At 41.2% G+C, this 107489-nt stretch overlaps 7 protein-coding genes across 16 annotated transcripts in view; 5 read left to right on the top strand and 2 right to left on the bottom strand.

Annotated features, from left to right (window-relative positions):
• Positions 1–4074: 4074 nt before the first annotated feature.
• On the bottom strand, positions 4075–14407 carry p3h3 (prolyl 3-hydroxylase 3). Its single transcript, XM_010900827.4, has 16 exons — positions 13988–14407; positions 13451–13635; positions 12877–13035; positions 11112–11301; positions 10068–10199; positions 9740–9882; positions 9488–9577; positions 9194–9246; positions 8999–9078; positions 8499–8626; positions 8188–8283; positions 7948–8098; positions 7459–7576; positions 5729–5804; positions 5293–5433; positions 4075–4972 (listed from the first exon to the last, which is right to left on the bottom strand). Exons 1-16 carry the CDS (start codon positions 14343–14345, stop codon positions 4793–4795), a joined length of 2280 nt encoding a protein of 759 aa, XP_010899129.1. The 5' UTR covers positions 14346–14407; the 3' UTR covers positions 4075–4792.
• Positions 14408–21081: 6674 nt separating this feature from the next.
• On the top strand, positions 21082–40328 carry usp5 (ubiquitin specific peptidase 5 (isopeptidase T)). 9 transcript variants are annotated; one of them, XM_029115914.2, is made up of 20 exons: positions 21082–21400; positions 22089–22217; positions 22492–22555; positions 22665–22792; positions 28005–28150; positions 28316–28500; positions 28774–28868; positions 29268–29461; positions 29611–29682; positions 35761–35851; positions 36293–36436; positions 36548–36701; positions 36880–37054; positions 37154–37242; positions 37343–37528; positions 37835–37978; positions 38564–38706; positions 38841–38991; positions 39241–39325; positions 39475–40328. In XM_029115914.2, exons 1-20 carry the CDS (start codon positions 21293–21295, stop codon positions 39566–39568), a joined length of 2577 nt encoding a protein of 858 aa, XP_028971747.1. In that variant the 5' UTR covers positions 21082–21292; the 3' UTR covers positions 39569–40328. The 9 variants fall into 9 exon arrangements, with proteins under 9 accessions (XP_028971747.1, XP_028971744.1, XP_028971743.1 ...); XM_029115911.2 differs by having other exon boundaries at positions 22089–22232; XM_029115910.2 differs by having other exon boundaries at positions 22089–22232; positions 22489–22555.
• Positions 40329–43668: 3340 nt separating this feature from the next.
• On the top strand, positions 43669–49236 carry cd4-2.2 (CD4-2 molecule, tandem duplicate 2). Of its 2 annotated transcripts, none has more exons than XM_010900825.4 (9): positions 43669–43794; positions 45182–45220; positions 45761–45940; positions 46139–46279; positions 46608–46841; positions 46921–47004; positions 47208–47356; positions 47437–47497; positions 48078–49236. In XM_010900825.4, coding segments are annotated over exons 2-9 (876 nt in total). In that variant the 5' UTR covers positions 43669–43794; positions 45182–45195; the 3' UTR covers positions 48080–49236. The 2 variants fall into 2 exon arrangements, with proteins under 2 accessions (XP_010899127.2, XP_010899126.2); XM_010900824.4 differs by having other exon boundaries at positions 47437–47504; positions 48078–49235.
• Positions 49237–50281: 1045 nt separating this feature from the next.
• cd4-1 (CD4-1 molecule) lies at positions 50282–70555 on the top strand. Its single transcript, XM_010900822.3, has 11 exons — positions 50282–50304; positions 59261–59381; positions 65709–65779; positions 66081–66227; positions 66357–66509; positions 66767–67006; positions 67099–67476; positions 68451–68708; positions 69060–69166; positions 69305–69351; positions 70268–70555. The coding sequence occupies exons 3-11, from the start codon at positions 65722–65724 to the stop codon at positions 70296–70298; spliced, it is 1419 nt and encodes a 472-aa protein (XP_010899124.2). The 5' UTR covers positions 50282–50304; positions 59261–59381; positions 65709–65721; the 3' UTR covers positions 70299–70555.
• A 16446-nt stretch (positions 70556–87001) lies between these two features.
• LOC117593456 lies at positions 87002–92702 on the top strand. The gene is made up of 2 exons (XM_034288712.1): positions 87002–88605; positions 91936–92702. The coding sequence occupies exons 1-2, from the start codon at positions 87399–87401 to the stop codon at positions 91980–91982; spliced, it is 1254 nt and encodes a 417-aa protein (XP_034144603.1). The 5' UTR covers positions 87002–87398; the 3' UTR covers positions 91983–92702.
• A 6452-nt stretch (positions 92703–99154) lies between these two features.
• Positions 99155–102591, bottom strand: LOC105028236 (C-type lectin domain family 4 member D-like). The gene is made up of 5 exons (XM_010900821.5): positions 102484–102591; positions 101551–101799; positions 101140–101288; positions 100927–101051; positions 99155–100247 (listed from the first exon to the last, which is right to left on the bottom strand). Exons 1-5 carry the CDS (start codon positions 102497–102499, stop codon positions 100082–100084), a joined length of 705 nt encoding a protein of 234 aa, XP_010899123.3. The 5' UTR covers positions 102500–102591; the 3' UTR covers positions 99155–100081.
• Positions 102592–106385: 3794 nt separating this feature from the next.
• si:ch73-86n18.1 (C-type lectin domain-containing protein) overlaps positions 106386–107489 on the top strand; it is a 12642-nt gene continuing 11538 nt past the window's right edge. The window contains exons 1-3 of the mRNA XM_010900820.5: positions 106386–106659; positions 106919–107023; positions 107442–107489. The exon at positions 107442–107489 is cut by the window's right edge and continues 84 nt beyond it. Coding sequence (XP_010899122.1) covers positions 106572–106659; positions 106919–107023; positions 107442–107489 — 241 coding nt within the window. The 5' untranslated portion in view covers positions 106386–106571. The remainder of the gene's footprint in view (positions 106660–106918; positions 107024–107441) is intronic.

Here is a 107489-nt window from a genome sequence, read left to right as displayed (position 1 = left end):
GAACTGCCTTAATTCTACGTGGCATTGATTCAACAAGGTGCTGAAAGCATTCTTTAGAAATGTTGGCCCATATTGATAGGATAGCATCTTGCAGTTGATGGAGATTTGTGGGATGCACATCCAGGGCACAAAGCTCCCATTCCACCACATCCCAAAGATGCTCTATTGGGTTGACATCTGGTGACTGTGGGGGCCATTTCAGTACAGTGAACTCATTGTCATGTTCAAGAAACCAATTTGAAATGATTCAGGCTTTGTGACATGGTGCATTATCCTGCTGGAAGTAGCCATCAGAGGATGGGTACATGGTGGTCATAAAGGGATGGACATGGTCAGAAACAATACTCAGGTAGGCCGTGGCATTCAAACGATGCCCAATTGGCACTAAGGGGCCTAAAGTGTGCCAAGAAAACATCCCCACACCATTACACCACCACCACCAGCCTGCACTGTGGTAACAAGGCATGATGGATCCATGTTCAAATTCTGTTTACGCCAAATTCTGACTCTACCATCTGAATGTCTCAACAGAAATCGAGACTCATCAGACCAGGCAACATTCTTCCAGTCTTCAGCTGTCCAATTTTGGTGAGCTCGTGCAAATTGTAGCCTCTTTTTCCTATTTGTAGTGGAGATGAGTGGTACCCGGTGGGGTCTTCTGCTGTTGTAGCCCATCCGCCTCAAGGTTGTACGTGTTGTGGCTTCACAAATGCTTTGCTGCATACCTCAGTTGTAACGGGTGGTTATTTCAGTCAAAGTTGCTCTTCTATCAGCTTGAATCAGTCGGCCCATTCTCCTCTGACCTCTAGCATCAACAAGGCATTTTCGCCCACAGGACTGCCGCTGTAGATGTATTGATTGTATGAGTTAGTGAACTGTTGTAAGCTGTTGTAACCAATAAAACAAAATATTAATTGTTTGTAATATGAGCTGAAACTGAAGGAGCAAGTAGGAGAATAGGAAACCCTGTTCAAGCGGTTGCCGGGGAGAGAAAGATTTAGTATGTCTGTCTTGTGAGAAACAGGTCACAGGTCAGAGACACACACACATAGTCGGACAGACAACACAGAAACCACAAGGGGGGCAAGGGGATACTTGCAGTTATCCTATAAGGAATAGAACTGGGATTGGGCCAATGGCACACTTGCTTTGTAACTTAACGCCTCTATCTTTTGGGGCGTAGTGGAAGTATAAAATGATGTTTTGACAGTTGATCCTTAGACATTGTGCGGCGACCCTTGTCTCCAAAAGCTTTTGTAATAAACGGAATATGCGGTATGGTAATTGACCTGACTCCTGGTGTTTTATTCTCCTTTCCAACAAACCAACTCTGGGAAGTGTTAGACTTCAGCACCGCATACTGGATGTTTTTCCCTTTTTACACCGTTCTTTGTAAACCCTAGAAATCCCAGTAACTAAGCAGATTGTGAAATACTCAGACCGGCCCGTCTGGCACCAACAACCATGCCACGCTCAAAATTGCTTAAATCACCTTTTTTGTCCCATTCTGACATTCAGTTTGGAGTTCAGGAGATTGTCTTGACCAGGACCACACCCCTAAATGCATTGAAGCAACTGCCATGTGATTGGTTGATTAGATAATTGCATTCATGAGAAATTGAACAGGTATTCCTAATAATCCTTTAGGTGAGCGTAGGTGACTATAACTGACTACGTTGTCAAGTGAAAAGAGGGAATCGTGGAAATCCCTCCTCTTTTACAGTGCAAGGGGTTGTGATCTATAGGCTATCATCCCAAAAAGCATGCAAGGATGGGTACTTCGGAAACCCACCAGAAATAGTCACAATATAACTGTTAACAGTTTTATTTCAGGCTTACTATAGCTACTGAAGGTTGTAGCTAGCAACGTTTTTGTCTATCCTGAACAAATCCTAATGTGTAATTTGTTACATCTGCGGCGAGACTCGGAACACTGGTCAACGCGTCTCTCACTACTCTATTTAACCATGATCCGCTTATGCGGTCCGGCAAGAAGAGAGAAGTTTTCTACATAGATTATAAATGGGGTGGTTCAAATCCAAAATGCTGATTCGCTGAAGGCTGTGGTATGTTGGACCGTACAGTCTAACAATTATTTTTACTGTTCTACCTGCGTGTGTAACCGGTTTACAATATCATGTGTGTAGGTAGTTGTCAACTGACCCCCTCCTTCGCACAGCAGCAGGAAAATCGGTGAGAAAATAGACACGCCCTTTTCTGACAGCATTGACTGAAGTCAAGACAGAGACGGACAAAACTCGGGAGTGTGCACGGTAGGGAATGTGCAAGACAGCGGGTGAGGCAGAGGATTATAATCTATTAAGCTTTGCGGGGTCGTCTCTGCTGCTCGCTCCCATTCGGCTAGGTTACTGGCGTCAGCAGTGAGCCTCCAAAGCAGAGCAGCTTTCGGCTACAGGAGGGATGTGACAGCCAGCCCAGGCCACTGAGCCGTGTGGGATGATACTATACAACGGAATAATAATAATACAGCCATTAGCAGCCTACTGTCCGCAATCTCCAACAAAGAGAATGGACGGGGGGTGGGTGGGGGCTTGATTAAATATAAAATCAAACAACCAGATTTAGGCATTCACAAACAACCAGGGCAGCCAGAAAAGTGAAAGGCTATGCAGTGTTTATATTGCCACCATGTCTGGGACAATTGTTCTGATACTGTATGCTAGTTTTTATTTTTCAACTTTGACTCTGCTGCGTTGAACGACGGCAAATAAAGGGCCATTTGATTTGGCACTATAACGTTTCCTGAAGTGAAAACAATGGCTTGGCAGTAGCTGTATGCGAAAATTCCTGGAGGATTTCTTCGAAAACGTACATTATGGGCATCATCAGTGTTCTTAGAAGAACCACCGTTAGCAATAGATTTAGGTGAGCTAGACCGAGGGTGTTCCAGCGGTCTGGGGGGGGGGGCATGTGCTACTGCTATACGGGTTCTAGTCGGCCTACTGGTCTTTCAGCAAAGGACTCCTATATTTTAGAACTGTCTATCAAATAAAGCGAACATATTGACGTAATAGCATAACCATATGATATGAAACATAGGACGCACAGCCCAAATACACCACATTACTTGCACAAACAGTTCAAAACTTGGTCAGCAAAGATTAAGATGCATTATAAAAATATATATGTTATGCTTAAACGCAGATTAACGTTTCCTTTTAGGGATTGAGAGGGTGGAAGTGTAGTCTAAGGGATGGGAGAGGTTAAAATCTGACTTCCATTAACTGGCCGTTCGACCCAATTCTGTTGCATCTGCGGATTATCACCACGGGGCACTGAGGTGGTTAATATGGCTTGTAAATGGTGCTTGATTGTCTGTGACTCGATAGTGCAAGAAACGAAGAAGCGGAGTTACAATGAAAGAAGACCGTAGGCAAATTCAGATGGAAGTGTTAGACTGGATGTGAATGATTAAATGATTTCTAGTTGGATTATGATTCCATATTCTAAATGGGAGAGATTTTCGTAAGCTTCATAAACAAATGCACTCATTTATAAGGGATTATCTGTAATCTCTCTTTCTATCCTTCAGCGTACCTATCTCTGTCTGTCCCCTCTGCCTCTGCTCTTTCTGCCGGTCTCCCTCCCGAGTCCCTGGGCAGGTGTAATCTTTTTTTCTCCCGTCTTTCTTTCTCGCTCGTTCTCTTCCCCTATCCACATTGGACATCTCACAAAAAACTATTGTTCCACCACCGATAGTTTTAAACATGAATAAAATATGTTGATTCAAAGTACAATTTACAAGGCAACCAACTTCAAGGTCCGAGTTTCCTCCATACAAAAACAATTTACATACAATTCACATTTGTTTTTAGTTTGCATGACATTTCATTTGAGGGAGCTCACAATCCTATTTTATCTGGTTGCCTGACAATTATACTTGTGTGTGGAAAAAATGAACAAAGAATGTAATTGTTATTGCTATTTTTTATGGATACAAGGCAATTCACCAAGAGAGGGTTGAGGTAATCGGTTAATGGATCCTAGGAATCCATGCCTATACCCATTATCTGAACTTACCTCACACTCACTCACCCCAGCACTTACACCCCCCCCCCCCCTTCAATGTCTCTCCACATGCAGTTGGTGTTTTGAACAGTTGATAATAACAATGGGAGCAAGAGATTACCTTTTCATTGTTTACAGGGTTATATAAATGTGAGCTGTTGGGGATGTCTGTGTTTAAAATGTGATGTTCTATTATTGTACGTGTGCAATGTCTGTATTGACGCAATAAACTGGGTTTGCATTCCCTCCCCCACTTACTGGTTTACAACAGAGGGGGTTACTGCTTAGAATAACCCCACTGTGGCTTTGTGGAAAGACTGCAAAAGGGATGCACCACAGATTTAATATTAGTTCTGTGTCCTCCATTTTTAGTCACTTTTATTCTTTATTTCCGTTCATTTTTTTCTCCAACATCTATGTAACAGTTAGGAAGTAACATTCACAGAAACACAAATGGACTGGTTTGTTTCAGAAATGGACAAAATAGTCCCAGAGTACAGCGAGAGAGCGAAACAAGACAGAGACAAAACTGAGAAAGAGACAGAGGGAGACAGAAATAAATGAAACAGAGAGTGAGAGAGAGAGAAAGAGAGCAGGTAGGGACTGAAAAACCTGGTGTAAAAACAGAGAATGTCCTGGTCTTTTGTGAAAGGTGAAAGGTAACTGGACTGGACCCACTCGACAGGGGTGGACGGTTGGGCAAACAGGACCACACTGTTGTTCAGCAGGGTGGTTCAGTCTTTAAATCCACTGTGCCAGTTCATCACAACTCGTCCTTTCCCCCCGTCACCTGGCCCCTTCCCCGACTCTTTGATGCCTGGCCGCCGCTTCTTCCGCTCCGAGCACGGGCAGCGGCGCCTCCTCCTCCCTCCTCTTTAACCTCTCCTTCTTTCTTCACACTCTGTCCGTCCACAGCCCACAAGGCCTCAGCCTCCTCCCGCTCCTGCGCGAGACATGGAGACATGGAGAGCAGAGCGATGAGAGGTTGGCAGAAGATATGGAAAACAATAGATGACCATCACATCAGCAGCATGCCCCTGATCTTGTTGTGATGTTCAGTCGGCTGTGATCAACCAACCTTGTAGTCCCTTTGAACAGAACAAGGGTCAGCTTAACCTATTAAACCACAAGTCTCAAACATTTCATATTAATACTGCTAACAACCCACTTCACTCGCCGACCAAGATGGCCGCCAACCCATATTCCCATTTGGTGAAGAGTCGGTCACCCCTGTTTTAATGCACATCCTCTCATAGTCCTCACCATATCCCTGTGGTGCTTCTCCTTGGTGAACCAAAGGGCCAGTGCACACCTGCGGCCAGCTGTTACCGCAGTCACGCCATGGGGGTTAACCGGACCAGAGGAGAACCCCACCAGTCGACCACAGGTGGGTTTCACCTGAGCCTAAACAGGGAAACAAAATAGAGAGCGAGAGAGAAAGAAAGAGACAGCATCAGAATGTCTTGCCTCTAAGCCACACCAGAATGGCACCAAGTGGCGATATGGTCAGAATTTACTGTAAATTCCACGTAAATGAACCTATTTGTCGTTAATTCAGAATTTAGGTTGATCACAAGTGAATTTCTAGCGCTAAAGCTGCATCTTCATTTACCAAGTCCAAGTAGTGAATGTCAGGTAAGTTCAAAGATCATTAAAATGTCCACCAGTTGTGCCGGAGTCATTTGGCTGGGCGACTCACCGTGACAGTCTTTGCATCCCGGTCCGTGAAAAAGAGCTCCCCGCCGTCAAAGTCATCGTTAAGGTAGAGTATGGCACTGGAACAGAATCCGACAGTCTTGGTCATTATTCAACAGGTCAGCGTCAGGAAACACACCACACGGCCTGTACTATAGTCATGGGAGGAAGTGAGCACACCATCTGGAAAGTTGTATTTTACATACTTGGACAAATGGATATTTGAGCCAAATTCCAACCACACAGTGAGAAGGTAATCAAATTGAACAAATCACACAAAAATAATAACTTTAAAACCATTTATGGACTCAAACAGAAATTCTATTTCCTAATGGAGAAAACGTTGGTACACCTCTACCTTTACCATCACATAAAAATGGCTTAAATTAGAATCAGGTGCACTAAAACAGGCGAGAACAGGGTCCTACCGAAAATAAAGATTCTGGTTTAGTTTTAACCATATGGGTTTGTGTGGGAACATCATGCCAAGTCCAAATGACATATTATTATTGATGCACATGAGCCTGGTCATACATGGGAGAAAGCCCTTGAACACAACACAGTTGAAGCCAAACTGTAAACACATTTAAGAGACAGTCTATCAGTCTCCACTCAGTGTAAGAGACAGATAGACTGATACATCTACAGTCTGTTATTTCAGCCAAAGGGGGCAACAACACCTATTGAAGCTAGGGGTGTACTTACTATCTCCACACATTGTTTTTTAAATAAATTATTGCAAAGTATAATCTTTCATTGTAATTTCTAAAATTAGGAAACCTATATCTGTCAATTGTTTTGTGAAGTTAAGATTACATATCCATATGTCCAAATACGTAAAAAAGATATACAAAAATAACTTGCCAAACGGTGAACTTACTTTCCACATAACTGCATGTCTCTTTATTTTCTCACCCAATCTTGGTTATTCATGTAACAGGTCCACTCAGAGTCCCCACTTCACAAATAGCATCTGAACACAGCATTAAGACCTGTCTGAAACCAAGAGGCAACCTTACACCTATAATCAATTTGTGGAATTGCACCTGTGCCTTTTTTAATACTGTGTTTAGTCGCCTCATCCCTTATACTGCACCAGAGAGATTATCGGCATGCACAGAACCATTCATAAAAAAACGCGAGATTAGGTTGCTTGCGAGGCTAGAGTTTGTTTACCTGGCATTAGAGTAAATAAAGTGGGAACATTTTTGAACTCACTACTTTTAGGCCCTCTGGGTAAGAGCGTTTGCTACACGACGTAAATGCTAATTAAAAATGATGACAATCTGGTTTGAGTTTACCATCTGGGTAGGAATGTGTGTTCATGTAAATGCACACGTGCTATTGCATAGTTCAACTTCAAAGTCCTGCGCAGGTTTTTCAGGAGTAAATACATGTGAGCATTCGTTTTATTTACTTTCATCTGCATTTTTGGAAAAGGACCTGTAAGGAAACATTTCTCTGTTGGTCTACTCCTGTTCTGTTGTTAATGGGTCTTGGTCTGTGTGTGTGGGCATGTTTTACTTACCCTTTGGGGATATTATTTACATTAGATCTAGTTTAGATTCCCCTATAAAGGTTAGGTTATTGGGGTTAAGGATAGGTTTACGTTATGATTAGGGTTAGGGTAAAGGTTATGTTTTGGGAACCTAAACTGTTTGTTTTTGCATCTCCACTAGGTGAGTAATACAGAACTGTGTGTGTATGTGTGCGCGTGCGTGTGCGCATGCGTACCTCAGGTCTCTGTGTGTGAAGGCTGGTGGTTCTCTCCAACACTGTCTCGTTTCAGGTTCCAATAGACAGTTGTCAACATGAACAGGGTGAGACAGGTCCAGTCTCCCCTTCTGGTCTCCTGAACAGCACACAGACACAAAAGCACCATGTTCAGCAAACGCCAAATAAAAGAAATGGATATAGGAAGGGACTACCTGGAGTTAAGAAACATCCCAAATAAGAAACATTATTTTGCGTATCTGCCTCTGCTCAGGCATTCAGTATGTTACAACACGCTGATAACTGTCACATGTTTGCCGGGCATCAGGCAGATTTGAAGAAATCGCCAGGCCTCTCTCCTAATTGAACAGGGAAGACTTCCTCCATTTTGCACATGCCAGTCTTTCCTGTTCTTTGGGACTGAGACCTTCAGGTGTGGTGTCCATGTAAACAAACGATGTAGAAGACAAGACCACACATTAAAAGGACACCGTCTGTATGGAGCCCTACCTGTGATGGCGCTGCGACACACAAGGTGTGTGTAGGAGAAGTGGAGTTCTGAAGGACTCCTGAAGTAAGAGTGCAGCAGGGTTCTCACCCTCTCCCCCATCGTGTGAAGCAGCTTGGCGTCGGACTGGTTCACCATGCCATCCTGGGCCAACTGCACGGGGACAACTGTTCGTTAGGACTCACGGTGGACAACGAGACAAAGAGACAGACAGGTTTCCTGTCCAGGCGCGTCTTTCTCACCTTGACCGCTCTAAGGACAGTAAGGCCCTCAAACTTCTCATGTGGCGTGTGTGGTGACCGTCTTCCCCTGTAACCGTCCCCGGCGGACGCAGCGGCCTATCAGAGACAACGCAGGAAGTCGTCAGGAAGGACTGGGGCTCACAGCCCGGTTGGGATCCTTTTCCTTGTAACTTCTAAATCCACCCTTGAATTTCATGGTGAGAACCAGAAAGGTCGATGCCTGTATGTAAAACGGGTTCTTTTAAATTCCTTATATCTGTTGAACTTCTCCCATCTTTGAGAAGTCCGGGTTTCTTCACATGCAAGCTTACGGTCGCCAGGCGCAGCACTGTGTCGCATTCCTTCTGATCTAAAACTCCGTCCAGCACAACGCGATTGGTTCCATTTAAAGCATGGTCGTCCATGGCGATGGTGACACCAACCTGCGGTACCGGACCCCCTGGGGAAGATGGAAGGAAGGGGGACTGAGACACACGAACAAGGAGCATACTGACACAAACACTATACTTCCTAAAAGAAACAGGTGTATGCCAGATTGACGTTTCCTAATGCTCAGAGATCTAAACCATTTAGGACAAATCCCAATACTGTCAATAAGGGAATGTAGCATTAGACACACTATTTTGATGGTAGCAGCGAGAGGCTGACAGACACATTAGTGGTTAGAACATCTGACCGGTAGCCAGAAGGTTGCTAGATATTGAATCCCTGAACCCTAGGGACATTTTCTAAATTACTATCTATTTAATGTATCTTATTAACAGTTATCATTAAAACATGACAAATTCCAATGTTTAATGTTCACCCTTACCTGCGTAAAAACCACTATCATCCATCTCCAACTCTTTCTCTCCTTCCTTAAGTTTTTCATTCAGGAGTTCCTTTTCTGCTCTGGAAATCAAAAATGGAAATGGCTTTTCTAACCCCTGATAGTACTTCAAATCCTGTTCTTTCAAACTCCTGTCCTCTTTTTTGAAGTAATTTCCCCTCTCTCATTCCCTCTCACCTCCAAGCATCTCTCAGAGGCTCAGGAACCACCTCCTCCGGAGTCCAAAGGTCCTTCAATGGGAGGGAAAATCACCACGTTAATTACTGCTGTATTTTTCAGTAAAAGGTCTAGTTCAGAGACTTACACAATGTTAAAAAAAACGCAGTATGCAGTATAGCCTTATATTTCAGTTCAAGACGCTCTTCTCAAGGGAGAATTCAAGAAGCAAATGCACACATTGTCATACATAGATATGGCATGCTTCTGGACGCAACCATTTCTACTGATAATCATCAAAGAACTTCATCATACCGGGTCGGTGAAATCAAAGTTCAGGTTTTCTTTTCCAAAGTAGAGGAGTTTTTTCTCCTGCAAGGAGCGGCTCACATACCGAGCAATCTCCTGTGAAGACCGAAATGGTGAAAGAAACACAGTCATGCCTACCAAAAGAACATGAATATAAAGATAATTCTTTATTAATTATCTATCATAATTTGGGAGTGATGTTTACTGTAATGATATCTCCAGAAGGCCGGGCAATGGGTTAAAGCATCCCCTTGGTACCTGTAAGGGCTGTGTCTCATGTGGCTCACTATCGCTCCCTAGTGTCTCTGTGTAGAGCTGCAGGTTGCTGACAGAGTCCTTGTCTGAGGGGTAGAACAGGAGGAGAGAGCGCAGGGTTTGCACTGCTCCCCCTATATCACCCGCTGTGGGACACAGAGAGAGAGTAAAAGAGAAAGATGACTTTAATACATTCAGTGGAGTGCTCAGAACCAGGCCAGGGCCATCACCTGCAGTAGAAGATCAAAATCGTGAGATTGACTCACACACTTAGTTAACATCATTATAGTCCAATGTTCAGTTGAGATTATGACCTTTCCCCTTGTCTGACCTTTGAACTGTGCGATGTGTAGATGCTCCAGCTGCGTGGGCAAGAAGTCCTCCTGGGCTGAAATCCTCCCGGCTCGTGTTGACACCTGGGTAACACAGGACTGCTGGCAGGACAGCAGGGAGAGAGACAGTGCTGGATGACAGAAAAAATAAAACGTGGTAAGGAAAAACATTTCTGTCTTTAAGCAAGAGTTAAACCTAACAGCTCTGCAGGCAGTGAAGGCACTGAAAATGTTTAATTCTATGTTTATTTACTATCCATTAAATGATTCTTCATTATCTAGTCAATCCATTCAGATAACGTAATGGGCTAAATGGTTATAAAACATCCCCCAAAATCCATATTTTGGGTTATAACAGAGAGATAATTTTAGAAATGCACTCTTCTTGCTTTTTCCTCAGCCTCTCCACGTGCTTCCTTGTTCCTGCAACCTAAAATCTCTGGAGAACTGCAAAACTTGACACATATAATGCAACTGAATACTCTGTTTACTTTTTCATTATGTTGTTGACTCCTTGGAATCATCTATAAAACTGGTCCAAATCCAGTTCCACCAGCAGGCAATGTGGCAGACCTCAGCATCTCTCCAAATGTACAATGGATAATGGCTTTGTTTTAACCCTAGAAGACACTGTATGGCATCATACTATCTATGTCAGGCTGTCTTGGTGAAACTCTACCAAGCCTCCCATATCAAAGCTTTCATAGCACTTTATTGATATGTAACAAACAAATGAGAGGTTTGGCCTATTCTGTAGCAATGATAGTCATACACTCTAAAAAGGTATTCTAAAAGCATTCCACATAAGTAAACTGTTTACGCACTATGGAAAGGGGTCTATATGGAACCACATTTTTTTCTAAATAGAACCAAAAATGGTGCAAACTAGAAACAAAAAAGGTTCTAACTAGAACCAAAAAGGGTTATTCAAATGGTTATCCTATAGGGACAGATGATGTACCCTTTTGAGATTCTATATCTTTTTTTTCGAAAAGTGTAGGCCTGCATAGTCAAAGCAGCTGTACTAAACTTTTTTCCCCCACCTGCTGCTTTCTCAAACATCCCCTCCACTCCAACCTCCTGGTAGTCAGGGAGACGCTGGGAGGCAACCTCACACTGTGCCCTGCACTCCTCAGTCTGTCCCAGTGTCGCGTTTACGCACTCCCTCCATTTCTCCACAGCGTGCGGCCAATCAGAGGAGGCCTCGGAAGCGAGCGCAGAGTCGTAAAGGGTCTGCGGGTAATGAAGGGACAGGCGGTTATGAGAAAAAGGAAGGGGAATTGGCAGCTAATTAGTTGGCTATACTGTATCTCACAAAAGTGAGTACACCCCTCACATTTTTGTAAATATTTGAGTATATCTTTTCATGTGATAACACTGAAGAAATGACACTTTGCTACAATTTGAAGTAGTGAGTGTACAGCTTGTATGACCGTGTACATTGGCTGTTCCCTCAAAATAACACAACACACAGCCATTAATGTCTAAACCGCTGGCAACAAAAGTGAGTACACCCCTGAGTGAAAATGTCCAAATTGGGCCCAAAGTGTCAATATTTTGTGTGGCCACCATCATTTTCCAGCACTGCCTTAACCCTCTTGGGCATGGAGTTCACCAGAGCTTCACTGCTTGTCACTGGAGTGCCCTTCCACTCCTCCATGACGGCATCACAGAGCTGGTGGATGTTAGAGACCTTGCACTCCTCCACCTTCCGTTTGAGGATGCCCCACAGATGCTCAGTAGGGTTTAGGTCTGGAGACAGGCTTGGCCAGTCCATCACCTTTACCCTCAGCTTCTTTAGCAAGGCAGTGGTCGTCTTGGAGGTGTGTTTGGGGTCGTTATCATGTTGGAATACCGCCCTGTTGGCGGCCTTTCTTGTTCATTCATTTTTAGAAGAGGCTTCCTTCTGGGACAACAGCCATGCAGACCAATTTGATGCAGTGTGTGGCATATGGTCTGAGCACTGACAGGCTGACCTCCCACCCCTTCAACCTCTGCAGCAATGTTGGCAGCACTCATGTCTCTTTCCCAAAGACAACCTCTGGATATGACACTGAGCATGTGCACTCAATTTCTTCGGTCGACCATGGCAAGGCCTGTTTTTAGTGGAACCTGTCCTGTTAAACCGCTGTATGGTCTTGGCCACCATGCTGCAGCAACAGTAATTTTTTTCAGATCCTCAGAGTTCTTTGCCATGAGGTGCCATGTTGAACTTCCAGTGACCAGTATGAGGGAGTGTGGGGAGCGATGACACCAAATGTAACACACCTGCTCCCCATTCACACCTGAGACCTTGTAACACTAACGAGTCACATGACACCGGGGAGGGAAAATGGAAAATTGGGTTTAGACATTAATGGCTGTGTGTTGAGTTATATTGAGGGGACAGCAAATTTACACTTATATAAGCTGGACACTCACTACTTCACATTGTAGCAAAGTGTCATTTCTTCAGTGTTATCACATGAAAATATATACTCAAATATTTACAAAAATGTGAGGGGTGTACTCACTTTTGTGAGATACTGTAAGTGCCTACCTGCTGGAGACAAAGTAAAATGAACCGCTTTTTCCCCCTACTGTATGGCATTAATTATATAAAAAGTCCAGTCAACACATGATGTGTTGCCATTTCCTGGTAGACTCCATCAGTAAAATCACACAAAGGAATCTGGTGTGGGCATGGAAGAGTGAACTCAAGGAGCTTTAACCATTGGATTAGGTAGTTCAGGTGAAATATGCAGAGAGGAATTTGAACCCTCAGGCACACTGTGAGACTCTTAGAATGTAAAATGAGTCCATTCTAACCCAGTGTTTCTCGGCTTCCATCTCTCTATCCTGGAAAGCGTCCTCTGTCACCCCCTCCATCCGCCGATACTTCTCAATGTTGTTCCTCATCTCCAAGTGACTGGGGTTGGCAATGAAGAATGTGTGGGCTGCAGACGCTGCTTTCTGGACTTTGCCAAGCTGAGGGAGGGAAGGAGAAAGAAGGGCAGATGAGAGGAGGAACAATAAGGGAGAAGGAGAAATAAGGTAGAAGGCACACCTTGCACTACCCCCTTAGCGTACTGTAGGCCAGTCCCTATAGCAAGCAAGTTTATTTATATAGCACAATTCATACATAGAAGCAATTAAATGTGCTTTACAAAGAAAAATAAATAATATTAAAAAAACAAATACTCAAATGAAAACATCAAAACAACATCATAATAATAAAACAGAATAAGAAATTAGAACTAGAATAAAATGGGATGAAAACATAAGAAGCTATACCATATTGTTACCAGTGGAATAACCTACTGTTATTACTAGTACTTTACAAGTGTTATTTACCTGTAATCATTCACAGAAACATACCAAAACAGCATGTAAATATAGTTACCTTCCAGTAGACAACCTGAAGGAAGTTATAAGGGTTCCGGGTACTAAACTCATACTCAATGTCAACAGACACAGGAAGCTGTCCTGATGGAGTGACAGCCTGTCCCAAACAGAACCGCACACACTCGGCTCGCCTCTGGATCCAATCCACAGCCCATAGATCCCACACGCTCCCTTTCTCTACATCTAAGAACACAATCAAGCAGGTTATGTTAGTGGAATGTTCCATAATAGAAGAGTCTTGAGTCATGAGCACTGGGACCCTCTCTGACGTCTGGAAGAGCTGTAGGTCCTACTGCAAAAATCAAGCAAGCAGAGATTTGAACTAGGAAACAAAACATTTTCAATGTTTGCCATTTTGGCAGACTCTGGGCAAACTACAATCCCCGGAACCTAATGATTGACTGTTTTTCATTCATGCACATCAACACACCATACAAACTGTTAAAAAACAGACATGCAAGCACATGCACACACACTTGTTTAAAAAAAACTGCCACAAAGACTGAGACGCTAACAAGAACACTTACAAACGTACCTAGTTTGGTGAGCCTCTCATGTCCCGCTGGCCCACATTCGTCATGACACTGCCGTCGGATCCGAAACAGAGCCTCTCGGGTAGCTATCGACTTTTCGAGCAGCTCTGCGGCTTTTTCCCACTCCTCGTTAAAGTATGCACGGACACCCGTATAATACAAAGCATCGTACGCTGGTATGAGTCCGGACGTAGAACCTGCAGAAGCCCCGCTGACCGTAGCAAAAGATGTAAAGTAAAAATATGCAAGAATTGAGTAAGTACTAGAAATTTGCTGCGCCACGTATACAGATTTGTGATTTGAGCAAAGCGCCATGGTGCGCCGGAGTTGTTTTGGGGAGGGATGGGGGAGGAGAGCCATAGGAAAAGTGAGGAGTGACGGGAAAGACGTGCCTGTCTCGTCCTAAGGGATGAGGGGAGGAGGACTTGTGGAGAAAAGGAAGGAGGCGGTGCTCTGAAATATGTTCTCATATGTTATGTTTTATAGGCTGTGTGTCTACATACAGCCTCGCACGCCCTTACGTCTTTTCATGTGTTCATTGTCGATTCAAACTTCTCAACATACAAATCACCAATGCAGCAATATACATCTGCAGCAATATACAGCGCAAATAACGTGAACATCTGAATAAGAAATATGCATATAAACACAAAAATAAATAAAATTAAATTAAATTAAAAAAACGGGCAAGTAATATTGTATTCATATTGTACATCCTTTTTAAAAAAAAAAAATGTTTAAAAAATTTGAAATAGATTTTTAGTTAATTCCTGAAAATCAAAAACACTGGGGCATATTACGTTCAAAAACGTATTGTATCTCAGAGGCGGAAGTATAATATTAATAAAATTACGGTCAGTTACTGGTTATGTGTATTAATGGCACCTGTTTGAACTTGTTATCAGTAAAAGACACCTGTCCACAACCTCAAACAGTCACACTCCAAACTCCACTATGGCCAAGACCAAAGAGCTGTCAAAGGACACCAGAAACAAAATTGTAGACATGCACCAGGCTGGGAAGACTGAATATGCAATAGTTAAGCAGCTTGGTGTGAAGAAATCATCTGTGGGAGCAATTATAAGAAAATGGAAGACATACAAGACCACTGATAATCTCCCTCGATCCGTGGCTCCACGCAAGATCTCACCCTGTGGGGTCAAAATGATCACAAGAACGGTGAGCAAAAATCCCAGAACCACACAGGGAGACCTAGTGAATGACCTGCAGAGAGCTGGGACCAAAGTAACAAAGGCTACCATCAGTAACACACTACGCCGCCAGGGACTCAAATCCTGCAGTGCCAGACGTGTCCCCCTGCTTAAGCCAGTACATGTCCAGGCCCATCTGAGGTTTGCTAGAGAGCATTTGGATGGTCCAGAAGAGGATTGGAAGAATGTCAAATGGTCAGATGAAACCAAAATATAACTTTTTGGTAAAAACTCAACTCGTCGTGTTTGGAGGAGAAAGAATGCTGAGTTGCATCCAAAGAACACCATACCTACTGTGAAGCATGGAGGTGGAAACATCATGCTTTGGGGCTGTTTTTCTGCAAAGGGACCAGGATGACTGATCTGTGTAAAGGAAAGAATGAATGGGGCCATGTATCGAGTGAAAGGGCATTGAAGATGAAACGTGGCTGGGTCTTTCAGGATGGCAATGATCCCAAACACACCGCCCGGGTAATGAAGGAGTGGCTTCGTAAGAAGCATTTCAAGGTCCTGGAGTGGCCTAGCCAGTCACCAGATCTCAACCCCATAGAAAATCTTTGGAGGGAGTTGAAAGTCCATGTTGCCCAGCGACAGCCCCAAAACATCCCAGCTCTAGAGCAGATCTGCATGGAGGAATGGGCAAAAATACCAGCAACAGTGTGTGAAAACCTTGTGAAGACTTACAGAAAACGTTTGACCTATGTCATTGCCAACAAAGGGTATATAACAAAGAATTGAGATTAACTTTTGTTATTGACCAAATACTTATTTTCCACCATAATTTACCAATAAATTCATAAAAAATCCTACAATGTGATCCTACAATTTTCTTTTTCTCATTTTGTCTCTCATAGTTGAAGTGTACATATGATGAAAATAACAGGCCTCTCTCATCTTTTTAAGTGGGAGAACTTGCACAATTGGTGGCTGACTAAATAAATGTTTGCCCCACTGTACATACTTCATATCAGAATGGCACAATCATAAAACAAAGAAAAAAAAGAACTGACCTCTGTTCAGAAGTCTGCATACTCTTGGTTCTTAATACTGTGTATTGCCCCCTTTAGGGGCGTGCAGTCATTTGAAATAGTTGTCTATGAGGCCCCAAATTCATGCCAGTGGTATAGCTGCCCATTCGTCTTGGCAAAATGCCTCTAGGTCATTGGTTGTCTTGCATGAACCATACGTTTGAGATCTCCCCAGAGTGGCTCAATGATATTAAGGTCAGGAGACTGTGATGGCCACTCCAGAACCTTCACCTTTTTCTGCTGTAACCACTGGAGGGTCAACTTGGCCTTGTGCTTAGAATCATTGTTGTGCTGGAAAGTCCAAGAGCATCCCATACGCAGCTTTCATGCAGAAGAATGCAAATTGTCTGCCAGTATTTTCTGATAACATGCTGCATTTATCTTGCCATTTTCACAAGATTCCCTGTGCCTTTAGAGCTCACACACCCCCAAAACATCAGTGAGCCACCACCACGCTTCACAGTGGGGATGGTATTCTGTTCATTATAGGCCTTGTTGACCCCTCTCCAAACATAGCGCTTATGGTTGTGACCATAAAGTTCTAATTTGGTCTTGTCACTCCAAATTACAGTGTGTCAGAAGCTGAGGTGTGTCCAGGTATTATTGGGCATTTTGTAACCAGGTTATTTTGTAGCATTGGTGCAGTAAAGCCTTTTTTCTAGCAACTCTTCCATGAAGCTCATTTTTGTTCAAGTATCGTAGTATTGTGCTCCTTGAAACAACCACACCGCATTTTTCCAGATCAGCCTGTATTTCTCCTGAGGTTAACTGTGAGTTTTTCTTTGTATCCGGAACAATTCTTCTGGCAGTTTTGTCTGAAATCTTTTTTGGTCTACCTGACCTTGGCTTGTTATGAAGAGAACCTGGAATTTCCCAGTTCTTAATAAGTGATTGAACAGTACTGACTGGCATTTGCAAGGCCTTGGATATCTTTTCCATCCTTATAAAGTTCCATTACCTTGTTACACAGGTCTTTTGACAGTTGTTTTCTGCTCCCAATAGCTCAGTATGTAGCCTGCTCAGTGCATCCACATGAGAGCTAACAAACTCTTTGATGATTTATACACATATACTAATTGCCATTTAAAAAGCCAAATGTGTGGGAAATTCACCTTAAATTGCCATTTTCACCTGTGTGTGTCACCTTGTTTTGATCAGGGCCATTTGGGTGATTTCTGTTATCATTATGATTTAAAAAGGAGCCAAACAACTATGTGATAATAAATGACTTCATATGATCAAATTTAAGTTTATTTGCATGATCTGTCATATTTTCAAATTAATGCAAAACATTTCACAATTTCTGCCGGGGTATGCAAACTTATGAGCACAACTGTAAGTCAGATCAACAAATATTTTTAATTATTCTCTGTTGTTTCTATCTTCTTATTTTATAATTGACTATTAGTAGGCGCTAATATCTAATTTAACATTTAAAAATGTATTTATTTTGATCATGATATACTATATATTTTGTTTATGATCTCTCATGTATCCCATAGGCATTTCGATTATATTGTTGTTCCATGCTTAAAAAATATCTGTAGTAAACAAACTATTAATTCAAAGATTAGAAAAAGTCAGAAACCAAAATGTATATTATTTTGGGCAAATTTATTGACAGCAAGGCTCTACAGAGGGTGGTCAAGATTTCACCTAGACTGATCTGCCATCTCTGCAAGACCTGGTCACCCAGAGGTGCAGGAAGAAGGCCCAGCGCATTATAGGATCCCTGGCTTCCCAAACTGTTCACCCTGTTACTGTCTGGCAGAAGGTACAGGAGTATTCGATCCACAACAAACAGGTCCCAGGACAGCTTCTTCCCCCAGGCTGTAAGACTGTTGAACTCTTGAGCACTGAACTATGTACTTTTTACAATTTTAGAATGATTCCACTATGCATTCAATATTCATTTCTACACACCTGTGTTAAAATGCCAGGTTTTTGTGATGTAAAAGAATGAGACAAAGATAAATCATGTTAGAACTTTTTACACTTTTAATGTGACCTATAATGTGAACAATTCAATTGAAAATCAAACTGGAATCTTTGAGGGGGGAAAATGAAAAATAAAAACCTTAAAATAACCTGGTTGCATAACTGTGCACACCCTCTTATAACTGGGGATGTGGCTGTGTTCATAATTAACCAATCACATTCAAACTCATGTTAAATAGAAGTTATTACACACCTGCCAAAGTGACTCTGATTAATCACAAATAAAGTTCAGCTATTCTTGTAGGATTTTCCTGACATTTTCTTTGTTATATCTCAGAGCAAAAGCCATGGTCTGCAGCGAGCTTCCAAAGCATCAGAGGGATCTCATTGTTGAAAGATATCAGTCAGGAGAAGGGTACAAATTAATTTCTAAAGATATTAGATATACCATGGAACACAGTGAAAACCATCATCATCAAGAGGAGATAATATGGCACAACAGAGACATTACAAAGAACTGGACGTTCCATGAATGGGCTATGGGGTTGGGTGGCAAGACGGAAGCCTTTTCCTACAAAGAAAAACCCAGCTGAAGTTTGCAAAAACAAACATCAAGTCTCCCAAAAGCACGTAGGAAAATGTGTTATGGTCTGATGAAACCAAGGTTGAACTTTTTGGCCATTGTTCCAAAAGGTATGTTTGGTGTAAAAACAGACCGCACATCACCCAAAGAACACCATACTCACATTGAAGCTAGGTGGTGGCAGCATCATGCTTTGAGGCTGTTTTTCTTCAGCTGGAACCGGGCCCTTAGTCAGGAAGGAGGGAATTATGAACAGTTCCAAATACCAGGCATCCGTTAGAAAGCTGAAGATGAAGTTCACCTTTCAGCACGACAACGCCCCAAATCACATATCGAAATCCACAAAACCATGCCTTCACCAGAAGAAGATGAATGTTTTGGAATGGCCCAGCCAGAGCCCAGACCTGAATCCAATTGAACATCTGTTGGATGATCTGAAGAGGGCTGTGCACAGGACATGTCCTCGCAATCTGACAGATTTGGAGCGCTTTTGCAAAGAAGAGTGGGCAAATATTGCCACGTCAAGATGTGCCATGCTAATAGATTCTTTCCCAAAAATGCTAATTTCAAAAGGACTGAGTGCTGTAATAAAATCAAAAGGTGCTTCAACAAAGTATTAGTTTAAGGGTATGCACACATATGCAACTAGGTTTTTCTGAGCTTTTTTTATTTTTCCCCCTCAAAGATTTCAGTTTGTTTTTTAATTGAATTGTTCATGTTATAGGTCACATTAAGGTGGAAAATGTCCTTACATGATTTATCTTTGTCTCATTATTTTACATCACAAGAACCTGCCATTTTAACAGGGGTGTGTAGACTTTTTATATCCACTGTATCACTTTTTACTCTTTCATTTAAATGCTTGCACTGTTGAGAACGTCTCGGAATCCAAGCATTTCTTTGCCATTAATGTTGGTCTGCGGCTGTTTACTGTGTAATGACAAATAAAACATTGAACTATTGCTGTGCCTTTAAAATATTTTTTTTAAATATTCAAGCTTGAGAAATGTCTATATATGGATGTACTGTATATGAGTGGCAGTTTTAATTGCTAAACCAGAATCAGAAAAGAGGGGATGGAGCGAGGTAGGGTAGTTTAGGGTAGATGCCCCCCCACTAGATCAATTTCTATTTACTGACACAAAAAAGACATGTTTTGTTATTTATTTATTTTTGAAGATATGGCTACGCTTAGGGTAATGGATTATAAAGTAAAATAAATGGCTACAGTTGACAGATTCATTTGTATTTAATCAAATGTATTTTTTAGAAGAGGGGCGTTTTTTCGGCATCTGGGGTAAAAATGCACCCCCCCCCATGGGTTAAGTTGTCTCCCAGGGAAACTTTCCCAATAGAAGATAATGCCTAAAAGGGTTTTAAAGAATTTGCTGTTTTATTTACCCCACTTACCCAAACCTTATATGCCATTTCAAACAGTGAAACTAATTCATTATCATTTATATAAGGCAACATTTTTAATCCAAGTGGTCTTTAAAATGAGATTCAGAAAAAAAGAATGGTAATATATTGTGATTTTTCTGAGAGTTACATGGGGGGGGGGCATGTTACCTTCCACCCTTGCCCCGTTACCCTATACTTCATTATACAATTAAGCAATAATTATCCTATCATGCTTTGTGACATGTAAAAAATGCTAAGCAGGCCCAGTTGACCTCGATTTTGGATCAATATGGCAAGAAAAGAGGGTTCCTTATTGGGGCATGGGTGGCAGGAGCTTCAGTCTCAAAGACTGCTCAGCTTGCTAGTGTTTCAAAAGGAACAGTGGCAAAAGTTACTTCTGAAATAACATCTATGGTAACCTACACGTAGCCTACATACATCAGTAAATAGGGTCGGAAATTGTGGTCGAAAGTGCACATTTGATGACTGTGATGCTTGTGCATTATTGTATGGAAGAACAGAAGACCAACTCTTTCCCAGGTGACCAAGAATGTCAATATAGGACGTGATCAGACTGTGTCCGTCAGGAAGAACAGTCCGCCAAGAGCTACACAGAGGAATATTATAGTAGGGTTTTATTATACAAAGGTTTTTCCTTAAATGTGTTAACGGTCTGTACCTTCTATTTTCATCCACGCGGTCACAGTGACGAGTTTACCGTAATTACTTTTGGTATGAAATGAGCAGATTGGTATTTTGTCTGAGTGGTTTATTTTACCTCTGTTCAATTGTTATAACATACATCTGATCCATGACCGTTATTGAATATACTTAGTACATGGGCCTCTTTCAAACGCTACCCTGTTAAATTATTTAGGGTAGTTTTTACTCTATAGTTTACGATTATCACCGGCTACTCTGAACGTGCGGAAACTCTATGGCGCGGTTCTCGACGTGCGTACGGCTGTGGTTCGGCCTTGCGTCCACAGAAACAGGGACGCATCATCATCAGGCCATTCATTGGGAGACTGGCAGAAGGGGAGAGCGACACAAACAACGCTATATTCCAAGCAGGGGAATCAAACGCTGGGGTCCAATCTCCGAGTAACAAGTGTCCGACTGGAAGGCTAAATTAGCTAGCTTGAGATGGCGGAGGTTAGCGAGGTTTTGATGTCGGTTCTGTCTACAATTCGGGTTCCGAGGCCCGGAGACCGTGTCCACAAAGACGAATGCGCCTTGTCATTTTCCTCTCCGGTGAGTAACCCAACCCATCTCATCATTTTAGTAACGTTAGGTACGTTACAAACTTCACATAATTACTGTTTATTTTAGGATATTTGTTTATTTGCCTTTTATCAATTATACAACTACCAAACTAAAGTTGGATTTCATATCACAACACTAATATCATCTTGCTCTTTAGCTAGCTTGCTATCGCTAGCTATCGTTAGCGAGCAAAAGTAGCCTATCTATATTATTAAGAAACATCAGCAGGCTACGTAACTAGCTGTTTTAGCTAACTAGCCGCATAACCACATCTTCACCATTAGAGAAGCTTTGGATACCAAGCCAGTGTTTCATCAAAACATTTCTGTGATTATTAAGAGACTTACAGTACGTTTTCCACTGACTGCATATACAGTGTAGGGTTACGGTTAAGTAAGTTTAACGCGAACATTAGCTAGCCAGCTAGCTAACTAACTCTGAATCTGTAGCTGTCAGTGGACTTGTCATTTCTACTGCTGGCCAGGTAATTTGCTAGTTAGCATGTTACCAAATTGCACTGTCAACATCTGTTGTCATGATTCAACGTTATGGGCTGCTTGGTAGTACTACTGGAGGTGGGCGAAACTACAGTATTGGGTTTTCCATTTACCAAGTCGGCCAATGTAATTACAATGAAAATACATGTCCTCACAATTTTTGTTTCTTTTTGTCCAAGGAGAGTGAGGGAGGCCTGTACGTATGCATGAACAGTTTCCTTGGATTTGGAAGCCAGTATGTGGATAGACACCACACAAGGAGCGGACAGCGGGCTTACCTGCACATTATCCGGACCCGCAAAGCTCCAGTGAGCGACACTCTGGTGGTTCTTCAAACATTTAACTTAATGATCTGGCTGACAGCAGCCAGATAACACATTGGGTGTCCTTTTACACTTGCTTTTAACATTCAGATGTAATTGTTCTGTTAGACCAGTTCATCTGGCTATAATATCAGCTTCCTTTTGGTTACTCGTTAGCAAGGTCATCTTCTTCATTTGAAATTCTACATTGTGCCAAATAAAATTTCAGATGGAAAAAATACTAAATTCACTGAATCTGAACTATAATTTACCCTAGAAGGAAGATGACAACAATTCTGGATCCGGTGACCCACCCAAGAAGAAGCCTACCCGATTGGCCATAGGTAACAGCAATGATTGGCCATAGGTAACAGCTATGAACCAGCTGTTAGGGTCACTGCCTCCTAACATTTTCCATTGAATCCTTCAGAAATGACTTTGCTTCTCTCTCAGGAATTGAGGGAGGGTTCAATGTGGAGCAGGATCAGTATGAGGAAGAAGTGAAGGTGGTCCTCTTCCCTGACCGACAGGAAGTGACAGCGGATGACCTCACCGCCATGCCGGACGTTGTACGAGAGCGGGTGAGACACTGTCAGCAAACTGCTTGGGGTCATTTTCAGTGTGATCCGCTTATTATGTAGTCCGAGCCTTCTGTGTGACGAAGGAGTCCTCATCCTCGCTGTGGTCATTTAGTCTTTAATCAGAGATGGTTTTTGCATGGAAAACTCACATGCTGTTGCTTCTCTAAAAAAACTAATTCTGCTATTGCCCTTTCAAAAATAACTAGTATTTTTCCATATAGAAGATATTAAACATTTCTTAAAACATGGAATGTTTTTAATTCTATCTACTATATGTACTGTAAGCTTTAAATGCACACTCATATATTTTATTAAGTCATAAATATTAGCCATAGATCACAATAAGAATAATTGACATTCCATTCTGCATCAATCAAATGTATTTATAAACCCCTTTTTACAACAGCAGTTGTCACAAAGTGCTTTTACAGAAACACCCGGCCTTAAATCCCAAGGAGCAAACAACAGTAGTGTTGAATTTCAGTAGCTAGGATAAAGGCCGAAATTTAGGAAGAAACCTAGAGAGGACCCAGGCTCAGAGGGGTGACCAGTCCTCTTCTGGTTGTGCCAGGTGAGATATTAAGAGTCCAAATGGAATAATTAATAAATGCATGTGGGCTAAATCCAGAGTCTATTTAAATTTAGACTAGGTCAGATGGACAGGGACAGCAACGGGCCCCCCAAACCAGGTACTCCGCAGGTGTGGACCAGGACCTCATGTCCACCTAAAGTTTAAAACGGAAGGAGACTGGGAAAATTCAGAAAATGCATTCCTCATATCAACAACGATTTATAGTGGAGAAGGAGAACTGACCCAATCCACCAGCACGATAGTATAGCAGCGTAAGACCTTGGGACTGACAGGGAGGGTCCGGCGACACTGTGGCCCTACCCGGGGGAGGCCCCGGACAGGGCCCGACAGGCAGGAAATCAATCCACCCACATTGCCAGGCATCAACCAAAGGGACACCCACCAACCGCAACCATTACACTCTTGAAGTTAATGTTAAAGGGATAGTTGGTCCAAAAATTAATTTTCGGTGACAGTCCCTTTACCCTGAGTTTGTTCTTCAGGCACAGAGTCATTTTTTAAAACAATCCATTATTCAGCTTTGTCTGTCAGCAATTGGTGTTATTAGCATTGTACAAATTCATGAATAGAAACCGTGCATACCGCTATCGCAAAACTGCATTGCAAGCGGGAAGATTAAGTGTATGCACAGTAAACAAGTTAGTTTTCGCTAGCTGGAAAGCAAGTTACCCATTTCGTCATTGATATTCACCTTGGACAGTCAAACTTAATAAGCTTGAGAAAGGAATATACATATACAGCTCCTGAAAAAATTTAGAGACCACTGCACCTTTTTCTTTCCTTTCCAAAAAAGTCAAGAATGAAGGTTTTGAGTGAGGAACAGAAGGGTTAAAATGAAGAGAGCACTGCAAATTGAACGCTTCTGTTCCTCCCTCAAAACCTTCCTTTTCAACTTTTTTGCAGTGGTCTCTTAATTTTTTCTGGAGCTGTATATTTTGTCTCACTCTGAATACAGGCTTGAATAACTTTTTGGCGGATAGAGCCTTACTTGTTCTAACCATAATACACAGTTGATGAAACCGAATAGAAGCTTGGACAGCAGCTAAAGAGGTGTGATTGTGAACATGTTAATCCCCAACCCTTGCCCAGAATATCCGGAGGTAATGTGTACTTTTTGTAGTATCACATAGCAATCGGAAGAATTACTTACTTTCTTTTTTGTCTCCATGGGTTTTAACTGGGTAACTTGATGGAATTGCATTTTCCTTAAGTCCTCTTCTAAGTGAACTTGGGTCACGATCATCTATTAAAATGTTTCTCGCAAAAAATTGTCTCTTTGGCGAAGTTGACAATATGACTCGGCTGAGGAAGAGGTATTATCCCAATTGCAGAGCGAGTAGAATTTAATTAACTCAAGATCCATGACTAGGCAGAAGTCGACATCAGTACAAACGAAGGAAATCCAAAAGTTCAACGTATATTTATCAAATGCACCGAATAACACAGCATCTTCCTGCACAATTAAATTCTTGTGACATGGTACACAACATCTACATAGTAAGAAATGTATAAAGCAAACATAAAGCAATAATATACGTAAGTGTGAACTAGCAGTGATTTTAAAAAGCTAGGCAAAGCAACTTGTCTTCACAGCTTATTGAGGTTAAAGTTCACGCTCACCTTGATGACATCACTGCCGAAGAACAGAAGCTGTGTATGGTGGCTATAAGAAATAGTTTGCTAGTGCCAGTTTGAATTCAGTGAATTCTGCCGGCTGTTTCGTCAGTGTGCAGTTTAATAAATGATGATACCGCAACAGATAACTCAATGTAGTTTGAATTATTTTGGAGTAATTTCCCGCTTGCAATGCAGCTTTGTGATAGCGGTACGAACCGTTTCCATTCATGAATTTGGACGAAGCTAATAACGCTAATAACAGACTGGGACAGGGCTGAATAATGGATTGTTTGAAAAAAATACTATGGGCCTTCTGAAATTTCTCTTGGTAAGTGAACTTTGAAAATATACATTTTGGATGAACTATTCCTTTAATATCCTGTGCAAAAACGCACAATCACTGTTCAAATGTAGGCTGTGATTAGTCTTCCGTGAAAAGCAATAATAAAAAAAGTATTTTCCGAACATAAGATATATTTTAGTCGTTTTGTTGCTGAAGCTAATATAATCCCAAACATCATGTCACTTTTCAAGTATTCCCAACCAGGAGAATCATCCACCCTACCTTTACGCAATGGGTCTTATAGAGATTGGGATGGTAACAATGACACTTCACCAATGGGTCTTATAGGGATTGGGATTAAAATGCATCCAGTCATTACTTTGTCGACCAAGGTTCAAACAACTAAACCATCAAACCTGTCAGCTAATTGGTCTCTGCCTGTGGGACTCCCAACATGCATTATGGCCGCCATGAAGTGCAACTGCGCCAGACGTTTGCATCCTGGTCATGGCATACATTCAGTGCCCGGGGTGTCCACCAGCACTGCACAGGGCATAAAGGTCTTGATGTACTCCAGTTTTGGATGTACAGATATAAAAAGTCTACACACCCCTGTTAAAAGATTTTCTTGTGATGTAAAAGAATGAGACCAAGATAAATCCTGTAAGGACATTTTCCACCTTTAATGTGACCTATACCGTGAACAATTAAATTGAAAAACAAACAGAAATCTTTGTTGGGGGAAAAAAAAAAAAAAAATCACTAACCTGGTTGCATAAGTGTGCACACCCTTAAACTAATACTTTTTTGAAGCACCTTTGGATTTTATTCCAGGACTCAGTCCTTTTGCTATTAGTATGGCACATCTTGGGCAGAATGGGCAAAAGCGCTCCAAATCTGTCAGATTGCGAGGACATGTCCTGTGCCCAGTCCTCTTCAGATCACCCCACAGATGTTTAATTGGAATCAGGTCTGAGCTCTGGCTGGGCCATTCCAAAAAGTTAATCTTCTTCTGGTGAAGCCATGCTTTTGTGGATTTGGATGTGTGCTTTGGGTCGTTGTTGTGCTGAAAGGAGAACTTCATCTTCAGCTTTCTAAAGGATAGTTTTGTGCCAAAATTGCCTGGTATTTGGAACTGTTTATAAATCCCTCCACCCTGATGAAGGCCCTGGTTCCAGCTGAAGAAAAACAATCCCCAAAGCATTATGCTGCCACCACCATGCTTCACTGTGGGTATGGTGATCTTTGGGTGATGTGCAGTGTTGTTTGGGAACATACCTTTTGGAATTATGGCCAAAAAGGTAAACCTTTGTTTCATCAGACCATAACACAATTTCCCACATGCTTTTGGGGGACTTGATGTTTGTTTTTGCAAACCTTAGCCGGGCTTGGATGTTTTTCTTTGTAAGAAAAGGCTTCTGTCTTGCCACCCTACTCCATAGCCCATTCATATGAAGAATACGGGAGATTGTTGTCAGATGTACCACACAGCCAGTACTTTGGAAATTATTTTGTACCCTTCTCCTGGCTGATATCTTTCAACAGTGAGATCTCTCTGATGATTTGGAAGCCCTCTGCGGACCATGGCTTTTGCTCTGAGATGCCACTAAGAAAATGTCAGATAATCCTACTAGAACAGCTGAACTTTATTTGTGATTAATCAGTCACTTTAAATGATGGCAGGTGTGTAATGACTTCTATTTAAAATGAGTTTGAATGTGATTGGTTAATTATGAACACAGCCACATCCTCAGTTATGAGGGTGTGTACAATTATGCAACCAGGTCATTTTAAGGTTCTTATTTTTCATTTTTCCCCCTCAAAGATTTCAGTTTTTCATTTGAATTGTTCATACTATAGGTCACATTAAAAGTGGAAAAAGTTCTAACATGATTTTTTTTTCCCTCATTGTTTCACATCACAAAAACCTGGCATTTTAACAGTGGTGTGTAGACTTTTTATATCCTCTGTATATATGTACGCAACCGCTACACAGGCACTGTCTAAACAGAAATGTAAAAGCTGTGTCCAAAAGGAGGCAGTTCCGTGACAAAACATTTTCTGCCTGCCCGGAAATACGTCGACAACTGCTGATTTTTGTACAACCACAACAAACATGGCGACGGAGGAGTTACTGATATTAATCCATGTCTAGAAAATGACAAAAGAGAGCGTCAGCGATGCCAACAAAGATGTCGCATTAAATTATTGTATTCTACTACTTTGATCAATCAATCAAATGTATTTATAAAGCCCTTTTTACAACAGCAGTTGTCACAAAGTGCTTTACAGAGACACCCGGCCTTAAACCCCAAGGAGCAAATAACAGTAGTGTTGAATTTCTGTGGCTAGGAAAAGCTCCTTAAGAAGGTCGAATTTTAGGAAGAAACCTAGAGAGGACCCAGGCTCAGAGGGGTGACCAGTCCTCTTCTGGCTGTGCCGGGAACTTAGATTTTTCAGTCTCGCAGATCCTCAGAGGATCTTGGGTATCCTGCCACACAATGTCCGTTGGTATTGCACCTGCGTATGCATACACTCCATGCCTAGGGAGACATGCACAAAGTACAGACCAGAAGTATGCAGGACACGTGTGGCAGCCATCCTGCGTATGTGTACACGTACTTTGAGTGAAGTGTGTTTAGGCCTTAAGATCTGCCTGTTCTAGTTGCATCCCCGCTCTCTCCCGTTGTGCCCTTCTGAACCGGCTTGTCTCCCTCTAGGTGTCTCTAGCCATGGCGGGGCTGATGTCGGCCGACTCCGTGTCTCACGCCCTGCAGGTGCAGCAGTGGGACGGCGAGGTGCGGGCCGAGTCCCGGCATGCTGCCGAACTCAAGCAGCTGGACAACGGCGTCAAGATCCCGCCCAGGTGAGAGGCTGGACACTGTGTCGACGAGAGCAGTTACAGCCAGGGCGTTTTGGGATGTTTTCAGGGATCGGGCATTTCTCCGTCTTTTTCTGTCTATCCATCACCAAAAAAACCAAAGTTTTTCTCTCCTTCTGTCTCCCATCCCTCCAACGGTCCCTCTTACAGTGGTTGGCGGTGTGAGGTGTGCGATCTTCAGGAGAACTTGTGGATGAACCTGACGGATGGCAGGGTGTTCTGCGGCCGCCGGTATTTTGACGGCTCCGGGGGTAACAACCACGCCCTTCTGCACTTCCAGCAGACGGGGCACCCCCTGGCCGTGAAGCTGGGCACCATCACTCCCGACGGAGCAGGTGAGGTCGACACGTGGAACAAGGCAATGCCGTTTTATTTTGTACAGTGCTACCTGGAAGCCGTTCACCAAAAACGACATAGTCATGCGGGCATATGTTTTACGCACAGGTTTTCCCAGGAAATGAACCCCCTGTCCCGGCATTCCTTACACAGCGCTTAACCGAGTGCGTCTCACGAGGCCAACTGTTGCAATTCTTTCCAAGAGCTTGAAATGGAGATGAACAGCTTGTCAAGTTTGTCTTTTCTGAGCCTTCTGACTATGTTTGTTCCAGATGTGTACTCCTACGACGAGGATGATATGGTGCTTGACCCAAAGCTTCCCCAACACCTGGCCCACTTCGGTATCGACATGATGACCATGGAAAAGGTTAGGCATCCGTACGTCCTCTGTTGGCACCCAGGTTCTCCTCAGGGGCTATACTAAAAACCTTCCCTTAATGGAATGGTAAGGTATCATTAAATGACCAAACAACGCATAAATCCAGAGCAACTTCCAGTTAGTTTGTCCATTTTAAGGAGCTAGGTGGAACATCCACACAACACAGTGCTTCTAATGAATGACTTATTGGCAGCAGTCGGTAATAAACAGAAGACGATTCTAATTATAGACATAATAAACCTAACGAGCATTAGGGTGGTGCTGTTTCTTCTCCTTTATCTCCATCACATTCCTTCCCTCTCTGCTTTGCTCGCTCACTTATATTCCTCATCCGTGATTTTTTTTTCTTCTTCACCTCCTCTCCTCCACTTCTCATTTTCTCCACAGACGGAGCGTACGATGACTGAGCTGGAGATAGCGGTAAACCAGCGTGTTGGGGAGTGGGAGGTGATCCAGGAGTCTGGGGCCACTCTGCAGCCCCTGTCCGGCCCTGGGCTCACGGGCATGAAGAACCTTGGAAACAGCTGCTACCTCAACTCTGTCATGCAGGTCATCTTCACCGTGCCGGACTTCCAGAGCAAGTCAGTAACCATCCTCCTCCTCTGGCTTAAACATGTTTCAAGTTCGTTTGACGTTACTGCCGAATGAGGTTAACTATTTGGAATGAGGGTGTCACTCATTTCCTCATTCTGTGGTTTACTCCCTAATTATTAGTGTGTGTGTTTTGCAGGTACGTCTCCAACATTGACAAGATCTTTGATGATGCCCCAAGTGATCCCACCCAAGACTTTAAAACCCAAGTGTAAGTGTCTTCATATGCTGTTTTTGCCAGAGCGCGTAAGTGGAACCGTCTAAGAAGAGCGTATGTCTCTTACTGACTGACTGAGTGCCTGACTGACTGACTGACTACCTACCCCTTGTTAAATAATGTAGTGGTTAGAGAAGCAGACTTGTGAACTATAGGTCCTGAGTTCGTATCTCCTCGCAGGCGAAGGGATGTACGCATTATGAATTATTCTGAAAACGTTGCTGGTTAAAACTGTTAGTATCTAGATTATAGTAAGCCTGAAATAAAACAGTTTACGGTTATATTGCGACTGTTTCTGGCATGGAAAAGTTCATCTTCAGTCTCGCTAGAAATTGCTCAATTCTTATTATTATTCCTAGGAAGTTAGTAGATACTAGTAAGACCAGTGCTCGAAGCGGGGCGGTACTCACCGGTACGCAGGACCGGCACTTCTACTTTTTACTCTTAAGCGTACCTGCACTTTTTCTTGCATACCGCTACTTCTCACATGCAGCCGGTACTCTACCACTGACAGAAAAAGCATCAGTGTCAGAGAGATTTGTAATGACCTAACGTAACGTTACATAAACTACACTACCCAGAGGGCAATACATGACTTACTAAAGATCTTGACTAATCACGTAAAGGCAAACAGTCGGTTCACCCTATCAGGAGCTGTCTGATGGCTGCGGCTTCCGCCTGAGCGTAAACATATTTTTCACTGGTGAAATCCAAAACCTAGAAATTGTAAGTCATGTTAGCCTGGCTTCAGAAAGGCAATAAAAGAATGCGTGTGCCAGAGCTAGACACTGTAAAAATCTCAAATGTAATGATATGCAAATGAAAGAGTGCCAGCACCTTTTTCCCCCACTTCAAGCACTGAGTAAGACTATTACTGGCTAATAAGCTGTTAAAACGGCCAGTGCCAAAAGCAATACAGTTCATAGACGCGATTTGTGGTGGAGGTAAACTTAATAAGAAACGTTAATCATTTTAACACAATCCTCAATGGAGTGTAGTGACAGCTGAAACGTGTTATGCCATGGCGTAGCGGTTAAAGACAGTGCCTCTCATGTGGAAGAGCTAAGTTCAATTGAGAGAAACAACATTTATTAATTATTTCTGGTAGGTTCCGCGATTCTCTCTTCTTTTCACTTGATGAAAAAGTTAGTTATTGTTGCCCTTATTGATAGTTACTGTAAAAATGTCATTCACGAATGAAAGAAAAAAGTACCTATTTTTGCCATGAAAGAACAAAATACATTCTTATGCCATGAAATGAAGTAGCTTTGGCAGACTCGCTAGCAATTGCTCAATTCTTATGACTATTCCAGTAAGTTAGTCGATAGCGGTAAAGCTTATTACTGGCTAATACGCTGTTAAAACGGCCTGTGGCTAACGCAATACATAGACGCTATTTGTGGTGGAGGTAAACTTAGTAAGAAACGTTAGTCAGTTTAACTGTATCAATGTCATTCACGAATGGCCAATTAACTATTAAAACGGCCAGTGGCAAAAGAGGATTTGTTCAGTATATACAGATGCCGGGTGTCAGTATAGACCAGAGGCTATTGTGACCGGTGGCAAATGTTCAGCCACCTCAGTTTAGTGGTGAATGACACAGCCTTTCACGTGGGCGACCGGTGTTTGAATCTCAAGATGGCAACACTTTCTATTGTGGGCCAATTGAACTAGGCTTGCATGGTTTCTTGTTCAGTGTAACAGACACGATAACATGCAGTCAATTTCATGTTGAACACCAGTCTTCTGTCCCCCACAATAAAACTGATGCTGGACTAAGGATTGCTCTCCATCCACGTGTATGTTAGTTTGTATAGACATTAGCCGCACCTGATATCTGTCTTTCCTGGTTTTGACAACTTTGGTGAATAATCTGACTGGCCAGACTGTCTGCCTGGAATGCCTCTATTAGTAATTATCTGAAATGTAACATCTCAACCAGGACCCCTTGGAACTTCACAAGCCTGTCACATGACCTAAGCAACGACCTGTCCGGACTGGTAGGATGTTGGGTCACTTTCAATGGGGGAGTGGCATTTTTCAGTTGACTGTCTTCATTGGACGAGCCTCTCTCATGGCAAATGTGGGCAGTCTTAAAACAGCGCTTGTGTTTGATTATGGCAGATAACAATGCTTTCTGACCCGCCCCCTGTCCTGGCTGACAGTGGACCCTGGAACGGAACCGAAGCGCTGACGCCACTTCCGGGTTACAGCTTGTGTGCCTTCGTAGCCTGTCACCCTGGGTGGAGCGTCTGTGGTTTCTCCGTTCTCCACTAGATGTCACTAACTTGTTAGTTATCGGCGTAGTAAGACAAACCATCAATTTGAATGGCCAGGACTAGGGGTCGACCGATTAATCCTTTGGCTGATTATTTGGCGCTGATAGGATGTTTTGCGAAATATTGCTATGGGCAGAAGTTGGCTCCGATAGTGGCCAATGGCTGCGCGGCCTCTTCTGGTCACATGCAACTTACATCACCTTGCAATGAGCCGCAGGCTCCATACCTGAATTCAAGGTAATGTCACTGTATAAGGTACCGGAGATCATTTATATTTAAATGAAGACAGAGTTATTCATTTTTATGAGCATGATAAGGTTATTGGTTATAGACTGACATTATTAACGCATTACACTGAAGATAACTGATGCTTTGCCGTAAGCATGTACTCTCTGGTTTGTTAGCACGCTTGGTTGTTTGGCTAGCCGTAAGTGCAAACCTAGCACAACTCTAGGCCAAGTTCAAAGTTCAAAAGGTTAATTTGTCATTTGCAATAACAAGTTATGGCAATGAAATGCTTGGTTGGAAATGACAGTGCAGTTAAAAGTAAAAAAAGTAACAGTAATTATGTAAATAAGATAACACAAACTATAAATAATAACACTACAAAAAACACGCATCAATAATAATAACTATACAACTGTACAACCGTAGTGCAATGTTAAAGTGACTATGGATGGAAGGGAGGAGGGGTTCCTGAATTGAGCAGCCTTACAGCCTGAGGAAAGAAACTGTCCCATAGCCTGTTTGTTTTGGACTGAATACCTGATCATGTGGGGGCCACTTTTGCTGAAAATGTGCCGGGTGTCTCTGCCATAAATGCACGACAGACTTTGCTGAAAATGTGCCGGATGTCTCTGCCATAAATGCACGACAGACTTTAAATTATGTTTTTCAATGTAGACTAAATCAGAGATCTTTCTCAGAAAGCAATTCTCCACTCCATGAAAAAACCTCCATTATTCTGGCGATGGGGTTAGATGACGCGGGCTAAACCTTGTGGTCTCTGTAATTCTCCGTTATTCTGGCGATGGGGTTAGACGACGCGGGCTAAACCTTGTGGTCTCTGTAATTCTCCGTTATTCTGGCGATGGGGTTAGGCGACGTGGGCTAAACCTTGTGGTCTCTGTAATTCTCCGTTATTCTGGCGATGGGGTTAGACGACGCGGGCTAAACCTTGTGGTCTCTGTAATTCTCCGTTATTCTGGCGATGGGGTTTGGCGACGTGGGCTAAACCTTGTGGTCTCTGTAATTCTCCGTTATTCTGGCGATGGGGTTTGGCGACGTGGGCTAAACCTTGTGGTCTCTGTAATTCTCCGTTATTCTGGCGATGGGGTTTGGCGACGTGGGCTAAACCTTGTGGTCTCTGTAATTCTCCTTTATTCTGGCGATGGGGTTATTCTCCTTTATTCTGGCGATGGGGTTTGGCGACGTGGGCTAAACCTTGTGGTCTCTGTAATTCTCCGTTATTCTGGCGATGGGGTTTGGCGACGTGGGCTAAACCTTGTGGTCTCTGTAATTCTCCGTTATTCTGGCGATGGGGTTTGGCGACGTGGGCTAAACCTTGTGGTCTCTGTAATTCTCCGTTATTCTGGCGATGGGGTTTGGCGACGTGGGCTAAACCTTGTGGTCTCTGTAATTCTCCTTTATTCTGGCGATGGGGTTATTCTCCTTTATTCTGGCGATGGGGTTTGGCGACGTGGGCTAAACCTTGTGGTCTCGGGGTCAACGTTGGATCAGCTGATTGTACAGTAAGGCTGACAAAATGTCTCTCTTGAATATATAACGCAGCACGGTTCCTTTTTCACGATACAAGGAAAAGAAACCATTCAACTTTTACTTTACTTACCAATGTGGCATTCTCTCTTTCAAATACTTCAGCCATGTAACTATCCATTCATGAAATGTAATTGCACACTTTAGGGTCCTCCTTACCCCGGGAATATACACAAACATTAATGGTTGGTTAGAGTGACATTACAATATAAGGGGGCGCGCAACAGAAGTAATCCTTCCTGGCCAGTGATAAATCACAGAACAGCATCACCCATTGTAGAACATAATTATTTCCAATGATATAATCCACCAAATCACACTTCAGGGTGTTCTGTTACCAACGTAAACAAGAGGAGCCGCCTTTCTGGAGAGAATGCAGACATGCTGTTTCCTCCATTATAATATCAGGCTTCTCAGCTGGAATAACTGACTTTATGGGGGGGATAGAGGAATATATAGCTATACATAGCTCAAAGTTTACGTTAGCTGGAAAATGCTGGCTTGTTGCTGGTATCACGTAGTTGTCCAGCAGAGGAAAATTACAGCGGCCAAAATGATCGGTGGGAAATATGCCAAATATTGTGTGACCTATACTTTAATATGTTGCCAAGAAAATTGCGAGCCTTACTGAGTGTTTGGTCATGTGACCAGCATACATATTTAATATGAAATGGGATAACATACTTATATCCATCCATTTTGATGCGCATGTTCTAATTAGGTAATATGTTTGGAAATGACAGCATTCAACTTACATTATTAGTCAAAATATTATTTACACACACTTGATTGTTTTCTTTTGTTGATCTGAGTTGTTCCGACAAATAAGTGACTGAAATGCTTTTTCTATTAAGTTATAATGTGGAGAAATCAGGCTACATTATGTTGCATTGCAAAACAATTCTAAACTACGTTTAAACATACTGATATTTAGAAGCAAACAAGTTTCAGTAAAGATCTACACCAATAACTTCTGTCAAACGCTCTTCTGCACCCATGGCCTAGAAACTGACATCATTCGCATGGTTTTTGTTGAGACATTTCTAACTTTGGCTTCAAAATCCATTACTCCGATTGGAAATATGATTTTGTAGTCCAAATATTGTGCAAAAAGATAGTTGTCTATAAAATAATTGCAATCTGGCTCAAGTGATTGCGATCAGGCAATTATGTAATGTTTGTTGCCTGTATGCTTATTTCGCTCCCACCCAGTGTTATTTTGCATACTAGAATCAGTCAGTTTGATGTTCAGTTCCAGATTAGTTTATTTAGGTATTTATTTGGCTTAGTAGTTCAGTTCAACAGGTATCCTGTTTCTAATAAAGTCAAAGATTGTTCATTTTGGACAGTGTGGGGGGTGGTTTCGGCCATTTAATCGGCTATCTGCTTTTTCCTGCTCCAAACTATGGTTATTATATCCACATTTAATAATCCACTATGGGTCAACCTCTAGACAGGGCTACGTTAGACTGTGGGATGGACTCGTGGAGTATCTGTTTCAGGCCTATGGGAAATTAAAATACGTCACAGGATTTCAAATCTCAGTGTGGTTGCTTTGCGTTTGAAAGTGGAACAAGGCTATAAAAAAAGGATACCAACAGTTGACTAGAGCATGGCCTTTTCTCCTTATGTCGGTCTGTCCCTCCCACATGCTCTCACAACTGCTCTCACCCTCCCACTGGAATTGCAATATTTAAACTAACCTTGTTAATGCATTCATACTTTGTGTTGTTTATGGAAATCCCTGTGTACAGTCATTAGCAAACCTGTATGGTCTGCAGGCTACAGTGTTCTCTTTACTTTCTCCTCATAATTGAAATGTGGTTTCTCCAGGTCAAAGTGTGATTCTTTTTTCCCCACAAAGTCCTTCATGTTGTATTCATTATTACAATAATGTCCTCCCACCGGTTTCCAGATTTCTTTTTTATTGCTCCCCCCTTGTTTTTTTGTGTCTGGTTCCTGATTTTCTCTTTGTATAGATGTGGTGTTGCTCAAAATGTCTTGTCCTTTACTTCAGAGCGAAGCTGGGCTATGGTCTCCTGTCAGGAGAGTATTCTAAACCAGCCCTGGACCCTGGAGAGGGCGCAGAAGCCAGCACAGAACCCAGAGTAAGTGGTCATGGCCTGTAAAATGAATTCTCTGTAGTGGAAACCTAGAATTCTTTAATCCTCAAACTTCCAGCTGGTTAAAGGAAAAAAAGCATCACATTGTACAGGGTTTTTCTTAGTTCAGAACGCATGGCTGTTTTCTAATTATAATTTACAGTGATGTTGTGTTGGAGACAGTATATAGTAAAATGTCTGTCGGTACTGAATATAGGAGACTTAAAGCCATTTAGAAAACCGTGTTGTGTTTGCTAGGAGATCGGCAGCGGTAACGGTTTTGCAACAGCAGTTTGCCTAGAAGAAACCAGTCTGAAAAAGTGTTTTAGTAACCGTTCCAACAGTCCATCCATAGCTTCCATGTCAAACATTTGTCACAAACAAATTATCTTGTGTTGTTTCCATTCAACGTTTGCGACTCACTCGTGTTCACTTCATTATCTGAAGAAGGACTTCTGTTTCCAGGGTGACCAGGTTGGCATAGCCCCGCGAATGTTCAAAGCCCTTGTTGGGCGGGGCCACCCAGAGTTCTCCACCAATCGGCAACAGGACGCCCAGGAGTTCTTACTGCACTTCATAAACATGGTGGAGGTAAATTCCCTGTTTTGTCTTTTACTTCCCAGCTTTCCCTATTCTGCCTCCGGATGTTTCCCCTCCTATCGTGCCCTAGTGTGTTCATGTATTTAAAAATGTAACCCGCAGAGAAACTGTCGTTCAGGGGCGAACCCTTCTGAGGCCTTCCGTTTCCTGGTGGAAGAGAGGATCGTCTGTCAGCAGTCACAGAAAGCAAAGTACACACAGCGGGTGGACTACATCCTCCAGCTACCTGTGCCCATGGACCAGGCCACCAACACAGGTGTGGGGCTCATGGGAATTGTAGTTCTTTTCACTGTGGGGGTCTACAGCTGCCTCATCTACTGCCATCTATAAAAGAAAATCAAAACAAGATGTAGGAAATGATTGTATAAAACTGTATGTTAATATAATAATTCTGAATGTTAATTTAATGGATGTATTAAATTCCCCTCCATCAGAGGAGCTCCATGAGGCTGAGCGCCGACGTGAGGAGGCAGACTCGTCGGGAGCCCCTCCCCCTTCGCCGGTGCGTGCCAAAATCCCGTTCACGGCATGCATGGCCGCTCTCAGCGAGCCGGAGACACTTACGGATTTCTGGAGCTCTGCCGTGCAGGCCAAGACCACCGCAACCAAGTAGGCCGTCGCCAATCTCTCAGTCCATCAGGTGGTTTTCCAGCCCAGTTAAATCACACGCGTAATCTGTTCTCCTCACGTCCTCCATCCCTCTCCCAGGACCACCCGATTCGCATCTTTCCCCGACCACCTGGTCATCCAGGTCAAGAAGTTCACCTTCGGGCAGGACTGGGTCCCTAAGAAACTAGGTGAGTACAGGTTCTGTGTTAACCTGGTCTTTCCTTCTGGGGTAAATTGAATGTAGACGGTGACTTTTAACTGAAGAGGTCGTCTGCTGTCTCTCCACAGACGTGAGCATCGACGTTCCCGACACACTGAACCTGAGCACACTGCGTGGGGCCGGCCAGCAGCCCGGGGAGGAGCTTCTGCCCGAGTTGGCCCCGCCCCCTCTAATGACCCCTGACGTGGAGGTCAAAGGTATCCTGGGTTCCCACGGCAACGAGGAGGACGACTCGCTCTACTCCCCCCTGCTGTGTCAGTTCTGTCTGTCCTTTCTGATCTTCCCTTCACTCCTTCCATTCTGTTGTCTGTCCTGTACTTTTTTCCGGTTTGTTTTCTGTCCTTTTCCTTCTGTTTTCTGTTTCTTTTAGACGTGGTTGACACTTTGGGACCTGCAGTGCTTTTTTTGCTCTTCTTTTTTGCTTTTATTGTCCAGATTATGAGTTTAACATGCTTTGTCAGTGTCTACTTTTATTTCCTCGGGCCGTCTCCAAATGTCCAGTTTGTAGCTGCATGTGTATTACTGTCTGTGTGATCCGATCCTGTCCCTCCCCCTCTCAGCCCCGGTTCTGGACGACTCCACCGTGTCCCAGTTGTGTGAGATGGGCTTCCCCCTGGAGGCCTGCAGGAAGGCCGTCTACTACACCGGCAACACTGGGATAGACGCAGCCATGAACTGGGTCATGGGTCACATGGACGACCCAGGTGGGCCCCGCTGTGTGTGTGTGTGTGTGTGTGTGTGTGTGTGTGTGTGTGTGTGTGTGTGTGTGTGTGTGTGTGTGTGTGTGTGTGTGTGTGTGTGTGTGTGTGTGTGTGTGTGTGTGATGTGAACTGGGTCATGGGTCACTTAGACGACCCAGATGGGCCCCGCTGTGTGTGTGTGGGATGTGAACTGGGTCGTGGGTCACATGGACGACCCAGGTGGGTCCCGCTGTGTGTGTGGGATGTGAACTGGGTCATGGGTCACTTAGACGACCCAGATGGGCCCCGCTGTGTGTGTGTGTGTGTGGGGGGGATGTGAACTGGGTCGTGGGTCACATGGACGACCCAGGTGGGCCCCGCTGTGTGTGTGGGATTTGAACTGGGTCATGGGTCACATGGATGACCCAGGTGGGTCCCGCTGTGTGTGTGGGATGTGAACTGGGTCATGGGTCACTTGGACGACCCAGGTGGGCCCCGCTGTGTGTGGGATGTGTGTCTGTAGTAAACAATAGTGTCATTTCTAGCATCACCATTAACTTCATTATGTGTGTCATAATGAAGCTCCCTCTCTTTTGCGAATGGCTGCAGATTTTTCCGCACCCCTGGTATTGCCGGGCACCAGCTCCGCCCCCGGGACCACGCCCACCGAAAGCGTTTCCGAGGAGCACCTGGCAACCATTGTCTCCATGGGCTTCAGCCGAGATCAGGCTACGCGAGCCCTGAGGGCCACGGTGAGTCGTTGCCCCCCCCCCCCCCCCCCCCAAACATGCCGCCGTAGTAGCAGATATCCTGGATGTCTCTCTGTGACTGTCTGTTCATCACTGGTGCCGGTCCGGTGTCCAACAGTGTTCTCTCCGCCCCGCAGAGTAACGTCCTGGAGCGAGCCGTGGACTGGATCTTCTCCCACCTGGATGACCTAGAATCCATGGAGGTGTCGGAGGGGGGGCGGTCGGCCGCTGAGAGCGAGGGGGCCAGGGAGCCTCCTCCCGGGCCAAAAGTCCGAGACGGACCTGGCAGTAAGTAGAGGGGCCTGGACGTCTCAATGGGTTTTTGTGTTCTCTCTTGGAAGCGTCCGTATGCGTTGTCTGATCGTAGATAAGGATGTTAACACTGGCGAGGCCTCTGAGATGGTTGGGAACTGTGTAGAGACCTTACCCCAAATGGTTTCATTAACTCCCTATCCTTTTCATTTCAAAATCGTTCTGTGTTCAAATGGATGTTTTTGGGGAGAAACCTTGCTTACTGTTTCCCTCCCTTCCTCTCAGAGTATGAGCTGTTTGCCTTCATCAGTCACATGGGCACTAGCACGATGTGTGGCCACTATGTCTGCCACATAAAGAAGGACCAACAGTAAGAGGCTTCATTTCATTTAGAGGAAACCTTCACACACAATTCTGCTTAATTCACACATCTGTGGTAAAGTGTTGCTGTAAAGATCTAAGCGTCAGTGTTGTTCTTTTTGGGAATTCTCATGTCTTTTTCTCCTCGCTCTCTCTCAGGTGGGTTATTTTTAATGATCAGAAAGTGTGTGCCTCAGAGAAGCCGCCCAAAGACCTGGGTTACCTCTACTTTTACCGGAGAGTCACAGAGTGACAGAGGACAGGGGGGTTTGACTCGGGGAGGGGAGCGGGGGTCGCTAACACACACACACACACACACACACACACAGTCACACACTGAGCTACTAAGAATACCCCCACAGGCTTTTCAACTGACACTTTTATGGTGTAAATCAATAGACTTCAGCTGACCACAGTGGGTAGGAGGATGGGATGGAGTGTCTGTGTTCTCCACTCTACAATAAACCAGGTGGTGTTAGTGGGCCGTGTAGTTGGTTGACGGCTGGTGGACAAACTCCAGAGACCTTCTTCATCCCGCTACTGACACCTGGCGACTCACTGTAGTCCTTCTTCATCCCACTACTGACACCAGGCGACTCACTATAGATGCTGCTGTTTATGTGCAGCAGCTATGGTCCCGCCCCTCCCTCCACTTCCTGGCACGACACGCAACTCATCTCCTCCACATTTACTGACTAGCGGCCGTTGTGATGTCATTGCTTTTGAAGCCTAGCACCGCCTCCCCTCTCGCCCTTCGGTTGTCTGACATTTTTAAGACAAGTTCAACATCTGCAGTAAGAGAGAACACAACTATATAATACGAAACAGTTGAAATGTGTATTTAAAACGAAAAGGTAATAAAAAAAAAAGTAAAAAACCAAAACACTGGTTGTTCTTTTACGTGGTGAAGGAGATAGCTGGGTGAAATGTTTTTTTTGATTGTTTGTTTATTTTGCTAAAAATGAGTTCCTTTGTTACTCCTGCTTTGACAAATAAAAATGTCTTTCTGCCAACCCCGTCTGTGTGATTGTGTAGGAGGGTTCTGGGAAGTCAGACAACGTGTATGACGTTTTTACATTTCTACTGTAATACCATAATCTCAAACATTTCCTACCAATGTGTTGTATTAAATGGATGATTCAGTTTATTTGATTTCTGTTGAATAGCAGAACCTGTTTTAGTTAACTCAGCACTTTGTTTTTCCATCGGGGTTGTCATGCAAGATATCTAAAAATCTGTATTAATTTCAGAACCCAAACCACCCACAGAGTGTGTTGTGTGATAGGATCACCACCCAGTCCAGCTCACAAGAGCAGGTGGCGCCTAAAGACTATGTAAGGCTGCAGCCATGTCAGCTTGGTGTACCTAATAAACTGGCCACTGAGTGCATGTTATTATGTTCAGCTATGTTCTTAAACTAAAACAATACACTGTTTTAGACCATTCTGGACAAACAAGTTTTACCTTATGTTACTTTTGTTAGTTTTCCTTGAAATGAAGAGCTCTATTTTCTGAGGTGTCTGGAGGTGCGTGGGGCCCTGAGTAGGAGACATCCAGTACCCCTCTGAGGTGTCTGGAGGTGCGTGGGGCCCTGTGTAGGAGACATCCAGTACCCCTCTGAGGTGTCTGGAGGTGCGTGGGGCCCTGTGTAGGAGACATCCAGTACCCCTCTGAGGTGTCTGGAGGTGCGTGGGGCCCTGTGTAGGAGACATCCAGTACCCCTCTGAGGTTGCTCGGAGTTCATTGAAGAGGCGCTTCTATAATCACAGAATAAAGCCTTGTGGATCTACACTACTGTTCATACGTTCGGGGTCGCTTAGAACTATCCTTGTTTTCTATGGCCATGGTTTCGAGCCCTGGTCATGCCGCTGCCGAATGTGGGCGGGGGCTTCGCTAGGGGGGGGCATATTAGTTCTACGACTCTGCAGGGCTTTTGTAGTGGTGGCACAAGGTCATAGAGTGGGATTGGGAGAAAAAGGGGGTAAAATAACAAATATCAGAAATACAGTGTAGACATTGTTAATGTTGTAGCTAGAAACAGCTGATTTTCAATGCGTACAGAGGCCCATCATCAGCAACCATCAGTCCTGTGTTCCAATGGCACATTGAGTTTGCTAATCCAAGTTCATCATTTTTTTTACTGATAATTAGAAAACTGATGGCTAGAAAACCTGTTTGCCGTTATGTTAGCACTGGAAACTGTTGTGCTGATTAAAGAAGCAATACAACTGGCCTTCTTGAGACTACTTCAGAATCTTCAGCATCAGCGTTTGTGGGTTTGATTAGTTTTAAAATGACCAGAAACAAAGAACTTTCTTATGAAACTCATTAGTCAGTAATTGTTCTGAGAAATAATGGCAATTTAATGCGAGAATTTACCAAGAAACGGACGATTTCTTACAACAATGTGTAGCACCATTCACAGAAGAACGCAAACTGGCTCTAACCAGAAAGAGAAGTGGGAGGCCCCGGTGCACAACTGAGAGAACCCATACATGAGTGTCTAGTTTGACAGAAGCCTCAGGTCCTCAACTGGCAGCTTCACTAAATAGTAAACACAAAACAGCAGTCTGAACGTTAACAGTAAAGAGGTGTCTCTGGGATGCTGGGATTATTTTAATTTATGTTAATATACATTAAAATAATTATGAAGAATATTGAAACAGACATTAAACAGAAAATGTACAGACTGGATTGTAACCTATCTTGCCTTATTAAAAAAATTGGACGTTGTGCTGTGGCGCATGGCTTTCGAGAATTACTCACAAAGGTATGAAGAATCCATATAATATCAATCCATGGGGGAAAATACTGGGTATAACCAGCAGCACTTTCTTGACCCACCTATACTCAATTGGCTCCAGTACAAGACTAAACCTAAATTTGGTCTATGCAAATTCCCTTATGCAAAAAACTAGACATGATTTGACTAAAAACTCAGCTCCATATCAGGATGCCGCTGGAGTCATGAATGTAAAAACAAGGTGTTATGCAATGACATTGTAGTAACTTCGCGCCAATGTTTCAGCTCCTGTAGCATTTATGATTCACATCCAGAAAGTAATAGAGCAATTACTACATAAAATACGGGATAAAGAAAGGGTTGTATTGGGCAGCAACACGACCTGTATAAATGAATAGTGCTGGCTATACCCCCATGAATTGACAGCCTATATGGATTCTTTATACCCTAGTGAGTATACCCTAGTAGCGGCCATAATGCATGTTCTTTATATGCCGCCTCATTTCCACTGGTGCCAAACACTCCAGAAATCCAGAAATTAAGTCCTGAAATGTTTGTTTCCAATGACACGGGCCAGCGACAGTCGGCCCCCATGCCATGGCGGAGTAGTTGGGCTCTCACTTGTGCCATGCCCCGGACTTTAGGACTTTGCCGGTTGACGCCTTATGTGCAATGAAAACGCCGCATGTTGTGCTATTGCATTAGAGATGTGAATCATTTGCTTAGTCTTAGGCGTCTCGTAATGGTTTTCAACCAATCTAACAAACAGATCCCTGATAAAATAAAGAAAATAAAGCATAAGTACAGGGAAGCAAAACTCACAAAGGAAAGTGTTGGAACAACCGAAGGTGGTGCGATGCGATTGACACAACAGAAAAACGTAGCGCTGAGACGTTTCCTGCGGAACCTATAACATCAAAAAATTACCCTCATAATTCTCCCAACTTATTCTATTAAAGGTAGATAGTTTTGACAACATACTTCTAAAACTAAACAATGAATCCCCTGCTTACAGTTGCATGTGGAGGAGGAACCGATTGCAGGAGTTTGAGGAAGAAATTCGTTTTATTACTCAAGTTCAATCACCGTATTATAAATAAACTGAGCATGGCGTTATTGTTTATTGTATGGCAAGTATTTTAATACCAGTAAAATATCGCCTTTTATTTGTCGTAACCGAAAAAACTAATCGCGTTGATAATTTAGGCTACTCTTCCCATCTGAGCGCTGTCAATTTATATATTAAATTGCTTTAGGTCATTAGTATTTCCTTATGATATAGAAGCCCGTAAATATGCAGGAGAGAGGAAGTAGCCTAGTATTAATCCGTCAGCCATTCCAATCTGTCACAAAGGGTACCCATTACACATTAAATCCTCAATATACTTGCAGTCAGCTCAAATGACAATTCTTCCAATAGCTATTTAGCCTTTAGCCTAAATAATAATAATACCATCACGTGCTAAATCTATGCCAACAACAACACTGGGACTCCCTCTGTTGCTTTTGCAAATTAATAACAGCCAGGTAGCATTCTTAAAACCAACTGTCTCGGGTGTTTGCCTATCGCTACAGTTTACCAAATTGCAGAAGTTTTTTTTAATCAGATCTCTTCCGTTCTACTCCTTCACTCTCCTCAACTCACACTCCTCATAAGTGTTCTGCCGCGAAAGGATCAACTGCATTATTTATTTTGAACATTTTAAGTTAATTTCACGTACAAGTACACAGAACAGGTAAGATTAATATTACTTTATGTTGTTTGTGGCAAGTTCAATTGCAATTTTTCCACGTAGAGTTTTCTATTCTTTTTAAAATGTAAAAAAGGTGTTTGCTTAATATTTGTTAAATGTACACCTGAAGAAATGTAGGCTTTCGTTAACTTTAATAAGTGTAAAAAATAATAGTAGCTTTTACTTTCTAAATAGCGCATTATCAAGTATATCGATGAGTTATTGATAGCCTAGGCTATTTAGAGTATACAACCGTATATGCATAATTAATTGTATTTTGGTTACTTCTTTGCAATTAAATTAAACCCAAAGATTAGTAAAACACAATAAGAAATGTTTGAATATTGAAGTATGTTTTAATTGATCAGGGTAAAGTAAATACCTTTGATGAAACTAAGAATCTATGATGTGTTCTACTTCAGTAGTGTAACATGTTTTATTTAATTAGAGATGGTTAATAATAAAGTTAATTACTACTGGTGAACTATATTTTGAGTTTGATCAATCGTATCCATAATAGGAGCTGAGGCTTTACGGTATAATATGGTATAATATATGTTATAGGTTAAGAATGGTACGTTTAAGAAATAATTGATATTTAAAATTGGTTTGAAATACAGATTAATATGTTGTCATATGGCATTCGAAATAATGGGTCTCAACTGAATTTATTTCGGTCGATTATGTGAGTACTGCGAAGCAGTTAGTAAATTCTCCTAATTACTATTTTATTTTTAGGCCTTACTAATCACAAACAATATGGAAAGATAATTTATTGTTTTTCAATAAAGTTTAGATATTCTTATGCTACCGACTACCTTAAGATATTAATTTACATTATTAGCTGAGATTTCACTCCGTGAACTATTATGTTACTTGTATTATTCTCTGATAATTTCCATATTTGACGAGTGTGGTGATCATAGTTATATTAATGATATAATCACATAGCTATTCATTATAGAGGCTTATTTGTACTTTTATTATTGAAATGTGTGTTATCAGTACATCTACGTGTGACTACATTATGATCAATTGACCTGTATGTAATTATACAAAGATTTTTTAAAATTTAAGAATTTGTTTGCCTTGCTAAAAAAAAAGAAGTAAAATAGGAGAGAGAACGGAAATAGCCATGTGGTCATGAACCACAACGTTTCTTAAATCTAAAACAGAAGCTGTGTAAGAACATGCAATATTGAACTCTAATTCCACATTGATTTGTAATTTTCCAAAGAAAGGTTTAAATGTTTTTATTTCTTTTTTTAATTCATTGTATATATTTTAAAGTTATATCAATTATGTCAATCATTGCATACATTTACTTATATGCATTTTGACTGCATGAATGTCATTTGATGGGATTCAAACATCTGATTTTGTGTTTTAGACGAAGTGTCAAATATGAACAACTCCTGGATTGTAATTGGTGGGTATAGATCTACGTACCATACTGAATTTCAACATGGACTTTGTTTTCATTTCATTAATGCTTTACACCTTACACATACTTTCTCTTCATCTCTCTTAGTCTCTCTCTCAAATTCAAAGCGCTTTAATTAGATTAGATTAATTAGATTAGATTCAATGGCATATATACATATATACATACTTACATATACATATATACATACATATATACATATATATATATATATATATATATATATATATATACATACATATATATATATATATGCATAATTCAGTACATACATACACTTTGAACAAATAAATATCAAACACAGAAATGTAACAATGAATGTTCGGAATCTAAATCAACAAACACATTGGAAAAACATTGTGATACTTGTGATACCTGTATAATATATGGAGGACATTTTTATGGTTCCTTCCTTAGCATGTGGCAAGCTTTTACAATCTGTGCTGCCAACTCTATAGGGAAAGACCTTTCATCTGAAAGGACTGTTTCTCTTTAATTTGAACGTTTCTCTCTCTCTTCCACCAGCCGTGTGTATTCACTCTGTGATTGGAGAGGCGATCTACAAGAGAATCGGGCAGTCTGTCAGTCTTAAATGCGAAGTCGAGACTTCTAATTTGGATATAGAATGGACATATAAAGGCGTGGGTGGAGATAAACATGTAATGATCTACCAACTTAATGGGAAGAGAGGCAATCTGCGGAAAGGTGGATAGAAAAGAGCTCAGAACAACAAATGTGCACTTTTTATAGTGAAGAAACCATTTGTCATTATTAATAGTTATTATTTTATGGTTTCTATTGATATTTTCATGAACGCAGTGACACTATGTGTAAACTCAAAATCCTGCAGGTTGTGACGTTCAGTTTGGAAAAATACTGTGCTTGTCTTTCCCCCAACAACAGGACCTGCTCCCATGGTTAACAGAGCAAAATTGAAAGACAACGCATTAGAAATCAGTCCATTAGAGCCTAAGGATGCCGGAGAGTACATCTGTAATGTGGCCAGGGTGGAGAAGGGAAGACACAGCCTCTACATGGTCTCAGGTACCTTTACAGTGATGTCTGGCAGGTAAAGGTGGACATCTGTTAATGATATAACTGTTAGTACATGCAAATGATGCCTCCCTGGCCCACCTGGGATCAAATACTATTGGATATCAATATATCAATCAATGCTGCATCTGTATTTGAGCTGGCCAGTAGGAAGCAATCTCAAATGTGCAAAACCCGCTCACAAATCTGATGAACTGGAGTTATGCGGTCCAGGGCAGCCTCCATGTTAATTGAAAACGATTTTCCCTCTCTCCCTCCCGCTCACCTTGCTCTCCCTGTTTATTCCCCCTCCCCCCACCCCCCTGTCTGTCGGGACCAGTTGGAGTCAACCCTGCCCCTCCCCTTAACGAGGGCAGTCCAGCTGCCCTATACTGTCAGGTGTCGGGGTTCGACTCCCTACCCAAGGTGGAGTGGCTTAAGAAGGGTAAAGTGATGTCACCCAATGGGTCGGTCACTCTGGCCTTGTTGACCGCGGACCACAACGGGACTTGGACCTGTCGGATATCCCAGGACAAGGAGACACACAGCGAAAATCTGATAATAGACGTAAAAGGTAAGTCGGGTTTGTTGGCGTCCCGGGAACAACCGTGAGAGTATTTACCATAACAATGCTTTTGCCTGTTCTCCCCCAGCTTGGACGCCTACAACGGGTACCACAGTGGTGAAAGGCCTCGGTGACCATGGGCAGGACCGGGCCAAAATTACACCCAGATCGGGTTAGAAAACCAAGCAACACACTACTCTCAATATATTGCAATGCTTTTTATAATGATTCGTAGTGTCATATCTGGCATATGATGGTTAGAGGCTTAATCCTAAGTAACTACTCTGTATTGGCACATTCTGAATCGACCGCGCATTGATGTCGGTGTTTGGGGTTGAGTTCTTCCCTGAGGATTTTCATGATTGTCTGTCTCAGGTACCTCAGACAGCCAGAACCCCAACAAAAGTTGGTCCAAGCTGGGCTTAAGCCTCTGGATGTGGGTGGGAATCGGAGCAGGGAGCCTGGTGCTCATCATTCTCCTGGTTGGCTGTGTTCTCCTGCACCGCAGGAATAGAAGAATGAGGGTAAGGAGAGGAAATGTTTGAAAAAAAGGAAAGCAAACCAAGACCGAAAGACTAAAAAAGTACTTTTTTTCTCCCTTCAGAAAAGACGCCAGATGATGAACATTAACAGAAAACCATTGAAGTCCAATGACTACTGCCAGTGTAAGAGGTACTCTAACTATACAGACAGTCTTTATACCTGCACAGTCACATAGCCCTGAGGTGAACACATTCAGATCATCTCACTGTGAGATAGGATGGTCCACTGTTCTAACCGGTTTTAGCAAAAACGTACTCCACATTTCCCCTATTTCCTGAAAAATGTAACCGATTTTGAAACAGTTTAGAGTCTTTTAAAACTGAATTTACTGGAGTCACAGCAAATGAATTAGCTTACAATACATTGTTGTACTAGCTTTTACAATCCATTATTTTTGTTGCTCTTTCTAAAAAGTTTGTTGCCCAACATGTTCTTTTCCAAGTGTAGCTGATTTCTAACCCAAAAAATTTGACAAATGTGATTAGTTGATGTTATGATGTCACTTCTTACACTGCTTGGAATAGTATGTTGTCAGATAAACCACTAACAATGTCTTGCTTACAGGAATGTCAGATACACATTTGGACATGTTCAGTCTCAAGCGAGTCATGAACCAAGTTCTGCTTATACTGAGGCTTTACTAAAATTGGCACCTTAATGTAGCTGGTGATTAATGTTTATGTTTACCATTGTTTTACACAGAACACCAGAGGGTCCACCCCAGAGGAGAACAAGACCGAAGCCTTCGCCTTTAACCCTACAACAGCACTGATGGAGAAGAGTATTATGGGAGGAATGTGATGGAACATGATCGAAGACAGGGTGGATGGAGGGAGAAGTGCCTCAAGTACCTTTAATAGAGGGAGAAGTGCCTCAAGTACATTTAATAGAGGGAGAAGTGCCTCATTTAATTAGAGATAAAAAGTAAGAGTGAGATAAGGAAAGAGGTATGTGCGTTAATAGAGTATGTCTGGGTACATTATTTCCACATGAAAATTACTTTAACCTGAAGAAAGAAACCAGACAATGTTCTTAGCTATTTTGTTGAATGTCACCTGGCATCCTTCAATCATTGTCAGACCATCCTCTATTGCATTGTATAAGTACTTGGACTTCATATTCTAGGAATATGTGTTTTACAACCAAGTCCACAACAAAATATAAAAAACAGATTCAGATTTGAACACACTGACGGGGCGACAAACGTCTTCGAGTGACGTGGTTAAGTTGAGACATAGTTACCTCAACTCTGTGAAACTGAAACTAGTTCTGAACTGTGATGCTCTCAGTCAAACTGACATACTTTTTACTGATGAGTTTAGGGTAACATTTAGGCATGAATTCCAACTGGTTAAGGTTTGGGAAAGGCAGAGAAATAAAATCGCTTGGAACTGGAAAGAGCACAAAGGTTTTGTCTAGAACTTGGACAAGGCAACACTTAAAAATGACATCTCAAACGCCTATCCACCCTCCCAGTACACAAATCCCTAGCAAACCGCCAGCCTAGTTCACAGTACTAGAACTCACCATTGTCCCTAGTGGCTGGTTTATATAAGGCATTTTTATCTGTTTTTTCAGGAAATTGATGTTCAATTTGAAGTTGTTTTAGTGTGATGTCAATGAGGCCTAAAATGTATATTGTGTTTTTAGCAAGTTTTTATATTACGCCACTGAATAATTTCAGTAATTTCAGATGCTAGGATTTTTGCATAGCTGCTTTGGATATAGCACGTGTACTATTAATAACAGCTTCACAGTTATACAGTATGAATGTTAATGCATCTGTGTTGTTGAAGTAAATGCAAACATGATTTCAAAATGTATATAAACCAATAAAGAACATGTTTTCATTTGATTACAAAAATAATAAACCATTGATTCTCACTTTTAACTTTTTAGTTTAGTCTTACCTCACCCGCTTATTACAAATCATACAGAACATTCCAGTGGCAATGTCAGTGGTTACATCTACTAACTGGTGCAGAACAGTGCAGACATCTGTCAGTGACAAACCTGAATGATGTCTGGGAACATGAATCTAGGAACATAGACAAAACACAGACACAGCAGTCATTAAACAAATATGTACAGATCACTGGTTTTGCTGACTCCAATTTAAGTTTTAACTTGCTTTTTCAGCATTCCTCACCAGTTCCCACTTTCCTCCACCACACATTTACTAAGAGAAGCAAATTTCAATTTCAGGAAATAGTTACTGTTTAGTTCTGTGTGTGAGTGACTCTAGTTTTACTACACATGTGAGGACCAGATGCCCCCATAAGGATAGTAAAACTTGAAAATTCCAGTTTAAATTATTTTTTTGTTCCCATGGCTATTTCTGTATTAAAGTTAAGTTCAAGGTAAAAATTTAAGTTGGGTTAAATGGGTTTGAGGGGTTGTAAGTGAATGTGGTTCCCTAGTCTTGTTGCACTCAAGCTGCCCTTGTCAGCTTAATCAGGGTAGAAGACCAGAGAGTACATTGCCTTTGACTGGTACAGATTTAATTCTAGAACTCTGGTTCAGTGAGCAGCATGATAAGAACAGGGATACATTTGATGTGCTTTGGTGGACACATACAGTGTCTCAATATCAACTGTCCCGAATCCGCTGGGAGTTGCTGGGAGTATGGCAGTGCCTTATACATCATATAAATATCACAAAATTGGGGTTGAGTTTAGGCATTAGGGGTTTCGTTTCAGGTTCTGCCATAAGGTTAGTTTATAAAGGTTAGGGGGAAGAATTTGTGATAGGGAATAGGGAAAATAGAGAATAATCTTTCTTTTCCTCAGATAGATAGAAAAAAAAAACTACATTTGGAGGGTATTATGAGGTGCAGTCTAGCTTCCTGCCTCTGTGTTGTATGACTACAGTGAGTACACTCGGGTGATGTCAGACCTGAACTAATCTCCACACTGACAGCATCAGACGGGTGAGTTACCTACGACTTTACTATGTTTCTTTCATCAGACAGACGATAACAATGGACCTAGGCACTGACTTAAGCTTATGTCTATCTAGGAAAAAACAACAATTGCTTTATATGTTGATTCCTACGGCAAGTAAGAGAATTGTAAAAACATTGTACTGATGAAATACATAGGGAATGAATGGTACCCAGAGCCCTATCAGCGTTGTTGGTTACCTATGGGTTTAGGACATTTTAAACTGTGTCAAAGAAAGTCCTGACATTTAAAATAAGGTCTAGTAATAACAATTCAATGCTTTGCATGTGTTGTGGGGAGGTTTAACTGAAAACTGACTTGTGAAATACCTGCCGATGTGATGTTGTTGATTTCTCAATACTACAACTACGACCCAGGCATAACTGTCAACAAGTGTGTGGTCTTTCCATTCACATAGCTTGTTAGGTGGAATACAGCCTGACACAAAGATGCATACTGTATGGTTCTCAAAGTGACGAGAGGCTTAGATGTTCGAATGCTTGTATGGGCAACCGTAAATATAAAAATTTATGTTTACTCCTGCTCGAAGCGTTGGCAGTTTGGCAACAATAGGCCTGTGCTGAGTGATGGTTGGGAATTTTATTTTTATTTGGTGTAAATTGGGCAGTTGCTGTGAGGTCATTGCTTGGAGTGTGATCATTGTGCAGTCAACTGCTTGTCCAGCGTTGTCAGCTTGGTTTATGTCTGCTCAGACTAGGCTGCACTTTGGCCTAGGCCTAAAAACTACCAAAGTAGAGAGCGTTACAGTCGCAGCATAGGACACCATTAACACTGACAGTGGTTGTTTCATACATTCCTGTGGTAATTACAGTAATTTCTGTGTATTTGTAATTCGGAATATAAGCCTGTCTGTAAATACAGTCACCTCCATAATAATTCCACGGATCGTGAAGTTACAGCAAAAAAGAAGTCACATTAATATACATTTGAAATGAATTGCAATCCGAGGCAAGACCGAGGAAAAATAAATGGTGAATTTACTACTTAATCACAATTTTGTCCAGTCTCCTTAGTTTTCTACAGAAACCTGCTGGTCAGTACATAAGCGTATACGAGGGCTATCCAGTATCTGGGCTATATGGAGAGCAGAAAGTTCTAGAAGAATCCTTCCAGTGTGTTCTCCAGTTTTATTAAACATATAGAAAAGTCTCAGCGTTGTTGTCCTAGCTAAGGGAGGGCGCAGAGGTCCTGAAAAAAGAGGGGAAACTTTTCCTGTACTTTTTCAGCTCTTGTATTATTTTCTGGCATTTGCAGTCTTTTTTTCGCAGAGACAGTGGGGAAAGATTGTTTCTCGTCAGAGTATATTCCCATGCTGCAGAAGTACATGTTCAGCAGACACAGAGTCTTGGTCCGCTGGACCCCCCTAGTCCACGATGAAAAACACTTGGTTGTCTTCATTAATGATGCTGATAATTATGGAGGTGACTGTTCATGTAGTATAGTTGAGTGTCGTTGAAGACAGTGACATGTTCAGTCTATCAGTTGAGGGCCAAGGTCAGTGAAACGGCAGCAACCGAGGCAGAAGAATCAAGAAACTACTATGTCTCAGGCTCATGTCTTTTTCTACTAAGAACTGAGCTCACCACCAGGTCCCTCCCTACTCACCATTCTGGATAAAAGCAGCAGGGATAGATTGGTGGAGATCAATACCATTTCTATTCATGTTACCTAGAGAAGCGTAAAGGGGAAATTGGAATGTCCGTTTGAAATGGAATTGAACCCTTGCCCGAAGGACATTTATTTGCACCACCCTTTGAGGAAAACGCTGCGGTCTCCTACAATTAAATAACAAAAAAGGTAATTTTTTTATATTGAGACAAATTAGTATGTTTGTGGGATTCTTATCAACATTGTCGTTCTCTTGCAAAATATTACGTGTAAATGGTACCAGTAATTCCAGATCTGTTAGTGTCACACTGAGACAGTGTTTCAGGCCAATGCTATCCTCATTGTTCTGACACGTGTGGAATAAAACAGATGCAGACCTTCACCCTGAAATGCTTACAAATTTTACCCTAACAAAGTCAATTTAAGAAAAATTAAAACAGTTTCACAATCATTTCAATTGATAAACACACAAAATAAGGAGAACAATGTCATAATAAAGAATTGCATCGTGTGAGTCGGCACGTCACTTCAACTGTGTGAGTGTGTGGAAGACTCCAGTGTGTGGAAGACTCCAGTGTGTGGAAGACTCCAGTGTGTGGAAGACTCCAGTGTACGGTAGAATTCAATGTGTGGAACACTCCAGTGTGTGGAAGAATCCAGTGTACGGTAGAATTCAATGTGTGGTAGAGTCCAGTGTATGGTAGAATTCAATGTGTGGTAGAGTCCAGTGTACGGTAGAATTCAATGTGTGGTAGAGTCCAGTGTACGGTAGAATTCAATGTGTGGTAGAGTCCAGTGTACGGTAGAATTCAATGTGTGGTAGAGTCCAGTGTACGGTAGAATTCAATGTGTGGAAGACTCCAGTATGCGGCAGAGTCCAGTGTACGGTAGAATTCAATGTGTGGAAGACTCCAATGTGTGGTAGAGTCCAGTGTGCGGTAGAGTCCAGTGTGTGGTAGAGTCCACTGTGTGGTCCAGAGTGTGGTCTATGTACATTCAATGTACATTAGAATATTTGGCATATCATAGGCATATTACACTCATATTATATTTATAATACTCAATACTTCTACCCATATTGTTCATATTCCGCATTCATCACTCTTTAAAATTGCTGGTAGTTTACATTGTTATATATATGCTATATTTTTGCTTTATATATTACTTACTTCTTGCATAGATGTCGTGTGCCATGTCACAATAATTTCATTGTTCTGAATAAAGCTATGTTATTTGGTGCATTTGATGAATAAAACCTTGAACTTTGAGTCCAGTGGTTGGATGAGTCTAATGTGTGGTTGAATCATGTGTGTGGATGAGTCCAGTGTGTGTGAGAGTGTGTGGTAGAGTCCAGTGTGTGTATACTGCAGGAAAACCCAGATTGCAAGAAAAAACAACCAAATTATTAATTCATTTATCAAATAATGATAATCCTGTCAGTGGGATTTGTCATTGTACTCAAGTATATCTCAACACACATAAGTCAAGAGTATATCTGTAACAACTAGCACTAAATAGCGTAGCAACCTTTAATAAGTAGCTTTTTTACTTGTGTTTACGTCATCGACAACAATCTATACATCATAATATGAACAAGCATTTAAGGTAAAACTTAAAACCTTTTGTTATTAAATGATACTTGAAAATAATAAATTAGAGTCCCAACACACGCAAATCCCAGACAATTTATGAAAAATTACATTTTAAGCAATTCTAACAACTTCTTAGATTGTTGTATTTTTTGCAGATCTCTGTGTTCCCTGTAGTTAGTTTAATTTACATATTTAATGTGCTTATTGTATCACTTGATGGCGAGTACATTCAATACTATAGTACTTACATTAAATCATCTAATCTGCTCAATAGTACAAAGTCACAATACGCATCATTTTATTTCAATCATTCTTTATAAAATATCACTGTTCAAACCGAACATACTTAATCAAAGTTTGACGCTATTAAATAGTGTTCTTGTATCTTCTTCTGAGTCTAAACTGCAATGTCGCTTGGGATTTTAACAAAACTTTAGGCCTACTTGTTTCAGTCTGGTTTCAATCATAGGAAGCCTGTGTAGTGTAAGCGAGTTTAGTTAACAATAACGACACATAATCCTAAATACTGATGGCGAACACTTCTCTGGAGCCAAAAAATTACAAAATTTGACAGTCTCAACATGTACATTTCATTATCTACTATATTCTAGCCCATTCTTGCAGGTGCATTGACAAAAACAGAACAGCCTATCAGGCTGCGGCAGGTGCTTCCTTTGGTTAGAGTCAAATATTTTCATGTTTCCAATACTTTGTAAGCAGAGGGAGTATTTTTCATAATGAGATACAAGGATTCCCTGGTTCATACTTTCATAAACATGACTAATAGGTATCTCTCTCTGTTGATAATTTTTCTCCATTCAAAATAAGACAGTGATCTCCTGTCTGACATTTGGTACACCCTCGTGTATTTCCACTTGGGTTGTCACTCAAGAAGGCATACAGTACAGCAGCTCATGAAAAGCACCATTACACCCTGCTCACATCAAGGCTGGTTTCTAAATGGTGTACTACATTTGACATGAACCCCTATTGTTCCTGATCAAAGTAGGGCACTACATTTAACAAGAACACCTACGGTCCCTGTACAAAGTAAGGCACAACATTCGACATGAACCCATTTGTCCCTGTTCAAAGTAGGGCACAACATTTAACATGAACCCATTTGTCCCGGTTCAAAGTAGGGCACAATATTTGACATGAGCCCATTGGTCCCTGTTCAAAGTAGGGCACAATATTTGACATGAACCCATTGGTCCCTGTTCAAAGTAGGGCACTGTTTAGGGAACATGGTACCATTTGGAACACACTGTTCTTTAATATGGGTTAGTTGAAACTCCCCTTGCTTATGCTAAATCATTCTGGCAATTGTTTTGTGATTATTATATTTCATCTGTGAGCTCATTTCCTTTATCTAGCCAGGTGTGAAATTACTCTAAAAACAACGAAGAGAGAACTGTCTCAACCTGCCTTGGAGACGTGTATTTGTTGTCATTTTTGTGAAAATCTCCGTACAGTAAATGCAGATGGATGTTTTGTTTGAATTAGGCTATCTGTCTTCACTACTAAAAATCTGATGACATGTTGAAGGCGTTTATTCACACAAATAATCTGAGTTGTTGTTTTTGATGATGACATTTAAATAGATTTCAACAGAACATACACACATTACATGTCATAGCATTAAAACATGAAACAATGCTGATCAGAAAGGCAAAGAAAAAGACAGCTATGCAGTATACTGTGAGTAGTGACAAAACCAAGATGGACATTTTTTGAGCTGCCGCAGGCAGTTTTACAACACTGGGGTTTTAAATTACCTCAAAAGAGGTTTATCTACACGAGCTGTGTATAGGGATGGTAATTTCACAATCATCGAACCAAATGTCACTATGTTATTCTTAGCCTCTATTTCCACTTGTTTCCACTGACATTTTGACTGTTTCTTCTTTATACACAAGATAAGACCAATATGAAGGTATGACTGAATGAAACAAGCAACGGCTACAGGCCCAGGTACCTCCTCACGTTGGTCACAGCTCTTCTCTTTGTCTGAGGACAAATCCCTCGGCTTAGTAAACCGGAACTCCAGAGGTTGAATGGACCATCAGATACTTCATGATCTTGACGGGAGGGAAAAACACAAACACACACAAAGGCTGAGAGGGAGATAGAAAGATTGACAGTCAGAAAGAGGAGGACAGAGCTAGAGGGAAGAAGGGGCCATCATTAAAGGAATTGGGGATGTCTCGAAAAACGAATCACCTCCTCTTCTCTCCTGAACCCCCACACTCTCTCTCATTCTCTCTTTCAGTAATGACTTTATGTGGCGTGAACAACGCCTTCATTGGCTCTGACTAACGAGGGAGTCCTTACTTTCAGGTGTTTTCCACAGGAGACTGTTTTCTTTCATAATAACATCTGTTTTGTTCCCATTATGCACCCTCTGTAAGTTCAGGTACCTTAAAGAGGACGTCCGTGTCCTTCTATAAGTCTTGAACCATTTTCAGCAGAGGACCTATGCTTAACATAAGTGTTGAGGCAGAGAAAATGAGTTAAACAGGTATCCAGACATTTATGCGGGCGTCGCTCTGAAGTGCTAACAAGTAAACCCATTAGGTGATAATTGAGAGACATTGGAGGGTTTAGCGTTCATTTCAGAACGGGGTAACAGAAAAAAAGTGCATAAAAGAATCCAAACCTCAGAGAGAGATGAGACATGAGTGACATGTTTGTTTAGTCCTTGTTGTGGTTCCTGTCTCCAAACCACCTGAGCTGAGTTTCTCTACAGTTCAGCTTTTCAGCTGAACAAAAGCGTTTAATGGCCACTGAACATGAAGGGATGTGTTTTAGGCGCTGGATGGAAAGCAGGTACTGTTCAAAAAGAAAAAATTATACATTTTAACCTTTTTAGTTGAAGGTACAATATTGATTTAGACTTTAAAAGCAATATCAGGTAAAAAAAATTTTTCTTGTGCATTAACGTACTTTTCATAATTCACCGCCAAATACCAAAAGTCTTACTGTTGATGTTTAGGCTGAAACACCTTTATCAATTCTATTTTTGAACAAACATAGATGTATCCATCAAACAGTAAGAAATGTCTCTGAAATTCACTTGAAAACATACATTTTTAGACCTAACATAATCCATAAATGCGCACAAATTTCTCACAACGTTGCACAAATCTCCCAAGGACATGTTTACCATTTTTGTCATTTACCACACGCTCTTATCAAAGACTAAAAGAGTTTTCTTTACAGTAACTTGTAAAGCAGTAGGAAGTAAAAAACCTGCCAATTCACAGGTGGTATACCTGTTTCTGGGGTTTTACTGTAAGTATTGAGTGCAGACAAGATCCCAATAGGTCTGCAGAATTAGACAGTTAGGAGGGTATACACACCATATGGAGGCACATGTGGTGGGACAACAGATGTTCCTTCCCCCAAAACAATGTGGAAAGCTAGACAGGATTTACTGAAACACTATTATATAGCATTTGAGTTTTGTATAGAAGAAAACACACAACCCCAGAGCAGGTTTTCTTTACTATAGGTTTGGACAGAAAGTGGACACTTGTTACGAGAACGTCTAGAATCACTAACTGTTTCTACTTAATTTGGGTTGTTTGAGGAATGTTTAGATCACAGAATGACAGTCAATTTCTCATTTGGGTCTCCAGCGGACAACATATAATAACCTTTGGATTGAACAAAACTTCCATTCCCCTTTCATTGAGGTAGCACCAGTGGGTGATTGAATATTTTTTTCTTTGAAAGAACATGCATCATACTTGGTATATTTTAGATTAATCATACTTGTTTAAGTCCTTCACATAAAGCTTAGGTACTACAGACATTGTCTTGAGTGAAATTGTTTGTAACTTGAATTAAATTAAATTTGAAGTTAAAATGCATTTTCAATATGTGTATTCTCAAACAGATGTTAAATGAGATTCGTACCAAGTATGTAAAAATGGATATGGATAATTAAACCGAATGCGTAAAGTTTTATGATAATACTAGAAATTCTTCCATTATTAATTATTATATATGATGATATCTTGAATTGAGTCTCATTGTGACTATTATCAATGTTAATCTATCATATTATAGCAGTTAATAATGGTAAGGGAACTTTATATAATTGCATGTATTGTATAACATTGATTATCAGTAACAATAGATTTGCTAATACTCAGTGTTAAATACATGGCCTGGTATACATATACATTAAATCTGTATGAACACTTCAATATAAAACCTGCAGTAATTCCTGCTTTTAACAATCATTTTAATGAATATCTCATCTAACCTATATTTGTAGAACTGCTCTTGATTATGTGAATAGTTTATTAACTTATTGCTTTAACCAAAAAATGACAATGAACAAAATCTCAAGAAATATTATTCTGAAAATGTTTTTTGGGTTCAGAAATGTGGACGACAGCTCTGTGCGTGTGTTTCTGTACAAAATTATTGTTTGTGTTCTCCGAAATGGTCTCAAGCAGGGCTCTCCAAATGTTTCAGTCATGAGATCATGCCACAAGCTACAAATTGTATTGCTGTTTTTTTCATTTCGGCTTCCCTGTACAAGAGAAAATAGTGCACAATTAAAAAAGTAGGGCCCCTAAACTTTCTGTTAAATACTTCCCCAAAAATTATATTCTTGGTTTTATCATTTTTCTTCTTCAAATTACAATTATTGAAAGTGAAAAGTGTTAAATGTTCTGAATCAATCCCAGAAGAAGAAATGCTTTTTGGTTTGGAAGGAAAAAGAAAATGTGCCTTTAATAGCAAATTCAGCCACAGGTTCATGTGTTTAGGTTAACCTTGGGTCTGTGCCCTACTGCTGCTGTCAAAGAACAGATGGACACGATACCCTCGTATATCCCAGACAAAATCAGCATTGCTGGAAATTCATTGCCAGCCATATTTGAAAAGGCATGGCTTTTCAATAGTGGCAAAACGGGCGCTGGGCAATTTCAATCTGGTGTTAATGAGATAATAGCTGGGAGGCTGTGTGTCTAAAACCTCTGAAATTTGTTCATGACAGTTTGCTTATACATTAAAATTGCTTATACCTTCGGAATTATTTGGCAAGTTTCTAGTATCTCTACTGGCAGCTTGCAAACTATTTGTTGCAAACATCGGGTATGATGTTCTATGGAGGTCAGTAACACATCAAAATGTATACAGTTATTTGTCTCTGTGGTTCAGTATTTATTAAAGCGTTACATTTAACTTAAGAGAATATTTTTACCAGTGGTTGCAACTTTGATCCGCGGTTGCTTGACACATTTCTGTGATGAACTCAGCTTCGGCCAACTAATGTAAGGTTTATTCTGCTATTTGGTTGTACTAAATTTCCAATATTTTTAGCCTAATTTTTCCCCCTCTGCTGCATAATGTGCTGTCCATTAAAAATAAACCCTGTGATCAAGTTGTGAAAAAGTACCAATGTTTAAATGTACGATCTGTGTGAAGCGGCTCTAATGGCAGGCAATCTTTTTTTAAATGGACTGACTATTCTTGGGTTTGATGAAATGCAAATTATATGATGATAAAAACAATGAAGATAATAATTAAAGTGACTCTGATAATAATTGTATAATCTATTTCATTAGAAGTGACTGTCACTGATCAAATATGCTAACGGAAAATGTAGCTAAGACAGTCCACCCCTTTTTTAGCCAGTCAAAAGTCCACAAATTTTGCTTCAATTCACTTAACCAATTACTGTACATTTCCTAATTCATTTTAGGCCAATCAGTAGTGAGGGAGGTGCAACCGGCTTTAAAAGCAACATTGTTTCTTCAGAAGTCAACATTTCCGCCTGGCTCTTGTCGTCGTTGGCAAGGAACCTTCAACGTTATCCAAAAATCGTAAGTATAGAAAAATTTGCAAATTAACATGCTATGTAAAACATTGTAATTCCAGTAATTGTATGATTGATGTAAAACATCATAATAATACATGTTATTAATTATAGTAATAACTATTAATCATTGTTTTGACAGCTCATGTATCGCTTTTATATTTTCTAGGTCCAAATCACATTCTTCTATTTATGCATTCATGATATGTAGGAATACTTGATTTTACATTTATAATATATATTACATACTTTCTAAGAGGACACAGTATGTCCGCAGTGTATTGAAAGATAATTAAAATGTGTTGAGCCACAAAATAAGTACAGCAACAAGACGTTTAGACGTGGCGACTGATGTACTTACCTACTGTGGGAACAGCGGTAAACATTTACCTAGTTTAATTGTCCCAGTATTTTACAATGTATTTCATATCATTTAATAACAAACTTTTAAGATACTGTAAATAGTCTCTCTGAACTGTTGCTCCTACATCCATAGACTCTTCTCTTTTTCCTAGTCCAGCCTGGTCCATTTACTAGGACATCCCTGTCCTACAGATGCGACAGGGCTATCCCACACCATATACACACACATCACAAAAACGAATGATTTCAAATTTCCAATATTAATTCTCACGTTTATAATAAAGATCCCTGTGGTAAATACTTTTAATTGGCATAATTCGTTTGGTGTTGTGTACAATAAATGGAACTGATCAGAGCTCCATTACCTAAACATCGGATACGGTTCTGGGAGATTTTCCCCAGAACCTTTTAACACAGGCCAATCCCATCCTTCTCTGCACTGTCTGTCTGCCTAAGTCCTCTCCCTCCCCTCCCCCTGACCACAGACATGAACATAAGCCTTCCTGGGTTAAATGTTCAAGTGCCCTCTCTCTCCCCATCTCTCTTCTCTTTCTCTCTCCTTCCTCACAGATTTTTGTTTCTGGAAAAATACATGTCCACTTTAAATTTGATGCCAGCAGCACATCACCTCTTCAATACTTTGTAACAGTGCTCTGTAAGCATTTAGGAACTGAGGAGACCAATTGCTGTAGTTTTGAATGTGAAATGTCTTCCCATTATTGCTTGATATAGGATTTCAGCTGAACAACTGATTGGGGTCTCCTTTGTCATATTTACCGTTTCATAATGCACCAAATGTTTTCAGTGGATGACAGATCTGGATGGCAGGCAGGCCAGTTTAGAACCCAGACTCTTTTACTATGGAGCCATGCTGTTGTAATATGTGCAGAATGTGGTTTGGCATTGTCTTGCTGAAATAAGCAAGGCCATCCCTGAAAAACATGTCTGGATGGCAGCATATGTTGTTCCAAAACCTGTATATATTGTTCAGCATTAATGTTGCCTTCACAGATATGAAAGTCACCCCTGCCACTAGTGCCCCCCCAGACCATCCCTCTCCTCTTTGGTCCAGAGGACACAGCGTCACATTAAAATTTCAGACCACAGGACAGTTTTCCACTTTGCCTATCTTAAATGAGCTCAGGTCCAGTGACGTTTCAAGTTTCAACGTGTATTTGTCAAATGCACCGAACAACACAGTGTCATCCTGCACAATGACACTTTTGTGACATGGCACCCGGCAACTACGTAGTGAGAGTTAAGAAGAGGAGTATATAAGCAAAAATATAGCCAGACAGAAAATAATAACAAAATATACAACAATTTACATAATTTTATGAAAAGTACTATAGACTAGCAGCAATCTGGGTAGTATTAATATAGCAGAAATCTGGGTAGTATTATTAATATAGCAGCAATCTGGGTAGTATTATTAATATAGCAGCAATCTGAGTAGTATTTCAAATGTATGAAAGTATGGCAGTAATATACATAACAGCGTGAACTAGCAGCAATTGGTAGTGTTATTGAATATTATAAATACATATGACTGCAATAAGCTTATGAATGGCAGCATAGCACACTACAACTACATAGTACAATTTAACATTTACTCACAGCAAAAATATAGCAAGAGGATAAAGTAATAACATACATAACACTGTAAATAGCCGCATTTTAAATTGAGTACTGTAAACTAGCAGCAATATTGGTAGTAGTATTGAATATTTTAGATATGGCAAGTATGGCAATAATATACATAAAAATGTAAACTACCATTAATTTTGATCAGTATGATCATGGATCAGTGTTGCTGGTTGAGGAGCCTTATGGCCTGAGGGAAAAAACTGTTTGTGAGTCTGGAAGTGTGTGTTTCGATGCTCCGGTAGCATCTACCAGATGGCAGCAGTGTGAACAGACCATAGCCTTGGTGGCTGTGATCTTTGATGATGTTCCGTGCTTTCCTCAGGCATTGTGTGTGGTAGATGCCTTGCATGAATGGAGATTGCAGCCGATGATGCGCTCTGCAGACTTTACTACCCTCTGGAGGGACTTACGGTCTGCAGTGGAGCAGCTGCCATACCAGGCAGTAATGCAGCCTGAGAGAATGCTTTCAATGGTGAACCTGTAGAAGTTGGACAGAGTTTTTACAGACATCACACATTTCTTAAGTCTCCTCAGGAATTATAGTCATTTCTGGGCAGTTTTCACTGCAGAGTTTGCTTGTCTGGACAAAGTGAGTTCATTCTTGACGAACACACCAAGAAACCTGAATTCGGAGGCTCTCTCCACTTGCTCCATCAATGTGTATGGAGGCATGACCCCCCCCCTCGGCCGCTTCCTGAAGTCAACAATCATCTCTTTAGTCTTAGAAGGCGGCGGTGCTTCTGGATCTTTTTTATATATTGTTTCTTCTTTGCATGGTAGAGATTTAATTGGCATTTGTGGATGCAGTGACGTACTGTGTTCACAGACAGTGGTTTTTGGAAGTGTTCCTGAGCCCAAGCAGTGATTTCCACTACAGAATTCTGTATTTTTTTAATTCAGTGCCGCCTGGTTTTCAGTCTTGTCCCTTGCATACAGAGATTTCTTCGGATTCTCTGAGACTTTTAATGAGATTATGTACCATAGATGATGAGATCCCCAAACACTTTGCAATTTTATGTTGAGGAACATTATTCTTAAATTGTTGCACTATTTGCCCACGCAGTTTTTCACAGAGCGGTGAACCCCTCCCCATCCTCACTTCTGACAGACCCATCCTCTCTGGAATGATCTTTTAATACCCAATCATGTTACTGGCCTGTTGCCAATTGACTTAATTAGCTGTGTGATATTCCACCAGGTTTCGTTTTTTAGCTTTACAAAAATGTTCAGGTCTTTTGCTGCGTCTGTCCCAACTTTTTAGAAAATGAGTGAGAGAACCGAAATTACGACCATTCCTCCATACAGAATCCTCCCAGATCCTTGATGTCCTTTGTCTGTGCTTACTGACTGAACTCCTCAATTCAAACCACAGGTTCCCAATGGATTTTAACTGCTGAGAATAATACTGACATCAGAAAATGCTGTTTGACCTTGACATTCAACAAAAAACTGACCACCAGTGAATGTGAGTTTAGGGCTTGATTTCCATTTAATACGAACCAAGTACTGGTTCTAATCTAATTAACATAGCTGTTTAGCAAATTCCAGGTCTTTTAAAAATGTAATGAAAATGAGGCATACAATACAGCTTAGAATTTGATTATTTTATACAATCTTTTTTTTCATCTTTGTTGATGTTTTCACCCAACCTTTCCTGGTAGAAAGTTCACCTACGAGTATATGTTACTTTGTCTAAAACGTTTGTATTACCAATAGGCAGTGCTCCTCAGAACAGTGACGTATCATTCAGTGTGCTGGTTATCACAAAGAAACACTGATCTAACAGGTGGACCAGGGTGTTCCAGCAATTTAAGACAATTCCTACAGTACCCATATACCATTGCAGCTTGGGTTTGATTCCAGTCTCCTGCTATTTCAGCACCACAATCTTTTTCTCTCTGTCACATAAGTCGTGCCCAAAATATATTTCGAAAATAATACAAATTTGATCCCCCTTTCCAAAATATGAAAACAAGCCGTTTGTTCAAGCATTTCTAGAGGTGGAACTTTTTGCCACGAAATATGCAATGTTCTGGTGGACATTCACACAAAGCCACACTCGCCCCAAATACTTTCAGCATTTTTCTTTGTGTTGAAGAGACTGAACAACGTTGGAAAGAGAAAGAGCGTAGGTTCGAATTCGAATGCGTGCTGACTCATACACACATGGAATGCCTGGGGCTGAGACCACCCCGGTCAACTTATTAATCAAAATGACCTAACTAAGGTGTTGATTATAACACACATTCCAGTGTAAAACAGCTGCATTGGCGTTCTGCTAAAGACACATCCAATAGCATTGCCCACGCTGACAATAGCACCAAGAGTCGCTTGCTGATTTAATAGTGCTACCACATTGACCTCCAACATTGACTAGACATTTTGAAGGTCTGACATAACCTAAGTATAGTTTTTCAGTCCTAACTACATTATTTTTATTAACATTTTTCTGCTTTGTTTGATTGCATGTGTAGGGAAAGTTAGAGTTGAAGTTTTTGTGGGAAGAACAGTGGGCTGAATTTCAACCACAGATTAGGAATTTTAAATAACAAATAATAAAAACCTCTCAGTTTTACTACCTTTCAGCTGGCATTAGAATCACGACATGTGCAAGCAGATGCATTCATCAGGACTTGACTGTACTCTCTTCACACACAGGCTGAGAAGAAGTCTTAGGATAACGTAGAAGAAAAAAAAATACAACTTACAAAAAGATGAAAGTACAGCGTGCATTGACACATAAAACACCTACAGTATAGCTGTCTCTTTGACACACACACACACAACATAACAGAGAAAACATAGCTCAAAAACGACCATAGACCACACTCCCGGCACATGACAGGCATTGTGGTATTTTTCGTTTTCTTTTCAAGCGTGGAGAAATCCGCCTTTCGTGGAATAGAAGAGGAAGAGCCGGGGAGGGAGGGGGGGGTGTGGAGCTGTGGATCGGGATAAGAATCTACACCTCCTCAAATCAGGGCCCACCACAGGCTCAGCGTTCGCCCACACCCGCCCTCGTCTTTGGTGTGTTTCTTAGCCGAAGCCCACCACAAAGCTTCTGCCTTTCCCTCTTTACCTTCCTCCTCTGTTTGTCATTTCTCTCTAGCTCTGTGAATCAGAGACCACCACAAAGCTACTGCCTTTCCCTCTTTACCTTCCTCCTCTGTTTGTCATTTCTCTCTAGCTCTGTGAATCAGAGACCACCACAAACCCCTTCCTCTCTGTCACTGAATCACAGAACAAGTAGCTGGAATATCAGTGGGAACTCGTTAAATAGGATTCATGGATGCAGTAAGTAAATTAAGTCCAATCGGTATCGGTAAAACAAAAATAAAAACATCGTATATTATATACCCAGGAGTCAAATCGGGCAGGAGCCAACAGGAGTTAAGCTCCTTCACATTATGGGTGAAATGAGACATGGGGGAGATGAGCTCCTTCACATTATGGGTGAAATGAGACATGGGGGAGATGAGCTCCTTCACATTATGAAATGAGACATGGGGGAGATGAGCTCCTTCACATTATGAAATGAGACATGGGGGAGATGAGCTCCTTCACATTATGAAATGAGACATGGGGGAGATGAGCTCCTTCACATTATGAAATGAGACATGGGGAGATGAGCTCCTTCACATTATGAAATGAGACATGGGGGAAATGAGCTCCTTCACATTATGAAATGAGACATGGGGGAGATGAGCTCCCGTACAGACCATCACCTTGCCAGCGGTTTAACATTTCAGATACTGGAAAGTAGAAAGTAGGGCTCCCCCACTTCCCCAATCCCAATTTAACCCTACATATACCTATGACTGTATGTTACCATTTACAAGTATTTGAAAAAATATTATTATACTACTAGCATAAAATAACCAGTAGATATCTGCAGGAAATATTTCAGGTTAACATTTTAAATATTTTGTTTTACAAAATGTGTATCAAGTGCCTGAGATACTCCCCAGGGAAACTTTCACACTGATCCATCTATCAGTTTGCATGGACTTTTCCAAGTGGACTAATAATATTCCAGTGTTGTTTGCTGAGACATGTAGAGGAGACACGTTGTGTCACTGAGGCAGCAGGATTCTACCTAGTGCTCCATCAATCATAAAAAGTATACACAATCATTTTGCTAAATATATTTAAAATGGTTATATTCCAAGTAGACGATCTGAGCAACTAGCATTAGTTGAAGAGAAGTTTCTTTTTCTTGAAACAGTATTTGCACTTAGGTGACAGGAAATGAAAATGTGAATTAAAAAAGTGTTTGTGGGTTTTAGCAAGCTTGGCTCACTCTTTCGTTGCTCTTTGTTTACAGGAGAAAGAACAAAATGAAGTGCATTTCAGGATTCCTTCTTGTCCTTTTTGCATCGTTCCTCTCACCAACAGGTCAGAGAAAATGGCACTTTTGAAGGAAATGATTCTGTTAAATAGCCACGGATACTGTGTAAAGGATTTAGTCATTTATCAGGCACCCTTATTCATTTGCATATTGTTTCCGTACTGTTACACTAACTGCTGTTCTGAAACAATTAATTATTCTCTCAATGTACAATTCTAACTACCACTTAGTTGTGGAGTGAAAGTTGTCAGTTTGTTTTATGTGATGTAATTTTAATCCCATAACAGTGACACCAACCTGTGTCCTAGTATGAACATGGGCCTGATTCTAGACCTCTTGTCCCCTCAGGAGCTGAAGATGTTCACCTGTATGGTCAGGAAGGAGGGACAGTCACCCTCCCCATGGAAAAGTGGGATTCAAACAAGGTGTATGTAAAATGGACATCTGGTACACGTTCTGTGATTAAGCTAAACTCTTTTGGTTCTGAAACGATAGGTGAGTAGGTTTATCAGTGAGTGGTAGAAGTTTCCATGTTAAAAAATGTGTCTGAGCTGGGGACAATGTAACACTTGAAGATTATCAATACTTATTCTGTGTGATAATGACTTGATTCTCGACTTGCAGATGAACATTGGAAAGGCAGAGTGTCTCTGTCAAAAACGGATTTCTCCCTTACAATTACAAACATCGGACCAGATGATTTCACGTCTTTCACATGCGAACTGTCAATACCCAGCACGAAAGAGTACAAAACCACCACATTCAAACTGCACATGGGTAAGAAGAGAAAAGGGGAACTTTTACTTTGACAGACACAAGGTACAAGTAGTTCAGTGTTCAGTCACCATCGTGTGTAGGAAACAAGTACTGCAAGCCTAAAAACATGGATGTACTGAACATTCTTACTTTATTGGGTAGAAAAGTGGTAATATATAGAAATGAGAGTTTTGTGCCAAAACACATGGGTGTACACTGTACCTTTGTCTTTGTATAACCGTCTGTCATTACTCTCCACACCCCTCCCCCTCTCTTAGTGAGCACAGAACAGCCAGCCTCTCCACTGTTGGCCGGGGAGACTCTTACTCTGAAGTGTAACATAAAGGATATGTTAGCGGGGACTCAGATTGGATGGCTAAATCCCAAGGGCAATGTCCAGAACAGAAACGCCCTCCTGACAGTGTGGAATGTGACTGGTGAAGACCACGGAGATTGGATATGTGTGGTGACATGCCAGGGCAGGAAAGCACACATCAAAGCCCCTGTTAAAGTGATAGGTAATACTAGATTATTTATGCTCTTCTAGATTGATCATTCGACTATGAATGAAGGGAGGGTACATTTACCGTCTCTCTTTCTTTCTCCTCAGACCTCTCCCCAGCTCCACCCCAACCTCTCTACACTTCCAGCTCTCCTCTCCATCTTCCGTGTTCCTTTCCTTCTTACATCTCCTTCCAAGACCTCCAAGCTAAAAACATCCAGGGGGGCCACTGGACCTTTGCCCCTAGCCAGGGAGCAGGCTCTGGCCCCAGTGGTTTCCCTGTCAACCTCTCCCTGGAGCCTAAACTGTCCTGGAACCTCAATCAGACAAAAAATCTGGATGTCCCAGCCAAGACGACAAATGATCTGGATCTTTCCATAAAGATGAAAAGGGTGACGAAGGACGACAGGGGCACCTACACTTGCACATTTGTGTTTAATAAGGGCCTCACCCTGAAGAGAGAAATCCTTGTTGAGGTGTTACATAGTAAGTCAAGCTCTGTGGCATTTCTCTAGTAACTATATTTTATCTTCATTCATGCAGAGAAATCAAGTTGACTCTGAAGTATTTGGAGTTGGAGTTCTACATTAGAGCATCAATAGTAATCAGATTACGTTACTGATTTTGAGTATTCTAAAAGTTATAACCTACCCAAACCTGTATATATACACACATACATATATATACACAGTATATAGAAATTCACAGATGTAAAACAGACATGTTAAAAGAAGCCATCACAATGGCCAAAGAAAAGGTTTTGAATTGCCTTATCTGCACCAAAATGAGTGGGCACGTAAGCAGTCAAAAGCATTTTTACCACCTAGACTACCCAGTCTTAATAGAGTTTCTGTGGTGCTGCCTTATATACATACACATACATATACATCAACTAATGTCTGGTGCTTCTGGACGTTAGTGATTCCCAGCCTGACCAGAACGTTTTCACCTGTAATAAAACGCAAAACTGCATGATAGCCTGAATCCAGAGATTTCCATGCAGACGCTGATGCATGTGTATGCAACTCGTCAGCACAACTGTCCTCCTCCTCCATCCCTAACCAGCTTCCTTCATTCCTCCTTTTAATGTTTCTTAAGAGGTAATAAAATTGCCCCGCTCCGTGAATCCATTAATTGCGTCTAGACAGTGTTTCCTTGTCATTTATCCGGAACAGTCTGTCCCATCTGTGGCACTTGGGGTGTCTGTGTATTTAGCTGGTACATCTGCCTGGTGTGTTTAATTCAGTAGCGAACACACCTGTCACGCTCCTCTCGTTTGATGTAAGGATATGTGTTTTCTTGGACAATCTGCCAGTTGAATGAATACTAATCAAATATTTTACTCTCTTTATGTTATTGTTAATTTATTTCTCCATCTTTCTTTCTGTCTTCGTTCTTCTTCACATCAAACTGGACCCTTTCTCTCCTCTTCTTTCTGTCTCTCTGTCTCTCCTCTCCAGTTGTTTCCTCTCCAGGTACCAATGTTCCTGTAGGTCATGAAGTCAACCTCACCTGCAACGTGGGCCAACCCCTGACCTCTGACCTAAAACTGAAATGGAACCCACCGAAACACTCCTCTCTGAATTCTCGGCTCAACTCACTCAGCAATTCCACCCTGACCATACAGGAAGCGAGGGAAGAAGACTCTGGGAGGTGGAACTGTGGACTTTGGAGGAACACCACCATGCTGACATCAGCAGAGATCAAACTGAAGATTGGTGAGAAAGGAGAAACAGGAAGTGACAAAGTCAGGATGTGGTTTAGTGGCAAGGGTGAAGTTGAGGTTCATGATTATTGAGGTTAGGGTGTAATGAACCTCATTGGTCACCTTCATGCTTTTTGATGCAAAGTTTCCTTTTTGTACTACTACAGAACAAAGCAAACATTTTGAGGACCAATTTCAATAATACTATAAAGACAAAAATATTATGGCCAAAAATGAAAATACTCTATTTGTTGAGAAGCACTCAAAAAGTTAGTGTTGTTTTATTGCTTTGAAAACACTATCAAGGTACCAATTTAGAAAGTGATTGCACACTGATCTCTCTGGTTGTGGTGCATTTGGACAGAGCAAGCCCCAACAGACGTGTGGTTGCTGATCACCATCTGTGCAGCGGCTGTGGTTTTCATCCTCATCCTCATCCTCACTGTCATCCTCATCCGACGCCACCGAAAGGTAGTTGAGCGATTTCAGCAGATCTATACTTCCGCTGAAGCGATTATCAGATTTTGAATTCTAATGTCTTTTGTTTCTAATGTTGGCTAATGTTGGCTAATGTTGGTACTGTCAGTGAGTTTTTCTGTTGGTTTTCAGCGGGTGAAACCTAGACGTCGCGTGCCTAAATTCTGTCGCTGCAAAGAGTGAGTGCCATTTCCTGCTCACGCACACATTTATACACACAGATGTGCACGTGTACACACACTACACACACTCAAATGCACAAACACACACAAACAAACACTTCACACTAACATTCATGCATATGCTGAACACTGACCTGGTTGTGGTTCACCCTGTATACAGCGAAGTTACTGTTATTCATTTCATTTTCATATTTATACTTTTTTTCATCATTCATATTACTGTGTATCGTTTAGTTACTTGTATCTACATTTGTTTAAGCAAAAATTTCGCAGATGGTCTACAACTGTTTTTTTACAGTTGTTTTTAGTGACTTAGGTACTGCTATCTATAATATGTGGTGATTTTTCTAAACTCACAGTGCAAAACTCCAAACTAATCACACTTGTAGCACATTAACTCTTGCACTGAAAACAACTACAATGTTTTGCTTTCATTTGGTTTGTAAACATCTTTCACCACCAAGATCATTGATCAGTTTTTGATGAAATATAATGAGATATTATTGGCTAAGTTATGAAAACATACAAGTAAATATTGTATATTGTAAATACAAATTAAGCCTTTTGATATCGAATTTCCCATACCGTTACCATCAGCTCACCATCTGGGAAATTGTGCAGGATTTAGAGTAAATGTCTTGGGACAAACTCAGTGAGAGAGCCATAGTCTGTGTGATGACATTGAGTTGTTTTTTCAAGGGAGAAGTCAAAACATCCATTGTCTTGTGTAACTCCCTCTTCGTTTTTCTTTGACTCTCTTTAATTCCTCTACGCTCTCAATCATTTCTCCCCTCACCAACTACTATAAAAATAAAACACTTGTTCCCTCTTTGTTGCACTTTCCTTATTTAATAAATACTGTAAATATGTATTTTCACATTTCTAACTGTAATTATGTCTTCCTCTATTGCAGTCCAAAACCCAAAGGGTTCTACACATATTAGAAATACTCTATAGAACCCAAGAACCTAAAGAGGAAACTCAGGACAACGCCTCTGGTATTTTCCCTCAGCTGTTATGTTCTGGAAAAGCAAAAGAAAAATATTTTAAGTGTATATTGTCATCCATTATGACCTACAATTGACCTAGAATTGACCAAATACTGTTCATAAATATTGTATAGATACTGTTGATTTTATGTTACTGTATATCTCATCTTACTTTATTTTAAATAATATATACAGTATCTCACAAAAGTGAATACACCCCTCACATTTTTGCTAATATTTGAGTATATCTGAAGAACAGTAACACTGAAGAAATGACACTTTGCTACAATGTAAAGTAGTGAGTGTACAGCTTGTATAAAAGTGTAAATTTGCTGTCCCCTCAAAATAACTCAACAAAATAACTTTATGTTAAACCGCTGTATGGTCTTGGTCACCATACTGCAGCTCAGTTTCAGGGTCTTGGCAATCTTCTTGTAGCTTATGCCATCTTTATGTAGAGCAACAATTCTTTTTTTTAAATCCTCAGAGAGTTCTTGAACTTCCAGTGACCAGTATGAGGGAGTGTGAGAGTGAACACCAAATTTAACACACCTGCTCTCCATTCACACCTGAGACCTTGTAACACTAACGAGTCACATGACACCGGGGAGGGAAAATGGAAAAGTGGGCCCAATTTGGACATTTCCACTTAGGGGTGTACTCACTTTTGCTGCCAGCGGTTTAAACATTAATGGCTGTGTGTTGAGTTATTTTGAGGGGACAGCAAATTTACACTTATACAAGATGTACACTCACTACTTTACATTGTAGCAAAGTGTCATTTCTTTAGTGTTGCTAAAGATATAGATATAATCAAATATTTACATAAATGTGAGGGGTGTACTCACTTTTGTTAGATAATGTATATATATATATACACACCCCAACATTCTGTACATTACCTTGGATATAAAGAACAATGCATTGGGACCAGGTGTAGCCAGGTGGGTCAAATCCAGAATGCTCATTGGTTGAACACTGTGGTATATGAGACCATATATGAGACCAATGACAAAATTGGTACTTTTTAAATTAAAATGCAATTTCCTTGTTCAGAAAAAGTTAGTACACTCATACCTTTACCATCTCATAAAACGGCTAAAGTTTGAATCAGGTGCACAAAAACAGGAACAAATTCACAGAGAGTGAATTGGTAGGGTTCAGACTGCATAAACATGGCTAACAATGGGAGGTCAAGAGTCCATAACATCCATATGAAGTTATTTCAGACAAAGACAAAGGCAACACCAACTACTTAAACTAGGGTTCCAATATTATTTATTATTTCCATACTATGAAATTATATTTCTGTAGATTTTTGATTAATATCATTGCAAAATATGATAATTCAATGTCATTTGTTCAATAAGATTACTTTTATCTGTCAGTTGTGTTGAACTGATGATTACATATCCATATGTCTAAATATGTTAAAAATGAAAACTTTCCAGGGGGTGTACTAACTTTTTTAACATTACTGTATATCAATGGGAAGATACTTCTTTAGATTAGTTTCATTAGAGTACCTACAGGAGCCAATAATCATGACATATTGACATATTTTTCAGATTATTTTTTTTTACCTGGTTAACAATGTTTTTACTTTGAACAATTTTAACTTAATTGAATTATTGCAAGTGTAAAATCAAGTGGATAGATATAGATACCATTCCTTGCATTATTTGCTAATCTTTACCAAGGCGACCAACGATTCTGGAGGGCACTGTAAATATTTGTAAATGTTTCTGAATTCCAAATTGTCAGGGTTGTGGTTGGCCTGGCTAAGCAGACTGACTACTGTGCAAATTGTTATTTTGTATTTTCAGAGTATGTCTGTAAAATAATGTTTGATTTCATTGCAAATATTTATTTAAAAATGGAATAAAATACTTATGCAATTCCATTTGAATTCCATTTTGTTTTATTAAACCTGGAAAGTTAAACCTGTTATTTGACCTGGAAAATTAAATGAGAACTCCTTTTTTTTTTTATGACGATATGGCACAATGCATTCACTTGCAATATGACAAGACAATACACTGAACAACATATAGACCAGACAAGAGGTTTCTCTGTCCATTTCAGAATTCATCCTACACTTGACATCAGCATTTACATCGTCAATGAGTACAAGAAAATGTTTCCATCCAATCTGTTGCAGTATAGAGCTATAGACTGTACTGAATTTACGCATACTAGATGCAAAATGTACTGTTTTATAAACTAACCTAGTAATTTACCTCTTAATGTCATACCTGGTCTGTGAGAAGGTGACTAGAGGTCTAAGAAACTTTTCTCTTTTATTTATTTGTAGAAGTTTTTTTAAGTGTGTGTGTATATATATACACACACTCACCTAAAGGATTATTAAGAACACCATACTAATACTCTGCTTGACCCCCTTTCGCCTTCAGAACTGCCTTAATTCTACGTGGCATTGATTCAACAAGGTGCTGAAAGCATTCTTTAGAAATGTTGGCCCATATTGATAGGATAGCATCTTGCAGTTGATGGAGATTTGTGGGATGCACATCCAGGGCACGAAGCTCCCGTTCCACCACATCCCAAAGATGCTCTATTGGGTTGAGATCTGATGACTGTGGGGGCCATTTCAGTACAGTGAATTCATTGTCATGTTCAAGAAACCAATTTGAAATGATTCGAGCTTTGTGACTTGGTGCATTATCCTGCTGGAAGTAGCCATCAGAGGATGGGTACATGGTGGTCATAAAGGGATGGACATGGTCAGAAACAATGCTCAGGTAGGCCGTGGCATTTAAACCATGCCCAATTGGCACTAAGGGGCCTAAAGTGTGCCAAGAAAACATCCCCCAAACCATTACACCACCACCACCAGCCTGCACAGTGGTAACAGGGCATGATGGATCCATGTTCACATTCTGTTTACGCCAGATTCTGACTCTACCATCTGAATGTCTCAACAGAAATCGAGACTCATCAGACCAGGCAACATTCTTCCAGTCTTCAACTGTCCAATTTTGGTGAGCTTGTGCAAATTGTAGCCTCTTTTTCCTATTTGTAGTGGAGATGAGTGGTACCCAGTGGGGTTTTCTGCTGTTGTAGCCCATCCGCCTCAAGGTTGTGCGTGTTGTGGCTTCACAAATGCTTTGCTGCATACCTCGGTTGTAACGAGTGGTTATTTCAGTCAAAGTTGCTCTTCTATCAGTTTGAATCACTCGGCCCATTCTCCTCTGACCTCTAGCATCAACAAGGCATTTTCGCCCACAGGACTGCCGCATACTGGATGTTTTTCCCTTTTCACACCATTCTTTGTAAACCCTAGAAATGGTTGTGCGTGAAAATCCCAGTAACTGAGCAGATTGTGAAATACTCAGACCGGCCCGTCTGGCACCAACAACCATGCCACACTCAAAATTGCTTAAATCACCTTTCTTTCCCATTCTGACATTCAGTTTGGAGTTCAGGAGATTGTCTTGACCAGGACCACACCCCTAAATGCATTGAAGCAACTGCCATGTGATTGGTTGATTAGATAATTGCATTCATGAGAAATTGAACAGATGTTCCTAATAATCCTTTAGGTGAGTGTATGTGTGTGGTTGTATGTGTGTATACATATCTGTGTGTGTTTGTGTACAAAGTGCATTTGGAAAATATTCAGACCCCTTCACTTTTTTTTTTACCTTTTGTTACGTAACAGCATTATTTTAAAATTGATTAAATTGTTTCTTCCCTTATGAATAACCACACAATACCCGATTCTGACCAAGCAAAAACAGGTTTAATTTTTTTTTTGCAAATGCTTTTAAGCATACATTTTTCCATACGTATTTCAATGTATTGTATATATTATTTTTCTTAATGTCCTCCGATGGAGTTTCACTTAGAAAAATAAGAACAGAAAGTACACTGCCTTTATCTTTATTATGTACAAAATAAACACAAAATTGTGACCACAACATTTTATCGGATTAGACAGAAAAACACTGAGAATGTAATGATACAAAACTACATCTTGTCTTCCACTGTATATTTATAGTTTTAACTAGCCTCTGTATTCTGCTGTCTGAGGTTCAAGGTGTTCAGTCACCATCATGTGGGGGAAACAAGAACTGCATGCTTAACAAAGATTGATGTTGATTGGACAGTACATTTGCCTAAGTGTAGCAGTCTATGAGGAGACTTCCTCTGAAGTGTGATGCATGGACATTTTTTAAAGGAAGAGACAAGAGACAAATTATGGCCTTCAGACAGTAAAGGGTGTGACTTGTGAAGACAATGGAGAGTAGACATGTGTCTACATTGTGGTGACAAACCAGGGCAAGGAAGCACACATCAAAACCCCTGTTAAAGTGATAAGTAATACTAGATTATTTATACTCTTCTAGATTGATCATTCAACTATGAATAGAGAGGTTACATTCACCATCCCTCACTTTCTCCTCAGACCTCTCCACTGCTACACCCAAACTTCTCCAAACCACCTCCCCCTCTCCTCTGCTACACCCCAACTTCTCCAAACCACCTCCCCCTCTCCTCTGCTACACCCCAACTTATCCAAACCACCTCCCCCTCTCCTCTGCTACACCCCAACCTCTCCAAACCACCTCCCCCTCTCCTCTGCTACACCCCAACTTCTCCAAACCACCTCCCCCTCTCCTCTGCTACACCCCAACTTCTCCAAACCACCTCCCCCTCTCCTCTGCTACACCCCAACTTCTCCAAACCACCCCCCCCTCTCCTCTGCTACACCCCAACCTCTCCAAACCACCTCCCCCTCTCCTCTGCTACACCCCAACTTCTCCAAACCACCTCCCCCTCTCCTCTGCTACACCCCAACTTCTCCAAACCACCTCCCCCTCTCCTCTGCTACACCCCAACTTCTCCAAACCACCTCCCCCTCTCCTCTGCTACACCCCAACTTCTCCAAACCACCTCCCCCTCTCCTCTGCTACACCCCAACTTCTCCAAACCACCCCCCCCTCTCCTCTCCATTCATTGTCATTCAACCTCATGTCAGACAGTCATTATGGTAATACTACAGCCCCTCCCTTTCCAATTCTGTTTATTATGCCCAAACAGTTCCCCATCTTCTGTTGTTCATTTGGAACAGTCTGTCCCCTGTTTATTTGTATTCTGGCTTTATTTAACCAGACAAGCTGATTAAGAACCAATGGTCATTCAAAATAATGACCTGACCAAAGGCATGATGATTGCATAGACAACACTCAGTTATAAATACAATCTAAAAACTGATGTACAACTGAATAGGAAACAGATGTATAAGTAACAGTATATGATTTGAGAATTATATAGATGGATAGGGTGCATAATTGCTCAGCATACACTACCAGTCAAACATTTTAAAACACTCCCATTTTTCCAGTTCACATCCAGTGAATAGGCAGTTCACATCCAGTGAATAACCTGAAATGGTACAAAGGTAAGCGATAAACTGCCGGGGGTTAAAAAAGTTTGTCACCAAAACGGAAAACTAATGGGCATTTCAGAGTTATTAAAAAAAGGCCCTTTTCAGGGAATTTATCATTTTTAAATGCCAGTTATGCCTAAACAGGGCGGAGAAATGTAAACTGGTTCTTGATTAGATAGCTGGGATCTTGGCTGATTCTTGTGGGACTTGTTCATAAAAGTTTGCTGTAAAACATTAAAATTGCATGTACACTAACATTCCAAAGTTTGGGGTCACTCAGAAATGAGGGGTTCACACATTTTTGTCCATTAAAATTAAAATAATATAAAATTGATCAGAAATACATTGTAGACATTGTTAATGTTGTAAATGAATGACTAATGTAGCTGCAGATTTCATTTGGGCAAAAATATGTGAACCCCTTCATTCAATAACTTGTGGCAACTCCATTAAAAGCAGTAACACTAAACGTCTTCCATAGCCAGTAATCGGGCTCTGACATTTTATTGGAAGGATTTTCTTGCAGAACTCAGCCAATAGATTGACGTTTGAGGGCTGTCTTGCCTGTACTGCTTCAAGCCACTACATGTGCATAAAAACTGATATGTTTGCTGTAAGCAGTGTTGCCAACTTAGCAACATTGTTGCTATCTTTAGCGAGTATTCAGACCCATCTACCGACTCTTTTTCAAACAAGAAGCCAAGCAAGCATAGTACAGCCCGCAATAGGAAATGCTGTCACCTCGAGAGCTGAACCCCGTCGCCACGTGAAAGGCTGCGTTGTTAACCACTACACCACAGCTGTACATTTGTTACCTGTCAGCATAGCGTATTGTCTGTACCAGACCTGGGCAAGATAAGGCCACCGGGGCCGTATCCGACCAGAGATACATCCCAAACTTACATAGCCGGTAGCTTTATAGTCCCATTTCTAAACATCCTAATCTGCTATGAGCTGGACTTTACCAGAGATGTCAGTTACCTCTTCCTCTGCATACACCACCTAGGGTTAACCTAGAGGACTAAACCACTACAAGACACCCAACTGGTTCTATTCTGGATTTTGCAGACCAATAAATCAATTAGAAAAATGTATTAATACATGTATAAAAATGTCCTCAAAAGATGGTAAACAGAGTCTGTATCCAAAATAGTTAAAACGTTCTTCAAACTGACATTCGGGATTCCAGGGTCGAAGAGGCAGAGCTGTAGACGTCGGTAGTGTCTCGGTGGGTACAAACTAGCGGAGTACAAAGCCAACCTCGCTTAATGAAGTCGCGATCTTCCGTCTTGCGTCGCCAGTCCCTCTTGAGGCTGTAGGGAAGAGAAAGAGAGAGAGCCCCCAAGATCGGCTTTTAACCAGAATTGGTTTGAAAGAGCGCATAAAACAGGTACTCGCCTGATATCCAACAAATCGATATTTGTGTGATCGCCAGCGGTAGGGTTTTTCAAAATTTTGGGCTGGCCCGTTCCCTCTGTCGTTCGTTTTCCCTTTCTCTGCCCCTGGCATTTCAGAAATCCTTTTAATTGCTGCTTGGCCAATCGTTGCAGCAGTCTCATTAGCTGCGTTAGTTGAAGGCAGATGGGGATCAAGCGGAATGGGCGTGTCAAACAAAGAGCTGTCAAAATTGCAACAAAAACAAAGTCCATACCACCAAAACAAAACACGTACGAAACCAAAACAACTCATATGACAAACACAATAATATGCCGCCAAACTAAAACAAATTACATGTTAAGACACTGCAAATTCTTATAACTACAAACACTAACTCATAAATACTAGACAAAAGTTAAGTAATGAATTAATGGGAAATGAATCAAAGTGCAGTCTTAGTTGCCTTCTGTGACACATACACCAGTAAGCAAGCATCAACACCTTCCTCTCCATCCATCTCTACCTACATGTACAAAATATATAACAATATACTGTAATAGTTGCATTGTTTCATAAATCCATAACACATAATATAAAACTAAGGACTTACAGAACAATCATTCACAAGTTACTCTAGATATGGACGTCTGTTACAAGCATCAGGGATGTGAAAAGTGAAACAGTAGTGGTCATAAAAGTAATGACATCCTTATAGGAAACAGTTTTATTTAGTAATGAATAAACTATCCAAGTACAGTCACAGAGCCATACTCTAGTATATACAGCTCTGGAAAAAATTAAGAGACCACTCCTAATATTTCTTAAATCAGCATCTCTATGGGTATGGCAGCCATTCCATTCCAGTGTCTGTTAAATTCCAACACAGGCACCCCTCAATCAGTACCTCATTTTACTTAATGAGGTACTGATTAAGTGATTACCTCAGCCAAACCTAATTTAACGAGGAAAGGTATGAAAACCATTACTGTGGTCATCACTTTCCTCTTGGTATAGGACCAGCTGGAAGGCAAAAAACAGTGCAAGTAGTACCTAAAAGGTCATTTGAAAAAAATATTACTATTCAGCATGACAAAAGAGTTGAAAAGAAAAGCTTTGAGTGAGGGAAAAAGAAGGGTTCAATTCTGGCTTTACTGGCAGAGGGATACAGCGTTAGGTTAGGTTGCTTCTATCCTGAAAATTTCAAAGATGGTGTTTCATAAGAACAAGGTCAAGAAACAGACATTGGGGACAACAAAGCTACAGACTGGCAGAGGGCGAAAACGACTGTCCACTGACCAAGATGACATCAACTCATTAGAGTGTCACTCAACAACCGTAGGATGACATCTAGTGACCTACATAAAGAATGGCAAACAACCGCTGGGGTGAAGTGCACGGCAAGGACTGTTCGAAACAGGTCATGGAAAGCTAGAAAAAGCCCTTCATCAATGAAAATCAAAGAAGAGCCATGCTGAAGTTTGCAAAAGACCATAAGAATTGGACCGTAGAGGAATGGATTAAGGTAATCTCTGACAAGTCATATTGTCAGCTTTGCCCTACACCTGGTCATCTAATGGTTAGACGGAGACCTAAAGAGACCTACAAGCCACAGTGTTTCACACCCACTGTAAAATTTGGTGGAGGATCAGTGATGATCTGGGATGCTTCAGCAAGGATGGAATCAGGCAGATATGTTTTCGTGAAGAACGCATGAATCAAGCCAAGTACAAGGTTATCCTGGAAGGACACCTGCTTCCTGGAAGAACTCCTGCTGGAATTTTTTTATTTCCAGCATGACAATGCTCCATGCCACCCAGCCATGTCAATCAATATGTGGATGGAGGACCACCAGATCAAGACCCTGTCATAGCCAGCCCAATCTCCAGACTTGAACCCCACTGAAAACCTCTGGAATTCGATCAAGAGGAAGATGGATGTTAACAAGCCATCAAACAAAGAGTTTACAATCTATGCAACTCTGCTTACATTTTCTAGAGGATACTGTTACCATCTGAATCTATCATTTATCTGATTTATCTTCTCTCTCTCGCTCTCGCTCGCTCGCTCAGGATGTCATTGTTGTCGAGGCTGTCCAGAGGGACATACAGCCTTTTCCACTAAGTAAGTATACAATACATGCAATCTCTCTACATTGTTCAAGATTAAAGATACCGGTACTGTCATTATTTAACTCAATCAATTATCATTCTCACCTTTCTCTGTCTCCCCCTCTCACTCTATTAAAGGTTGCCTTGTTTGGGAGATCTTTTGTCCCAGTACAGCTACAGACACGGAACCAACTTTGTTGTACATGTTTAGGCTATCCCCAGTTAATATGATGAGATGTTTGATGATTTTAGTCTGCTAATTAGCGTAAATAGCGTTAATTACAGTGATTGAAAAAAGTATTTGCTCCCCTGCTGATTTTGTACGTTTGCCCACTGATAAAGAAATTATCAGTCTATAATTCTAATAGTAGGTTTATTTGAACAGTGAGAGACAGAATGACAACAACAAAAAACGCATGTCAAAATGTTATAAATTGTTTTTCATTTTAATGAGTGAAATAGGTATTTGATCTCCTCTCAATCAGAAAGATTTCTGGCTCCCAGGTGTCTTTTATACAGGTAACGAGCTGAGATTAGGAGCACACTCTTAAAAGGAGTGCTCCTAATATCAGCTTGTTACCTGTATAAAAGACACCTGTCCACAGAAGCAATCAATCAGATTCCAAACTCTCCACCAAGGCCAAAGAGCTGTCCCAGGATGTCAGGGACAAGATTGTAGACATACACAAGGCTGGAATGGGCTACAAGACCATCGCCAAGCAGCTTGGTGAGAAGGTGACAACAGTTGGTGCGATTATTCGCAAATGGAAGAAACACAATAGAACTGTTTATCTCCCTCGGTCTGGGGCTCCATGCAAGATCTCACCTCGTGGAGTTGCAATGATCATGAGAACTGTGAGGAATCAGCCCAGAACTACACAGGAGGATCTTGTCAATTATCTCAAGGCAGCTGGGACCTTAGTCACCAAGAAAACAATTGGTAACACACTATGCTGTGAAGGACTGAAATCCTGCAGCGCCTACAAGGTCCCCCTGCTCAAGAAAGCACATGTACAGGCATGTCTGAAGTTTGCCAATGAAGATCTGAATGATTCAGAGGAAAACTGGGTGAAAGTGTTGTGGTCTGATGAGAAATCAAGCCCTTTGGCATCAACTCAACTCGTCGTGTTTGGAGGAGGAGGAATGCTGCCTATGACCCCAGGAACACCATCCCCACCGTCAAACATGGAGGTGGAAACAATATGCTTTGGGGGGGATTTTCTGCTAAGGGGACAGGACAACTTCACAGCATCAAAGGGGCAATGGACAGGGCCATGTACTGTCAAAACTTGGGTGAGGACATAGCCAGGGAATTGAAAATGGGTCGTGGTTGGGTATTCCAGCATGACAATGACTCAAAACTCACGGCCAAGGCAACAAAAGAGTGGCTCAAGAAGAAGCACATTAAGGTCCTTGGAGTGGTCTAGCCAGTCTCCAGACCTTAATCCCATAGAAAATCTGTGGAGGGAACTGAAGTTTCAAGTTGCCAAACGTCAGCCTCGAAACCTTAATGACTTGGAGAAGATCTGCAAAGAGGAGTGGGACAAAATCCCTCCTGAGATGTGTGCAAACCAGGTGGCCAACTACAAGAAACGTCTGACCTCTGTGATTGCCTACAAGGGTTTTGCAGAAGTACTAAGTCATGTTTTGCAGAGGGGTGGAATACTTATTTCACTCATTAAAATGCAAATAAATGTATAACATTTTTGACATGCGTTTTTCTAAATTGTTTTGTTGTTTTTCTGTCTCTCACTGTTCAAAATAAACCTACCATTAAAGTTATATACTGATCATCTCTCTGTCAGTGGGCAAACAAACAAAATCAGCAGGGGATCAAATAATTTGTTCCCTCACTGTAAGAGCACTTTGAGCATTTAGGATTAACTGCCTTGCTCAAAGACAGAAAAACATACAGTATCTTTATATGCAAAACAATTTACATACAGTTTTATAGGTGTGCAGTGCTTGTAGTTTCCCCACATGATGGGTTCTGAACACTGAACTACTTGTAACTTCTATTTTTCTGCACTCAACAGTTAACGGTGTGAATGTGGGGATTGAGGAAGCTTTCAGGGCGGGTGTTTCCAGTTCGCATCTGAATGACTTGAATTTGTTTAGATTTTTCAGTTTGATGTTTGTGTTTGTAAGGAAGAAGTCAGTATTTATGTAGTAACTTGAACAAGCAAGCAAGTTTATTTATATAACACAATTCATACATAGAAGTCATTCAGTGTGCTTTGCAAAGAAAACGATGAATATAAATGCCATGTTTAATTTGGACTCTGGGATCTACTAGCTGACCTGAGTTCATGGATCTAAGAGCCCTGCTCGGTTTATATTATTCATATATATCAGAAATGTATTCAGGGCCTAAGCCATTCAGTGATTTATAAATTACAAGCACCACTTTAAAATCTATTCTGTAACAGACTGGAAGCCAATGCAAAGATTTAAGAACCAGAGTGATGTGCTCTTTTCTCTTGGTCCTGGTTAACATTCTAGCAGCAGCATTCTGAATGAGCTGCAGCTGTTTTACAGTCTTTTTGGGGAGTTCAGTTAAGAGGCCATTACAGTAGTCAACCCTACTAGAGATAAAAGCTTTGATGAGCTTCTCTTGGTCTTTTTAGGACACCAAGCCCTTGATTCTGGATATATTTTTAAGAAAATGGAATACTGTTTTGGTGATTGATTTGATATGACTGTTAAATGTGAGGTCTGAGTCTATCAGAACACCAAGATTATGCACTTGGTCCCTGGTTTACAGGGCCCGAGAATCCTGCTCTTTACTAACACTAGTTCTCCTATTTTTGTTGCCAAACACAATTGTCTCTGTTTTATCTTGGTTTAATTGTAGATAATCTTTGTTCATCCAGGTATTTATGTGTTCTATATATTGACACAGTGAGTCTATTGAGCTGTTGTCATACGGTTTGAGAGACATATATATTTGAGTATCATCTGCACAGCTATGGTAGTTAATGTTGTTGTTCTGTAGAATTTGGCCCAGAGGTAGCATATAGAGATTGAACAGAAGCAATTCGAGAATTGATCCCTGTGGAACTCTGCATGTCATAGTCACCCTATCAGATTCATGATTACCAATGGTGACAAAGGAACTCCGGTCATCTAGATAAGATCTGAACCAATTAAGGACTGTCCTGGAGAGTCCTACCCAATTTCCCAGCCTCTCTAGAAGTGTTCTATGATCTACAGTGTCAAATGTAGCACTGAGATCTAATAGAACCAGAACTGTTATTTTATCACAATCAGTATTCAGCCTTATATCATTTAAAACTTTTATCAGGGCTGTTTCAGTACTGTGGTGAGGTCGAAAGCCTGACTAAGATTTGTCTAAGAGACTGCTTGAGTTCACAAAATTGCAGAGTTGATTGAAGACTACCTTCTCAATAACCTTGGGTATAAAATGAAGATTAGATACCGGTCTATAGTTGTTCAGTATAGATGCATCCAGTGTTTGCTTTTTTAAAAGGGGCTTAATGGCAGCTGTTTTTAGAGACGTTTTGGAAAATGCCTGAATGCTGAAAGCTATTAACTATTTGCTGTAGATCCATTGTTATAGAGTTAAAAATAGTTTTTAAAAAGTCAGTGTGCCGAGACAACATGTGGAAACTTTAAGATGTCGAATTATTTCGTCCAGGGATTTTTTATCAATTGCATTAAATTGTGGCATAACCAAGTTATGTCTTGGTGGTCGTAGTGATGATACAATGTCATTGTTTGACTGTGTAGTTCTGATGGACCATGTAATACTTTACATTTTTTCACTAAAGAAATACGCAAGTACGTTAGATTTTACAGTGGACATGGGTTCTGATGCTATCTGCTTTATTGGGTTTGTAAGCTTGTAGACCATGGCAAATAGAGTGGGGGTGTTGTTGATATTCTTGTGGATCATTCCTGATAAATGTTGCTGTCCATCTCTGTGTAACTCATTGTTGAAGCTACAAAGGCTTTGTTGATAGATGTCATAGTGGATTTGAACTACATGTATTAAACTCACCAGGCTTATTTCTTTGTTTGACTTTATTTTCCCAGTTCGGGGCAAGAGGACACAGCATACCAAATCAACCATACGTATAGCTACTTAGTCTGCAGGTAGCACTAAGTGATGCCCAATGAAGTAGCGCCCTCTGTCTGGCTGATACAGGTTTACTTAACAAAACCCCAGGATACATCCCCCTTCACAGAAAGTGTTTAGAAAACATAGAAAAGTGATGCGAACACAACCAAGAATAGATCCCTTACATATGACATAATGACTGACTAAATCGTTCCGGTGGATGTCTTTCCCTAGTAGATCAACACTCCTCTGGTACCTCTACTGGAACAGCAATAGGGTCAGCATCAAGGAAGAACTTCCACTGACTGCTCTCTTAGTCTCTTTAGATGCCAGCCATTTTGCATAGATTTGGTGAATTCCCTCTACAAGGCTGGTTGGCAGCTGCATCAAGGGCTCATAAAGGTGTAGTTGGGACTGCTTCCGGTCCACAATCTGTAGGGCTGAGCAGTCTGGCTATGATTTGATGCTTTGACCACTCCCCCCCAGCAACTGTATTAGAGAGCTGAATAACTGAATAACAGCAGGAATACATTTTGGGCCAAATCCATAGTTTCAAGCATATGCAGAATCCCCTGGTGTAAAACTCATGGTTCAATGTCTGTTTCATTCTATTTCTTTTGCACTCTGGTTTGCACATCAGGCATCAGCAGATTTAGCGTTGAACATAGCCTCCCTGACATCAACGTCTTGGCAGGAGACCATCCACTGGTGGAGTGTGGAGCTATGCAGTAACACACAAGGAATCGTGAAACATTCCTGTTTCCCTGATCCCTTTTTCTCATCCCTTCCTTGACAGTCTGGACAGCACATTGTGCCCTTTAGACGATGGGCGTTATGGAGCGGAGGCGACATGTTGTATTCTATTCAATTTCAGGAATGTTGGGAACTCCTCGCTGGTAAAGCAGTTTGCATTATCAGACACTACCATTTGAGGTAATCTGTGCTCACTAAAGCTTTGCCTCAATTTCTCTACAGTAATCTGAGATGTAGATCCGTTCTCAAGGTGAACATCCATTCATTTGGAATGAGTATCTATCAATACTAGGAACATCTCTCCAAAAAGAGGTCTTCCATAGTCTTTATGAAGATGTGACCAGGGTTGATCTGGCCACTCCCACGGTTGGCCAGCTCAGTGGTGCAGTTGGTGCAGACTTCCTGTTCTGCTGGCAGTCCGTGCAGAGGCTCACCTCCCTCTCTACCTCCTGATCCATTCCACCAGATGTAAGATCTTGTCTGACCCTTCAACGTGGATATACCTGGGTGTGACTGATGTAGGGTCTTTAATTCTGCCTTCGATCCCGGTGGTGGAATAATCACCCTGGCGCCCCACAATACACAACCATCCCATACACTGAACCTACGCTAAACGCTAAACCTCTGGTCTGGCATGGCAGGAGCACTTGATCTACCACAGTAGGATATCCCTTTTGTACATGCTGATGTACTTGCGACAGCGTAACATGTTGAGGTGTCCACTGCTTTACTTGGTCTGAATGAATGGGGAACCCATTCAGATGATTCAACATCAGCACTTGTTCATCACAGTCCCTGTGTCTGACCTGGTCCAGGAGAGGAAGTCTACATAATGCATCTGCATTCTCGTGGCATTCTCCTGGTTTGTGCACAGTGGTATATTCGTAGGCCTGCAGCAGAACGGACCAGCGTTGTATACGTGGAGAATGTATTTGTGACACCGGCTTGGTCTCACTAACCAATGTAATCAAGGGCCTATGGTCTGTACCGATTATTAATGTACATCCAAATCGGAATTTATTGAGCTTTTTAATGCCGCACATAATGGCCAATACTTCCTTATCTATTTGTGAGTAGTGTTTTTCTGCCACTGCCGTGTTCTGGACATGAAACTCACCTGTTTCATTTCCATGTACACCCTAGCGGCCTACACGTCTACATTGTCATAATGCACGATTGGAATTATAGATTAATAGATATGGGGCTATTTTTTCATTTGTATTTTTTTTTTTGGTCCATTAGATCCGGGGCTATTAATAAAATCGCAAATTATAGAAATAAACTGTGATTACACCTGCACTCTTAGTTTAAAGTCAATGTCGTCAGCAGCCAATGATAACCAATAGATGCAATATTCTGAGATGCAATGCAAGCAGAATCACATGGCCTGCCTGTATGGACGGAGTTTATGTGGTTGCGTCAAATGCATATCATCATCCTTCGGCAGAATGCTTCCCAACACACCTTTCCTCCTTAAATATCGTGATTAATTCCATATAATGTTTTATCTTGAAGGCAGCCCATGTTACAGCTATTTAACAAATAGTTGCCTAATCTTCAAAAAAATGTCTGTCTGAGTTTTTCAGTTCAACTCTTCTTGGCTGTGTTGTTCGGTGCATTTGACAAATAAACCTTGAAACTTGAACTATATAACATACAACATTTGAACTAATATATAACAAAAGGTAGGCCTATCGCCTATCATTGTTCTGAGAAAGATGCGTCGAGTACAACTAAATCACCTTTAAATGAGTCGGGTAATATAGATACACACTGTTTTTACCAATTAAACTAGCGCATCATGATCACACGCACAACAACTGAGGTAGTATTACATATGGTTGTACAAGATCTTCAGTTTGTTGGCAATTTCTCGCATGGAATAGCCTTTGTTTCTGAGAACAAGAATAGACTGACAAGTTTTCTTTGTTTCTGGCCATTTTGAGTCTGTAATTGAACCCACAAACGCTGATGGTTAAGATACTGAACTAGCCTAAAGAAGGCCATTTGTATTGTTTCTTTCAGCACAACAGTTTTCAGCAGTGCTGACATAAAAGAACATTTCTAAGTGACCCAAAACTTTCCTAAGTCCTAAGGTACATTTTTGTCCACTGTCTGTGCTATTTGTATTTCTTATATATTAGATCGATCTGTGCAATCACAAAGGGTATTGTATGTGGTCATCTTGAATTTGAGTCGGCTGCTAAGTTTCTTAGAGCAACTACATATTCAGCCACACTTTCTGTTGGTTTCCAAGAGTCAAATTTGAATCTCTGGACTATTTCACTAGGCTTGGGGTTATAATGATCCTTCAACATGTCATGGTGCGGTGAGCAGCAGCGCCACCGTGCCATAGTTCCTCAGTTCCCATACCTCACAAACACATCCCGGACTGTCACATGTTTCCAATCTTGCACACCAGGTCCCAATTTGTATCGTTTGTATGTGTATATATGTTTCCCCTCTGCTCCCCACATTGTGGATCATTGTTGCTGTCTGTTAGTATACCGGCGAGTGTTGTTAATGTACTGTTGACTGTTGACTGTTGACTGTTGACTGTTGACTGTTGACTGTTGACTGTTGACTGTTGACTGTTGACTGTTGACTGTTGACTGTTGACTGTTGACTGTTGACTGTTGACTGTTGACTGTTGACTGTTGACTGATTGTTAAGACGCGTTGTCGCGCACTTTATTTTCATTCAGTCAGTAGTTAGTTTCGTTTTCCGTTCGTGTTTGGTTTGTTTGTTGTTTTAATAAAAACCCACGAACGAGAGTACTGCCTGCGCCTGGTTCCTAACCAACACTACACCACGACGAGTTGTTACACAACAATTTAAGAGAGTCCAGGAAATTCTAATCTCCCAGCTTATCAGGACTTCTACAAGTTTCTCATAACACTGGATCTATGTTGCCCCACTATACTGGTCATTTACTATTGGAAGCTGTTGAGATTTCATTTGTTTATTATATGTTTTGTTCATAATCTAATAGGTGCTCTCATTTGTGTTTATATTTTGTATTCATTATTACCCCTTGTTGTCCCTGTGAGCCAAACAATCACATTGTGACTTGTGTATCATGTGACCTGATCAGTGAATGACCAATTGCACATGTTTCTGTTCAATACACAATAAAAAGAGTGCCGGTCAGAGAGACGGGCTGATTGTGAAACCGTTATTCGTTGTCTGTGTGAGTCACTCTGCTAACAGGTTATGGGCCCAGGATCCATAGTGTAATATTGTAGTGAGGTCGAGAATAGAAAAGGCAAAAGGAAAGGCCTCAACGAAAGACAGGTCCGAGAGAAGTGTCTCGTTATACGGTCATGAGCATAAGGTCGGATACAGTGGTACCAAGGCACCGTTGGTCAAGACTGGTCTTTGACGGAGATGAAAAGAATTACGAGTTATGGGAGACGAAGTTCTTGGGACACCTTTGTTTGCAAGGACTGAAAGGGACTATATTAAATGAGAATGCTGACGACGAGAACGACGAGACGAATAATGCGAAAGCCTATGCGGAGCTGATACAGTTTCTGGATGACAAGAGTCTGTCGCTGGTCATGCGGGAAGCAGCAGATGACGGACGTAAGGCACTGAAGATTCTACGGGAATACTACGCTGGGAAAGGGAAGCCCAGGGTGATAAACCTGTATACAGAGCTCACTTCACTACAAAAGACGCCCACGGAGAGTGTCACAGAATATGTCATCAGAGCTGAGACAGCGATCACTGCTTTGAGAAACGCAGGTGAGGTTCTGAGCGATGAGCTTTTGACAGCTATGGTTCTGAAAGGACTTCCGGAAACGTTCAAGCCATTCACAATCCACGTTACCCAGGGCGACGACAAGATGACCTTTGCTGAATTTAAGACTAGGCTCCGGAGTTATGAGGACATTGAACACATGCGGGCGACTACCCCTGAGGACAATATAATGCATGTAAGAGCACAGCAAGGACAGAGATCCGCATCAGCTGGGGCTGCGAGTGCTGACATCGTTTGTTACAGGTGTGGCACAAAAGGACACCGAGCAAGGACATGCCAGCGTAAACAGTGGTGCAGTCAATGCAAAAGTACCACCCATCGCGACGCAACCTGTAGGCGGAGAAAGCAGCAGGACAACGCAAGACAAGTGTCTGAGGAGACGAGAGACAGAGAATATGTGTTTCGGGCAAGCGACGCTGTGATGTGGAGGCCTGAAGACAGGAGAAGACGCCTGATGGTGGATGCAGGTGCGACTTCACACATCATCACAGACATCGCAAAGTTTAAGAAGTTTGACAGCAGTTTCCGGGCGGACACACACTGCGTGGAATTGGCAGACGGCACGAGGTGCAACGGAGTCGCCAAACACAGAGGAGACGCAGCAGTATGGCTGGCGGACAGCAGAGGATTGCATTCCAAAACTACATTAAGAAACGCGCTATATATCCCAACATATCCACAAGATATATTCTCCGTGAAGGCAGCTACATCGAATGGAGCAACAGTGACCTTCAGAGAGGGGATGAACGTTCTACTGCATAAAGACGGTACCGAATTCCCCATACACGTACATAACAAACTGTATTATTTGCAGACCACAGACAATGAATGTGATGATGACCAATGCAACAAAAGTTATGATTTGGAGACATGGCATGGGATATTAGGACATTGCAATTACGGGGATATACTCAAGCTTGAGAATGTTGTATGTGGCATGGAAATAAAGAATAGAGCAGATAAACTGACCCCACGTTGTGAGATTTGCACACAAGGGAAGTTCATTAATGCTAGAAACCGAGAACCAGATGTGAGAGCCGGAGCGGCTCTAGAAATGGTACACACAGATCTGGCAGGGCCTATAGACCCAATATCCAGAGACGGACATAGATATGCTTTGTCTTTTACTGATGATTATTCTGGTGCCATTTTTGTTTATTGTTTGAGAACTAAAAGTGACACACTAACCGCCACAGAAAAGTTCCTTGCTGATATAGCTCCGTATGGTAAAGTGAAGTGCATAAGGTCTGATAATGGGACAGAATTCACAGGAAAGGGATACCAGGCTTTGTTAAGTAGAAATGGTATTAAACAGGAGACCTCTGCACCATACTCTCCACACCAAAACGGCACTGCCGAACGAAATTGGAGAACCTTATTCGACATGGCCAGGTGCATGTTAATTGAAAGTGGGTTACCAAAAACATTGTGGACGTATGCAGTCCATACAGCTGCTGTAGTAAGAAATCGATGCTACAATAACCGCACTAAACATACAGCTTACTTCATGTTAACAGGCAGGCAACCGAACATTTCTAGAATGCAGAAGTTTGGTGTTCCCTGTTACGCTTATCAACATGGCCGAGGCAAGCTGGACTCGAGGTGTGAGAAGGGAATTTTTGTTGGATATGACAAGAACAGTCCAGCATACTTGATCTATTATCCCGACAACAATAAAATACAGAAACGGAGACTGGTCGAGTTTTACCCCACGGTGGGAGCTGAGGCTGACATGACACAGAGTGACGACGAGGAAAGTGAATTTGGGGTTAGGGCTACCCTTGGGGAGTCAGTAAGAGGCCCTGGGGTTGACCTGGGGAGCCCACAAGAACAAGCCCAAGAACAAGCCAAAGTACCTGAAATAAGACGTAATCCCACCAGAGACAGGAAAAGGCCAGGTTATTTGGGTGATTATGTTTGTGGTTTCGAGGGTGAGGTAACGGACGTGGATTACTGTTATAGACTCGTATGCAACATACCCCAGACGTACAAAGAAGCCGTAACGTCAGTGAATGCAGACGAATGGGTTAGGGCTATGGATGACGAGATGAAGTCATTAGAGGACAGTGTTACGTTTACCCTGACCAGTCTACCCGCAGGCAAAGAACTAGTGGGGGGTAAATGGGTCTATGCGATTAAAAAGAACATCGACGGGACAGACAAGTACAAAGCGCGTTATGTTGCCAAAGGTTATAGTCAAGTGAGAGGTGTGGACTATGATGAGACTTTTTCTCCAACTGCCAGTATGACTAGTATCAGAGTGTTGATACAGAAAGCCGTACAGGAAAACCTGGTTGTGCACCAGATGGACGTAAAGACAGCGTATATACATGCGCCGATAGATTGCGACATTTATATGAAACAGCCTGAGGGTTATGAGATATTACAGGCACATACTAAACTGGTGTATAAATTAGAGTGTATCAAACACTCTGGTGTATCAAAACCCTGCTGACCATTGTGTTTACACAAAGGCTACAGAAGCCGAGAGAGTATACATAATAATATGGGTTGATGACTTGATAATCTCAGCCAACAATATGTATGTGCTTAATCGTGTGAAAGAGATGCTCAGTGCAAAATTCAGAATGAAGGACTTAGGAACACTAACACATTTCCTTGGTATTGATTATAAGCAGGAGTTTGAATGTGTCAGAATGTCGCAACAACAGTATACTACGAAAATCCTGGAGAGGTTTGACATGCAGAACTGTAAGGCCAGAGCCACTCCCTGCGAACAGCAATTGAACTATACGGACAGCGCAGAGGAAATGACTGACGTAAGAAAGTACAGAGAGGTAGTAGGTAGCCTCATATACCTGGCGACGTGTACAAGACCGGACCTCAGTTATGTCGTAAGCAAACTGTCACAGTATTTTACTAGGCCGACCACAGAACAGTGGAATACTGTAAAACAAGTTTTAAGGTATTTAAAAGGGACAAACGACAAAGAACTGTGCTACAGGAAAGGAGATGATGAAAACCTGATACATGCATACTGCGACGCAGATTGGGCAGCTGATGTGACTGATAGACGCAGTACTACGGGGTACTGCATTAGCCTAAACGAAAAGGGTCCGTTGGTCTCATGGAAGACCAGGAGACAGCCTACTGTCGCATTGTCCACCTGTGAGGCAGAATATATGGCGCTGGCCGCGACTGTACAAGAGTGTTTGTTTCTACAGCAATTGCTGGAAAACCTAGATGGTCTGAAATACAAAACCAGGGTCTACGAAGATAATCAGGGTGCCATAGCTTTGGCCAAAAATCCTGTGCAAAGACAGAGGTGCAAACATGTGGACATTAAGTACCATTTTGTAAGATCGGTGATAAAGGAGGGGAGAGTTAGTCTACAATATTGTCCAACAGACGACATGGTTGCTGATATACTTACGAAACCAGCAACGAGACTAAAGTTAATAAAATTTGACACATTTATGTTTGGTGCATAAAGACTTGTATGACAATAGACATGTGAGAGCAAGTGGGGGTGTTGAGATTTCATTTGTTTATTATATGTTTTGTTCATAATCTAATAGGTGCTCTCATTTGTGTTTATATTTTGTATTCATTATTACCCCTTGTTGTCCCTGTGAGCCAAACAATCACATTGTGACTTGTGTATCATGTGACCTAATCAGTGAATGACCAATTGCACATGTTTCTGTTCAATACACAATAAAAAGAGTGCCGGTCAGAGAGACGGGCTGATTGTGAAACCGTTATTCGTTGTCTGTGTGAGTCACTCTGCTAAGAGAAGCAAAGAACATTTCCAGTATTTCACAATACTCCTCCCAAGTTTGCACATTCCCATCTTACGCTGACAGTGAACCTATGATTCCTGGATGTCTGTTGCCCCACTATACTGGTCATTTACTATTGGAAGCAAAGAACATTTCCAGTATTTCACAATACTCCTCCCAAGTTTGCACATTCCCATCTAACGCTGACAGTGAACCTATGATTCCTGCCATGTCCTTATCTTTATCCCGTCAGCACCATGTTATCATCATCGCCACTTTATGTAGTAACTTGCACTACATGTATTAAACTTGCCAGGCTCAGTTCTTTGTTTGACTTCAGCTTTATTTTCCCAGTTCAGGGCAAGAGGACACAGCATACCAAATCAACCATACCTACTTAGTCTTCATGACTGCAGCTGCAGGTAGCACAAAGTAATGGCCAACGAAGTAGTGCCCTCTATGTTTGGCTGAAACATGTTTACTAACAAAACCTCAGGATACTACCATTTGACAGAGACACTCTGTCTTTCTGCTGTTCATCTGCAACCCGAGAAACCAAGTCATTATCACAGAGAATATGTAGTGATAATCTTGTGTTACATTGTCCCCAGCTCAGACACATTAATGACAATGTGGAAATGACACAGGGCCAGCTGTAGAGGAGCTAACCCTAAGAGGACATGACCAAGAACAAGATACAAATATTCTAACATGGAAACTTCTACCATTCACTGATAAACATACTCACCTATCGCTTCTCGAGTTTCGGGAAATCACAGGTTTTTAATCACTAACCATTTTACATATACCATGTGTGAACACCACATTCCAAATGCTCTGATGTCTTTCCGTGTATATTCAATGTACATTAGAATGTTCTTTTTTATGTACCTTTCATAGGCATATTACACTCATATTATACTTACAATATTCAATGCTTCTAACCATTATATTGTTCATGTTCCCCATTCTACACTCTTTGAAATTGCTGCTAGTTTACATTGTTATATTTGCTATATTTTTGATTTTAATATTTCTTAATCCTTGCTGCGTAGATGTCGTGTGCCATGTCACAAGAATTTCATTGTTCAGAATTACGCTGTGTTATTTGGTGCATTTGATAAATAAAACTTTGAACTTTGAACTGTGGGGAGGGTGACTGTCCCTCCTTCCTGATGATACAGGCCAACAGGTTCAGCTCCTGAGGAGACAAAAAAGATTTTGGCCCATGTTCATACTAGGACACACAGGTTGGTGTCACTGACTCATTGTAATTGTGTCAACAGACACCATAACGGTTTCATTAAGTCTGTCAGCATGGCTTGACTAACCGAACATGTGGCTGAAGAGGTAGTTAGGATTGACCCCGGAAATAAACAAATAATTTGACATGAAAACCTAGTACCTTTAAACAGATCCATAAGTTCTTAAATAAAATAATTTTCCTCAATGGTGCCATTTTCTCTAACCTGTGGGTGATGGGAACAATGCCAAAAGGATAGGAAGGAATCCTGAAACACACATTTTTTTTCTCCTGTAAATAAAAAAAGCAAGAAAAGCTGAGTTATATTACTGAAGAACAAGACTTGCTTAGAGGAAATACTCTGAAAAAAACAAGAACCTTTTAATAAACAAACTGTCCTAATTCTGGATATCTTATTCTTGGATTATAAAGACATTAATACATACATATGTAAGGATATAGCTAGTTATACCTATCTAGTAACTAGAAGGACCGCATTTTGCCTCCAGAATACCCTGAATTCTTTGCGGCAAGAATTTAATGAGGTGCTGGAGATATTCCTTAGGGATTTAATGAGGTGCTGGAGAGATTCCTTAGGGATTTAATGAGGTGCTGGAGAGATTCCTTAGGGATTTAATGAGGTGCTGGAGAGATTCCTTAGGGATTTAATGAGGTGCTGGAGATATTCCTTAGGGATTTAATGAGGTGCTGGAGATATTCCTTAGGGATTTAATGAAGTCCTGGAGATATTCCTTAAGGATTTAATGAGGTGCTGGAGATATTCCTTAGGGATTTAATGAGGTGCTGGAGATATTCCTCAGGGATTTAATGAAGTGCTGGAGATATTCCTTAGGGATTTAGGTCCAAGCTGACTTGATTGCATCTCACACTTGTTTGAATATTGCTCTGTTGCATTGAGATCTGGTGACTGCATGCCCTGGGAAGAAACTGAAGTCACTGTCATGTTCACAGAACCATCTTAAGCTGATGCATGTTTTTTATGACATGGTGCATTATCCTACTGGAAGTATCCATTTAAAAACAGGTGAACTTAGGTCATATAACGCTTCAGTGCACTGTGGCATTCAAATGTTGCTCAATTGGTATTAAGGGGGAAAATGTATGCCAAGAAAACCACACCATTACACAACCAGCTGCTTGTACCCTTGACACTTCAGTGAGGTTTATGTCAAATTCTCACCACCTGCATGGCATGGCCAAAAATAGTTTTTTGTTGGACCAGGCAATGTTTTATCCAAACTTCAGGTCCACTATAGCCTCATTTTCTTTTTAGTAGCTGACTGTATTAGAATCTGGGGTGCTCTTCTGCTGCTGTAGCCCATCCTCTTCAAGGTTTTATGCATTGTTCAGAAATGCCCTTCTGGACCACCTTCTGTTGTGAATTTTAGTTGCCTTTCTGAACGAGTCTGGCCTTTCTAATTAACAAGATGTTTTCACCCACAGAACAGACAGTCACTGGAAGTTATTTGTTCATCATGCCATTCTATGTAAACTTGTGAGACTGTATTTCAGCAAATTCTATCCAGGCCGTTCAGTTCATGAGACTTACTTGTGCTGTCATTTTACCATTTTGTGGTAAACCCTCTGAGGTTATGTTGGTGTACTCTTCTCTTTGTTACCCTTTGACACATCTATGCCACTCCTGGAGAGGGTTTTTGATTTGTTTGACATTTGAAACTGATTCTTTCTTCACATTCCCCCACTAGACTGCTGTTCTGTTGTTTCCCAGGTTGTTTGCTATTGCTGAGCTCACCATTATGTTCTTCCTTCTAAACAATGTACTAAACTGTTGATTTTGACACTCCTAATGTTTTGGCTTTGTCTCTGATTTACTAAAAACAACTCAATTTATTCCAGGTTTTTGCATCATCATGGCCTGCTTTGACACGTCTTTCCTCCTTTTGTTGAGAGAGTACAGCGAGAGAGTACAGCAACAGACTCCATATGCCAAACCTAGAATCCCCTCTAGACTTTTTGTTACCTCTCTTTTGGAGTCCTAAAATTAGGGACAATGTAATTCCTACACTTGTGTATGTATATATTCACACATTTAAGCTTCAACCTCTTGGTCATTGTATGTTAGTAAGACTATAATAAGCTATACCATTGAAATACCATTTTATTACTAGAATAGATGAATGAGGAAAAATTGACTCAGTCAGACTTAAAAAAAAAATAATTAATTGGAGGTTCCAAGTTCCATAAAGGGCTTCCATCACATCAGAATATCAATTGTTAGCTCTAGGAAAAACTAATTATGTGTGAGGCAAGTTACTCTTTTATTCAAATACTCTTCATTAACTCTCTTTTCGATTCTGTTTAATTGAGCCCCAACAGTTCTCATATTATTTTGTTTGTCTGCTGATTAATTCAGTAACTAAAAGATCCGTATTGTGTTTAATTAACTAATATACACCGATCAGCCATAACATTATGACCACTGACAGGTGAAGTGAATAACACTGATCATCTCGTTATCATGGCACCTGTCAGTGGGTGGGATATATTAGGGAGCAAGTGAACATTCTGTCTTCAAAGTTGATGTGTTGGAAGCAGGAAAAATTGGCATGTTTTAGGATCTAAGCAACTTTGACAAGGGCTGAGTTTTGATGGCGGCCAAGGCTCATTGATGCACGTGGGGAACAAAGGCTGGCCATTTTGGTCCGATCCAAAAGACAAGTTACTGTAGGTCAAATTGCTGAAAATGTTAATGCTGGTACTGATAGAAAAGTATCAGAACACACAGTGCATTGCAATTTGTTGCATATTGGGTTGCGTAACCGCAGACCAGTCAGGGTGCCCATGACCCCTGTCTACTGCCAAAAGCGCCTATGAAGGGCACATGAGAATCAGACCTGGACCACCGAGCAATGGAAGAAAGTGGCCTGGTCTGATGAATCATGTTCTCTTTTACATCACATGGATGGCCGGGTGTGTGTGTGTGTCGCTTACATGGGGAACACATGGCACCAGGAGGCAGAGGCAGTGTCACAAAAGGTGGTGTAGTGATGTGTTGCGAGAGCAAAGAACCAGGTGCAGGCAGGGGTAGTCGGTGTGGAGTCTTTAATAGACAAGAAATAAACAAACACCGAGCACAAAACACACAAAAGCAAAGGGCTGACTAAAGCAGCAAAAATGACAATATGCAATGGCACAAGTACTTACAAACAACGGCAACACACATGACATCCAAACACAACAAGAACAATGAGCCACACTGTGGGGAGTAGAGGGGAAACATTCATACACATACAAATTAGCTAGATTGGGACCTGGTGTGGAAGATTGGAAACGTGACAGTCAGGGATGTGTTCGTGAGATATGGGAACTTGAGAAATTATGGCACGGTGGCGCTGCTGCTCACCGCACCATGACAGGCAGTGTGATGCTTTGGGCAATTTTCTGCTGGGAAACCTTGGGTCCTGCCATTCATGTGGATGTTAATTTTATACAAACCACCTGCCTAAGCAGACCATGTGCACCCTTTCATGGCAACAGTTTTCCTTGATGGCATGGGCCTCTTTTAGCGGGATAATGTACCCTACCACAAAGCAAAAATGGTTCAGGAATGGTTTGAGGAACACAACACAAGTTCAAGGTATTGACTCAATCCAATCAAGCATCTATGGGATGTGCTGGACAAACAAGTCTGATGCATGGAGGGCCCACCTCGCAACTCACAGGACTTACAGAATCTGCTGCTAACGTTTTGGTGCCAGATACCACAGCACAGCTTCAGAGGTCCATGCCTCGATGGGTCAGTGCTGTTTTGGCGGCAAAAGGGGGACCTACACAATATTAGGCAGGTGGTCAGAATGTTATAGCTGATCAGTGTACTCTACTGTTCAAAGGATTGGGGTCACTTAAGGCATGTTCACACTGCCTAGGGCTAAGAGCCTCCTAAGCTTGCATCCCGGAGTCGCCTCTTCACTGTTGATGTTGAGACTGTTGTTTTGCAGGTGTTATTTAATAAATCAGCCATTTGAGGACCTGTGAGGCGTCTGTTTCTCAAACTAGACACACTTCATTTGACCTCCTGCTCAGTTGTGCACTGGGGCCTCCCACTCTTTTTATTCTGGTTTGAGCTAGTTTGAGCTATTCTGTGAAGGGAGTAGTACACAGTATTCTATGGGATTTTCAGTTTCCGCTGACTTTCAGAAGTAAGTTCTTTGTTTCTGGTCATTTTGAGCCTGTAATCAAAGACACAATTGCTGATGTTTCAGATACTCAACTAGTCTAGAGAAGGCCATTTGTATTGCTTCTTTAGTCAACACAACAGTTTTCCGCTGTGCTAAAATAATTGCAAAAGGGTTTTCTAATGATCACATAGTCTTTTAAAATGATAAACTTGGATTAGCAAACACAACGTGCCATTGGAACACAGGACTGATGGTTGCTAATAATGGGCCTCTGTACACATTTGTAGTTATTCCATTCACTCACGTTCTCTAGACCTGAATCCAACTGAGGACCTGTGGAACGTTATGTATCGGTGCATCCGATGCCGCCAAATAGTACCTCAGACTGTCCAGGAGCTCACTGATTCCCTGACCCAGGAGGAGAGGAGATCCCCCAGGAAACCATCCGCCATCTCATCAAGAGCATGCCCAGATGTTGTCAGGAGTGCATACAGGCTCATGGGGGTCATACACGCTACTGAGTCACATTATGAGTTGCCGTGATAAAATTCAAGCAAGTTTGAATAGCCTCTGATTTCAATTGTCTAATTACATTTTCGGCATGAATTTGAATCCGGTTAGTTGGTGATTTTGGTTTCCATTGACCGTTGTTGCGTCATTTTGTTCTCAACGAATTACACAATGTACAGTAAAGACTTTGATCTTTATTATATTCTGTTAATTATGACCCATTGTGTGATTTAGGTGTTCCCTTCATTATTTTGAGCAGTGTATAAACTATATACAGTTGTACTCATAAGTTTGCACACCCTGGCAGAAATTGTGAAATTTTGGCATTGATTTGGAAAATATGACCGATCATGCAAAATAGCTTTTATTTAAGGATAGTGATCATATGAAGCCATTTATTATCACATTGTTGTTTGGCTCCTTTTTTAATCATAATGATAACAGAAATCACCTAAATGGCCCTGATCAAATGTTTACATAACCTTGAATGTTTAGCCTTGTTACAGACACACAAGGTGAAATTTTTTAAATTGCAATGTGTCTGTGTGTAAATAATCAATGACTGTGTTAGCTCTCACGTGGATGCACTGAGCAGGCTAGATTCTGAGCCATGGGGAGCCGAAAATAACTGTCAAAAGAGTTGCACAACAAGTTAATGGAACTTTATAAAGATGGAAAATGATATAAAAAGATTTCCAAAGCCTTGTAAATGCCATTCAGTACTGTTCAATCACTTATTAAGAAGTGGAAAATCCGGGGATCTCTTGATACCAAGACAAGGTCAGGTAGACCAAGAAAGATTTCAGCCAAAACTGCCAGAAGAATTGTTTGGGATACAAAGAAAGACCCACAGGTAACCTCAGGAGAAATACAGGCTGCTCTGGAAAAAGACGGTGTCATTGTTTCAAGGAAACTATATGACGATACATGAACAAAAATGAGCTGCATGGTCGAATTGCCAGAAAGAAGCCTTTACTGCGCCAATTCCACAAAAAATCCTGGTTACAATATGCCCGACAACACCTTGACATGCCTCACAGCTTCTGGCACACTGTAATTTGGAGTGTTGAGACCAGAATAGAGCTTGATGGTCACAACCATAAGCGTTATGTTACCATCCCCACTGTGAAGCATGGTGGTGGCTGACTGATGTTTTTGGGATGTGTGAGCTCTAAAGGCACGGGGAATCTTGTGAAAATTTATGACAAGATGAATGCAGAATGTTATCAGAAAATACTGGCAGACAATTTGCATTCTTCTGCACAAAAGCTGCTCATGGGATACTCTTGGACTTTACAGCACGACAATGACCTCAAGCACAAGGCCAAGCTAACCCTCCAGTGGTTACAGCAGAATAATTTGAAGGTTCTAGAGTGGCCATCACAGTCTCCTGACCTTAATATCATCGAGCCACTCTGGGGAGATCTCAAACGTTGATACCACCTGCAAGAATGACCTGCAACCATTACAAAAGACTGCACGCTGACATTGATGCTAAAGGGGGAAATATGATTGTGCCATTCTGTTATAACCTACAGTTGAATGTGAATCCCATAAGAAATAAAAGACGTGTTTTGCCTGCTCACTCATGTTTTCTACATTTATTACTGTTAGATTCTGTCCATTTGTGATCCATGAACAAAATGAATGCAACCGGAAGTCAGGGGAGAGCCTTTATTCAGCATGAGGTTTACGATGATAACCTTCCATAGTTCTTTCATTTTCTCTCCAAATTATTACAACATAAACACAGTAATTTATTCCAGAACACACAGGAGGTGCTCAGTGTTCATAGCCAACCATTATACAGACTATTATAAGAAATAATTTGTCCTACAAAATTCCCTTGTATGGCGTATTCCAACCTATGGCCCAAGGGTCCATTCAGAGAGTCCTATGACAGTCACATACACAGTTCCTAGCAGGTGGTATGTGGACAGGGTGTTTGGGACCCATCAGTAATGGGACATCACATTTCCTACCTAGTGTCCTCCATACAGAGATAGTAAGTACTCCATACATTTTGTCAAGCTTAATTCAATTACTTTCATGCTCAATATCTATCATTACCAATTCTCCAAGGGTATGCAAACTTTTGAGCACAACTGTATATTACAGTTAAAATAAGTGTGTATACTGCAGTATGAGCCTGGTCAAGCAAGCTAGTTCCATTGTGATTTGAGTGGTAATTAAGTTATATTGTTAAATTGTTTATATTAACAGAAAGTGCTAATTGTTACTTTAGTCTGCTAGTCTGTAAAATAATAATCTTATTGCAAATATTGAATTAAACAGGAAAAGAAAAAAGAAGTAGGGCAGTAACACTAGCTACTTTGACGCCAGCTATATCATTTTTCAATGTAACATCCAGATGGTTCAGTATTACAAGCAATTTGTTCCTTGCCCATTGAAGTAAACATGACTGTATGCTACAATATAATACAGTATTATAGCAGGCTGCTAATCAATAAACACAATAACAATTTTCCATAGGCTTATTGCTGTTCATAATGCAATTAATGTTCAGATCATAATGAAAATGATCAACGTTTTACATGGCTACTCATTTTCTCCACAATGCTGGCCTCTACAGAATGATCTGGGTGGCGTCCTTTTGGCAGATGTGGGGGTATTCAAAGTCACAAGGCACATCATGCCAGGTCTGAGTGTTAGGATTCAGGACCACACAGTCCTCCCCTTCGTCCCCACCGGATTTGTAGTTGTCAGGCTGAGAACTCCACTTGTCCCAGAACCTGGAGGGAGGGATATTCAAATCACAGAGAGTATATTTATAGATAAAAAAACTCTGCAGTCAAGACAGTGAGAGGTTAATGAGAAACTGTTTATTATGTCGAATTTCAGTAACAGATACAGCTCTGGAAAAAAATAACTGCACCTTTTTCTTTCCTTTCCCCAAAAAATTTAAAAGGAAAGTTTTGAGTGAGGAACAGAAGCGTTCAATTTTCAGTGGTCTCTTAATTTGAACCCTTCGGTTCCTCACTCAAAACCTTCCTTTTCAACTTTTTTTGAAAGTAAAGAAATAGGTGCAGTGGTCTCTAAATTTTTCCCAGAGGTGTATTTTATGTTGAAATTTTTGAACGAGACACAGGCAGCCTAGCGGTCAGAGGATCTGATCAGTTACCGTAATGTTGCGATCAAATCCCACAGGTGACAAAATAAATCCTGGATGTCTCTTTCCTCACCTTTGGGAGGTAATCTAATGTTCTATTGTTCTGTCCCTGAGCATGGCTGTCAACCCTAATTGTCAGTTGTGGCATTAATGTGGAAACCAAATCTCAGTTGGACCGTGTGCGCAAAAAGGCTACTTTGGCTACTACTGTACATAACTCTTAATTAACGTGTGTGCTAACGCCGGAGACCATGCTGTCAGTAATGTTTTATGTTGTTTTTTTGTTGGGTCACAGGACTTACGTTTCTGTCGGTTCTGTGTGGTCCACCCATCTCCAGTGCCCCTCCTCTGCAATGTCTGACAGGCCGATCCAGAAGTACTGGTTTCCAAATCCACTCTCCCTTTTGAACTCATTCATCAGAGCATTCTGAGAACAAACACTAATGGTTATTGAATCAAACTATCTCTTGCTTTCTCCCTGCCAGCTGTTAGTTGACCTTTCTCCTTTATCTTACCTGTTCCTTGCCTTGGAGGATAGTTAGTCGGCTGCCCATGGCGGTACAGTTGTCTTTACTGTTCGTCCAGTTCATCTTGTCAGTCCTGAAGAAATAACATTGCTCATCTATATGAATCCAACCTACAGGACACTCTGTGCAATTCACAACTGAAAGAGAGAGATATCATTAAGTGCAGTACTGTATGATATATGCAGTATGCATGATGTTTACTGCATTCAGCTATGGATTCACTCATGTACTGTGTTAAATGTGGAATGTCCCTTTATATTTGTTTATTGAAAAGGATGCCACAATGCAATCCGAAAACCTATAATTTAGTAGATCAAGGTTTTATAGATGGGTGGTCCTGCACAGTCTGGTGGCAACAGTGATTATCTGAAATGGGTGTGTGGTGTGATTAGTGCCCACCTGTGTCAGAGCAGTTCTTCGCCAGGCTGGCGTGGTCCCGGCATAGGAGTCTGAAGCGATAACGCACAGAGTTCAACTCCAACTTCAGGGAGGCCAGTTCTGTTTCTGGGGAAATCTTTGGATGAGTGGTATTCACCTGGGGCTGTGCAGCTGCCTGATTGGTGCCAATGGAAAGCAGAAGGCCAATCAGCATGAGGAAGATGGTATGAACTCTGAGAAGTCCCACCCACTTCCTCAGCCCCTGTGAAACTTACACATTAGAAAAGGAAGAGAGGTCAACTGACAGTTACAGTACCTTGCGTAAATATTGGGAATTCAAAGTATTTTATTTCATGAAGACTGGATTCAAACGATTATCTTGAAGTTATATTACAGATTATTTTATTATTGTAGACATGACAACACTATTTAAACAGCTCCAAAAATATAGGAATAGTTAGCACTCATGTTTAGTATTCGCTGCCATTTTTCTAGCACACAATGTCTAATAACTACAACAACTGACAATACAAAGTTCTTGTATGCGTTAGCCATTTGTTTTGGTTGTATTTCTGGTTATTTTCTGCCGAATAGAAATGTTTGTTAGCATGAGGGTGCAATGAGTTTATAAATGTCTTTCTCATCATTAGTCATGATTAATTTAAGAACATTTGAGAAACGTTGTCAAAACATTGAAAACATTAAGTACACAAATTCTCCAGAGTGAAAGCAGAGAATTTACTGTAGTTCAACAAAACTGTTTTCTGATTTCAAATACAAGCTTTCGATCTACAGTTTTCCTATACTTGACCAGGGCAGATAGCAATCAATAATTTACCTGTCAGTTAAATTCCATTTGCAGTTCTAAATATATGGCATGTCCTTTTATAATGAACTTAAATCAAGTTGACTTGCCCACACTTGCACACACAGACACATATGCTTTTTTTTTACCTTGGTGGTTCTCCATGTTCTCTATCGGTTCTAGAGTCACTGGTGCAGATCTGTAACCCGTTAAATAATCAGAGGAGTCTTTTATACATCTCACTTTCTCTGTATCAACGTGCGTTATATACTAATGTAGAGAGAGTATGTGTGGGTGTTTAGGTGGTCAGGTGGTTTAAAAGTACATATTTGTGGCTAAATGTGGTGTAATAACAGAAATTCTCCCATTGAATTAAACTAACCTTGATGAGCAGAGCTGAATCAATACAACTCATTCGACAAACAAATTGGGACTTTGGAATTTCTATTTGTTATTTTTAATCCAAATGAATTATTCAAACCACGTAAGAACAAACTGAACACGTACTGAAATGTACAGATGTAAATCAATACCAACTCATTTTCAAACTTGGAATGTAACGGTTAACTGAGGTATGTGCGTCTACTTATAAATTAGTCACAATAAAAAATATGACACATCAAGTCCAAAATGGGAGGTTTGAAAAATAGTCCCACAATGCGTATTATGGTGTCTAAAGAGGCACAACAGGGGGCCCCATTCGAACTCTGACCTCGCCATACCCTCAGACTGATCCTCAATCGATATTGTCCAACCCCTTAAAGCACATGATGATCCCTGGCCAAAGTCGGAGGGAGGCTGACAGCTGGGGACTTATCATAGCCCCGCCCCTGAGGATTTACAATCCGGATGGCATCTGAACCTATTCTCCCTGACATTTTATTAGCTTCCATCATAGATGCAAATAAGGGTCACAAGGTCATCATAAATGCAGATACAGTGGATATAAAAAGTCTACACACCCCTGTTAAAATGCCAGGTTTTTGTGATGTAAAAGAATGAGACAAAGATAAATCATGTCAGAACTTTTTCCACCTTTAATGTGAACAATTCAATTGAAAAACAAACTGAAATCTTCAAGGGGGAACAATGAAAAATACAAACCCGATTCCAAAAAAGTTGGGACACTGTACAAATTGTGAGTAAAAAAGGAATGGAATAATTTAAAAATCTCATAAACTTTAATTCACAATAGAATATAGATAACATATCAAATGTTGAAAGTGAGACATTTTGTAATGTCATGCCAAATATTGGCTCATTTTGGATTTCATGAGAGCTACACATTCCAAAATAGTTGGGACAGGTAGCAACAAGAGGCTGGAAAAGTTAAATGTACAGATAAGGAACAGCTGGAGGACCAATCTGAAACTTATTATGTCAATTGGCAACATGATTGGGTATAAAAATAACCTCTCAGAGTGGCAGTGTCTCTCAGAAGTCAAGATGGGCAGAGGATCATCAATTCTAAATCTGATAAACTATGGTTCTTACGTGGTCATTCACACGAGTGCGCTATCATATCTAAGAAAAAGTCAGTATTTCTGGAGAAAAAAAAAATTAAGACCAGAAGTTACAGGATATCTCTGCAAAAAAGATTCTGCAATCCAATCCTACAATGGTGAGGTTTCAGTGGTAAAATGTTTGATGTAGTGATGTATTTATTGATTCAAGGGTGTGATTGAACTTTTCAAAATGTTTTGAAATCTGCAACTTTAAATACTCATACGCACTGAGTGTATCTTGTCTAATACAGGCTTCTAGTTGTTCAACTGTCTTAGGTCTTTTTTGTCACACCTTCCTCTTTATGATGCGCCGCATGTTTTCTATGGGTGAAAAATCTGGACTGCAGGCTGACCATTTCAGTACCCGGATCCTTCTTCTATGCAGCCATGACATTGTAATTGATGCAGTATGTGGTCTGGCATTGTCATGTTGGAAAATGCAAGGTCTTCCCTGAAAGAGACGACGTCTGGATGGGAGCATATGTTGTTCTAGAACTTGGATATAACTGTCTGCATTGATGGTGCCTTTCCAGATGTGTAGGCTGCCCATGCCACATGCACTCATGCAACCCCATACCATCAGAGATGCAGGCTTCTGAACTGAGCGCTGATAACAATTTGGGTTGTCCTTGTCCTCTTTAGTCCGGATGACATGGCATCCCAGTTTTCCAAAATGAACTTCAAATTTTGATTCGTCTGACCACAGAACACTTTTCCACTTTGCCACAGTCCATTTTAAATGATCCTTGGCCCAGAGAAAATGCCTGCGCATCTGGATCCTGTTCAGATACGGCTTCTTTTTTTACCTATAGAGTTTTAGCCGACAACAGCGAATGGCACGGTGGATTGTGTCGAAGATCACGGGCATCCAGTATGGTTTTCCGGCCTTACGCACAGAGATTGTTTCAGATTCTCTGAATCTTTGGATGATATTATGCACTGTAGATGATGATAACTTCAAACTCTATGCAATTTTTCTCTGAGAAACTCCTTTCTGATATTGCTCCACTATTTTTCACCGCAGCATTGGGGGAATTGATGATCCTCTGCCCATCTTGACTTCTGAGAGACACTGCCACTCTGAGAGGTTCTTTTTATACCCAATCATGTTGCCAATTGACATAATAAGTTTCAAATTGGTCCTCCAGCTGTTCCTTATCTGTACATTTAACTTTTCCGGCCTCTTATTGCTACCTGTCCCAATTATTTTGGAATGTGTAGCTCTCATGAAATCCAAAATGAGCCAATATTTGGCATGACATTACAAAATGTCTCACTTTCAACATTTGATATGTTATCTATATTCTATTGTGAATTAAAGTTTATGAGATTTTTAAATTATTCCATTCCTTTTTTACTCACAATTTGTACAGTGTCCCAACTTTTTTGGAATCGGGTTTGTATTTTTCATTGTTCCCCCTTGAAGATTTCAGTTTGTTTTTCAATTGAATTGTTCACATTAAAGGTGGAAAAAGTTCTGACATGATTTATCTTTGTCTCATTCTTTTACATCACAAAAACCTGGCATTTTAACAGGGGTGTGTAGACTTTTTATATCCACTGTATCTGCATTTATGATGACCTTGTGACCCTTATTTGCATCTATGATGGAAGCTAATAAAATGTCAGGGAGAATAGGTTCAGATGCCATCCGGACTGTAAATCCTCAGGGGCAGGGCTATGATAAGTCCCCAGCTGTCAGCCTCCCTCCGACTTTGGCCAGGGATCATCATGTGCTTTAAGGGGTTGGACAATATCGATCGAGGATATGGCGAGGTCAGAGTTCGAATGGGGCCCCCTGTTGTGCCTCTTTAGACACCATAATACGCATTGTGGGACTATTTTTCAAACCTCCCATTTTGGACTTGATGTGTCATATTTTTTATTGTGACTAATTTATAAGTAGACGCACTCATACCTCAGTTAACCGTTACATTCCAAGTTTGAAAACGAGTTGGTATTGATTTACATCTGTACATTTCAGTACGTGTTCAGTTTTGGGCTCCCCACAACCAGTAGGCAAAATTACACAATGCATGTTTCAATTGTTATTGCATTTACAAATTTGCTGCAAAACAGTTCTGAAGAGGTCAGGAATGTAAACTCTTTGGTAATCAATATCACAGAACTGTGCTTTGTTCAGAAAAGTTGAGTCTCTCTGTGTCAATAAGTCTTTAAATATGACACAGCTGTTTCATGACATTGTCATCTACTACAAAAGCATGACTTTGCACTTTCTGCAGAATCCTTTGGAACAGCATGGGTTTTCTTGTTTTGTGTTCCCAAATGAACAGCTGCACACATATAAACACACACCTCACACATGCACCTCTCACACACCCCCCACTTCTTCCATTAAGACACTGCAAGATTCCCAAATGTTTCACCAAGCCAAGTTGAACTTGGAGTCCTCTCTTTCGACATTACTCGGCTTTAATCTGTTGAACCCCCCCCATGTTCTCTTCCTGGTAACAGACACAGAGAGGGGGAGGGAGAGAAAAAGAGAGTGAGTCTGCTGCCAGAGAGTTTTTGGCAGAACAAGTTAAGTACTCTCAAATGAATAGGAGCAAAACATTCAAAAAGAACACCATTGCGCAACAGAACTCCCACCACCACTGTCTGAACATACAAAACTGCATTCCCTAGCAGCAACTTTCTCTACAGTTACAAGATTGGGGCATTCAGTTTACAGTTATTTACTGATCGCGGTGAGAAGAGTCGAATCTTCAATCATGGACAACGTAGAGAACTACACCAGTCTACAGGAGTTTACTGAAGACATCAACTCCAGAGGAAACGATCCTATTCTAAACAATCAAAGTAAGTATGTGTGTGTGTGAGCGTATGGTGCATAGGACGGCGCAGGCTTATGTGCAAGATTGACTTTCATTCTAAAGACGTGCCGTTTCTTTAAGGAAAAGTGTAATTTCGTTTGCCAATCCACAGTCAAAGTTTTTTTTATTGTGATACATTTGTCTTCACCTGCCTTAGTTGAATGCCCCAAACTCCAGATTGAGTCCAGGGAAAACAGAATGGAGACGTGTTAGTCTAAGCATTGATTGGCAGTTTGTCCAATCAGGTGGACTGAAGAGGGGGACAGAGTGTCAGAGAAGTCAAACCGCTGTCTTTGTCCTGATTGGCCTATTGGCCTCCATTTGCGCCAACATCGCTCTGAGCGTAATCTGTGAGTAAACATATCAATAGTTTTGTCCATCTGTCTTTTGATGTGTCGGTCTGTATGTATGCACCTTTAATCCAGCAGCCCAGCTGTAGGTCTACATGTCTGCTTGTCCGTTTGTCTGGGTTACTGTCTCTCCGCTCCTCGTTGCCACGCTGTGGTTGCTGTGCATAGCGGTAACGATAGCCACGAGGATTGTCCAATCCAAATGGAACGAAAGTCCATAGTTGTGAAATGTTCTCTTTTTCAGCCAGGTCAGCTATATCATGCTGAGAGTGTTCACTCTTAAAACAAACAGAAAAGTGTTGTAATGTGACCTGTCGGCACTGCTCCTCTTTCCCCCCTTTTTCCTCCACTGTTCCATAACTCTCTACCCCAACCCAAACGCCGGGGCTGTTCCTGTTTTCCCCTTTGTCAACTGCAGTGTTCAGCAGGCCTTTACCCGGTGTTCCCCTGGAGTCGGCAGCGCTGG

The sequence above is a fragment of the Esox lucius genome, chromosome 20 (genome assembly GCF_011004845.1).
Source record: "Esox lucius isolate fEsoLuc1 chromosome 20, fEsoLuc1.pri, whole genome shotgun sequence".
NCBI lineage: Eukaryota > Metazoa > Chordata > Actinopteri > Esociformes > Esocidae > Esox > Esox lucius.
The sequence above is the reverse complement of the archived record's forward strand: the minus strand, read 5'-3'. Positions and strand labels throughout refer to the sequence as shown.

Excerpts from the sequence above, each read along its gene's own strand:
- cd4-1 (XM_010900822.3), top strand. The coding sequence starts at position 65,722 with ATGAAGTGCATTTCAGGATTCCTTCTTGTCCTTTTTGCATCGTTCCTC. Across the intron at positions 66,228-66,356 it reads TTTTGGTTCTGAAACGATAG|ATGAACATTGGAAAGGCAGA; the intron begins GTGAGTAGGTTT and ends CTCGACTTGCAG. Across the intron at positions 66,510-66,766 it reads CACATTCAAACTGCACATGG|TGAGCACAGAACAGCCAGCC; the intron begins GTAAGAAGAGAA and ends CCCCTCTCTTAG.
- cd4-2.2 (XM_010900824.4), top strand. The coding sequence starts at position 45,196 with ATGAACAACTCCTGGATTGTAATTG. Across the intron at positions 47,005-47,207 it reads CAAAATTACACCCAGATCGG|GTACCTCAGACAGCCAGAAC; the intron begins GTTAGAAAACCA and ends TGTCTGTCTCAG. Across the intron at positions 47,505-48,077 it reads GACTACTGCCAGTGTAAGAG|AACACCAGAGGGTCCACCCC; the intron begins GTACTCTAACTA and ends TGTTTTACACAG.
- LOC117593456 (XM_034288712.1), top strand. The coding sequence starts at position 87,399 with ATGAGCATAAGGTCGGATACAGTGGTACCAAGGCACCGTTGGTCAAGA. Across the intron at positions 88,606-91,935 it reads CGTTCTACTGCATAAAGACG|TTCAGGGCAAGAGGACACAG; the intron begins GTACCGAATTCC and ends TTATTTTCCCAG.
- LOC105028236 (XM_010900821.5), bottom strand. Across the intron at positions 101,289-101,550 it reads GAAGAACTGCTCTGACACAG|TTGTGAATTGCACAGAGTGT; the intron begins GTGGGCACTAAT and ends TCTCTCTTTCAG. Across the intron at positions 100,248-100,926 it reads CACACAGAACCGACAGAAAC|GTTCTGGGACAAGTGGAGTT; the intron begins GTAAGTCCTGTG and ends CCCTCCCTCCAG.
- usp5 (XM_029115910.2), top strand. The coding sequence starts at position 21,293 with ATGGCGGAGGTTAGCGAGGTTTTGATGTCGGTTCTGTCTACAATTCGG. Across the intron at positions 22,793-28,004 it reads CGGACGTTGTACGAGAGCGG|GTGTCTCTAGCCATGGCGGG; the intron begins GTGAGACACTGT and ends GTCTCCCTCTAG. Across the intron at positions 29,462-29,610 it reads GTGCCGGACTTCCAGAGCAA|GTACGTCTCCAACATTGACA; the intron begins GTCAGTAACCAT and ends TGTGTTTTGCAG.
- p3h3 (XM_010900827.4), bottom strand. The coding sequence starts at position 14,345 with ATGGCTCTCCTCCCCCATCCCTCCCCAAAACAACTCCGGCGCACCATG. Across the intron at positions 8,627-8,998 it reads TGATAGTGGTTTTTACGCAG|GGGGTCCGGTACCGCAGGTT; the intron begins GTAAGGGTGAAC and ends CATCTTCCCCAG. Across the intron at positions 5,434-5,728 it reads GGGATGCAAAGACTGTCACG|GCTCAGGTGAAACCCACCTG; the intron begins GTGAGTCGCCCA and ends TTCCCTGTTTAG.